The sequence below is a fragment of the Dysidea avara genome, chromosome 2, assembly GCF_963678975.1.
Source record: "Dysidea avara chromosome 2, odDysAvar1.4, whole genome shotgun sequence".
Taxonomy (NCBI): Eukaryota; Metazoa; Porifera; class Demospongiae; order Dictyoceratida; family Dysideidae; genus Dysidea; species Dysidea avara.
Window position 1 is genome coordinate 44977677 of NC_089273.1, and position 144179 is coordinate 45121855.

Below are 144179 nucleotides of genomic sequence, written 5' to 3' on the forward strand. Positions count from 1 at the left end.
GGTGGAAAGCTCTTGTCAGTTGGTTGTGACCTTTTTTTTTTTTTTTTTTTTTTTGGTCTCACCTTACCAAACTATAGAAATAAGTCTGGGTCAGCCCAGCCCCCCCTCATATCAACTACTTGCTCCGCCGCTGTACCACAGCATAACTAACTATTAAGTTATTAAGTGTGAAAATTCAAAACTTTTTGTGTGCCCACATGCCTTATTTTTGCATGCCCGGTCACATATTTATGGATATACTAGTAATGATTTTTTGCTATGTACATTAGCTATAATATATTGAATAAACTTATCATTTAATGATATTTTAATTTTGCTATCTAGTATAGCTACATATGTGCATACGCTAACTAATAAGTCACACTACTGGGGATTTTACAAGGAGGGGTACTACAACAGAAGGATCAAGTTTTTATGGTTGCACATGTGGCTAAAGAGCGATCATGAGATACGTTACTATGTAGTATATAGAGCAGTGCGTGTAAAGCATTCTGCAATATCTAGGAGGGTCTTGGGAATGATATTCTTGAAAATTAACCTTGAGATTGCTAGCTATATAACAATAATAATGACTGAATCTCATCACAATAATTATCATTCATTATACATTGTGAGTCATGAAAGTAATGTTATAATAAAAGCATAAGGAAATATAAATTCAATTAGGGATCATAGAAAAAGTAGGTAAACAAGGGAGGTCACCTATACCTGATGATACTGATACACTAGAGGACATTTAATTCCTAATTCAGTCATGGATACTCTAATCGATTTGGAACTTAAAATTCTTAATTTTCCTTATTATAATAGTGCAGTTGTTGAAGGTTAAAAAATGACCATACCCGGAAAAAATGGTATAAAGATAAAATTCGTATCTTTAAATGCAGATTGTTCTGGAGAACAACATATCCAAAATCCTCTAAAATCCCCTTTGGGGAAAAAAGTTATGGACGTTTGAAGTTTTATGCTAATATTATAGTGCAACAAGGCTGTTTTTTGTACATGGTTATGCTCATGTATCTGTACTTATTTGTACACAGGTTACCATGACAACAACCACAATTATCTTGCAATTTGTATATATATATATATATTAATTTATGGTTTTTAGTTGTTATCCATATCTAGCTTTATGTATTAAAGCTACTTTTGAGTTTGGTAATAATTTTGTGGTATAGATGAAAACTCTCATTAAGCCCAACAATTCAGTCAGTAGCCCATTTAAAAAAAACTTTTTAAAATTAAGTTTTGGCTAATTTTGTAATTTTCTTAAGATTTCATAAAAATATTTCTAGTTTTACATGTTCAAAAAAATTTACATAATGTGTTTGTGGAAGAAGATAAACATGTATTGGTCTGGCTGTTGAAGGGTGATAACCAGCAAACTGATATCATGATAAATTTGGTGTGATTAATGACATATCCAAAAACCTCTGAATCTCTTTTCAGAATTTTTTGTACAATCGTTTGATTTTTAATGAAAATTACTATATAGGAGCATGAATTAATTATTGAGTTTATAAAAAGTAGCTTTTAAAACACTCTAACCTTAACCTTATGTACATAAAATTCTATGTAAACTAAACAAATTCACTTTTAGGTAATTCAGAACTGTGCAGCTGAATGCTTGTTTTTTACAGTTTGTATACATATAGCTATAATTATCGTTTTCGATGTTAATAGCTATGTATAGGTAGTGCCATGCTTTCTCAATTACAATTTCTTTATCAATAATTTTTTAGCCTTTTACAATATTCTCCTCTCAAGCTGTAAATCCACTGTTATGACATAATTAAACTTTTTTGAAACTGCTGCATGTACACCATAAGTATGACAGTTTGCATTTAGATTGAACTGTGTACATGTCTATTATTACAAATGCATTAAAGCATGGCACAGCTTAGTAAGCATTTATGAGCTCATTCCAGTATGTAACCTTCAAGTGAACCTGCAATTTAAATACCTCAACCTCAACATCAATACTTTCATGCTTTCCACCATAATTTTTAGTGAGATCCCAGCAGCCAGCCTATATATGGCTACCTTAGGGCTTATACACTTTACTTGCTTCTTTGTAAGGCTGATCACAAGTTAACAGACGCAGGTGAAGTTTCATTTATCATAGTTGATTTTCAGCAAAGATCAATAGAAACATGCTTTATCGTATTGATTTCATTATGGAGAGAAAAATAATTTAAAATATTAGAGTAGCATTATTAGGTCATGCATTATTTGGTGAGTTTCTGTTTTTCATCATAAAATGGACAGGTGGGTCAATATTGCTATAATATAGCTATAGGCTTATTATCATACCCCAACTCTCTGTATCACTGTTAGTTAGCTATATTCATACAGTAACTGATCTGAAAGCAGCACAACACCACATTACTATGGTCTATTTCAGATGTAACTACGTAAAAAATATACGTATAGTTGTCCTTTGTGATTACAGAATTTTACTAACATAAAATTAATTTTAGAAGGTTCACTGCACAATCCTTAAGGATTTCAGTGCTACAGTGAACAAGGTAGCTGGTATATAAGTGCAGTAATCTTAAAACCTTAACTTCTCATGCTCAATCGTTTTGATATTCAGACAAATAATGGTTGGTTACATCTTTAATAATGGGAAAATATTTGTGGCAAAGAAAATACAAGTGGGATGCTGATGAGAAACAGAACTTCACTAAGACCTTACAGAATAGTTTGACTATTTGACTGCAAAATATCCACCAAAAATGCCACAGTAAACTAGAGCACAGTTCTAGTGGCAAAGGATATGGAAATCAGTAAAAGATATTTGGTTTCCTAGACCTGGCCTTTATACCTGGTGGATTTATAAATACTGCTCTTTATTCACACTAGACATTGTACTTGCATAGTCTTGATCATTATATCTAAGAGTGAATCATTCCTTGTCCATTGTACCCTAATGGCAAAATATTTGCCTCTGTGTTTACACATTATTATTAACACTCTGCAGTGACCAGCACTGAAGGTCTGCATGTCAGCAACATGTGCTACAGCCTTAGGATTACCTAACCTAATTTCAAGGACTTAGACTTATAACCGATAAGGTGTAACAGAAAAGGAGCCAAAGTAAGGAACAAAATCCCTCCAACTCCAGGATTCGAACTGCAGATCACCCAATGTCTAGTCAGTCTTCCTCCAGGAAGGATGGGTTTTCTTCCTTAAACCTAAAGTATTCATATGCACTACTTTGTTCATTATGCTTTAATGTGGTACACTGCCCAATAGTATTGTGTAATTTGCAGCATTACTGTGGATATATATTTACAGTGTCAGAACACACTTTTATACATAAATTGTGGTTTGAACCTGTAACATGAGTTCACAATGTCATTAAACAAACTACTAAAAAGAAATTTACAACAACCACTTCTACATGATTTTAACAATGTCTATTTTCTTCCAGAAAACATATGCAGAATATTTTTGAAGTAGAAATATTTTTATGAAATCTTATGCAAATCACAAAAATGACCGTAGCTTACTTTTAAAATATTCTTTTTAAAATGGGCTACTGACTATGACCTGTTGGGCTTAATGAGAGTTTCATCTACGTACCACAAAATTATTACCGAACTCAAAGCTATAACTATTATACGTAAAACTAGATATGAAAAAACTAAAAACTATAAATTAATATACAAATTGCAAGATAATTGTGGTTGTTGTCATGGTAACCTGTGTACAAATAAGTACAGATACATGAGCATAACCATGTACAAAAAACAGAATTAAGATAAGTGGTGTACATCTCAAGTTATAATCAGAAACATGAAATTGAAAAGTTTGGAGGTTAATGCCTTGTCGTATAATATTAGCATAAAACTTCAAACGTTCATACATGTGAAGGCATGTAGGTCTACAGAGAGTTCTTAGCCAACACAAATTTCCAAAGGAGATGTACTAGAATAACCACAGAAATTCCCTGATTCTATAGAATGGCATTGACCTTCCCTGGTGAAAGATTTGATAAATGTTTCAGAGCAACTTGGCTACAGTTACATATCAGTGTTTTTGTAGCATCAACCTATTTAAAACTACTACAAATTACAGCAGTCCCCTTGACATTCTGAATAATAGTATGGCTGTTGGAGGGTGATACTTGGAAAAAAATGGTATAAAGATAAATTTGGTATCATTAGATGCAGAATTTTCTGGTGAACAACATATCCAGAATTCTCTAAAATCCCCTTCGGGGAAAAAAGTTACAGCTTGAGAGGAAAATATTGTAAAAGGCTAAAAAATTATTGATAAAGAAATTGTAATTGAGAAAGCATGGCACTACCTATACATAGCTATTAACATCGAAAACAATAATTATAGCTATATGTATACAAACTGTAACAAAACAAGCATTCAGCTGCACAGTTCTGAATTACCTAAAAGTGAATTTGTTTAGTTTACATAGAATTTTATGTACATAAGGTTAAGGTTAGAGTGTTTTAAAAGCTACTTTTTATAAACTCAATAATTAATTCATGCTCCTATATAGTAATTTTCATTAAAAATCAAATGACTGTACAAAAAATTCTGAAAAGAGATTCAGAGGATTTTGGATGTGTCATTAATGACACCAAATTTATCATGATATCAGTTTGCTGGTTATCACCCTTCAACAGCCAGACCAATACATGTTTATCTTCTTCCACAAACACATTATGTAAATTTTGTTTGAGTATGTAAAGCTAGAAATATAGCTACATGTAAGTAGAAGAAAAGTTAGGCAAATGTATAAAGATTAAATTGATCAACTAGTGCAATATTTCCCATAGCAGGGGCCTGAAAACCCTGCATGAGACACAGCCTCCAGATTCTATACTCCCATTAAAAGTAAGGGCATTTAAAACGTTTCACAGAATATAAGTTTTATTTGCAAAAGGGATAAATGCATCAAGTTTATATACCTAAACTCTATTATGTTTTGAAGAATTTATTCTTTATGTACAACACTACTGTAACACTGGGTGTATTACATTGAGGAAATAAAAGATTTTAACTTTAGCTGTTGGTATGGCATAATGTTTGGGAAAATGTTAAATAGCAGTCCACAAGAAGAAATTTAATCCTAGTCTACATACTTTTCCCTTAGCCCCTTGTAGTTTGTGGGCAATTCAACATCCTTACTAATCTGACACAAATATTTGGCACCAATATATTATAATGGGTTCACTGTGTCAAAAGAAATCAGCTCCTGTACCTTAAACTTTGACCTAAAACCTTATGAGAGATACACAGAGCTGGGGTATAGTTACTTCAGAAAAGTAACCAGCTATTGGTTACTCATTACTTTTATCCCATGTAACTTCCTTTTAAAAGGTAGCAATGTACTGTAGTTACTAGTTACTTTCTAAATAATGTATTATGCTGGTTTGTTTGTTAGCTTTTGTAACATAATTTTATGATTTTGCTCAGATATGCTTCAGTAACGGAAGAAGAGAATATGCTGTACATAATATTATGTGCACTGAAAAAAACAATTTGTGATTGGATTTGTGAAAAGGTACCTTTTCCACACATTTTACATACCAGCAAACAAAACGACGTAACACTTGCTTTCTTGTATTGATTAAGTTGTTCTTAGTTTCAAAATACAGCCAGGTACGTCTGCTGCTCTCATGGAAAATTTCATGCCATTATATGTCAAAAAATTAGTCAAGCTTTGTGTGTGAAAAAGTACTTTTTTGCAAATCCAGTCACATTTTGTAGTCACATTTAGCTCAGTTTCAATTATTGCTACGTCTGTTGTTCAAGCTGAATCATGAAAAACAGTACACTGAATGTATCTGCTTATTCATGTATGACAGAAATGTTCTTGCTGTAATAGCATAATAATGTTATTGTGATCGGATCTGCGAAAAGGGGTCTTATAGCCTTTCCAATTGTGTGTATACTTGGAAACCCATAACTTTAATTGTGAATATGGTACCACCCTGAAATTTGGTCACATTACACTCTTACCATATCACTATTTCATAGTGTAATATGAAGATGACAGGATAAAAACGTAAGGAGTTGTGATTATTTGGAAAGACTATAAGACCCCTTTTTGCAGATCCGGTCACAATTACCTATAGTTACAAACTACCTGTAATTACTAGGTTACTTTTCAAACAGTTACTAGTTACAAAGCATGTAACTGGTTTTACTGTAAAGTAACTAATTATGTAACTTATTTACAAAAGTAACTATACAGTTACCCTCCAACTCTGTAGATACAATTCCACAGATTTTGTATTATAGCATGTATGCACTGCTTGGGTGCATTAAGTTTTATAATGATACTGTATGTGTTTGTGTCTAATTGCTGTTACTGGCGGTTGGTGTGGATGTATGACACATCATGGTACGTCAACTCTGTTTACTCTGCTTAGTAATACGGAATACAGCCACTGATGCATGCACAAGAGTTAGCTATCTAAATACGTATAATACCATTAACCTAATACATATCTGTGTATATATAGCTTTCAGTAAGCTTTGAAATGAAGTGTTCAATATACTCAACCAAAATTAGAGATTTTGTATTAATAGAGAAATTTTGAACTATCCCAATATACCAGTTTAACATCGATACTGATCCAATATGTGGGAAAACCGGTCTTATCACCTATTTAAAAGTATTGAGAAATGCTGGTTTTGAGCATTTAGTGTGTTGTAGCTCGCCAATGTTTGAAGCTATGTGTGCCAAATTTTACCACGTTTTATACCAATTCCTTACCTTCAAGAGCATCCACTGAAGAAGTAGCCAACACTAAAGTTTCCAGCCATTTTAGATGCCTATAAAATGAATAGAATGGCTAACCACATGTTGGCCTGGGTGATGGTTGCCCACTGCAGGCTATCAGCCTGAATATGCTTGGAGGGGGCATTAGTTTTTAACGGGATGTTGACTGCACCAGACAAACTCCAAGAGAGGTTGGAGGAGGGGGCTGGAGATGAACAAGGGGATGTTTTAAAAAATTAAAAAGGAAGGTATAGTAATGAATTAAGCCAAGTCAGCACCATGGATGAAATTGAACAGAAGCTTTAGCATTTTAATGTTTTTTTTTTAAATTTATTTCCAAATGCCCATGCACCTACAGTAGTTCAAAGTGCTAATTATCACTTGGTTGCCTGTAGTAGTGTGAACCATCCAGACAGTAAGTCACCCATAAACATTTTAATGCATGCTCCTGCCAAGATTGGTCTGCATTGATGCGTATTTTAAAAATCGCTGGTTGTTTCAAGGTGTTTTCTAGTATGCTCTCCATTATGACTGTTCATTGTATGGTTGGTAAATAGTATGTTAGCCACATGTCTCATAGCATAGCGCTTTGTATATAAAGCTGTCATTTCTCAAACTGGTTTGCTGCATATAACAGGTGTAATGCACTTCAATCATGGCAAAGTACAGTATCTTAAGACAATTCAATTTTATGTTACTATATTGTATCTGCTTTGGTAACAATATTGCGACCCACCAACATTGACAGAAATCTCCATATCAGTAGCTATCAATATGATAAGTATCGGTATATCAGTACAACACTAACCAAGACATGCAAGATGCATAGACCATATACTATTTGACATGCTGGAAATGTGTTTAGCATCTAGTGCTCCTAGCCTGTATTCACAATAAAGTGTAGGGCTGGAATTATCACCACATAAACCATTCAGCATGGGACAGTATTTTACGTATATCATACATACCTACAGAGTTCATTATACACTACCAAGTGTTGATGAAAATAATGAAGGTGAACCTGGACAGGGTCCTAACAAGAACTTTGGTGAGGATATGTATAAAGTATAAATACATGCTAAAGGTATTTGTTTGTACTGTATTTCTTTTGTTATTCATTTCCATTTGGTATTGTTTAGGTACAAGCAATTTTAAATTACAGCACATTTGTGACCAAGTCTGGAAAACTAGTCTTATCACCAATTGAGAAATGCCAGTTATAAGTATTTAGTGTGTTGTACACGTGTAGCTCGACAATGGTTGCAGCTATGTGTACCAAATTCCAAATTTTCACATGTAAATTGAAAAGAAATGCGTAGGGATGCAGGGACGGATGCAGGACCTGGCAAGGGGAGGGACACAAACAGGCCAAGTTGTAGGTGGTTGGGAAGAGTCAGCTGCAGATTCTTTTGTTAGCTAGTTGCTGCATTTTTGAAGCAACAAATAATACACCTCTTGGTAGTATCTCACTGTTGATTTTTACCATTTTGGCCTTTGCAGATGGTTGTGAAGTCTTAAAAGCTGTTTAAAAGCCTCTGAAGGTCTTAAACAACAGCAGAACGACAATTATTTTAGAGGCGCTTAGTACGGACGAAGGTGCAGGGTGACAATTTCATAGCTAGTTTGGCTTTGTTTTGCTTTAATTTCAGGTGAATTTGTAATAAATGCTAATAAAATGTGCATATTTTCGTGAGTTATATATAAGCTGATCTTGGCCTGTAGCATTTTAATCAGAAGTATGGCTCCTCCACGAGGGGAGGGGGGGCATTTGCCCCAAATGCCCCATCCTGGATCCGCCATTGGGATGAATAGACCAAGTTATGGGCCATTCAGGTCTCAAAACTGGCTTAAATGAAAGGAAATTCACAGCACAGGTCTTTATTCAACAACACGGAGCTGTACACTGAGCCCGAGTCCGGTAAAGCCACATACGTACAGCCATTCCCAGAGCTCCATTAAGGCCCCACACCACATGTACAGATCACCACTAGGCTTGGAAAAGCAACCAGCAATAGCAGACCACTCAAGTCTTTTTGATGGTGAAAGATAGTTTATTCATGCATGTGTATCTTTGTGTTCTTTGCAAAAAAATTGAATCTGCTGACATGGGCGATAAGACCAAATCCAGTCACATTTGTATTTCTCATGTACATATTTGTGAAGTAACTATAAGCAAAAGAAATTGTTTACTTTTGATAAAAGCACCAAACTTGGTACAACATTTTCCTTACTCATGTTACATATTTCATATTAGATAAGGAGACATTTTAATTTCTGTAACAACTTTAGACAAGCTGTAGGACAAGGAGTCCTACAGGTCTAGACCTTCAGCACTCAAGCTGTAAAGTCTTAATAAATAAATAAAAAGTACATAAATAAATAAATAAATAGCTAAATAAATAAATAAATAAAATAAAAACAAATAATTACCAATCATACTACATGTAAAGAACCTGACAATAAAGATGTTATTGAAAAAGCCATAAAACTATTTAATAGTAAACATATTATGTAAAACTTTTTATCTTCAGACAGGCAAAGTATATGGTAGATCCAGAAAGCTGGTAAAGGGAATGTCCATTCAGGTCAGTATGTAGTTGTAATCTTCAAAGGCACAGGGGCTATGCTGTAGAAAGTCATAGATGTGAAAAATATTTAGTGTTTCTATTAGACTGTGTCTGTACATACTTTTACACTTGAAAATTGGTACCTTCAAAAGAGTAACGAAAGCTTTTCCAACTGCACCTGTAAAATTTGAAATACACTCTAGTTATCCAAACCCATTGGGACCAGGGGTAGTCCATAAGTCTGAAAGGTCCGTATCTCTGAAACTGTGTAAATAAGCATAAAGAATTTTTTTAAATATCAGCAGTTTCGACTACCCTAATAGAACAGTCACTACTCTAATAGAGCAGTCATTTCCATAGTTTGGTTAACCAAGAATCTGGATAACTGAGGTTCCACTGTGAATTCATACTGCAAAATCAAAAACAATTTAGGTACTTGTATGGATTTTTATCAACTATTTATTATTTATTAGTTAATTATTAAGGCTTTACAACACAAGTGCTGAAGGTCTGTAGGACAACTGGTCCTACAACCTGTTTAAAGTTGTTACATAAGGCGTGTTTGAAAAGGTGGAGAAGGAGAAAAAATCCATGACTGGACCTGGGCAGCCTTGAACCTGCAGCCAACTACCTAAAATTGCTTTAATAGCCTGTTTTAAAAGTTACAAAATAATTAATGCTCTATAAGGCAATGATTTTAATGCAAATACGTCAAATAATTTAGTAATACCTGTATACACTGTTAAAATGAAGAGTAACCACAACTCTCATGGAGTTCCCAGAGTAGGGAGGATTTAACACCCCTGGAGAGTAATCATTACTCTAAAGGAGTAACTGGGGAGTAACACATGCTCTGAAGGTGGTGTCACTTACTCTTCAGAGTAATGGTCAGTGTTGGACAATTTACTTTGTAAAAGTAACTAGTTACATATTACATATTACTTGCAACTGAACTATTTAGTTACAGCTACATATTACTCATAAAATAAAGTAACTATAATAATATTACATATTATATTACTTTGTGTCCACAGCCTTAAGCTGTCACGTGTGAAACTACCACCTTATCACGTTACGTGATTGCGCTGTGGGACAATGCGCAAATCTTGGTTATAAGTAAGAAGCTGGTGAATAAGCTTCATTCAGTAGGCTTCGTTACTTCGTTGTAGCTAGGCGTTACTCAGAGGATAACTAACGAGATTAGTAACTTCGTTATTTGTAGTAATAATATTACATAATATTAGACTCGTTACAGTAATTATATTACTTAGGTAATGCGTTACATTTGTTAGTAAAGTAACTTGAGTTATATTACCTGTTTTTATAACGTATTTCGTTATATTACTTTGTCACTACAAAAGTAATAATATTTTGTAACGCGCGCGTTACTTATGTAACGCGTTACTCCCAACACTGGTAATGGTTATTCTCTTCAGGGTGTTGGTTACTCTCCATGCACTGTAAAAATTTAGTAGTGATTGGCTCTGCCACAATACTCGCTACTTTTAAGTAGTGACATTCACTACTTTTTGTAGTGAACATCACTACTTTTTGCAGCGAACATCACTACTTGGTGGTCAATGTAGTGACGTTCACTACAAAATTAGTAGTGAACGTCATTACACAAAAATAGTGAGTATTGTGGCAGACATTAGTAGTGACGTTCACTACATTTAGTAGTGACGTTCACTAGTTTGTTTTGTGTGGGGTGTTAAATCCTCCCTACACTGGGAACTCTTCAGAGTGGTGGTTACTCTGTATTTTTAACAGTGTACCTTTACTCAACTTTCACATTATGCTGTTTTTATCCCAACATTTTTTGACAAAATTTGCTGCTAAGTCACCCCACTACATAATTCTGATGATTGATTGCTTTTTGTTTCTTACTATATAGGTACCATCAGTTTACATAGTTTGAGTACAGACTTCACTACTGAACTAATTAAAACTTAGAAGAAGTAAGTAGAATTGAGTGTTTGCAAAAAGGAATCTTCCATGCACAAACATGTAGAAATTAAATGTGTCATGTATGTAGAGTTATGCACACACTATACTAGTATACTACTGTAGCTAGTTGTATCAACCAGTTGTCACTTTTCTTATCAAACCACCTATTATGAAAACCTCGCACTATAACATCTTTTCTAAGTTTGTATATCTTTTGGTATATATTTTGAATACCATGATATCTGTAGTATAACATATACAAATATATACCAGGGGCGGATCTAGGATTTCAGAAGTGGGGTGCTAGCATGCATGGGCATTACTAATAGCTGATTTGATAAGAAAAGCAACAACTGGCTGATACAACTAGCTACAGTAGTATAGTGTGGGAATAACACTTAGCATGCGGAACATGCTCTATCTAGGGGGTCACAGCCTGCATGACAGGTCCTGCTATTCTAAATTACATCATCACCTGTGTGGTAATATAATTTAGCTTAGGCATAGCTACACATAGCTCTGCTGTTAAGCTTACCTGCCTATACATCATTGTGCTTACATCATTTCAGTGTACAATGCATGTCACAACTAATGTGTTTAATGTACACACGTAAATGGTACTGAAGTTCATTGCTTGGTTCTCATTACATTGAATTTATACAGTTATAATATGGAGATATTATGCAAAGGGTGCTTATAATGTGTAACATATATATACATGCACAATACACCAAGTCCTGCGCTATAGGGCAGGTAGCAATGCTACACAGTAAAGACTAACTAGTGAAGGTCACTACTAAATGTAGTGAACATCACTACTAATGTCTGCCACAATACTCACTATTTTTGTGTAGTGACGTTCACTACAAATTTTGTAGTGAATGTCACTACCATGTAGTGATGTTCACTACAATGTGGTGAGGTCACTACAAAAAGGTAGTGAAGGTCACTACAAAAGTAGTGAACGTCACTATACAAAAATAGTGAGTATTGTGGCAGAAATTAGTAGTGAAATTCACTACTAATTTTTTTACAGTGTATGTTGATTTCGTTTTGATATCAGTGAGTTAAAGTCGATGAATGATGTTACAAGTATTGCCTGCATGTTAATTAGGACAGGTACACGTGCACACCTGTGTGGTAAACATAATTGTACACATTATGATATTTGTCTTAGCTTAGTTCACTGCTATGGCCGCAATATGAGCTTTCAGGCTTAAAAGTGATCACCATGAATGCATGCTGTGTGACTGATATTTAATGCTTAGTTACGACTTTTAGTTAGTGCAGACATGGTCCTACACATAGGGAAGTAGTAATATTATAAAATCAAGCATAATGAAGAGACTTATTAAGCTTGGAATAAAATAATTGTAAAACTTGCTATAAGCTGTAAAAATCTTGGGTGCAAAATCAAAGGTGGCAACCTCCAGTAATGGTAATTCATAATGTGTCTGTATTGGGACATTTTGGTGTGCCCAGGGGAAACTTTAGTTTTTACAGTGTATATATAAAGTATACTGGAGGGTGAAATAGCTTGTTAGTGGCACTGGGCCTGCCCTTTGGATCCTGAGTCAGATGTGGTAAATTGAACCCATTATCATGACAAAGGGTTGTGTGCTGGTATGCATGTGATCAAGCTAGACTGTATAAAGTTTAAAGTGTCCTACAGACCTTCGCTGTAAAGCCTTAATTAATTATAAATAAAATAAACTACATGCCATAATCATCAAGGTCAATTATCCTTATGCTGCCTCTGATACCCCCTCTGTACTGCTGTGAACTTGAAATGTTGATAAACAAAGTGCTCTCTCAGTTTATAATTACTCAGCCAACAAAGCTCATACCTCTGCCATCTTTAGATTTATGTTACATCAAGTTTCACATGCATTGCCTGGCCTCAGGAACTTCTTATAACACAGCCAATTGATGCACTCACACTTATGCAGACTGCGACTACCAGCTGACAGCATGAGAGCTAGCAATTCTCCAGTACCCAGTGGGTACTGGGACTTTTTTGATTATCTGTAGCTAGGCATCCTAACTGGCATCATACTATACATAATGAAACATGTAAAGTTGAGCTAGAATGCCCTTGACTCCTTTCACCACAGCACAAACATTCAAAGAAACTGGCCAAATCATTATCATAGTTTAGGAGTTCCTTCTCATCAAATCATTTATTATTATTATCAAGAGTTCATACAAATACAAGTAGCCGTGGCTATTATGAACTCTTATTATATTGTGTCACTGTGCAGGAAAATCATGTACGATTAATGCACAGGTGTAATTATAAAAGTGTCCAAATCATTACAAACTCAGTGTGTGTGAGAGCGTTAACAATGTTCTGGGGTAGGTTATTCCATAGTTTAATCACTGATGGGAAGAAGGAAAATTTAAAAATTGGGCCACTCTAGCCATAAGTGTAATAGGGCGAACCATTGCTTTATAAAGGAGACATGCATTAAAACATCAGCGTGCAAAGATGGTTCTCTCTTGAAGAAAGGCACAGCATGATCCCCTACTCCATCTGACAACATAGAGAGTAGAGGCGCGTAAGCGCCTATCATCTATACATTGTAACGCGCACTACTATAAGCGCCTGTAACACGTCATCTTGTATTGTACTTTCAACCAGGCGGGCGATTGTTGTTCAGAATGAGTTTCCTTCGCTTGTTCGCCGTTATTGTCATCGTCTTCGCTAGCGCAGTGTGTGGAATTCCTACTGGTGGAAAATTTGACAGGACTAAATTGGTGATCGAGTCAAAGAACAATTCACAAGTAAGGAATATGGTACTATGATGGTACATTCTATTGTACTGCTGACTTGTTTCGTTGCGTTGGCAGTAATGTGAGATGTACGGATACAGTATTCCCCCGAATGATTATCTTCGCATTCGTTAACGTGTTGTGCTTTAATTAGAATTTACTTTGTTTAGACCCATCACCTAGCTCTACAGAAAGGCGGGACAGTATGTATAAGAAATGCAAAAGCAAGTAAGAGATATGGTTTTTTTTGCTGTGGGAAATTATGTTATTGTGTGTTGTAGCTTAGAGTTGTGTTGTGTGTACAGCAAGGTGTACTGTTTGTGTGATTTTAAGCATAGGAGATTTTAACTGTGAACTGTGTAAAAAACCTTAGCACCCGGTCTTTTGATGAAGCTAGATGAATGAAACCATTTTGTAATGCGTAATAATGTTGTGGTAATGGCAATAATATTACAGTGTAACGTAAATTATCTCTCTATAAAAATGGCTTTGCTATGAGGCTTGAATAAAGAGTAATCATTTTCAGCATGTGATTATCGAATGATGTGGGGTCATGTGATAAGAATTCAGGATGGCGGCACCTCTTCTCAAGTGACTATAGGAACATGCGCGCAAGCATTTATGTGACCAGATTTCATATAACAAGGCTTCCACACACACAAAATCAAACTTACGTTTTTACCAGAAATGGATTGCTGGTCTAATACATTATCATATTCCACACTGTACTTCCTTCAGCACTGGCAAGTCTGGTTTCTGTAGCAGCTTTCTTCCAACCCTGTCAAGCCACGAGTGGGAGATCGGCATCATTAAATGGCCATGGCTTTGTGATAATGGTGTGTGGTGAACTGGGACTTCACAGAGAGCTCACCAATAGTGTTCCCAGTCAATTTGGAGTGATTTGAGGGCCATGGAGGGCCCAAACTTGGCCTCTGGATTTCACTGGGCTTCTTACTTCATTTTATACCCCTATATTGAGCCCACCCCCCACCCTCCCACCCTATTACTGCCACCTGTGATATTATTAGCCGCTCAAAAAAAGCTGCCCAAAACAGGGCAAATTTTGGGTATCAGAAATTAATACACCCACTCACTTATAGCTAGTAAATAGATGAATAATTGGTGCAAATTTTGTTTGCACAGCTGTAGGCACTGGGAAGTTATTACACAATGATTACTTAAAATCGTCATATCTCCTAACGAAGTTTTGTGCGTCGAAGCCTTGTTTTGTCAAATTCAGTCACATATGGTGATGTGGCTGGTGAGTTCCTTTGTTGAAACATTTGCCACCATGAGATGTTTCATGGGCTTTTTCAGCGATCCTATTCCTTATTCAAAAAAATTAGTATAGTTTCCTTTGTTTGTATTAAAGTCCATAGATCTATTTGTCAAAAATGTTGTGAATTGAATGTTGGGGTAAATATGATGATCCTTCACATATATAGGCTATTTTTTTAAACCAGGCGCACGCCCACAGCCGGCCGAAGGCCGGCTGTGGGCGTGAGCCTGGTTTACTGTAATTGTTTCCGTAAAAGTGTGTGTGTGTGTACCTATCTATCTACCTATCTACCTATCTACCTATGTTTGTCCGTACGCACCCACGTGAGCAAAATCGTTTAATAACGGTAAAAGCAGCTTTTACGTAAGAAGTAAAAGTGAAATGAAGTCTGTATTAAACTTCTGCACAGGTGAACTTTGCTCTGAGGTGGTTTCTTTTCGGCGGACTGAAATACGGGTGTGGTGACTTTCCTCAGACTACCTTCCTCTTGAGGTTTTCAGGCATTTAGCAACTGAAAAACAACGGTGCAGGCCTCGTACACTGCCAGGAATAGCCTATCGCTTCGAGTTGAAAGGGGGCGTATCCGTTACGTACGCGAACGAAAATGAAGAGCAGCTTTGAGGCTTTGTCGAGAGAATTTGTGGGAAAAAACACGTTAGTCACACTATAAAACAGTTTAGAAGATAGTTTTGTGCGTAATATGTTGGTTAAAGCGGTTTATTTAACAAACGCTTCCTTAGCAGTGCATAGCAACGTAATTGAACGAATTACGAATATTTCATGAATTACGAAATACGAGAAATAGCTAATTATATTATCAAACTACCCTATTGTAAAGTAGTAATACATAGTTGGTTAATTCATAGTAGTGTATACTGTCTATAGTTATTCCAGATGAGTTAGCTAGCTGCTTGGCGCCTGGTTTTTAGAAGTAGCACAACATCAACTTGTTTTGTTTGTTTTTGAGTTCAATTCTCTATATGCTTTATTATTGAATGCTGTTAATAGCTCAGCAAAGATTTCTTTGTTGATCTTGTGGCAAGCTTGAGACCCAGCCTCTGATAGGCAGCACCTTACTACAATCCTTTATTTCGTTAGTACTTTTTAATAAAACCTTTTTATAGTGTGGTTCCTTCATTTCTCATGATCAATAGAACTTTTTTTTTGTGGTTAAGTAGGCTGTAGGTTCAGGTTTTGGTATAAATATGTTATGTGAAATGTGTTTGTACCGTTCATTGGTCCATCTTTTAGTGTGGGGTTACCCATTATCCTTATCCCAAATAACATCAGAAATTGCAAACAGATGCTCCATTTGGGGGACTCCAACATATTTGAATGTGAGTCCTAATGGAGCTTAATAAGAAATTGAATCAATATATAATCCTGGAAGAAGATTTCGACCTATAACTAACAGGTATAGATATAAGGGTATAAAATCTATTGCTGGATTAGAATTTTCAGTTGGTTTTCCAAGTTGAGTAGAAGCACTATTTGTTTCTTTATTGTGAAAAGCAGATCTGGTAGTTTCGCCTTGATATCTCGTTTCTACCAATCTTCAAAATATTGATTGCCATTAGTAGCAATACTCAAAAATTACTCCAAAATGTGAGTCCCCCAAATAGAAAATTTGTGTAACGTCATTTTGGATAAGGCTTACTGCTGTTTATTTATGTGCTCATATGAACATATTTTGTATACAGCTCCTGATGTGACGTTTACCGTCAGAGTGACTATGTATGAATATGCATGTGCTAATATTGGGGTAAGTGTGTGTGTGTAGTGTAGTGTGTTTGTGTGTGTGTGTGTGTTGTGTGTGTGTTGTGTGTGTGTTGTGTGGCAGTATAGCCAAGTGGTTAGGGTATTGGCCTGGTAATCAAAAGGTTTCAGGTTTGATTCCCAGCTGGCCACTTTGGTGCTGTTGTTGTTTCCTTGAGCAAGAAACTTTACTCACATTGCTCCAGTCTACCCAGCTGTTTAAATGCGGACCTGGTGGCCTGGTGCCAACTGGGATAGCAGACCACTCAGCTGTAGCATCAATGGATACCTGAGGAAACAAATGCCCAACTGTCCATGTCTGATATGGCAGTTGACGGCCCAGGTGGGACTTCGGGTGCCCACATCTTCACCTGTGAGACATGTTACACTCTCCTGCAGGCTACTAGTCCTGCCCCAGGAGGGTATGCCTGTGCTAACTGATAACGCCTGAGTAGTGCACAGGTGCTCCAGTGCTGGCTACTGGGCAGCATGACCGCACGGCTGAAGGCTTTGCGTAGTGTGTGTAGTGATGTGCAATATGTGATATATATCATGATTAAAGTTTTTATATCGCGATATGATATAGAATCTTTATATCGTGATATAAGCCTAAGTTTAAATTTTAGGATTAAATGTACCCAAGATGTCATTGTACACTGTACTTTTTTTTTGATAAATGAGTTTGCCATGTTGTATGCCAATCATGTAACACTGTCACACCTTAGATCAAAGGAGCCGCCTAGGCTACATTTCTTATGTCGTATGTAGCCTGGGCTACAACTGGGCAGTGATTATATAGACGTTGAGGCCGAAATCAATTGTGGAGATCATTTAATATTCACGTGATTAGGATGCACGATGCGGATTTTGCAATGAAAACCACTCAGAGGGAGAGCGTTTTGTTATCCTCTCCATCCTACGAGTTGAAAAACGTTAAGCTAAGATGAGAACTAGTACTATAGCTTGTTCATCGATCATTTCCACACATTTTCGAATATGGACACGCCCCCATCACAAAGCTACCACTCTACTAGCAAGCTTACCTATCTAGGCTTTTAGTGAACTCCATACTTTTTCCATAAACGATTCAATAGCACTGATTAAAACATTAAACTCATGTAATTGAAATTCTCTGTGAAAAAAAAATTCTCCGTTATATCTCTGGGATATGTCCGTCCATCGTAACTGATCATAACCAGAACGTACCAGCTGCTGACCCATAATCAAATTTTTAGATATTCATATATAATATATCCAATGGCTGCACTCGTATTGGCTTGGGTGATTGATTGCCCTGTACATATTAGCTGTAACATGGGACATTCAGGCTTTGCCTGACATATATGCCATCTGCCCTCGGGCCTGTGGGCAGTTGGGCATACATATCAGGCAAAGCCCTCATGCCCGTGTTACAACTATTACATGTACCATGTTGTATTATACTTCTAGTACATCAGTGCTACAAGTGTTATCAGTGTAAATACACTAGCTGAGTGATGAGTTGTATATTGTGATATATATCATCATGATATCAAGAGTTCATAATATAAAGTAGTAAGAGTGTATATTATAAACTCTTGATGATATGTTGCGTACAATAATCGTGATAGGAAAATATCCTATATCGCACACCACTAGTGTGTGTTGCTGAAACGATTATTCGGTTATTTGACTATTTGGTCGATGTGACACTATTCGATTTGTTAACACACTATTCAAATAATCGTTAGCATTTTGTACACTGTATTCCGATGGAAAAGCCAGCCTTGAAACTTAAGATATTGAATGAAGTGATGTATCTTTGCTGTAAAAATTCTATTTTAGAAATAGCTCTTAGACTTTACCTTGCTCCCTAACAAAAGGTTTCAGGACTTATTCATAGAATAATAAGCTTAAAGAATAATCAAATATTCGGTTGTTTTGTTCACAACTATTCGAATAGTAAAAATTGCTATTCGTTTCATCGCTGTGTGTGTGTTTTACATAGGCTGTTCCTTTTGATGGTTTGAAATGTAAATAAGTAACAGCTACAGAGTTACAAACCAAAATCCAACTGTAAATCGTAGGGTCAAGAATCTCTAATACAATTTTAAGTCACCAAGAGGTGGCAGATGTCAAAAACTTTGTACCAGGGAATTTCATACTGAACACCCAAATCCTTAACTAGGGATTTTCAACCAAATTAAAATTTTTTTACATTCCTTAGATTCTTTTGTGTGGCAAATATTGTGCTTTTAGAATCATTTTAGTGCAAACCCCACCTCAATTGATGGTTCCTATCTAGAGATAACAAGTAAAAGAAGTTGGTAGAGTGGTGATTTTTGAATACAACATTTTCAGGGCTTTCCAGTACATTATATGGCACCAAGCTCAATATCCTAAGTGTCATATATTTGAATATGAATCTTAAAATTTTTACCACATAACCACTCAATGTAGTAAAATACATGAGCTATGTAGGTAAAAATGATCACTCCTTTATAGAATAACCAAACGTAATGTTTTTGATCAAGTCAATATTTGCTAACAATATATTGCATGTTCTGATAATACACAGTATATAAAGCTGAAAAGCCGTCCGTCCATCACGCCGCTTACTCACCAAACTTGCTGTGAATTGACACAATCTGTGCTGATAATGAAGCACTCATCATCCGGCTACTCTAAGATTGTTATCACAAGTTCACGCGTGCTTCCCTTCATTTTCTACAGTGCGTAGAAGACCAAGGTGTAGAGAAAACTCGAGCAACATTCCTTTGAAAACCACAGCACATACAGTTCAAGTGGTAGAACGCCTGACTAGCATGTAAGAGGTTGTGGGTTTGAATCCAGGTGTTGGCAGATTTTTTTCTTTCTACTCAATACCTTTTTGTGCACACGATTTTGAAACACGACTTTTAGCTCATCGTATCTTGGCATGCAAAGTACGTATCGATGCGGCACCTTAGCAAAATTAAACACACATCATCAGGCAACTCGAGTGTTGTTGTAACAAATCAATATGTGCTTTTATAGGGCGATGAAGGCACTGGTGTAGGGAAGGATCACCGAAAAGTTGAGCTACATTACTGTCAAAACCACAGATAAACAACTGTGGCGATTTGTGCACCTCCCTTAACCATAACCAAGCTGGGCTCAATCCCTGCCTAGGTCATAACTTTTTTTTCACTTTTGGGACCTTTTTGATGCACTTTTTGTTCTATCTGTTCCATGCAAGTCTTCATCTACAAACTCTTTTGCTCAGTTTTTCAGTACTAACGCTTAACTGCTTCACATCATTGGGACTCTTATAGCACTTTTGGGATAGGGCAGGCAAATTGCCAACATATTTGCCCATCTGTGTGTTGGTCCAGTGTGTTGTATTAGAGTAGGTAATAGCTTCTTTCACCAGTATCCAGAATATCTACATCTTTGTTTTAAGCACATAGCATAGGTGTGCACTGACATGCAAACTGTTTGTTAAGATTTACCTCATTACTGCTGTAGTAAATAGGCAGCTTGCATGATTGGACAGATACTACTGTGCATCTGAAAAATGATAATACTGGAACCATGCAGATACCGTAGTTTACACCGAGGAACTGCGTTTGACCTGGCACAACTGTTTCACTATAATCCTGCTTACATGCTTTCACTCTAAATGATCGTACATTACCTTAATTACACTGCAGGTGTTTTAAAACTGGGTTTTTGTATGACAAGAATTGTATGTGTCACTGCAACAAAGTGCATAGCATAGGACAAGTTCTGAACCTTTGTTTGCCATGCAGTAACTATATTTGCAAATTGTGTTGGCTTTAAGTTATACCCAAGTTCATTTCTCTTTGTGACAGTTGGTAAGGTAAACATCGTGTAGAAACTGAAACTGTACCATGTGTACACCACCTGTATATAATGTAATGTAGGTATACTGTATATACAATTGCCTTAGCTCACATCAGGTTAACTAATTAGCCTTACATGCTCATTATTAAGATTATTTCACTGTATTTACTGCATAAGGATCATGTACTTAAAAGCACTATCGACATGCATGCTACACAGCAAATAATTGACGCTAGTATTTATGCTTGATTCCCAGTAATACTATTGTCACATTAGTTGTCTTGCATGTAAAGCAGCGAAAGTTTTGTTTGTTCTTTACAGCACGTTTAAGTCACTGGTAGGGAAGACGCATTGAATAATTGAACTACATTCCTGTCAAAACCACAAATAAACTTTGGTGTTTTGCTTCATTGATTTCAGCAGGATGGCATAACGAAACCTCATGCTCTTTAAAAATGTGACATCATCATGTACTCTACATAGCTACATGAGCAGTGATGGTGTTTAATGCTTGGTCCCTCTTCCTGGCATTAAAATGTTTAATGTGGAGATGGTCCTGCACGTAGGGCAGGTACCAATGCTAGTACCACATATATTTAGAGAGTAGTGCTGTGAATCTGCAAAGTTTACTAAAACCGGTTATTGGAAGGTGGATATTGACCTGTTATTGTACTAAATGTGCCTGTTGGAAGCCTTAGGGTGGTACCAAAGTGACCATCAACATCCTGCCTTACAACAACAGTTATTACAATCACATGTTTACACATGCTTTGAGGTTATGTTATGATGTTAACACTTTTCAGCAGGGTTAATTTATGGTTTACCAAGTGGGTGGGCAAAACCAGTTTAAAGGTTTCTTAGCCAATAATTGGCTTGCCCTAGACAATACTGGTTAATAACCGGTTTTTCCATACTGTTTCGCAACACTATTAGAGAGTGATATTGCATAACAGAGTGAACTTTGGCATCACAGGTCACAGCTAACAACTACTTTATAAAACATGACAATCATATTGTAACATATACAGTATTATTCTAAGGTTGCCTTTTTGGATACCACTTTACTTTATTTGCCACGTAAAAGTATGGAGGATGGTAATTATTATATAATTATTATGACATCACTACATAATCAAGGGCAGTAATAAACTGTCCCTGACCAGAAATACAGTCATTGCAGCCTCAACGAGTAGACAATAACAGGAGTAGGTACATCAGTATATCTATACAGGCAGTTATGAAGCCTTGCAAGGTTCATACATGTACTTTACTGTTTCCTCAGAAGTTACACATGACCTTGCATGCTATAAAGCAATTCCACACAACACAACACACTGCTCACTTTCAAACTACACTTGGATTGATCCTGATGGATGCCTTGAACACCAGGGTGGTTGTTACACAGGATTCTGAACAGTCCTAGATGGTGGTATACCTTTTTACATGGTGTATTTTTTGTTGTGAACCACCGGAAAATGTCTTTGGGTAAAAGCAAACTCCGAAAATCAGCTTATGGCTGGCTTTGGGCCATATAGAGTGCAATAATATACAAAAAAAATCACACAAGAACAGCCAAATTGTGGAAAAAAAAGGGTGAGGCCTTTAGCCTGGGTGGAAAATTTGGGAAATCAAAGGTTGCGGCTGAGAAATGGCTGCAATGATATACATTTTGATGATGAGTACAATTTTTATCATTGTAGCCATTCACCTTTGACTTTACAACATTCAGGCCATTGAAGACCACACCCTTTTTTCACAGCTTGGCTGTTTTTTTGCGCAAAATTTATTACAGCAGTTTCTGTAGTGGTCTTATTCATGTGCCCTTTTATCCCTATAGGATGGTGAAATGGATGCAGGTTTCGTCATATGTTCAAACAGCTATACAAGAGAACTTTCAACTAAAGCAGAAAACGACATTGTCGATTTTAATAAAACTTGGGTATGTACATATTACCATTTTTGTACTGGCAGTTAAAGCTAGTGATAATAAAGCCGGGTACATGTGCTCACTCCTCAGGTGCTATGCTCTGCGTCCAGAGGATTATATAGACTTTTGTAGTTGTTGTCTTATAGTTGCTGTGTATTAGGTATACTTTCTGCCACAATGCAATCTGAAAAGTTCAACTTTTCGTTCCAAATAATGCCCACCACAAACATTTTGTTTTCTGTATCTATTACTTCTTGCTGCAATGTTAGTTTGCACAATTCATGTCAAACTGTTATGAAACGTGACCAACCTTCTCTGTTATTTACCCTAAGAGTCCATTCAGCTCATTAGGAAGAGTGATGTTAGTACTTTACTATACCTGCAGCTGTCTTGAACCATCATATCCCAGTGTGTGGGAGTGTCAAAGTGTGATAACCTTGCAATAGTTTAGTTAGCCATACCTAGCGATAATTTTATCACCCTGTGACAGAACCAATCCGACTAGTTCGTGACATAACGACCGTGAATGGTATTGTTACCAATGGAGCAAATAACCCCCCCCCCCCCCCCCCCAAAAAAAAAGAGCAAACACCGAGTGCAATGGTTAAACTTAGGTTAATCGCAGTATACTACAGTGGAACCTCACTATTATGGACATTTTGGGACCCAGAATATTTGGTCATATTTTGCTGTAATATAGAGGTTTTCCTCTTTCAGAGGTAAAAATGTATTAACCAGACCTGTTGGGACCAAAATTTTTGTCCTTATTATGGAGGTTTTTTTTCTATGGTGTCCTTAATTTGGGGAGTTTGTTAAGAGAGGTTCCACTGTATTGCGATGATTTAAAAGTAAATGCCAAGAAGCAGTCTGTCAATTTCCGGTCTGACCATCAGACTGATCAGCACGGTAGTGCTAAGTGGTTTCATAAACGGTACAGTATTGTTAACTTGATATTGTGGTATAACCAAATTATCAGTATGCCTTAGTTTGATGCAATTTTAGACCTGTAGTTCAACTCTAACATTGTCAATGACAACAGAATTGTGTTGAAAGCTGATTGCAATATAGCTGCGTACCCACTTATATGTACAGTAGACCCTCGATTATCTGAACCCCATTTGTTTTAGGCAATGGCTAAAGTGTTCAGATAAGTGAATAGTTCGGATAACTGAAGCACATAATTATATTTATATACAGAGCTCTGTTGAAATACTCTAATAGAACATACACTTGTATTCAGAATACTCTAATAGAACAGTCATTTCCAATTTTGGGTAAACGAGGGTTGGATAACCGAAGGTCTACTGTACTGTAAATGCACTTCTTCGCACAGGATGTTATTTTAGCTATGGAAAGAATTGTGTTTTATAGTCCGCAGTATTTACAGTAATTGAAAACTGGATGGTATTAAAATCTGATACTGCAATATATTGTTGTAGTGCTCAGTACTAGTGTATGATGAAGAACCAACTTTTGTCAATAACCACTGGCCTCATCAGAGTAATCCTCATCAAATGTCAAGTCTTTTTAACCCTTGCACACCACGTGATGCCATTCCACCAACCCCAGACAAAGGTGAATCATACGTACCTACTTCATAAAATTGATAGTTATAGCTTATATACAGTGTTTCTCTAGTAGCTACGAAGTTAAATCTCACAATTCAGACAAAATCTTGTGTGCACTAACAGGAACTTAATTTAAAGTGGCTCAGAACAGTTTTAATAAGGCTTCAACAGTGTTAATGTTAGCTATCACATTAGCAGTGAGGCTTAACTATAATCATTACTGTGGTTGACCACCAGTTCCTGTCATTTGCAAATGAATATGATTGTTGCATAAGCACAGATCATCACAGAATTTAATGAGATCGCTGCGTGCTCTTATTACAAGCCTCGATACAAAAACAAACTAGTCGCCAGTTTTTTCAAGATACGACTGTCAAATTTTGGATGGGTAAGCAGTAGTAAATAAGCTGCAATTTTGCGGAAGCCGATTTTTAATACTCGCTTCCGCCTGGTGGTGGCAAATAAAAAAAGTGTTACAAATCTTTGTGTGACATGGGTAGAATTAACATGTGAACTAAAGACGTTATAAGAGAAATAGTTCCGCACAATGGTAGATACTCTAGTAAATAGTGTCTAATAGCAAATCCAGCCCCATAGTGCCAAGAGCAATGGAAGAGTACACTCTGAAGGGCTAAATTTGTAACTTGCACTACACGCATCCTAGAGAGTTCCTATTTGTTGTATAGGGTAGAGAAAAGGTGCTTCATAGATTTCTGCTTGTACAAGGCACTTCATGACGATAGCTTGCTTGTTTTAGGCCCTATAAATTTCATGGTGTGGAGCCATACGGAAACTGTTCCCAGAGCAATCATGATGTACATAGCTTAGCTACTGTTTGACAAGTAGACGACCGCAGAAATTAATGTTTTCGTTTTACTGACCTAATGACTTTGCACTTAACTGAGTTTAGTGGAGAAACATAAGATTTAGTTGAAGCAGATTGCTGCCCACCCAACCATAGCAATAAAAATTTAGTAAAATTGTTGACTAAATGATAGCAGTTTTGTTTACATGACATTCAGTAAAACAATTGTGATTATCACGATAGCCAAACATTTGCCTATCTCTATGGCCTATTGGTATCAACTCTAGTATGTAATTGATATTCTCAGTTTTAAAGTGAGCTGAAAGAAATATTCTGTGTATACTACGTATCCCACTAGGGACCTGTGAGAAAGCTTAAAAGTCTGTGTGTGAATACAGGGAGTCAGAAACATGTAACTAAAATGTGAAAAATGTAGAAAAAAATCCAGACCCAGTGGTGACTTGATCCCCAGCAGCATGCATATTACATTACAATTTAAATAATGATGTGACGATGTGTCTATATTTGTACTGTAGGTCATCAAAGATCCGAGTTGCTTCGCTGACAACGAGCCTGATACAAAAGGAGACGATAATACAACAGAAGATCCTGGTACAACAGAAGATCCTGGTACATCAGAAGATTCTGGTCAAAGTAAAAGATCCACCACTTCTGATACCTCTAAAAATGTTGAATCGACTCCAAAGCCTGGTGAAAATTCTGAGCAACCAACCCCCCAGGGATCCACACATAAGGTTAATATCTGTATGTCAAGTATTGTGGTATTGAATAAGTGATTCCCTAGCATTGCAGTGAACCTTGTTTCATCAGGTCACTGCATATTAATGTCACCTACAGTGTAGTAGTATTACAGTGAATCCACAGAATTTATCATTTATGTAAAAGTGACCTGCCTAATGTATCTCCGTCTTTGAGACCTTTGTATGTATCCATATATGGCATAATTTGATGCATGCATACATAGTGGCAGACTGAATCATTATTTGGATTCATGTTCTAGAACATTTTAATGTCCAGTTCTTGTACTGATTATTGATACGGGTACATGTCCCCGTATTGATGGCCGATTTATAAGCTGATCTGATAATCAGTTCAGCTTGCTTGCTGTTTAGAGTTGAGATTTTGTTTAGTGACGGTTTGGGTGACTGGTATGCTCCTACATATACAATGTATATTATAATTGTTAACTGTGGTTAATGTTGGGATGTTATTTCTACCAATAGTGTACCGAAAGCCTATTCAATATCACACACACTGGAATGTATATTGTGACTGTTGAGGTTACGACTAACCCAAAGGGAGCTAGTGTAGAGCAGTTCAACTTCTCATGTAAGCACTTTGTATTGTGTTGTAGTTGTTTATGTAGGTAGGTGACATGTCTTAACCTCGTGATGTGTTGGGGTGGTATGCGTGATTGCACTACCTAGCATTAGGATTCATGCATTAGAATACAGTTTACTCTTGGGTATCTGTGTCTCTGTTTCCCGAACTCTCCATCCCAAATGAGACTGAGATTTTTGTTGGTTTTGTGCTTTCTATTAGAGTGAATGAGTGTTCTATTAGAGGAATTAGCGGAATTTGAAAATAAGCTTTATTTGTTTGAGGAATTTTATTTATCTCAGCACTTTTTTCATCCTCTAACTGGATGTGTATTGTACTAGTTGATACTGAGGTGCAGATGACTTGAGATTCCTTTGAGAGCATGAGATGGATAGTGTCATGTGATCACACCTACTTAGCTTCTGATGTGTGTCATATTTACACAATATTCTCTAAGAAAGATAAATATGTATGTGTGTCATCGTGTGTTATTGATAACACTGTATGTAAGAAGAAGAGCATTTTACTAGTTAAAGTACAGCCATATGTGTGCCTTTTTCGGTTCCTAATCGTATGATTATATGCTTAGAAATTTTCTTGTATTGCAGTATCATAAATAGTCTGTCTTCAATGATATTGTGTTGTCATACTCCTGCTACATTGAAAAGTTGTCTTCTAATTGTTTAACATATTGACACCATGTTTTTACATTTTAGTATCAGGTGCACTATACTGCTTAAATGTTGATGTAGCTTAATTTGTTCTTGCTCATATCAACGTGTTTTGTTTATTTATTTGTTTATTATCTTGCAGCATTTATTAACGGTTAATTGTGTGGGTGGGTGTTTCTGTGATTCATTAAAATTAATGTATCACTTTGACACCTCAGATCAAAGGAAACCACATCGGATAATGCCCCGAACATAGGGTGATATCGTGATATGGACATGACCTTAAATGTCTTTGAAGCTAATTCCTTTGATTCTATACGTATTTTGAACTTAAAAGTTTTACATTGTGAGTTTGAGTTTAGGATAGACTCTAATATATTAGTTTGGCTAGTGGATAGCGTTAATAGTTTAGCAGCTAGGTATCAGTGGGTTGTTTTTCTGCAAAGCACGTTTCAACACACGACAAGATTGCTCAGACATTCTCAAGGTCAGGATCCTATATTCAAAATTACTGACCAGCACCATAGCCTACTTTGAATATCCATAACAGGATTACGTATATGGCTAGCGTAACTCGTTAACAGCTAAGTAATGCCTTCAGACAAGCATAGCTTCAAGCATAGCTTGATATCGGTTAATGCTACAGGCTTAATTTTTTCACTGTTTGATGTGGCTTCAGTTTGATGGATGCCTTGTGGCATACTGCAATACCCACAATGTATGCTTCATGGAATTACCAGTGTCCTCCTTTGTGTTCCAATTATCTTTGCTGACAGCGCAAGGTGTCTATTCGCGGTAGCTGTGCATAGTGGCTTCCCTGTGTTAGACTATGGTATGGCTTATTTACAGGGTTACTAAATCACTTAGTTACCTGACATGCTCATTTAGTCACCTACACATGTTCATTTAGTAACCTGCCCTCAAGCAATTCTGTTCATGATAAATAATTATAACACAAAAGGCACACTGCAGTACTTGATAGTAATGTAATACTATTCTTCTCCGTGTTCTGCGAATAATTCTGGACAAATAGTAGACTAAGTGGCATATCTACTGTAGCTCTAGCTGTTACTCTGGTTACTGGTCAAATAAATATTTTTGTGGGTGCTGTAAGGACTTCAGGAAGAAATCGTTCCGGTGTTCTGCGTTGCTTTTTCACCCCACACTCATGCTCTGGCTATAAAGGTACGTACTTTAAACCATAGTCTAAATAAGTTAGATACCGCGACCAACGGGAACTAAGTGATTTAGTAATCCTTCAGGCCCTTAGTAGTGCCCTCGGTGTGCTCCGGACGTTACAGCCCTGGGTCAGGGTTATTTAATCGCTTAGTTCCCTTGGTCTTGGTGTCTATCTACTATTTAGTGACAGAAGTAAGTTTTCCGTTGTGACTGGATTGATTGTAGAGGTTCTTCTCGTAAGGTTTTTTTATTTGTATCACTATGTGAACATAGCTGAAATGGTCAGTTTACTATTTCAGTAACTGATAGTTGGGACGCATGTTCAGACGAAAATAATGAGCAGGTGACATTCTTATGCAGTATGCACTGGTTCACCAGTCATAATAGTGTTATAAAAAGTAAACAAAAGAAGAATTAGGAATTTTAAGTTTGAATAGGGATCATAGTAAAACAGTAGGGGACAAGACAAGCTAGACTGCCATATGCCTGCATCCTTGGGCCTGATGCCCTCAGGTTTGGGCTTATATATCAGGTAATCCCTTCTCATTCAGTTTACGCAAGTTTCAGTAGTGTGATTAGTATATGGATGTGTAATTGCATTTCTTAGTGTTCTACATTCACTGCACAACACTTTCCTAAATATAATTTAGTTGGTTTACAAATATCATCTGTTGCATTTTATAACTACATTTGTAAGTATCAATTGTGGATTTCAGTTTGTGTTGCCATATTACACTCCGTGGCCTTATCTATCTGGCAATGGAGTGGCGTATGCTGTAATGTGCCAGACTAACAGGGCTATATGAAATTTTATGGAGTAGTTTCAAAAAATTTTTGTTGTCATATCCACTATTGGTATTTGGTTATTATCGTCTTGATAAAGCCATCTAGTGTTTCTCTTTATAACCTTTCTGTAATTTAATTTATTAAGTCAGTTTCTACAATATGTCATGAAGCTCATGGTAAGAGTTTCGTTTTTCTTGCCAGAATATCCCAGTAAACCAACATGCCATAACAGTACTGTGAGGCTAGTTTCTGGTCAATATTTGTGGTGACGAAGTGTAAACCCCCTGATTATTATGATATAGTAGTACTAAATTGATTTATAATGTACGAACATGAAATGAACTGTATTGTCATTAGATCCGAAACAATTACGATACAAAGGGATTTATCCTACAACCAAGAGTTCATATATATACTGAGGAGAGTATCCTACTCTCATATACCCCCGTAGAAGGTGAAGTTATGACGTAACGACAAGATGTTGAGGTTTGTGACATACAAGCAGCCATAAAAGTGCAAGAATCGCTAGCACCGTTTCACACTCGCGACACTCAGTATAGCCGTATTTGCGAATGGCCTAGCAAGAAACGCCTACGAAGCGGTCTTAACCCATGAAGGAACGATTGTAGTTCGGTAAGAAACGCTTAGAGCTGGAGTTAATTTGGTTGCTAGCGACGTTGTTAGGCACGCGTTCAATCGATATCATGTTCAACTAATGACATCATTAATTATACAAAGAAAAATGGGTGAACTCAGAAGTGTTGCATCATAACTTCACGATATGCCCTTCTACAGGGGTATATGAGAGTAGGATACTCTCCTTAGTATATATATTATGAACTCTTGCTACAACGTACAGACGGGTTGCCTATTTAGGGCGTGTCCCTTGTGTAACGCGAGCAAACACGACTTTCCGTTTTACGCATGATTACAATGTTGGTCAAGAAGTCAACAAAAAACTCATTTTTAAAAATAGTTTGACAAATATTTTTGATTCTTCAAAGGTACAAGGTGAGTTAAAATCATCCAGTCTATCTTTCTAAGTAGTAGCAAAGTCATACAAAGGATGTTTTCAGTGAGTTTTATTGCTTTCCAAAAACCCGAGATTGAGAGAAAATCATCTTCTCGCTCAGCCTTCACCTTACACGCTGGATATGTTATAGCTCAAACCTTTCTCTATAACATACTTTCTGTTCTGAAGGCTGGCTAACTCCTACTTGCTAAAGTTAACCGAAACAATCATTTTCTCCATTAGCCGTAATACATTTTTGACTTAGCGAACTCGGAAAGTATGTGGAAATTTTACGGTAAAATGACCACGCCTTAAAAAGGCAACCCGTCTATAAAGGACCAAAACATTCCATATAGATAAATTCCAGGTTTAGAATACATAAACTTTACATATTTGTTAAGTTTTCAAGCATTCTGCATGCATATGCAAAACATTTTCTAAAAATGCATAAGTTGCGTTAATAAGTAGGTAAAGCAAATATTCAGTGTTGCATTTTTATAACCACACTCGAAAATATTGATTGTGGGTTTGGGCTTTCTTTCCAATGTTCGTTATCATAGCCCTATCTAAATTTAAACTTTTGAGCATCAAGCGGTGTCTGGTTTTGAATAGTCGCTGCATTGATTTGTGAAACTGAGGCAGTAGCAAGTAAATATGGTATTTAATTGTTACTATCAAAGTATTACTGATCATCTGCCAAATATTGAATGTGTGTAAGTACTACATGGGTAACTGTGGTGCTGTGTATAATCATTTCTGTCTAAACCATACTGCCATATTTCCATATAGATATGCCAACTTTTATTTCTTAAAATCAACGTGTAAACCAACCGTACAATCTTGTCATTGCTACTGTTTACATTCCTTTTTTGACATTAGTTAAAGTATGCTTTAGTAATATTCTACAAATCTTGTTTTATGGTAGCTGAGTTTGGAGCAAGCTAGGGAGTATCTGCCTTCAGAAGCACCCTCCAATCCTAGCTCTACTTGACAGACTGAACCATGTGTTGCCTACCAGCTATAGCAATTACATGTAAGACTTTTCTTGGATCAAGCCTTGTGATGCATATACGCACACAGGTGAATTTGCCACGTCTCTGAAAAACAGTTGACTGTCATCGAGGATGTCTTAGCCTATCTATAGCAATCCACTGAATCCATTGGACTTCAAAACGTGAATGTCAACTCAAGGATCCACAAAACTTATATTTTCTAATAATAATAATAACAAAAAAAAGAGAACTTTACAGTATTACACAACAAGTCCATAGTAGTGTGCAAAGGATCCAAAATGGGACTTCTGTGGGCATGCCCATTTCAGGGTATACGCATTGTAGGGTATACGCATTGTACTATAAAACGCGTGATAGGAGTGATAGCACATCAGAGTAGGTAGGACATGACATTACAATAATCGTGTGATGTTTGCATACTGTACATTTTTAGCATAGGGTATAGTTGTAGTAAACTGTGAAGTTTAGCACTGGATTTATTGTCAGAAATAGTAATTCACTAGTGTAGAAATCATTTCATGTGTTGTTGAACTTCATTGAACTCCAGCGATTTTATGATGAACATTGCAATAAAGCATTATTTAGAATAAATTCTGATCTTATTTTCAGGTAGCTTATTGTTCACTGTATTCTTAGTCACTAGCACATGTAATAACCAATCTGCAAAGTTTTCCTTGGAAAAATTATACATCATTGATTCAGTTATTTCAAGACATGTACTATTATCAATGCTAAAACCCACAATCAATTATTACATGGTGCTGTATATAAAAAATTGAATACACTGTTCACACTATGATCCATAACTCAACATTTTTTGGAAGGACTTTGTATGTATATGTACGAAGGCCTAAAAATTTTATAACTGACCTGCAGAGCAAAGAACTGATTGGTTTTGTACATTACCTCAAGTTTCATTGTATTGATTTTCTGTTGTCTATAGTAACAAATGATTAGAAAATGCTATGCATACTATGCTTTGATCTTTGGCAGATAATGAGATCTTTAAAATCCATGAAGAAACCTGCTAGTAGGTCTCTAAATTGGTTAAAAACCTGCTAGCAGATAGACCTCAAGGATTGCAAATCTCACTTTCCATCATTGATTTGCTATGCATGCTCTGAAGAGCGTATACAGGCTAATATCCCACAAACAAATAGAGCTTTACCTACTCCATTATTTTTATAAGCACACCTATGCCAATTTGATTATGGGAGCTAGACTGTAACGCTGTAGGTACATTTGCTATCATAAACAAAGAATTCCAGAAATATAATAGAGTTCTATTTAATGCCTGTCAGTGTTTCAAGCCTGTTCAATATGTGACCCACTGAGCAAAAACCCAACTAGTTTACATTTTTGTCAAACTTCTTTTTGTAACTTCTGTGTTATCCAGATGGAAGAACCAATGGGCTGTCAAAGTTTCAACCTTATCTGGTGAATAGTTGTGGAGTTATAGCGATAGACAGCAGGAAGTGCACAACAATCGATTTGTACAGTGACTATATGGGGAAAAAAATTACAGACATTCGTTAAATCAGTCATAACTCACGAAGGAAACAAACTATGGCAATGGGACTTGGCTGGGCATTTAGCAAGGTATGGTTTTTGCCCTACATACACCCATGCATTTAAGCACAAAGGCCATTTAAATTTAACTTAGAAATGGTAACGTTTACGTAATATTTTACCACAACGTAACCAAATGCCCATAACTCATGTTTGCTTCATGGCACTGAAACAAAACAAAGATATTTTTACTCACCATTATCAGGTGAATCCATTGGTCACTTAGTTATCTCGATTCGAGCCTTGTTTCATTGTTTACTGAAGCGATTAAAAAGGGCGTAAAATTATTTTTGTAGTATGTATTTTTACCCAGTGTATTTCAATGCAGTTTTTCTCAAAAACTCAATTATGCAAACTAGTCGGGTTTTCGCTCAGTGGGTCACATATGTTTTTACTGTACTTTAAACGGACTCCCTATTAAAAGAACTAAAATAGGTAAGCTTTCTTGTAGAATGTTTATTTGTTTCTTGTAAAAAATAAGTCAAGTAGGTGTGAAGTCACATGTATACTGGCTTAGTCACAGAAGGCTAGCGCCTGATCAAGTATTATTAACCATTGACAACAATGACTCACTGTTACCACTTACTTTAAACCCTTGGTAGTGCTGGCTTTTACTTTATTGTCACAGTAGCACTCTGTTTTTGATCCACCAGCTACCAGAAGCAGTCATAATGTAGCTAGCTACAAGCTTTAATTTGAAAACACGTTCGATCTTCTCTACTGATTGCATGACTTGTTTTAACAGTGTGACGTATTCAGAACGACATATTATAACTCAATCCCACAATGGTTCCACCTACATAGCGATATATATATAACCCCTCATTTTCTAAGTTGGTTAGGAACCACGCCCTTGGTTCTTCGTGTTTTAGAAACCACGAAGAGCCTCGGTCTGGGTTCCTATATGTAGACAGTCATAGTTTCAGTCAATGATCTTAAGAGTTATAGTGATGGACAGTTGGAACAAAAATAAATTTGTACTAACAAAATTAGTTTTGTTACTGGCTATACGTACATCGTTAAGCATTCAAAAATAAAATTAATTTCATCAGCTGTGCCTTTAACTTTTCTCCTTCACTTGTTTTCATATTTATTGTTGCTACAGAAGGATTGTCAGGTTAGTGAAAATTTTGAAATATCAATATGAAATATTAAAATACAGAGATATTTGAGAGGTGTGTGAGTTTCACTTTTACTGTAATGGAAAATGTTGTGTGGCAAAACATAGAATAAACGTTTCATAACATAGCTTGAAATCAATAGGTATTGCATGGTAATGGTGTAGCAACTTGCTTGGACATACTCGTACTGATATTACTACAGTGGAACCTGTCTATAATGGTCACCTTGGGACCAGATATATCTGGCCTTTATATACAGGTGGCTGTTATAGAGAAAACCTGTATAAAGTGGTCAGCAGCATTTTAGTGACTATGGCCGTTATATATTAGTGATTATTATTAAGAGGCTCACGTCAACTGCAATGCAGTAATATTTTAGTACAGAAAGGCCAAGGTGAGCTTGTTATGAATGTTGGTTATAGCTATTGAATACGTTTAAACAATAAAGCCTGATAGGTTATATAGTATTCATTGAAAGGCAGGAAGTGTGATAATTGTGCATTAATTGAAATGGTGCTGTGGTACCAGACAGTTGGTTTAACAAGCCACCATAAAAGGTAGCGACCACTATATGAAGGAGAAAGTTATGTAGGTAGCGACCACTATATGAAGGAGAAAGTTATGTATACAGTGATTCATAGGCGAATTCTTGGTTGGCTGTTATACACATTAGACAGGTGACCACTTAATGCAGACAACAATGCATACATTTGTATGGGAAAATATTTGGGACCTTGTATCCATGGCCGTTATGCAGAGGTGACCGCTTAATCCAGGTGACCGTAACACAGGTTCCACTGTATATGACTTGTGTAAATAATTGAAACCCACAAGCAAATATTCCAGGGTGGTGTATAAAAGTAATGATATGACCATAATCAGTCGAGAATGAAAAGTCTTTTGAGTATTTTGATAAATTTTTGGAAACCTTCACTCAGCAGAAGAAGTGTTGATTAAATTAACAAAAGGTATTCATTAAATAAAATATTGTATAATTGTGACAGTATGATATGATAACTTTAATAAAATCAAATTCTTAAGGTATGTTATATTTTCTCAAAGCACCTCAACTATAGGATTGTGTATTGATAGTTATTCCTTCAAGGACCAAGTATGGAGAAATGTGTAACTATCTATTTTACATATATTTGTAAAATTATATATTAACAAGAATAGGCTGACAAGGTTTGTATGCTACCGAGAGACCTGAGGACAATATGGACGAGGCTACCCTGAAACTTAATTACCAAGGCTTACAGGCTGAGGTGGGTAGCTAAGCCTAGTACATTATCTGAGGAGCTCTAAATAGTCGAGAAATTAATCCTAAGTGATTTAGAATTTTTTCTGAACGAAGCAAGTAGGTGTACCGATAGAGAAGTGTTGAACTGATCTGATATGTTTAATCTGAACACTGATACCGATCCGATATATCGATATAAGAAAGTGTGGCTATCCATTTAGATTGGAGGAAACTAGAGAACTTCAACATTTTGTTTTCCTGCCATAAGATACACTTAGTAAGCAGTTCAAAGTGCTAATCAACAATTTGGATAATTAAACACCGAGGCTAGGTTAAAAGCAGTCCTATACCAGTATTCACTATGTACCGGTATTTCGATATATCAGCTATCAAAGGGTGTCACGGTATAATAGTCGATTATGATAATTTATCACGATAAATTGTATTACCGATATATTGCAGAGCACTAATCGGTATATTGTATCAGTTTTAGTGGCTATATCTGGACCAACCGATATTAAAAAAATCTCTATATCAGGATTATCGGCCGCTGATACGATATGTATTGGTATATCGCTACACCCTTAACCCTTAAACGCGCACGCAGGTTTTGAGAAATGCGTGTTTACCAAAATTGGTTTTATATTGAAAGTGGTGAGAGTTTGCTAAACTGAATTAGCCTAACACCTTATATAAACAGAAAGTTTATTCAATAGGCTATCAGGGGAAGTTTAAATAACCACTGTAACAACAGACGTTCACTTGTTATGAAGCGATGAAGAACAGCGTCTTGACTTTTCGCGATTTCGTATTCCTTCCGGTGGCAGCCATATTTGTAATTGGCTGAGTCACGTGACCCATATATGGCCTGAGGCATAATTGAATGGCGAATCGATCGGCGTTTATTGCAGAACAATAGAATGAACTGGGAAGGAGATACGAGTCTTTTTCCAAAGGTATGTAAACAGTTTTACGTGTTCATTTCGTAAAAAGTTAGTTTCATGGCGAGTTTTGGCCCTGTGTTTCAGTGTAGGGTAAAACCCTACATATCATTTCATTCGCTATTACATCACGAATTAAATGATGGCAGTTGCGTAGCCATAGGGACAATGGTTCGGAAGTTACAGCGCTTTGTTTACTGCCATGCGTGAGGGCCACTATAATGGCCTTTGCGCGTTTAAGGGTTAAGAGGAAGAGTGAAAGTGGCAAATTGTGTGTGTCAACATTTAAATTTATCTTTAAATCGAGTTGCGCCGGTATGACGTTCATAACATCATCACGTGTCAATAATGCTGCTGGAAATGAATTGTAAGTGTAGGTTATCACACAGATCAAGGTATCTTCGTTATTTTACAGACCTGAGGTGATTATGTGCCATTCTGAAGGTCTCTAAAACAGCGAAGATACCGTAGATTTGGGCGATCACCAATTTAGACTATGGCTCATGCAGCTCTGGTCACTGCCAATAATGGCGGCTTCCTGATAGGATTAGTATTAAAACAACTCACTGGTAGGCTTCAGCTAGATGAATACAATCATCTCTATTATCCAGTGATGTTTTCTTCACACTCTAGCAATGATTTTTGATGGCTGTTGTGACTGGAATCCAGCAAAACAAGTGATGACAGACGTGTCAAAAAAATTTTTTTCACGGGTATCTAACCAGTTTAGATACCTACCCACCAGTATCTATTGGATTTTAAATACCTCATTAACGACCAAACTTCAAAGCATACTATGCGTACCATAGTCTAAGTACTTGATAGATGAAATGAGCACTCACACAAAAAAGGTAGCATAAAGTGACTACTTTGTCGGGCTAAAATGACACTTGTCTTTTCCAGAAAGTGAGCTGTTAAGAAGCCAACTGGGTACTAACATTGAGATTTATCCTTACAGTTTATTGTGTCAGCGTCACACTGTGACATTGGTATATATGCTATTGACTGGAACACCTGAATTCTAATGATGCTTGTCTTGTCCAGAAAGCTAACAGTAAGGACATTTTATTCTTGAATTTGCCGATTTTGTTTGATGAATGCAGTACTAACTATTTAATAATCCACCACAGCTTGGGTCCAGTAGCCTGAGACACCAAAGGAAATATTACGTGAAATTTTCCAGGTTGGTTATTTTGTGGCTATTTGTTGTGAATAGGTCAAAAATGAGGCCATGAAGGAATGTAGAAATTAGGATCGGAAATTAGAGATGTATGATATCAATTTTAATGGGGTAGTGCATCAGTAACAAAACTGTTTAATTTCAATGGTTTTACTGGTTTGTTGAAATAAATGGAAGTTGCAAATGCAAACAAAAATGAGTGCACTCACTGTACCTAATAGGCACTACCAGACGTGCGTTTGGTCACTAATGGACAAGATTAGTAATAGTGGGCACCACAACAATGCTAACTTGCATGTTCTTCAACTCTCACCTCTTGATCTCTTCATAATCAGTAAATTCAATAAGCCCGCGATTACAAGATTGAAAAGAAGGCAAGATGGTAGTCTTGGGCTTTATTGCTTCATTTCATCTACAGTATGTTGTCTGTTATACATTTTTAAAGCCAATCCATGTCAATAGCCTCTACCTTATATGGCCTAAACCAATTTGTAACTTTACTGTAATTGTAACGGTCCCAACAGTGATCAAGACCTTTCTTATTAAGAGGAGGTTGGACACGCACACGTGAGCGCATACATTTTGTATTGAAAGTTTAACCAAACGCTCACCAAAGTTTTTTTCCAAATACCATTCGAGAGTGTACTTCAAGTTTATTAGTCTATTTAGCCGATCTACCCCATTCAACCCCACTACTCCAGGCACGTAAATCGCTCTTGAAATCTATGGGGATCACGTGTGTAAGCATTTGATGGGGTGTAATTGTGTGTAATTCTATGGGGACGCCTTATGTACGTGTATTTTAGCACAATAATTGTCGAAGAAAGCAATGTGCATGCTAACAACGTCTCTCAGGGTATTGAAAAAGAAGAGCGGACGCTGCTAGCTTGGCCTCACAGAAATTCGAACAGAGAATTAGAAACTCGCACACTCGCCTTGCAGTAAGAATTTGCTGTTCATCTTAAGAAGCACAAGGTAACGTGGTATGAATATTGCTAAACATCTGTTCTATCACTTTCTCTTTGTCACATATTAGAAGTGTGCATTTAACAGTAATAAATTTCAGAAGCACTTATATCATGTCCAATCTCCTCTGAGGCCTTGGTATACATATGAAGGCCTTCCAAAAAATAGAGTATAAAACACCTTTGTAAATAGTTAGACCTATTGGTCCACCCAATGTATTATATATAGTATCATGTAGTAATTGATTGTGGGTTTTAGTATTGATGATAACAAACTGTAAATGAATAAATTGATGATGAAATAAATCATATATATTACAATGTATAAAACAACTTTAATTCAATTATATTCCATATGAAAAACCAGGATATTTTCTTGGTTGTGCAAGTATTTGAATACCTTAGTAAGTACTCAAATACAAACAACTAAACTTTTAGCAATAACTGTGGTATATTTTGGTATTTGCACCTGAATTTGAGTACTTTATTTTAAATTGTACTTGTAAATGATATATTTCTACTTATATTTCTAATGGTGAAGGGTAATTGTAGTGTATTTGAAATACTACATCACTGGACAATTACAACTTTATGTTATAGCCATATTTTTTGGAAGGATCATACACAAAAGTAGAGATCCTTAAAAATTAACCTTTAAACCAGCAGAGAACTTTTGGAGAACACATGTGTATACAATATGGGCACACGTGGCGATACTAGGTGGGATAGCTTAATTCCTACCAGTATATGTTAAAGCATAGCCGCGAGTGCTATATGAAAAATAAAGCATGAGGTGTGCGGCCGAGATGCTAATAAAGCACGAGGTGAAGCCAACTGCTGTATTAGTATCGTTAGCATCGAGGCCAAGCACCAAGTGCTTTACTTTTCATGTAGGTAATGCTTTAAATGATTTATGGAACTTTCTAATCGTGTAGCTTCACCATAGTAATTAACATGCATTTCACAAATTATTAGCAGCCTGAATGCACACTAACTAGTTTAACAAAGTAACTCATGTGTAGTTCACCATAGTTTGGCATAGTATACGTTCATTGTGTATTCTGGCAAGTTTTAGTCAAAACCCACAATCGATTCTATTGTGACACATGGTAAAGCTTCCTCTGTAATGTCAGCACTTAAATATATCTTATATGACAATAGCTTTTGAGCCCATTTTAATGTGTTTTTTTATTTTATATTTGTGATTGAAGGTACTGTATTAGTTAAACACTGCAGCGTCCATTACCTTAGTTTTAATAATCAATCCAGCGACTATTCAAATTTTTCCACCACTCAATGTTTGAAAATGATGTCGAAGATGTTATTATCGATAGTGGCACCAGCTACTGTTGAAGGTGCACAAGTAAATACAGTTTGTGTTTAATAAATACCGTCTCCTTTATATTCCCATTTGGTTGCTAAGTTTTCCATCTTTGTTATGGAGGAACACTTATAGACCAATGCCAAATGTAACTTAAGTCATGTTCTCACCATGTGACAGTCCACCTAGTGATTTGTAGGTCTGTCCGACCGATCTGGTTGTCGGTTTTGATTCTTTTATTATTGTCACCCTTAAACCTCCAATTTCTTTCGTGGCCACACCCACTTTCAGGATTATTTGCTGTCTGTAGGCATACTTACCCATTTATCAATGGATGTGCACAAATTCATATCTGCTGCTGTCTGCAAACTTACGTGGAGCCACGCCCACTAATCGAGTACAAGTTCTAGTCTAGTCAGTAAGCCACACCCATTTGCGTGCGTGGAACCACACTAATTTACCAATTTCAGCAGTATCCATGAAGGTTTGTGAAACCTACTTCAACAACTGCCTGACCCAAAGTTTGAAAATAATATGACAAAATTTAAATTTGGCAGTTTAATGACAAATCGCCAATTCGCCAAATTTAGTTCACCACCAAGTTTAATTGAGATACGGTAACAGGTTTTGTTTTTTAATAGTGGAGACTTAAGTTTTAGGTTGAAATGATCCAACCATTTGTAACAACGCAAGTGTTGTGTTGCAAGGAAATAATTATGATTTTTGTCATTTAATTAAATATATTCTGATGATAATCAATGTACCGAGCTTGTTGCAGTGCTGTAATTGCCAAGATTGACTACATTAATTTTACTAAGAAGAATACAGCAAACAATAGCAGAGCTACAGAACCAACACATATTCTAAATAATGCACTATTGTCGATTTCATCATTATATTGCTGGGATGCAATGGGGTGCGAGTAGTTAACTAGAGTACTGAGTTACCTATGCAGCACTACTTTAGCTTTATCCTAAAAAATGTTGAGTTTTAAAAAAATGTTATATGCGGCACCATTGTTGACATACCCAGTTCATATTGTTCTACGTTCACTCTTGCTTCAATTTATAAATACTGCCATAAATAAACACTAATTCACACAATATGCATGGATTTAAGCCTGATTGTCCATTTTGCAATACCGAACAAGCAAAGAACTTAATTTTAGACAACAAAACTCAAACCCACAATATGTTGCTATGAGTGGCATTATATTAAGGAGTAGCTGGTCAATAAATACTGATGGATCAGCCAATCACATCATGGTGACCTTTCTGGGAAGCTTATTGTAGTGGAAAAAAATTTTTGGGAAGTCAGTTTTGTGACTTGAATACAAAGAAAGTTTAGATATGTTTGGTGGGTCTGCAAGAACACATAGCTCATTTTCAATAGCACATTTCCGAATTACATTTTCTTTATTTAGGAAGCCTAAGGAATGGTTAACCCTCTAACCATCAGGTTTTCCGGCTGAGCATACCATGGACTGAAAATGGGGCTGTATTAGCCAACCTGTACGGATATTTACTTTAATGTTACTTCTAATAAGGTGTTACCTCACAGAGCAATTCACATTAGGTCTAGTTTCTTCGAGTTTTCCACTTTTCATGTCCAATGTGCATGCGTAAAGAAATGCTGTGTCTTGGAAAAGTAGCTTGTACCTGTCTCCATTGTTACAGATTGTCTTCTTCCATTCCTTCTTAATGATAGACACGATTAACAACTTAAACAACTAACAAACTATTCTTCTTCATAGCAAGACCTTTTCCGTGATTATGTAACTCTCTTGCAGTAATCCATGAGAGATCCGTTTACCTCAGTTCTGGCCAGTAATCAGGACCCTGTGGGCGTGAGGATTTCAGGGTAAGTACACTACATTATTAAATGTACAAACAAGCTACATATAGGGATGTTAAAATTGTACTCAGCTTGTTAGTTATTAGATCGATCCGCCATATGGTGGTTATGATGGTTAGAGAGTTAAGCAAAGTTTCAGCTCTAGAACCAAGAACTTTGAAAGGTTACAATGCTACAAAGTAGTAACAACAGCAAAATTGATCTGTGACAATGCAGAAAATAAACTACAGGTGCTTAATTTAACGGTCATAACTTACAAACTCAATTCTCTACCAAGGTGTAACTTACATCATTGGTATCTCCTTGAGCAAGCAAATCATGGCCGAGTAAAGTTCGTCTTCCAGGTCCTTCCTATGACTATGGTGAAGCTGATAATGTGAGAAAAAATCAATACTGAATTGCTCATCTATTGCGACACATATTAGTGCTCATATATTCTATCTGCTTGGGAGTACTGACACAAAACAGAAGATTTTCAAATTTTTCTTTGGAGATCATGATGCTACCATGTTCCCATTTGCATTTTACTTCATCATGAAACAAAACACCCAAAACTGTACGGAATTTTTGTAAATATTTCACCTATTGGGTTTATTGTATTGCACTGTAAAATTAAAATGACAGAAATCAAAACCCACAATTGAATGTTCAAGCACAAATTAACCAAGTTGGATAGATCTACAATGCTCTAGGTGTCGTCCTTTGTGTTTAACATGTGTATTTTGTTGTAAAGTACCATATATTAACTTGGACGTCCTTGATTGTATATCTGTTTTTTTTTTCTACTAACATTAATAATGAAGTGGTCAAGTTTTGAGGAGTGTTGCTAGATAGCATTCACCTTAAGGAGGTAGCACTGAAAGTAGATGATTTCGGTTCAGCTTGATGGTGTGATAGAGGTTGTGTAGTAGATCCTTTTATAGTTTTCAGCGTCAGTTCGCATGTGGGCCTAAAATGTTGAACGGTGAAGAAATCACAAACTGGTAGTATAAATGTATGTTATATGTGGCTGTGAAGGCATCATCAGTTAGTTAGGTAGTAAACAGTTTGGTTTTAAAAAGATGAAAATGGAAGGGTTTGAAGGCTCAGTACAACATGATGTGATACTAGCATAGTGGTCCATGTTTCTTTGCTGATATGATATCCCTTTATCACCATCTATTTCAACGATAACACTACATGTGGCCACCATTTTGACAATGCTCAGTTAACATGCACTAAATATACCATTTTTTGTTATTTGAAGTTACACATACACATGTCGTTGAGCGTTCAAGCAATGGTAGATTCTCTTCGTACACTTCTTTGAGGGGGGATTTTACAATGATTCTCAACGTGTGAAACATAAGGATTAATGACACCATCGTTGCCACGTTGGTTTATAAGCACACTAGCATGGCTAATCTACAGATGCACATTTGTAGGTTGGTATTATGTAATAGCTGGCTTTACAGGGTGTTAGAATGAAGGCACCAGTTATTCTTATTCACAAATGTTCTACAATAATTTGTAGAACACTTTCCAAAAAATACCTATTAAAGATCGAAATCAGTAGAATCATCTTCACACTACCACCTGTCAGTATTTTATAACCTCTATTGTATGTATTGATTGTGGGTTTGGGTTTGTAAAACGATTTACTGACGTTTGTACACATTTCTAATGATTGGTGTCACTAGGATTGTGCAAAAATCACGTGACGTGTGTGACGAAGAAAAAAAATGTAGTCTGGTTTTTTTATTTGTTTTGTTTTGTTTGTTTGTTGTTTTTTTTTACGTTGTAAATGCTTAAACTTCAATGCATATTTTTTTTGACATTGAAAGTGGACTATTTTATGTACTTACTTGCGTATACTTTGTAGTTAAAGAAGACGTGTACAAGTACAAGGATTAAGTGCTCTTAAATCTTAAGTCAGTTTATATACAAAGCACATTTCTTTTAGCAGACTGGTGGTTCTTAACTGTTAAAAAGGCCTGCTCAAAATGTGCAATAATACACTTCTCTTTGCCTGTGCATATCAATGTAGATCTCAAAGTTCTCAAGTACTCTGCTGCATACATATACAGAGTACTTTCCAAAAAATAAACTATGACGAATTAAGTGTAAGTAAATGTACAAGATTCAGTATTGTTGTTTTATAATCATGCTTGTAAATATTGATTGTGGGTTTGAGTTTGTATTGCATGGCATAGTTCTATCAGTTATGTTTCAGCTTACACCTTGTTGTTGGCGAACAATGCCTTTGTAAAATGTTTTTTTCTCGAATTGATTCTTTAACCCTTAAAACTTTGGGAATGTGTGTTTGCACAATATTGGCAATGTTAGGTGTTCATTCTTATAGCCTAAAACAACACATTGTTCAAAAGGGCTACTTGGAGAAGCTTATATGAACACTGTAACTACAGCAGCTTACTTGACATGAAGCAATGAACAACAGTGAGTTGTATCTCCGTGTTTTGAAATTCTTGCCACGTCTTTAATTTCAATTGTGGGTTTACTCATGTAAGTCTTATATGGCCTGATAAAAATATTTTGGACGGAACTTGTTGTAAGTTGATAGGAGTGATCACCATCAAGTTATGGATCATTTTATAAGGCATGTAAAGTGTTTGCATGTTTCCTTGTCTAAAAGTTATTTACATGGCTAATTTTGGCCTCACTATTTAGTGTTAGGTAAAAACCTGTGGTATCATTTTAATCCTTGTTGCATCACAAGTAAAATGACATAAATTGCGTAGTCGTGGGACTACGCAATTTTGAAAGTTACAGCACTTTGTGCAAGGCACGCATATTTGGGCTAGTTTTCTGGAGGGTTTAAGAGTTAATTGCTGTATCCTGGATTTTCATTGTTTCCCAGAAAATTAATACTTCCGTTTCCTACGAAATATACGTAATATTACAATTTTCTGTACACAGATAGAATCTACATTGATTTCTCTGTGTTTCATCCACTGTGAATAGGACAAAGATGGCCTGAATCATAGGACCATGGAAATGGAAGTGTTACTAGACAAGTGATCCCACTACAGTGATTCATGCATAGTTTTACTCCTTGTTTTCCAATGTGCTTTTAAACATGTATTAGTGTGAATTATGCAGACAGTAAAACACATCTATGATGCAATCAAGAAAAATCAAAACCCACAATCAAAATGTTTATGTACATCAATAAATACCCAAGCTGTGCAGGACTCGACACGTAAACAAATTCCCATAACTCAAAAATATTTTTTGGAAAGGATCATACATGCAAGTGGAGGTCCTTGTAAGTTTTTTGTTTTTATTTACTAAGGCTTTACAGCATAAGTGCTAAAGGTCTGTAGGACACCTGGTCCTTTATCCTGTTTAAAGTTGTTTCATAAAGTGTGTATGAAAAGGTGGAGAATGGAGAAAAAATCCATAACTGGACCTGGGAAGCCTCAAACCTGCAGCTATCTGATTAATACTCGGTCACCTCTTAATTACCACCTGTTAACAAGGACCACCTCTGTACAAAGACCACATTGTATTAATTAAGTTCTAATACAGGAGTCTGCAAGGCAGTCAGGATGTTTTCTCCAGATAAATCTGTTTAAACTAGACAGATGCTAACAGCATCATGGGGCGAGCCTGAGTGTATATTTTTGAAATATTGATGGCAGTGAATACTACTGAAACATTATGGAGGAGAGTGTCTAAGAATCAATATAACCTGTGCAAAATCACTTCTGCAAAGCTTTTATTGATGGTATGATAGGTGTTGATAAGGTCAAGTCTTTGATCTGCTACTTTAAACACTTCTTTTCACGTCATTGTAGTTCTACGACACCACATATAGCTATTCACGGTTTCTACGCCTGTCTCTTCAGGAGTTTCTACATCCCTTCTGAGCCTGTACTGCTCCCTCCTATGTCTAAGACGTTCCTCCGTATCCATTCAATAGTTACACGTGGCCAGACATCACTCACATGGCATAACAGTAATCTACATCGATAACTCTCGTGATATGAACCATTACACATACTAAATATGGCTAAGCAGTAGTCTACGCCATTAACTTTCATGAAATGAACCATTACACATACCAAATATGGCTAAGTGGTAATCTACGCCATTAACTCCTCCGTGAAATGAACCGTTACACATACCAAATATGACTAAGCAGTAATCTACGCATTAAATCCTCGGTGGAATGGACGATTACACGCACTTGTATGGACTACGCACACCGTATAAGAAGAATGGTCTAGAAGCACGTGTAAGGTATCCGCTTTATATCGTAATTTATTGTAAACGTGTCCATTACACTGCTGACTCCCTAGTGTGGGGCTTGTTCAGGCTCGCCCCAATTAGTACCATTGAATGACAAATTTCTCAGCATTTATTTATTTGAAAATAAATTAGATATTTGGAGCAGAGAAGGGCTGACACAAAGTAAGCGCTTTCAAAAAATAAAATTGTGTTAGTTGGATAACTAAAACCAATGTCTGATTCATGTTGTAAAATTATAAAGTTCCATGAAGTCTTTTCTTCCCTGGTAAAGAGTTGTCCCCTGTTTTGTATTGAGAGCTCTTGATCATGTGATCAAAGTCTTCAGTTGATTGTGAAGGGGTTGAATGTGGTTTATCGCACTGCTGGATTGAACATGATAAAAGCTTTCACACAATTTAACCACACCTTCCCAAAATACAAACCATACATAACACATTGGACCTCCTCTAGTTACAGATTGTTCAAAAGATTTGTGAGACTGGTGTCTCCTGACCACTCACTTGATTATAAGAGTCTAGGGAATACTGCATACATAAAAAAGACTGGCCAATCAGAATAGAGAAGTGGTGCTGATAACTTCAATTGTTTATGTGATGCAATGTACAATTCCTGAGACTAAGGCTTCTTGAAAAGTATATTGAAAGAAAATGATGCATTTTTGCGTTCATGCAATGTGTTGGGTCGAATTTAATTCGTGGGTTACACAGTGTTTAATCCACAAGATATTTTCCTTTTACTATTTTTAATTTTCGAAGCTATTTTATTTTAGCTAATTAGTTTTTTCGTGTATGTAATTTCTGGCCACAGTGGCAAGCATTATTCTAGTGTTACTTAGTGAAACAGTTTTCAAATCAAGGAAATCTATAAACCAAGTTGACGTTGATGATGTTTGGTTTGTTAGTAGTCTGAAGGGCATGCAATGTATGGTAAGAGTTTGTTAAAATTCACTCATAAAATATTTGCAAACTCTACAAGAACAGAATCGTTCATTTAATTTTTCAAGGACCTCCACTTCAGTGTATGATCCTTTACAAAAAATACAGTTAACACACATTTTTGATAAGTGATGCTTCCCATTCATCTGGTACATTTTATACATGTATCTAAACATTTTGATTGTGGGTTTTGATTGATTTTTCAAAATGATTTTCACTGTCAGTTATTTACTGCCCTAATAGTAGTGTTGCGCCAATAATCTGTTGAATAATCGGTAACCGCTGATATTAGCTATTTTTGCAAGTATTGGTATCAGTTACGAAGTGGAAATGATTAGCCGATTAACCAAAGCCCACAATCAGTTAGTAAAAATGGTAATAATCATGTGACAGTTAAGAAAGTGGTGAACACAGCATTTTGTAGTAAAACATTTACCGTTTTATAACTGTTTAGGTTTGTTTGTCTTTTTATATCATTCAGGAGTTATTAAAATCAGCCGAATTTATCCAAGAATTAATGATCCTGTTAAAGAGAATTGTCTTAATTAATGGGAACTCATATAAATATTTTGTTTAAAATGTAGTTTGTAAAATCATGTCATAAAACCAAAACTCACAATCAGAAACTATAAGCACATCTATATAAACGTAAACACAAGTCCTGATATTTGCTTAATCTTCTTCGAAAGTGCAGCTAATTGTTGACCATTTTTGGAAAGAGTTATCATGATTAGTGTTGCACCGATAATTGATTGAATATGTGTAGGTTATCGCACAAATCAAGGTATCTTTGCTATTTAAGAGACCTTTGGAATGGCACAATAATCACCGAGAGTGAAGCCCGAGGTGATTATGTGCCATTCCGAAGGTCTCTAAAATAGCAAAGATACCGTGGATTTGGGCGATAACCAATTTAGACTATGGCTCGTACGGCTCTGGTCACTACCAATAATGGCAGCTTCCTGATCAAATTAGTATTAAAACAACTCACTGGTAGGTTTCGTAGATGATTGCAATCATCTCTATTATCCAGCGATGTTTTCTTCACACTCTAGCAATGATTTCTGATGACTGTAGCGACTGGAATCCAGCTAAACACGTGGCGCACGTGACAAAAATCTAACCAGTTTAGATACCTACCCGCGTGTATCTATTGGATTTTAAATACCTCATTAACGACCAAACCTCAAAGCATACTATGCGTACCATAGTCTAATTGGTAGTAGCTGATATTCTTGTACTTCTTCCCTGTTCTGAAGAATGTCAGTTATAATATCAGCATATCGGTTACAGGAATAGGTAAATAATTGATATCGCTAAACGTGAAAATATACATATCGGTACAACGGGTATAGGTGGTCCTGGTTCGAAATAATTATTCCAGTAGTTTGTATGGTCTTAGGAATGCAATCAATGTTAATTGTTTATTTTGCGACGGGTGGAATATAGCTGAAAGTGAAGTGTAATGGACAGTGATTGATTATTGGGTTGTGTGTTCAGATGCAAACTAATTTTGTTAGTTTCATCACTTTTAAGGCGTGTGCCGACACCAGCCTGTAGGCATGCCTGGTTTACTGAAATTGTATTCATGAAAGTGGGGACTCTCCTCATACTTTGTGAATTACCTTACCTTTAGGTTTTACAGGAATTTAACAAATGAAAAACAATGGTACAGGCCCTTTTGACTACGAGGATTAGGCTATTCCTTCAAGTTGAAAGAGGGCATGTCCCTACTTACGCAAACGAAATTGAAGAGCAACTTTGAAGCTTCGTTGAAAGAGTTTGTGGGGAAAACACAATAGTCCAACTATAAAATGGTTTAGAAGATGCTTCTATGCATAATGTTGTTAAAAGTGGTTTGTTTGACAAGAACTGTCTTAGCAGTGCATAGCAATGCAATTGGAGAATTACGAAAATCTCATGAATTACAAAATCTGAAATTACAATAAATGTCTTATTGCAGTGTTGGTTAATTTCAGATCAGTTAGCTAGCTGTATGGCGCCTGTTGTTTAGAAGTAGCACAACTCGTTTAAGTTGTAATGGTCACTACTAGGATAATTTTCTTACTTTCCCAGTATCATTAAATTCTTTTATACAAGCTTCTTCTAGTGAAGAATGCTTTCCAAAAATTTTAGATGTTACAGAAGAGAAGTGGAGTTGACTCCTTATAATTTCTTAACCTGTTCTAGTTTATACTACTACCTAGTGGTTTTAATTGTGGGTTTGAATTATTGGAAGTTGAATGACAATTATTTTGTATGAAATCTCTCTCAATGTATAGCCAAGGACTTAGCTTCCCAACAAAGACAAGATTTTGTCCCAAAAAGTCTTGACACCATATAAAGTGAAAGAAAAGCTTCTAAGGTATATCACTTTGGTACAGTTGCTGGCCAATGGTTGCCAAGTGCAGTCGTCGGTCTTTTGCAGTATTATTGTATGTTTCCTTGGAAACAGTATTAATGGTTGTCAGATTAATTTGTGATGGACGACTAATTCACTAGGAAAACAAAATTAATACTATTTATAATAAAATCAACACCCACAATCAAAATGATCAGTTACATCTACAAGATGTATTGTAGTAGTTCACCTGGAAAATTTGTAAAACGAAGAGTATTTGTTTGTAAAGGGCCACGCATCAAAATAGAGGTCCTTGGTGACAATCAAACGGTATGGTAGTACTGTTCAAGTAGGGATCAAAATTCCACCTTGGAAACCAAATCCAATATGAGATTAATGTTTTTTTGTTTTTTTTTGAAACCGATATGATACCGATCCGAAGTGTAGCTATTTATATTTAAGGAACCACATATGCCATGTTCAACTTCATTCTAACTACAGAAGACAGTCTTAAGATTATTGGTTACCCATGGCCTCTATTGACAGCTCAGACTATAAGGTACCCACAAATATTTTAATACATACCCCTGCCAAAATTAGTCCAGATTACTCCACATTTTAATGGCTTGTAGAGATGGCTGGTTGTTTTATGCTGTGCTCTTAGTCCATTTTATTGCTGTTTCCCCAGGCCCACCACTATGAGTGTTTGTTGTATGATTGGTAAGTATTGTGACAACAAAACAGTAGTTATAGATGCACTTAGATGGCTTCGTGTGGTGTACCATTTTTAGACAAGGAAAATAACTACTGTTTCCGGCCTAATGTATTTCGCGGACTGGACTCACGCACTGAGCTGGAAACAGCTTTTAAACAATAATCCAGGCATTATCCATCTCTTGCAACACTGGAGACACCACTATCGAGCTGCAACTGCTGATACTGCTCTTCCTTACAGGTAAACAAACTAGCAGTACACTAATTAATTAGAATACACTTACGATACACGAGTACTATTAATAATAAAGCGTGGTAGAGGCTGTTGTTGTAGCGTAGATGTTTTTTCCTTTATTGCTTTAGCACTAGTTCTAGGGTTGTAGAAATGAGCCAGTAATAATTCTTAGCAGGGTAGCTATAGGTGGCACTGCCCAGCGATGTGATGGGGCTATGCAAATAAACTGACTCATCACTACAGTCCTAACACCAGTGCTAAGTACTGGAGCAACAAAGGAAAAACAGCTGAACTACAACAATAGCCTCTATCACACTTTATCACTGCTAGTACTCGTGTATCGTAAGTGTATTCTAATAAATTAGTGCAAGCGATAGTTTGTTAACTTGTAAGGAAGAGCAGTATCAGCAGTTGTAACTCGATAGTGGTATCTCCAGTGTTGCAAGAGATGGATAATTCCTGGATTATTGTTTAAAAGTTGTTTCCAGCTCAGTGCGTGAGTCCAGTCCGCGAGTCCAGTCCGTGAGTCCAATCCGCGAAATACATTAGGCCACTGTTTCCTGCCCTTGTTAGCTAAATAATAGGGTTTATATTGTCGCTTGATCATTGGACAGTGTCATCAAGACAGTTCAGATGTATATCGTTGTATCGTATCAGTTTGTAGCAGCAATATCGGCTCCCACCGATATAGTCAAAATTTCTATATCGGGTACCGATACAATATGTATCGGTTAGGGCTGGGACGTAGCTTCGAATGCTTCGTGGTTAAGTAAACTTCGAATTATAAAAGTATCCTTTGTTTGAAGCTTCGTAATGCACTTATAGTCATTACAAATAAATGTGGTTATATTTATTGCAGCTGCTTATTCCTATTGAGTGATCAATGTTCGTCTATTTGCGATCGATCTTCATGTGCCACGCCCACTTTTAAACCATTGAAGTTCAGCTTGCTACCATCATTACAGCCTTAAAACACCTTATAAAGTGATAGATAATACATGGAAAGTGTACTTTTAGCCATTACTTGGTATTTACCTGTGCATGATTGCAGTATAGTGGACACGCCCATTTGCAATCAATCAATCGCGTCATTCAGTACTGCTGCTATGCACTTTCCAAATGCTTACGAACTTATTAAATAGGTTTAGAAAGATAAAACCTAAGAAGAATGTGCATATATACAAGATATTACCTATAACTTGAAAACTAACACCGAAGCTTCGAATGTTCTAACATTTTATTAGCGAATATTCGAAGGTAAATTTCAATATTCGTCCCAGCCCTAGTATTGGTATTTCGGTACACCTCTAATGAAAATCACCTTAATGGAATAGTATTAGTCCATATGATATATAATTCAGCATCAATTATAATACAACACTTATAGGTGGCCGGATATAAATTTTTTTTAAAAATCGCCAAACTTGAATTTTAGACTGACTGACTGGCCACAGTCACAAGGCTAGAGGCCAAACGAAGCAGCGCATGGTAACCATTTTATGCCACAATAACAAACTCACCAGTGGGATATGCCTTTTTGGGAGTCCGATTAATGGAGGCCTTCTGCAACCTTGTCTTTTCTTTTATCTTAAATCAAGCTGCTTGTCTTCTTCTTCATCCAACGAAGCCATATTGAGGCGTTAATTTTCCGTATTGACGCTTCCTTACATCTGCATATTTAGACACTACAGAATTACTTCAGAGCTGGATTTCAGAAACGCTTCAGTCCTGGCGCTACCATAACAGGTATACTAGCTGTAACTTAGTGATTGGGATCCCGTTCACGATAGGTTCGCGACCACACCCATCAAATAAAGATCTAGGTGGACTAATAGCGATAGAGTATGGAGACTATGCACACCTCTTAACAGTCTAGCTATCTTATATTTACTAAACGGTAAACAAGATCACCTCACCCCTTATTGGTCTAGCTAACTGCACACCCCTTGGCTGACTCGTGATACTCTAATACAACAGTCATATATGATATCCTAATTGAACAGTCACAAGTTACACTGCTGTGCTACAGCAAAAATCTAAGCAAACTAGTATTTTTTTTAAATTGTTAGTTACAAATGAAGTAGGGATCTATGCAATAAAAAGTAGCGAAACAAGAGATTTATTTATTAATGCTTTACAGCACAAGTGCTGAAGGTCTGTAGGACACCTGGTCCTACAGCCTGCTCAGAGACTTTAGCTACTTAAGGTGTGTTTGAAAAGTTGGAGAAAGGAGAAAAAATCCATGACTGGACCTAGGTGGCCTCGAACCTTCAGCCATCCGATTTACGCTCTAGATGAATGATGGTATTACAGCATAGCTCTCAGCAGGAAAGTCCCTACTTTGGCATTGAACAAAATAGTAATAGCCAAAGTAGGGACTTTCCCACTGAGCTATGCTGTAATACCATCATTCATCTCTTGTTTCACTACTTTTTATTGCATAGATCCCTACTTCATTTTTAAATCAACAATTTTGTAAAATACTTAGATAGCATTACAGCGACAGCTATTGTGATGTACATTCTGAGGGATAATTATATATTCTTCTATTGTTTGTTAACTTATTATGACAAATGAGTCACCACATATTACATCAAAAGAAAGAATTCCGGCATGGGGAGACCATCATCTAATGTGACGTTAAGATTGAGTTATAGCAGAAGTTTGGAGATGACCAGACAAACATACAAGTAGGCTGATCTGGTGTTCCTCAACAAGTAACAATTTTATACAATAAAACTCAAACCCACAATACATTGCTACGAATTGCATTATATAAAGGGTGACTGATCTGTCTGTATTGATGGATCAGGAAACTTCCTATCACTCTCCACCTAACGGGCAGCATATTGGAGTAATGTAAAAATTTTTGGAAAGTCATGATTACATGGCTTGAATTGCTGTGAGCAGTTACACTTGAGACACTAGAAAGTATTGTAAAGGGGGTGTCTGACAAGTTATAGTTCATACCACGAGTGACCACGCCCACCATTAATTGCGAAGTGCAGTTGGGACAAGCTGTAGAGGAAGAACATTCACAAGTTATGTAGTACTGTAAGGTCTTTTAGCAGCAGCTACATCTTGTTTTGTACTTTTTCCAGCTGCTATATATTTTGTTAAGCTGACTAACTGAATTCGAATAATAGTGTCAACGTACAAATAAGTGTTACAGTGTATGAAACTTGTCTCCTTACTGAATCATCATCTTCACAGCTGGTTTCTTCCAAGTTTTATCACAAATGCAGTGTCACGTATTCGAATACGTACATGGTTGAATCACGCCACATGTCTGAAAAATTATCAACAGCCATTTTCCGGTTGTCTTAGCCTATCTATAATGATGTAGCATTGTTCAAAATGTGACTATCAACTCGAATATACACGAAATGGCCCTATTTTTGAGAAAAAGTTTTGCCAGGTTATGTAATAAGCTGCTTGAGTGCATAAATTATCCAGTTATCCAAGAAACAGGAGTACCCACCTCAGGATTAGCGCATTGTATGCACGCAATAGAAGCACCAGCTAGTATGTTAGCTGTCATACCAGAAAGGGACTAACATACATTTGCATGACAACCATTTCCAAAAAAATTCACCATTCAGCTGTACTGGGCCACTGGCGAGGAACAGGGTTAATAAGGTTAATCAATATCAGGACTTGTGTTTATGTAAATGTGCTTAAAGTTTCTAATTGTGGGTTTTGGTTTTATGACATTGTTTTATTTTTAAATTAAATATTAATGAGTTCCCTTTATTTAAAGCATTAATTTTTGGTTGATTTTAATGACTCCTGAGTAATATATAAATGTTTCTAGTTGTTTTAATTGCAAGAATTCAAACAGTATACTAGGAGCAGTGTCGGGCTGCTAGTTTTAAAAAGTAATTTATTACTTGTTACTGCCACTGTGATGAAATGTATTACAGTTACATGTTACTTCAGTTTAAAAGTAACTAGTAATATGTTATATTACATATTACACAATATATAAAGATACTTCGTTAGGTAATATTATTACAGCAACAAATAGTTTTGCGCTATTTAGTAACACATTACTTATGTGAAGTAACTATCCATTAGATATTACTAGCGTTGGTAATGTAGCACGTTATATTACTTCATTACTGCATTAAGTAATAATATTACATAATGCGTTACTTTATTAGGGTAGGAGGGAGGGGTATTTGCACTCTTGTGACAATTGTAATGATCCCTTAGTCATTGGGTGCTCCTCAACAAGTAGGGAACTTGTATTTAAACAATTAATCCCAAGCCCACAATACATTGCTACAACTGGCATTATATAAAGGGTGACTGGGCAGTCCTGTGTTGATGGAGCAGGAATCTACCTATCATTTGACCATGTCTGGCAGCCTCATGTATTGGTGTACAAAATTTTTGGAAGTCATGATTATAATATTGTGACTTGAATTCACCTACCAGACTTTACTTTAATTGTAAGATGCCAAGGAAAAGTATCCTCACATCTTCACAATTGGTATCAAGTTGAGCTAGAGGAGTATTTTACACTGCTAGACTTGGAATAGGAAATTTTTTGTGTTGTGCTGCCTTCGTGGATGCTATGATTGGAAGTTATGAGGCTAAATGCAACTACATAGCTGCAACAGCTGTGGTCAGTACAGCTGCTGGTGATGGTACACAAAGGGGAGGTGACATTGATAAACTCTTGGGTCGGGAAAATATAGTATCTCCTCATTTCACATAATTGTATTGCTTTATTTCATATGAGGCTAAATAACTGCAATATAAAACGAAGAAACAATTTGGTTCACGGTTGTTCTTTAGATATTTAAATGGTGACTATTGTAAGCTTTTGGGTGAAATTAGTGCAAGAAGTCTTGTTTGGGCCTGGAACTTCAGCAAACTAGTCACACATGCAGAACGACAATGCCATGCTGAGTCCACACATTGGTTTCCCTAGCAAAACATTTTTTTCATTATTCGTACTACATACAAGTATGAAGAAAATTTTAGAATTTTAAGTTCAATTAGGAATCATAGAAATAAAAAAGGAGGGAAACAAAGGAGGTCACCTATACCTGTAGATATACTAGTGAACATTTAATCCTACTGATTTTCTTGATCTAAATAGCCAAAGGAATGGTCATCTGAAGTTTTAGTTCTAGAAGCAAAGAACTTTTGAAGTTACAACACTACAAAGTGGCAACAACAGAAGAATTGATTTGTACAGTGACAATATGGAAAATACACTACAGGCACTTAATTAAATGATCATAACTGTCAAACACAGTCCTCTACAGAGATGCAACTTGCACCATTGGGTTTTCCATGAACAGGCTAATCCATTGCTGTGTATGTTTTGTCTACTAGACCCTTCCTACAACTAAGATGTAGACGAAAACATGAGAGAAAGAAAACCGATAAAGAACCGGTTGTGCAAGATACCCCCCTTACTTTAGGTCGGTAGTGAGATCGGGGTACTCTAATATAGCAGTCACCATATTATTTGTTCTAATCGAACAAGGCAAGCTAACCCTCATATCTTCCAACTTCTTTGTAGTTGTGCTAACGTGTGTGATTCTTGCAGATCTGCGGGAGATCTCTAGTAAATAGTACTAAGTTAGCTGTTTAATATGTATTAAAGGAATTCCCATCTATTACTTGTTATTAGTGTTGTACTGATGAACATATTTTACATTTACCGATACCAATCATTTTCCCATATCTGTAATGGATATGCCAATATTATAACCGATATTCTTCAGCTCTTCTTAACAGGGACGGAGGAGTAGAATATCACCTAAAGTGTTGCGAACATTTCATTTGTACTGAAAACAATCACATTGGTGGCTGAGTCTACAAGTCGTGTTACAGCTTTGCCACTAATTCCTTTCATGGCTAGCTAGCAGTTATAAAACAGCTAATTTCCCCAAAAGTGTTTTTAGAGGGATTACAACCCTTAGAAAAAGATGATCGACTAATTGTGTGGGAAACCAGTGAATGTACATAGCCTTACAGCTGTGCTTTTCGCAGACAAACAAGTCTAAACAGTTACTGTACTATAAATAAATGTTTTACCACTGACTGATGGATTCACCACTTTCTTTATTGTCAAATAATTATTACCATCTTTTCTGATTGATTGTGGGTTTTGGTTAATCAACTTATTATTTCCACTTTGTTACCAATAGAGTAAATAATTCCATCGTTTATAGAACTCTGCGTGGGCGAGATCAAAGGAAAAAGTGTACTTTAAATTTCATAAAGTACACTCTCAGCCGGCCAACTGCTTCATCGACCACAAAGAGTGCATTATTGCACCGCAAAGAGTGCTTTATTGAACCAATAAAGCACTCTTTGCGGTTCAATAAAGCACTCTTTGTGGGCAATAAAGCACAGTTGCCCACGTGCCTTAGTGTAGGCTAATAGCCTACAGGGCTCGCGCCAGTATGACTAATCACCCAAGCCGGTGAAGGCTGATAGCCTCGCCGCGCTGAGTGATCAATCACCTCAGCCAATACGAGTTCCACCACTGGATTGCTTTTATAGACATGCCTAAATGCTTTGATGATGGGTGGGAGAAGGTAACGTTGTTGTTACGTTTGTTAATGTAAATGGACAAGTCCTGGAGATATCATGGAAATACTTCGCCATGTGACTCACAATAGAATCGATTGTGGGTTGCGAGTAAAACCTGCCAAAAGACGCGATGAACGTCTACTTTGCCAAACTATTGTGAAATACGAGTGAGTTACTTTGTTAAACTAGTTTGTGTGCGTTCAGGCCGCTAATAGTTTGTGCAATGCTTGTTAATTACGAGTCCTAGTGTATGGTGAAGCTACACGACTAGAAAGTTCCATAAATCATTTAAAGCATAGCCTTGCTCGTGCTATATGAAAAATAAAGTACGAGGCACGCGGCCGAGTACTTTATTTTTCATATAGCACGAGCAACATCCCGATTATCAGTACCACACTACTTTTTATTATTCAAGGACTAGCACACGTTTGTATGACAATCCTTTACCAAAAAATGTTGCCAATTATCTGGCTTTCGAAGGAGAAGATTAGCGATGATCAGAACTTGTGTTTATGACTTATATAGATGTGCTTATAGTTTCTGATTGTGGGTTTCAGTTTTATGACATGATTTTTAAAAACACCATGTTTAAATTAAATATTTATAAGTTCCCATTATTTAAGACAATCATTTTTAACAGGATCATTGATTCTTGGTTGATTTTTAACAATTCCTTCTAAATTATCTACATGTGTTTCTAGTGAGAAGTTCATATAAGTTAAGACATTACTAAAAGGCTCATCCACAACTTTCACAATCACAGCCATATTAGTCTCTGACCTTAAACTTATCAGCAGTAAGCCTTGTCTGGTATCATATCTACCCATGAGGCCTACAACTCAGGAATCTTTTGCAGTAGATAACCATGAAAAGACAGAGAAATCAAATTCATCTGTGTACGTTTAAATATATAAGTATTCTTTCAGGACATGGGGAAATCTCATCTGGCTTGATGGGAAACCCCCTACTCCTTTTCTACAGAAGCAACTATAAAGGAGGCAATATATGGCTGGCTATGATAATTGAGATTAATAGATCTCACATTGTAAACAGGAAGGAAATAGTGACTTAGCTAGTCTAGTGAGAAGTCTAGTCTAGTCTAGTGAGAAGTCTAGTCTAGTCTAGTGAGTCCCAAGCTAGTCTTAACAATAGGTTTTGTTGTGAATGATTTCAAACTTCAGTGCTAAATAAATAATAGTAGCAGGCTGATGTTATCCACACTTTAAAGTACTTTGTGTTGGCGAGATCAAAGCAAAAAGAGTGCTTTATCTTCTGTAACGCATTCAAGTGTGCTATATTTTCCATTTGCGTCACAATAAATTACAGTTATGGAAAATAAATAAAAGATATGCATTGATTAGAAATGTACTACACAGACACATACCAATTGTCTGATGCCTGAAAACCAATGTGGTTCGAATTCACAAAATGAACACTCAAAGCAAGACGACAAGAAAGCACTTTTAAATTACGGTATAATTATTTATAGCACTCGTTAATACTTTTAATTGTGGGTTTGAATTATTACTGTTTGAGTTGTAATTCTTTGATGTCTCTGTGAATACATAGGAACTGATAAGGTCTGGCTACGTAAAAATTATTACAGTGAAAAGTAATTCGGTAGTTCTTGATACATTCTAATGCTGTATCTAGTTCTGCGTATACTTTACTATAAGCTATTTTACAACTAGCATTTACTATAATCCTTGATTTTGTCTTCGGTTTGTTATTGTCTTAAACAAGTATTACTTATAGTTTGGTGAAGCCTTTTTAAGCGTAATATATGAGAACTCACATTTTTATATAAATAGCAAATCTGTTTGTTTTACTGGACAGTGGGTAAATGTTTGCTTTCTATTGTGGCACAAAACCATCAAGACCTGGTCTTGGGGCTCTCAAGGCATTTCACTAGGTTCAGATACTTTTGATCTTTCAAGCTGTTCTTCTGATTAAAAAGAAAGCTTTCTAAAAAATGGCACAATTTAAGACTCTGTTGTAACTAGTGAAGACTTTAGTGTAGCATGTGTTTTTATAGTACCCTGTACAATTTTGACTTGTGGGTTTGAGTTATTTCAAGAATAAATTCTGATGTTTATAGAATGTACGCGTTGAGCTGAATCCTCAAAAACATTTTAATGCAATTACACACAATCTTAATTTGGCTCATCTGTAGTACTGCTTGACCCGCTAAAAATATTTCAAAATCTTTTTGCTCAAATGTCTGACTTAATATACATGACCAATCAAATTGTTCACAATACATTTCCTGTGTGGAAGCCATATAAGCACAGTGTCCATTACAGCCCTTTCCTGAATTAGCCAAACCGTACATGTTTGTTGTTGACACCTTTGTTGTGACCACTAATCACCTGGTTGGCTGAAATGTTAACTCTTTTGAGAGAAAAAATCCACTTTTAAATTTTAGCTGTTTTTCAGGATTCAGCTCAACTTGTACATCCTATAGTAAAAGTTGTTACCAACCCGTTTATCCTAAGTATGCAATTAATTTCATAAATTTTGCAGTTGCTTGGCTATCCACAAAATTTTATAATTAAAAATTAAGAATTTGCTGTAAGCTTTACAACAGGTAACTTATGTGAAATACAAGTAGTCCTTGAAAAGTCTGTCCACCCATTAAAACGACGTGCATCAAATATTAGTATGTGTGCAGTTTCTTGTACAGGAATTTATACTAACAGTTTTGCGGTGCCCACTGTAAGTGGGCACTATTTAGAAATGTGACAAATTTTTGCTTAGTTTTTTACTAGAGTAATTCATAATTCACCATGGCATATTGCCAGTATGTATGTGTGTCATTCAGCTTTACTGGGTATGTAAAGCTCTGCTTCAATGAGCCCATGATAAGGTTATGATTTCTGGTCAAAGTATTCTGTACTACAAAGAGAATTCTATCCTGTTTGCCAGTGGGCCCAAAATTTTCAGGAACTTTTTCAGACGGCTATATTAGGAAGGGTATTGGCATGCAATGACAAGTTTTAAGGATATTTTTATGATGTGTCCAGCTTAGTACATTTATGGCATGAAACACATTGTATGTTTTTTGTTTTTTTTTTGTCATTACTAGATAATCTTGAGATGAAGAACACGTTTGGTTACCTCAACCTCATCGATTATCCTGGACTTATTGTGAGTTTGTAATTGTTGTTGTTGTTGTTGTTTCCAGCGTGAAACTTTACGAGTATCTGGTGTTAACTTGGGAAGCAAACACCAACTAGCCCATGTCTCTCACAGCGAGTACAGGCCCACACCTTCACCTGTGAGATGTGATACAGCCTCCTGTGGGTTATCCAGTAATAGAATGATTTGTGTGACCCTCAAGACCTGGCTAGTTCACAGGTGTCTCGATGTATCACCTGATAAACATGACAATGTGTAATGCAGTCAAAGGATTCGCTTTTTGCTTGTCTTGCTTTTGTGTGTGTGTTTTGTTGGTATGAAAATGTATACTTAGCTGCTTTACTCCATACCTTACTCCATACCTTACTCCATACCTTACTCCATACCTTACTCCATACCTTACTTACAGTTCTATGGAGTAATGATGGGAGTGTACATAATATATGCTGTAGTGTGGACCATCCTGATGGGTATGTCTTATAAGGACCTCATTCAATTACAGGTATGTATGTGTGTAGTGTGTGTATGTGCGTACGTGTGTGCATACATATGTGTGCATGTGTGCGTGTATATTTGTAAGGCAAATATCTCTACATATTGTACTTTAACTATTGGCCTTACGTACATGATACATTATACTGTGGTCGGAATCTTTAGTGAACACAGTTGTAGTACACTGTAGGTGATGGTATGAACATAGTAATGTTTCTTGCATTGTTTTGTTTTGTGGTTTAAGAATGCAAGAAAAGTTTTCATGCATTCACTGAATATTTTATGAGTTGGTAAGAAGTGAAAGAAAGTATCTTATTGTCACTGTAGCATGTAGAGCGAAGGTATAATAGCCAATTGAGATTTAGAAATTGTTTGCTATTTCCACCCATTAGAAATTAGCTGGACTCTAGACTTATACTAGAGTGCACACAAGAAGTATGCAAGTTTCCTATTTAATGCACAGCACACCGATTCTATTTATTTATTTATTTATTGTCTTAATGTAAATGTGACTTTATGCCATGACTTAAACCTGTTACAGATATTTGGCTAAATGTGTTGCTTTTCTGATAGTTAAAAGCCTGTGATAGGAAGAATGGGAATGAGAGGAGGGTAGAAGTAACGTTATTAAAGTGAATTATTCCTACTCGTGTATTTCAGTTATGTGTGAAAATCCCTAAATTGGCATGGAACTACTTCATTTTTAATTTAACAACACTACTAGTATTATTTTTTAATAGCTGATGATAGAAAACTAAAACCCACAATCAGTTGTTTTATGGTGATGTATATAAGAAATGTGTTGAAGTTATATTTCAGCCTTGTCTTTACCTTTTATCTTCAATCATTTTTTGGAAGGTCTTGTTATTACCAAGATCTGATATGTAAGTTAGAGTTAAAGCACTGCCGTTCGTGTGTATGGAAAATACAGTACGAGGGGATGTGTCGAGAGGCCAATACAGCATGAGTTGAAGCCGAGTGCTGTATTTGCCTCGAGACATCCCCGAGTACTGTATTTTTCGTACACACAAGCAAAGGCGGTTATATTGTACTTCCTGGTCATGTCTGGCTCGGAGCGATTTTCTCTAGTACTCAAACCGCTGCGATTTTCGGTGATAAGGATATCAGTAAGTGTTCATATAATCTATTTCTAGTCGTAGAACGAACTAATAGGATTAGTTTGGCTAGTTTTAACGATTTACAATGTCACGCACGTGAGCAATCGTGCTGTCTTAGTGGAGTCATGTTTGAAAGATTCGTGATCAGGCGATCAGTGAGTGTTTATACAATCTATTCCTAGCCATAGAACGAACTCGTAGGATTAGTTTGGCTGGTTTTAGCGATTTATGGTGTGTTGTTTACGTAACATTCCTTAAATAAATTCTTCACATAACTGTACTGTATTTGTCCAATTAGCTGCATAACTGTACTGTATGACTCATACAGTACAGTTATGCAGTTGATTAGTATTGTATGGAGAATACGATACACGGCATAGCTTTGATCCTCCCACGCAAAGTACAATATGTAATGTTAATGTGAATGTAACGGGTATACCAGAGTCAGGTTAACGGAATGTGTATGTTAAGCATCATACAGTACGTAGTACTGTATATTAGGGATCATGGATATTTGGGTATTTCTAGCCAAAAATTCACCCAAAAACCAACTTCACAACTCCATCCTTGCACCTTGGCAGTATTGGTTAGGCATAACCAAGCCCGAAAGTGCCTTCAGTATGATACTAAAGGCTTCCAATAAATCGTTATGAAATTTTAAAAAAAATTTCAATGAAAGTTTCTACTGCCTGCCTGCCTGCCTGCCTGCCTGCCTGCCTGCCTGCCTGCCTGCCTGCCTGCCTGCCTGCCTGCCTGCCTGCCTGCCTGCCTGCCTGCCTGCCTGCCTGCCTGCCTGCCTGCCTGCCTGCCTGCCTGCCTGCCTGCCTGCCTGCCTGCCTGCCTGCCTGCCTGCCTGCCTGCCTGCCTGCCTGCCTGCCTGCCTGCCTGCCTGCCTGCCTGCCTGCCTGCCTGCCTGCCTGCCTGCCTGCCTGCCTGCCTGCCTGCCTGCCTGCCTGCCTGCCTGCCTTTAGGCAAGCATAACTCGATATTGGATAAAACTATGGGTTTGATTTTTTTCACTGTTCAATGCCGCTTCATCCCGAGACATGCCGTTTGGCATACCACAGTGTGTACAATGCACGCATCATGGACTTACCTTGTCCTTCTTTGTGTCCCATTTCTTTTTGCTGACAGCCCAAGGTGTTGATTCATGGTAGCACGATGGATGGCTTCTCTACAGTATGTTTGTAAACAAGAATTGTCCATATTTTTCATAGTGACTGGACTGAATACAGAGTTTGTAACACTGTGTAACGGGCTGAACATAGCTGAAAGTGGAAGTGCAATGGCCACTGCACTTTCTAGGCAGTAATTGATAGTTGAGGGTGTGCAGCTCGTCATAGTTTCATAGTGACTGGATTGTTGCAGAGGTTCTTCTTCTACTATTTTTCGTCTGTAACACTGTAACAGGCCGAACATAGCTGAAAGCGAAGCGTAATGGCCACTGCACTTTCAAAGCAGTTTTTGATAGCTGGGGCACGCGTTCAGATGAAAACATTAATTCTGGTGCCATCCTTTCTTTTGATGCAGTATACGTGGGTTCACCAGTCATAATGATGTTACAAAATAAGTAAACAAACAAGTTTAAGGAAAAATTAGAAATTTTAAATTCGATTAAGGATCATAGAAAAAAAAAGTAGGGAAACAAGGGAGGTCGCCTACACCTGCAGATATACTAGTGAACATTTAATCCCTGATTCAGTCTTGGGTATAGACTGAATTAGGGATTAAATGTTCACTAGTATATCTGCAGGTGTAGGCGACCTCCCTTGTTTTTCTACTTTTTTTTTCTATGATCCTTAATCGAACTTAAAATTTCTAATTTTTCCTTAAACCTGTTATTAATATGGTGTGTATGCACAAAGGAATATTAAGCACAGTTTGAAATATTGCAAAAAATTAAGAGTACATTTTCCATTTGAACTTTGATGGTATTTAATTATTTGCAACACTAATAGTTTTGCATTGTTCAGTTCTTTATGATGACAAAACATTCCAAAAAATACTGAGAAAGATAATTTCTAGTAAAGGGCAGATACAATCGTTTGTTCCAAGTGTTATACACCATCATATGACAATTGATTGTGGGTTTTAGTTTGTACTTTATCATTAATCATAGTGGACTATGTATAAACAACATCATAAGATTAAAGGTAGGATAAAAATTATTTACTGATCCACTTATTGTACAATATGGTAACACTGAGCAGCCAATGGTGATTGAAAAAGCTAATGCAGTGGCCATAACTTAGTTTACGTATGAATAAACGTACCTATAAATCGTACTTATAAATCTTACTGGTCTTGAGCCTAAATTAAACCGTAGTCCATTTTCGACAATGAGTCAATAAAACTATTATATTATTCTAAATAATCCTCACCATTACATTTGATTGTGGCAGCCAGTTTTTGTCTTGCCACTAGATTCGAGTTTAGCCAGTGTAGATAGTAAAAATTAGGCTAGTAGTGGTTCAGTAATTAGGTTTTATTTAATTATTAGCTGCTTTTCTTTGCTTGAGAGAACAGTCACAAGCGATCGGATTAGTCATGATGTATGTTGAGCACTACACGATGACCGAGAGCCGATCAGCAAATGCAGGTTTGTGCTATACAGCCCATAGTATACTAGCTTTGGTCAAACGCAATATCTCAGGTGGCTGCGGTACTGCAGAGAGAACATCACCGCAATGTTTGGCTCGGTGACCCACAATCGATGTTCAAAACCTGGCCTTTATAAGAGGTGCAGCTGTCCTGTGAGGCTCACCCCACCTATTAGGTGAGTGGTACATATCAGTTATACAATGTGTACTTGTGCTCTGCCTGTATAAACACACTTGTGCCCGTTGTATAACTATGTAACAAAAGCATGAATAAGTAACACAGACTTGCTTATCCCTTGTATATTAGAGCTCTTGTGATGCAAGTATAGCTTTACTTGCAGATTCAAGAAAACTGTAAACAAGTGTGATGTTGCATTTGAGCAGTACGTAAGTATTGTATTAACCTTTAAACCTGCAGAGAACTTTTGGGGGATGTGCATTATGCAATATGGGCATACATGGCGACACTTAGGGAGGTAGCTCAGTTCTTACAGCCTACAAATGTACATCTATTAAAAATAGTGTTGTACCGTTTCCCACTTTTTAGTGAAAACCGATATCTGATATATTTTCCTCTGTTTTACCGATAGTTAACCGATACCCAATTGTAGGTCTGCACAAGTTATATTTGTGTGTGCTCCACTAAAAGCACAGCCAGTAAAGCCAATGCTGTGAGATTGTACACTAACCTCAACTCAAAGTTGCCAGTCAGACAAGTGGGCTAGGGCTCCAACCATCACTGTTTATTATTGTGGTTACCACAAAACATAAACAAATTACCCAAGTACATACCAGAGCCTTGTGGTACTGCTGCTGCTGCTGAAGCTGAATAGACATAATCTGCTGGCCACAGCCCATTACAACTGATCTCCAATTATGGTAAAAACAGCCAATTATAACTGATCCGATTATTGGTACGACTCTAATAAAAATTCTGTTCACTGGGCTACTTGGAGAAGGTTAAATTAACACTGTAACTACAGTGGCTTATTTGTTATGAAGCGATGAACAGTCTCCGTGTTTCACAATTCTTGCCATGTGTTTAATTTTGATTGTGGGTATACTCACATGAGTCATATATAGCCTGATATAAAATTTAATGGGAAATCGAATGGAAGTTGTTGCAAGGTGATTGGAGCAGCCACCATTGAGTTATTGACCATTTTATAAAGGTATGTAAAGGGTTTGTGTGTTTCCTTACCAAACAGTTATTTTCACAGCTAGTTTTGTCTTTACCATTTAGCATTAAAGTAAAACCCTAGGTATCATTTTAATCCTTGTTACATCACAAGTAGAATGACGTAAATTGTGTAGCCATAGGTTGGACACTTCAGAAGTTACAGCGCTTTGTGCAAGACATGAGTATTTTGAAATCCAGTTTTCTGGATTATGCAGGCTTAAGGGTTTAAGAGGATCGGTAAAATTAAAATTTTTTCTCACTTTACCTTATGATATTGTCGACATTGTTTGTAGTCCATTATTGGTAACTGATAAGACAAAAACTAAAACCCACAATCAATTGTTGGAGAGTGTTGTATATAAGAAATGGGATGAAAATCTTTTGCCATTGCCTTTCCTTTTATCTTCAATTATTTTTTGGAAGGTCTTGAAACCAAGATCTGATACAACAAGTTTATAGTTAACAAGGATAAGGTTGATGCCTTGTCTGTTAGCTAGCATTGCATAACTTCTAGATCAGTGGTTGTATGTATTTATTATTTCGTTACTGAAAGGAAATCAAGTTCAGATGGAATAAAAATTATGTATTTTGCAATAATTCGCTCGTCCTTTTAATCAATTTTTTTGGAAAGCTTTGTCATTCCCAAGGCCAATACTCTTTTTATGCAACCATAAGAGATGGCCTAGATTGTTAAGGAACACCAAACTATTAAACAATTATCCAGTACTTGTATATTTTGAAGTTAATTCAGATCACATGGTAAATTGCATCGAAATTCTGATAAATATGTCAGTACTTTTTTAACATCGGCCAAAACCAAATAATATATCACCCAGCACTACTTAATAAGGTGACTGCTAAACGTTTCCTGGATGTGGGCATGTGCCTGATGTTCCACAAGATTATGCATGTGTGTGTGTGTGTGTGTCTGTGTGTGTGTGTGTGTGTGTGTGTGTGTGTGTATTATAGCTTGTGTTTTTTATACTTGAAGAAATTGACTGTATGAACCATAACTCTAATGTTTGTTTTTTTTTTTTTGATTTTTTTTTTGTTTTTTTTTTTGATTTTTTATGCATCACATAAGCCAACACTTATGCTTACCAAAATAGAACAACTATTAATCAACATAAATGTTGTAATAATTACATGGGTAATTACAGAAGGTAATTCTTGTCTCTTTCTTTGTTATAGTTCATTATTAGTATATGATATATGATAACTGATACCCACAATCAATTATTCCATAGTACTGTATATGATGAATTGTGTGGCCCCACTCACACATGTTTGAGTTACGTTTCGTTAGTTAAGATTTTTTAGAGGGTCTTCATAACAGAAGACCCAACACCTGTAATGCACTACCTGAAGTTACCATATCTATTGTATTGCTAAACATAACTACAATGTTGAAACAAAAATCATATATGTACGAGTGTTTTTCATAACTTGTTTACCTCATTATTGGTCACAGGTTTAGTATTGAAGGTGACCAAAGCTTCACTGTACTTTTGTGGCTTGTTATTACAAAGTTGTTATATATGTTTTATTTCTCCCAACAGTTCTGGATAGCTGTGGTGATATTCCTTGGAATGTTGGAGAAGGCGTTCTTTGTGGCCATGTACACTTCTGTGAATCAAAGTGGAAGCCATAGTAATGAAATGTTTTGTTGTGTGTATTAGTACTAGTTTAGAATATAAAGTACACAGTTAAAACATTGAAACCATTGTAAACTATTTGTGTTCACTGGGGCTGTTTTTTTCTTATGGCTTCTTGTGTACACACCACAGGCCACCTGTCAAAGCAGTAAAATTAAAGTAGGGATACCTTGTTTTGTAATTTTGATATTTGGGTATCAAAAAATGCTTATACCTCATAACAATGCTTTAAATATCGGAATATCAGTTGGTACTAGGGCTGGGATGAAGCTTCGAATGTTTCATGGGTTCGAAGGTTAAACTTCGAATTATAAAAGTATCCTTCGAAGCTTCGTAATGTACTCATAGTCTACTAAAGAATTACAAATAAACATCGTTATCTTTATTGTAGCTGCTTATCCTCTTGTGTGATCAATGTTCATCTCTTCGTGGTTGATCTTTGTGTGTCACACCCACTTTTAAACCATTATGGTACAGCTTGCTACCATAGTTACAGCCTTAAAACACCTTATAAGGTGATAGATAATACATGGAAAGTGAACTTTTAGCCATTACTTGGTGTTTACCTGTGCACGATTGAAGTATAGTGGACACGCCCATTTGCAATTGATCGAAAACATTTCAGTACTGCTGCTATGCACTTTCCAAACGCTTACAAACTTATTAAATAGGTTTAGAAAGATAAAACCTAAGAAGAATGTGCATATATACAAGATATTACCTATAACTTGAAAGCTAACACCGAAGCTTCGAATGTTCGAACATTTTATTAGCGAATATTCGAAGGTAAATTTCAATATTTGTCCCAGCCCTAGTTGGTACAGGTTTTGGCAAATGAATTTGTCCCTTTGGCAATTGAATTAATCACTTTGGTATTAAAATTCATCTGTAACTAGATAGGCAACTGGAGAAAACATGACAACAAGATGTAGTAGCTGCTATACAATATCTTGTTCATGTGCAACTGTAGTAAACAACTCTTTATAAGGTTATAATTCTTCCACTATAACTTCTTTAGTAATGTTGGCAACTGTACTATGCCATTAGCAATGGGTGTGGTCACTTGTGAACAAACTAATTAACTTGTCAGACAGCTATCAGCTTCACATACAACCAGCTCCAGTTACTTTCTAGTATCTCAAGTGTAACTCTACATGGTGAGAATGATTCACTTGATGATGAGCAGATGCTTTCTTGAAGACAATTTAATTGTGACAAATTCTTGTGCCATCGTGACAAATTTAGTTGCCAAAGGGATGAATTCAGTTGCCGAAACCTGTATTAAGATTATGTTTTGCCTTAGAAGCATAAGATCGGCATTCGTTTATGCATTAGTTTTTAGTGCTACATATTTACCACTAGGATAGCATAAATTTTGCATAAATGAGTTAATAAAAGCTTGTTAATATATTTGGTAATGGTTTGATTGTGGTATGGCTTGTGGTATGGCTTGATGACTTCTTAGTGTCTAAAAGGCGCATCAAGATTAGCGCTGAAATTAGTTCTGGAAGGTTTGTAGCAAACATCAGCTTAGTGAAACAAAGCTTGTTGGGTGCTTATATCTGTGATACACTGTGTCAGTTCTGTTAGCGCGTGGTGCTTGAATGACATCACATCAAAACATGTGTAGAATTAACCATACATTTAAGTTTTTCGTAAAGTAATTTTATGCGTAAAATAAACATAACATTATTTAAAGTTACATTATTTATTATAACTTTTGTTCTGACGGTGGTATCAATTTTTTCGGCTGCCATTGCACACTCATAAGCTTCCTCTATCTGATGATATAAAATTAAACCGTTGTCAATGTACAGGTTGCAAACTTACAACAAATGGTAGTAAGTAACTATGTATGCAATACAAAATCCATTGGAGAATCAATCACGAAGTACGCGTTCTAATTAAATAGCGGCATCACGTCGTAACCATGGCAATTACAAATTTTGTTCAAGTGGAATCAGATAGAGCAATTCGTAAGGAATTGAATGGCACTAAAGTTTATGATCATGTGTAGTGCTTACAAAAGTTGAATACAAAGTGATGCAAAATAGAGAAATCGAAGAATTGACCTAAGACTTTTCAGACAATCAGAGTTTACTCAACCCATTTCATGATCTAAGGACAAAAAAACAAACAAAGGAAACTGGCAATGCACAGTATTGCTAATACAATGATTACTGACAGAAACTTTGTAATTTTCTTACAAATCTCAATAGCATATTTTGCTATGTCACTAATTTTTGGTGGCATTTCACTATTACCTCACGTCTACAGCTAGATAGGATGTTGTGGCTTAGAACAGTGCAGTAGTAGTGGGTGCAGGAACAGATACCAAAAAAAAAACTTTTAATTGTGTTTTCTTAGTAATACTGTAAGGATTTGTGTAAAAGTTTGAAAATTAAATAGTTGTTTTTGTGCACTGCACTCTGATTGCTATTAATGGCTTTCTGTTCCTGCCCATGTGTCTGCTGGCTGTTTTTCGCTTTGGCAAAAATGGTGTTAGTCTCCCAACAATTTGACGTGCAGTAGTCCTTCACAAACTCCACTATAATTCTTGCTCAATTAACAATAGCAGTTTCAAATTTCCCTACCTACATATTAGACTATTCTATGGACTGTAACATGCCAGTGAGTAAAGATGTGTGCTTATTAGCAAGGCAAGTTATCACCTAAAGTATAGCATGCGATATTTTATGTGTTTCTGGTTGACTGTAGCCTTAATAACAACTATTAGCAAGTGAGCTATGACACTGAACTACATATCCCACTTGACTTGGAAATAAGATACCAGCTTGAAATTTGGTCACTTTGCAACTCTAACATAAGTGCTGTTCTAGTGATACCCTCCAAGTAATTTTATCCAGTTTCCAAGGATTATGTTATCATACTAGTAAATGTTTTATCTAAATAGACACATGTATTTGGCACAGATTAATCAACAGGATAGTATATGTTGTATTTTCTATCCTATAGTGGAGACACGCCCACTATACATTGTTGCCGAACTTGTGTCCAGTGCTAAGAAATCATTGGCTAGAATGTTGTTAATCATTGTCAGTCTTGGATATGGCACAGTAAAGTAAGTAACAGTCACATCATGTATAGTAGCTTTATGATTCCTCAATAAGATGATAATATTACAATTTGTACGTATACATACATATACATTTAATTAATACCACAGTAGAACCTGTCCTAAAAGCCACTAGGTCACACCTCTCTAAAACATCTAACTATTGTAGTGTAATATAAAAAAATTCCTTTGATGAAAGGTTATACGGTAATTCGTATTCCTATGGAGCCATCTGTGTATTAATGCCAAGTCATGTTGGCCTGAAGCTTACCAGTTCAAACATGTTGTACTGTATAATGTGACAGACAGTTTTTTGTGGTGTGCAAGTTATGGAGGTAGTGTTGTGCTTTTTAATTATACAGTATTAGCGTTTCAAGTATGGATGAACGTGTAACTTGGTGTTATAAGGAAAGTAGTGGTCTTCTGTGAAACAAAGACAAATTTATTGTTTGGCATTTGCTTAATAGTAATTTCATACGCTACAATAATACCATAACAGTTTTGCTCTACACAAAAGAGTACTTGTGATATGAAGCGATGAACGGGCTATGTCATCTCCACTGAACGTCCACTTTGTTTCTGTGTTATCACATATTCATGAAGTAGCCACTTGATCTTTTGTGTACCAATCTAATCACCATCACATGCTGAGTCTAATGGTATTTAGACGAAGCACCGTCAAGATATATATGGCCGATTACAGTACTGGGTATAAAGTAATGGCAGACGAAAATGGCTTTGGTGGCCTAGCAGCAGATTCGAACAAAACAATTGTTGGTATGATTTTATCAGAAATTCCATGTATCATGGTGTTAGAGAATTCTTTCTACCGTGTAAGATATAAGGGCTTATACAAGTCCATGTGCTTGTGTCAAACTGCCTCATAAAATTGATTAAATATCTAAATTTGATAGTCTGTGAAGTGATTGCTTACTACTTAATGAGAACAAGCTGTGTCCTGCAAGTGGCTTTTTGCACATATTTTTACGTATTATAATTATTGTGTTTTGTTGATGTAGACCTACGTTAGGAGCTAATTTGAGTAAAGTTCTTGCAGCTGGAGCTATCTACGGAGTGTTCTCATTTCTGGATGGGATTACCCGCTCCTATTCTGTAAGTAATATAATTAGTTTTGGTGTATAGTGGAGGGTCGAGTAATCAAACTAATAAGAGAAGTTGTTAAGTATGTAAACTTTGTTAAATTATTCTGTAGTCTATTAGCTCGTTCACCTGAGCCCTTGTTTCTGGTTAATAACTCTTGTTACATGGGCCAGCTTCCATATATGTAGTAGAATTGTGAAGCTCTTTAAATTCTGGAACTGTTTATCAAAAAATTGCTTGAGCAAGTGAGTTGTTAGGACTTCCCATACTTTTAGTATAAACCATTAGTACAAACATTGGGAGTGAACACATGTTCACCTCTTTGATATTACTATAATTGGCGGATGCTCAGGTGATCCACTCTCCAAGTTGTGGTGAAAGTTATATTATTATTCTTGTGTGTACTCTCCTTACAGGTTACTGATGATACTGATGATAGCACGTTCTATTTCACTCTAGTACCGCTAGTGATCATCGACTCCATCATCCTCTATTGGATATCCTTTTGAGTCTCTATAGCATGTGTAGTGTAATGTGTTAGTGTAGTGAAATGTGATGTAAACTGTGTTATATGTATAGTGTGGTTTGTGTTGTGTTGTATAGTATTGTGGAGTGGAGTGGAATGTGATATATTCGTGTGTTGTGTAGTGTACATGTGCATGTTGTAGTACAGCAAGTTGCATTTCCGGTTAAAATTGTGTCACGCATGGCTGCTTTAATATGCACAGTTTCAATGTAATCCTTCACGGAGCTACTTTTACAGACTGGAAATCATAGTCTCCGACAACAACAACTTGTTCCGTGAAACAAAACATTTTCAATCTTGTGTACACATGTGGCGCACAATTTTTAAATGGAGATGCAGTCTGCTGTACAATGGTTTACATCGTGTTTGTTAATTGACATACGTTCATTAGTGTGATTTATCCTTAACACAATTCGTGGTCACGTCTTCACTGCTATCGTAGAGACTAGACATATCCTGAGACTACGACGTAACGTCACTAAACTAGCCTTCTATAATCACCTCATCTACATGCTTATCTTTGCTGTGATTGGTCAGTTAACTTGTACACATTGTTGTATGCATGCATAGAAGGATCCGTAGATGTATTGATCCGAATGTAAAATGACTGTTCAGTAAAAGCATTTCAATCAAATGTGTGCTTTGTTAGAATCATTAAACAGAGTTCACTATGGCAATGGGCAAAATGCAAACTAATTCACTAGCGTACTTGGACACTTGTGACTGGTGTCCAAGTAAGTGATTTCTCACAAATGTCCAAGTAAATGAATTCATTTGTTTGCATTTAATACTGCATACATACTGGTACACTGTACAGTTCTGGCTTATCAGGCTTGCACATACATACACATGTATGCGTATTATAACAAATACTTACGTGATGTTCACGTATCATTTTCACTTCCTACAGTTGCTATAGTGTTCATGTTGTGGTCCATCATATACATCAAGTCATCACAGTGTGTGAGGGTATGTGCTCCTAATTGTTTGGTGCACTTTGTGTTATAGTTGTGATGTACAATGAAACCTGGTCAACTTTGGGCTATAATTTTAAGACCTTGGCTAGGTCACTTTGTACACATATTAAGATGATAATCAATTCAAATGGTATAATCAGGTGACCTCTTTACCAGATTAGACAGATTTCTCTATATAACAGCATTGTTGTATGTGAGTGTTAAGAAAAATGGTGTACTCTACAGCCAGCACCTCTAGTAGAGAGGCAGCTAGTTTTACCTGACTGTTTTATTAGAGACATAATACTTAAATTTCTTGTAGTTATAGAACATGCTCTTACTAGCTAAATAGCATCATCTAGGAAACTTTTAAATAACAGACCACCAAAGTTAACCCTTTCAGTACCCCATATTTTCTACTTCCGTACATTAAAAAACCGCATTATTTAAGGAAACGCGCATTGTTTATTTCTTTACCTTGAAAACTCACTTATTGCTTACTTTGCCCCTAGGACATGCCTGAGAAGAATTATTCATCATACGTATTTTAGCATGGACATTTAGGTCTTATTCCTCTCTTATTTTCTGTTACAAACTTAAAAGTGTTTCATTTGCGCAGTAACGCTAGTGCTTTATTGGAATATCTTTGACCACCATGTTTGATTGTGCAACCATATCACATGATATAATAGATCACCAGATGCAGAATTTAATTCTGAGTCAATTGGAATTTACCGTTTTTCAATCAGAACTACAGAAATCAACTTATGAAGCATTTTCGAAAAATGCACAACTTTTCCTGTGATATTTCAGTGCTGTACCATAGTTTCAGTTTCAAGGCAGGATAATCGCTAGGCTGTGTTTCTAGTGTCGTTTCATTCTCCAAGTTAAACAGTGGTAGTTGTGTTTTCATACTGTTGTTGGGTTGATTTGTAAGCCCAAAAGACTAAAAAAATTCTAAGCATTAATCCAACATTGCAGCCATCTATTCAATATTTTGAGTAGGGCTCAAACGAATAGTGGTTTTTACTATTCGAATATTCTTTATTCACAACTACCAAATATTCGGATTTTTTTTTTCAGCATTGGTGTATGGACGAGATATCAATAATCCTGTTGTACAAGATGTCTCTTTAATACAATTCAGAATCAACATGATTTGGTCACTTATGTCATAGATATGCTTATGTAGGATCAAGAATTTCCAAGTACTCTACGCACTAATGTTATATACTACATTTGAGCCCTAATTTTGAGACCTTGGTACCCTTTTAGGGAATCTGTCTGTATAATACTTTACTAATGAATACCAATACTGTGCAGTGTTCCACTATAGAACAGAATAATCTTTGTGTTAAAAGATGGAAAGGAAATCACATGATCTAGTATCGCAGGCAGTATCAAATAGAGGTGTACCGGTAATCGGATCGGCTAAAATATTGGGCACCATTATGGTAATTTTTACCAATATTGGTATCGGTACAAAACAGCAGGAGGACCGATATCGCTACCGATATTTATACAGTAGCAATAGTTGGTACATAAACGGATTATGCATTGGTTTTCTATGTTATCCATGTGGCTCATTAGTGCCGGTGGCTTATTGTTCACTCTGAAACAAGCGCTACTCTATGAGAAGCCATATAAATACACGCAGTTCTAGTGTTTGTTGCTGGATAGCTTATCATAGTCTTTATAGATGAAGCAGTTATAGAGTACCTTGTAATAAAAGGAAGGGTCACAGGATAACCAAGGAAACTTGCTGTACCAGCTTTCTCACAATGTGGAGTAATGCAGAAATATCTGTTGAAGGCTTCATGGGAGTATACATAAAAATGTTTGTGGGTGCCTAATTGTCTGGAATGAACAATAGAAACCCAAGCTGTATACCACCACAGACAGAGTATAGCACTGAATACATGCACATGTTGTTGTGGGATAGGTAAATGTACACTTTTAACTATAATGCAAATATCGGATCGACTATCGGTTATCGGCTTCTTTTGGTGGCATCAATATCGGATATCGATACATGCCAGAAACTCATATTGGTACACATCTAGTGTTGAATAAATATTTCTGTAGGTTTCCATCTACTTTCTACAGTGTAAAGGATATAAAAACTTCAAACAAGTCTAGCAAGAATTGCATAGCTTTCCTATTAATATACATTTGGTTTAGCACCACTTTAATGTATTATCTTTGTATGTTGTATTCTCTACAGGACTGGAAGGAATTGTGGTTGGATGATGCATTCTGGCACATCCTGTTTGTCTTCTTGTTAGGAGTGATCATGTTCTTGTGGAGACCAAACACTAACTCTGCAAGGTACGACCATTGTAACCTTTGTTGTTCTTCTTCACCTTCCATTATAATACATGCTACGTGTGCTCTCAGGCTGGGGGAACAATGGCTTAACAGTGGAAAGCCAACTTCAATAATGCATTGAAGCATTTGTTAGTATGTATAGAGACTTGGGAAATAGAATGACACAGCACAGTTATGTGTTAATTGTGGCTTTTGCGAGCTATAAAAATATAATGGTTTTTGTTCTGTTAGGTTTGATGCAAACATTACCTAACAAATTGTGCATCTTCCCCCATTTTTACCTCCTATGAAAGTTCCTGATGAATGATCTATCAGCAACTTATAGAATTGAAATACCTAATTTGGTCCTACAGTAGGTTCTCAGTCATCCATCCAAACAGTATTAATAACTGTTCTATTGGAGTATCTTGACAACTGCACATTCTGTTGGAGTAGTTGAACACAGCTCTGTATACAGTGGAACTTCAGTTATCTGGACCCCACTTATTCAGATTCTCAGTTAAACGAATAATGAAAATTATTGCTCTATTAGAGTAGTGACTGTTCTATTAGGGTAGTTGAAAATACAGATATTTTTTTAAATTTTGATTATGCTATTTTAATGTTATTTATACACAGTTTCAGAGATACAGACTTATGGACCACACTTGGTCCCAAGGGGTTCGGATAACTAAGGCTCCACTGTATAAGTGAACAAGTTTTACTGAACAGGTTTTACTTATCCAATCAACTTTACTTATCCTGAACACTTTAGTTATCAAACTGGAACACGGGTGCTGGAATGATTACGTACATCCCACTATAAATTTTACATTAGCTTTCATTTTTGTTTGACTTAAAATCTCAGTACTTTATTTTTGGCACTACAATGGTATCCAGCTCATTTCATAGCACATCCATTAATATTCTTGATGCACTCATTACAGGTTTTCATATGCTGTTGTGGACGATGAAGAGGATGATTATGAACCAGAACAAGGACCCAATGAAAACTTTGGTCAGTTTGTTGGTCATTACACTAGTTCAGTGTGTTATAACTAGAAAGTCATTTGTTATTTCAACATTGTTGTTGTATTATCACTGCTTTAATAAAGATATGGGTATATAAAATATATTTATGTTATATATATATAATTTGGATGGTACACCACCATAGGTTTCTTCTATTGTTCACCTATTGATAATTTATTCACTTACAGACACTATCAAAATGCGTAAGGTTGACCGAGAGCCGAAAGTTGTACCTAATTCTCAATTGGTAAGAATTGTGAACTGTGTTGACTATTTGCCATCTTCCTGTTTGCTAAGGTGTTTTTTCAGAAATATAAGTCATTTTTATTAAAAATTCACTCAGACCTTAATTATGTTGCAATGGCTAGGATTATGTAATCAATGCATTGAAATGCAATTTAAATGGCTGTTAAAGCTTTTCTGTAATTGTCACGAAAATGTATATGTAGCTTGCTACTACTACTAAATATGATTCTTCAAGCTTGCAAGCTATGTGTACCCCAACACCTTATGGGTCCCTAACAGTATAGTAATTTATGGATAGTTTATAACACAGTTTGCAATCTACAGGAAGATGATTTGAAATGGGTTGAAGAAAATCTGCCATCGTCGGCTGTTGATACGTAAGCTACATGCACACTAACACACAAGCTAATATCCATCAGTATAACAAGTGTACCATTGCTACTGTTCTCCTCTGTATTCTGTGGCCATCGCTTGCTGTAACACGTGAATTCTGCTGTGATAGTTGTTACATTGTAACCATGAAGTATTTGCTGACATTAACATTTTCTTGCTTACCGACTGTTAAGGTTTTATATGAAAAGAAGTTTAGGATCATAGAAATACAAAGTGAGATTGCCTACAACTGCCTAGCTATTATGAGGCTGGTTTCCAGTCAATACTTTTAGTGAGAAAGTACAAACTTACATGATATCTAATATACATACTGTGTGATGATCGTCTGTATGTGCTTTGTGTATAGCTAACTGTTGTGGTATAATTATAACATGAATTTAATTAACTCACCAAATACTAGAGGTGCACCGATATGACTTTTAGTTGATATTCTCTACTGAACACACCCATGCATAATATGTAGCTGTTTATAACAGTGGTGCTACAGCTCAGGGCCTTCGAGTTTTCTAAATTCCGTAGAACCCTGGTTCTTGACATCTAACTATTATCTAATTCACAGAATACGCCATAGATAGTTTTTTGTAATACAACCAGATGTCTTTTGTGGGCGCTTATAATCTGTAATCGATAAGCCCCTGTACTGTAATAGAGGTGAGACAAGGAAGCATTCTCATATAACTCCTGTACGCAAGGGTGGAGCATCCAGTGATCCTGGGAATTTTAGACCCATATCTGTGGTGTCTGTGCTGGTCAAGATTTTGAAAAAAAATTGTTACTGCTCAGTTAAGTGGGTACTTGGAGCAGCTAGCATATAGTCTTCTTTGTCCACACCAGGATGCCAATCACTTTTGAAAATCTACTAAGGATATTCTTTTAGTAGCTCAGTGGACTTTATTGTCTGGATGATTGCAAGGCGTTTGATTCACTTGATCACCATATATTGCTTGATAAGTTGTTTCAGTTGAACATCCATCGAGATACGTTAAAATGGTTTCAAAATTGATTTGTTCTGCTTTAGTACAGATGTTATAGATGCTAGATTTAAAGCCACTCGGTGGTGGAATGCAGCACCGAATGATATTTTGACATACAAAGCCGATAAATGATGATGAACAAACTCATTACTTTACAGGTCTCTCGTCATATGCATTGTTTGACTCCTTATCCAACCTGTTAACATCAGCGTCCAAGAAAATGGACCCTAATCATGGAAGTCTGTCAAACAAGGTTCGCTTGTTACTAGTTTTGACTAAAGTGAGGACAGCTGACAGGTTTAGTATTACTCCTGGCAGGGTCTCACAAATATTTCATGAATGGACTGATGTGATGGCACGGGAATTTTGCCAGCTAATAGTATAGTCTGACCAACAGATAAAGGAAAACTTTACTAAGCTGCTTCAAACTACTTTATTCACAAGCAACGTGCATAATTGACTGCTCGGAGATATTTATTAAAAGAGCAAGTTCCCTTTCAGCTAGAAGTGAAACTTATTCTACTACAAAAGTCACAACACAGCTAAAAAAATTTGTTACCATCAGTCCAACAAGAGCTATTATATATATTGGACATATTTTGTGAAAATTTACTTTGACCTTTGTACAGTACATACACAATATAGCTTACAGTTAACTAACTAGCTTTACAGTCAGGACAAAACCATGATCATTTAGGTGCACGTTTAATCACTACACACGCAAAGTGAAACTAAGTGTAAGGACAGTGACTGCCTTCACACATGATCATCTTGCCAAATTCCTCCTTTTGGCAAAAACTGTACAATGCTGATTCAGTACTGGGAGAAAACTCCACTGCAATAGTTTTCTCAAGAACAGCTGTTCATGGTCAGATATCAATTCAGGTATAATGTTATTAACATAGAAAACTGTTAGACTTGTAAGTAACTTCTCAGAAAAACTAATATTCGGTAGTACCCTTTCAGTCGTTATCCTTAAAGTAGTCCACACTACTGTTTATCTGAAATGACAAGCTGGCCTTGAATTTGCATAAGTATACATGGGAAGTAATGACACCTTGTTCCCCAGGGTTTTCCTCCAAGTTCATTAGGATGAAGATCTTTAGCTCAAGAATGGACATTTGATTTCTAGTAACCCCTTCCCTGGACAGTAGTCACACTGGACAAAGCCATCAGGTCTGGCACCTAGGGAGTTCACCATGAGCCCTGCATTTGCACATTTAAAGTTAATGTGTGTGGATGACATCTCCTTGACATAGTCTTGTCTGTCTATATCCTTATGATCAACTCCCCACTGCATAGCAGGGATATGACTAATGTTTGGCTTAGACAATAGCTGTTTTGCAATTGTTGTGGGGTTATTCTGTTTTTGCATTGCATAGATTTTATGAAAGTCTGATGCAGTTAACCTGCCTTGTCTCTGCCGATACCACTGAACAGGATTTCTTTGGTCTTGAGTAGACCACTCAATTCTTAAAAAGTCATCTTCATAGAGAAATATAAGGAGTAAAATAACTGTTTAGCTGTGCTAAGGGTATCAATCTCATTAGTAGTGGTAGAGAATTTCTTTTAATATTCTGGCAATAGCAATGGTAATAAATCATTGTTGGATTCTCCACATTCGAGAGGACAAGAATCCAGTGGCTGTTGTATAGTTCACTCTTTTATGTCTTTGCATTGTTACACCTCGCTAGCTTGTCCTCTATAATTCTGTTATCAGGCTGTTCATCCTGTCCACTGAGCTGTTCCCTACCTGGTCCACACTATTGCTCATCACTATGCTCTGAAGTACGTCCTTCAGTCTGTTCATCACTACATTGGTCATACAGTGGATCCTCAGTTATCCGAACGCCTCTGTTCCAAGCTTTTGGGAAAAGTGTTCGGATAACTGAATTTGTTCGGATAACTGAATTTGTTCGGATAACTGAATAAGCAAATAATCTTAGTGTATGTACAGTAAATATGTACTTAATGTGTTTTTACAGATACAATACAAGATAATCATCTGATCTACTGTACAAAGAACTTTGTATAATGCTATGTTATACAGTACTTACTGTACATGCATACCTGTATATATGCACATGATATAACAATGCAATACTGTACAGTCCTTACATATATGATGTTATAGATGTCTGTTTAAGAGATGATAAGCGTTTCTTGGCAGCCATGTCCTTCAGTGATATCAAAACACTTGTGTTATAGGCAGACGCCTCAGGTTGATATTGAAGCCAAGTGATACACTTTTCAAACATGTCCATAGCCTGAGCATGAGTAACTGGACATGCTACAACATCTGGCTCCTCTTCATTGTCACCATCATCTTCACAAATATCCGCTGTGTCATCACCTCCCAAAACACGAGAAACAATTTCGTCATCATGCAAATGTTCATAACCCGGATCATTCTGATCATTGTTCAACCACTCTGTAACCTCATCTTCACTTAATGCATGTCCCATTTACTGAAACACATCAATAAATTCTGCTGCAGTGGGCTCACTATCAATGTTTGACGGTGTTGTGTCGGCCAAAGGTATCAACTTTCTCCAAGAACGACGAATAGTGACTGGTGTAATTTGATCCCAAGCAAGAGATATCTTTTCTACGACTACTTTCATTGTAATGGACTTGGTAAATGCTATAGGATCAACCAAATCTTCAGAAAGCAAAACCACTTGAAGAAGAGATCTCTTATATCGCCTTTTCATAGACTCGAGCACACCTTGATTCATTGGTTGAATTAATGAAGTCACATTTGGAGGAAGAAACTTTGCAATGACTAAACCATCATCAGACATAAGAACGTCTTCTTCAGGATGTGCAGAGCAATTGTCAAGGATAAGCAATGCTTTTGGTGATAAACTTTTGCTCTTCAATTCTCTTTGTACATAGGGCACAAACTGGTCATGGAACCACGAAGAAAATATTTCTGTATTAACCCATGCATTCTTCACTGTTACACGATCCTTGGCTTTCTTTCTTCCATCGGCCCTTTTCTCAAAAGCACTTGCAAGGGTTTTATCAGGGAGACAACGATAATACAGCCCTGTCTCATCACAATTAAAGATTTGATCTACATTATAACCAGAAATAAGTGATGGAAACTCATGCTGAAAGTCTTCTGCTGCTCCACTATCAGCTGAAGCTTTTCCCCCCTGAATAGCCAGATTCCTTATTCCATGCCGCTTGCAAAATCGCCACTGAAAGCCAGTACTCCCTGTAAAACTTTTGTCTGAATCACCATATAGCATTAAAAACAAAATTCTGGCCTTCTCCATAAGAAGCGGGCCACTCACTGGTACATTCTTTTCACACTGTTGGCGAAACCAAATGTATAGCGCTTCATCCAGCTTCTCATATTCACCCACTTTCATTGTTTTAACTTTCTTCGCACCCATATCAACCATCTTTTGTGAAAATCGTAGTAATTCATCCCTCTTTCAGCTTATATCACACACTGTGCTTCGTCCAATATCGAAGCGCTCCGAGATGACAGTGTAAGAAACATTGGAATCAATGAGTTTAAGTATTTTTAGCTTATTTTCGATTGAAAGAACGACTCTCTTTCTCTTTTGTCCAGTCTTCTTCATGTTCCCACCTTGAGTTCCGCTCATAACACCGCCATTAATTAAATTTTATTACTCAAATATAAAATAGTTTCGATTGTAGGATTCAAGTTTTCGAATTCGGATAATCGAGGTGTCAGATAACCGAGATTCGGATAACCGAGGATCCACTGTACTGTGTTCTCAGTTTGATGGTGCTACTTTGAGATGCAGTTTCTATAATAGTAAATAAACAAGCATCTGGTACTAATCAAATAACTCAGAGTAAAGCTTTTCAGATTGTAGCACAGGTGCTTCGTGTGGACCAATCTGTACTTTTCTCCTCAATGTTACATCTTCTACATCCGCTGTAGCTTCCATTTTTCATTGGTTTTGTGAAATCGATGCTCTGAATTTCTTTAGGAGTTGATATGGAAATATTACTCAGAAATTCAAAAGATATGGTGCTAAATTACACTTACCACAGTTTTGAAATTCCGGTTCCATTTGCATGGGAAAGATGTTCTGTACAGTCTGTGTATCCCAACCAGTTAGCAGCCTAAATTTTGAATAAAATACATAGCAGCTACATGACTACTTCTAGCCTTACCCAGCCTTACATGTGCAGTGACCATTTCTGACATACCCAATTCGAGCTTTATCCATGCTTCATGTGGGTTGTCAGCTGAAATTTGGCTGGGGTTTACCTTGCTTTTAGTATACTCCATTCCTGTCCTGCATCACAGTGACAAGCAGTTCATACTTGTAGGTTATAATAATAGTCAAATTCTCCTGCGTGTACACTCCTTTGCTTTAATCAAATAAGTGTATAAGTTACCAAACTCCAGTTATGGCCACTTAGTCAAATTCTTTGACCAACGCTCTGACCAATGTTCCACATCTATTGCAAACGGGTCATCAAGCTCATGACCATCTATCTTCAGTTATTCCAAGTACTGCTTTCTATCCGAAAATTTGAGAGACAAGAAATATGAAGATATCTTCTACCTGCTGTTACTGGCCATCTGCAACTCGACTGCTCCAGATTGAGTAACAGACTGTCAAAAGTTTTTTCCCTACAAAAATGGTAGACAAATTATTCACATGATTTTTCACGTTATGTAAGGTGACCACGCTTACTTGCTAAACCCATCTATGTATTTAGATAATATAATATAAAGTGATATGTAAGGGTTTTAATACAATACAGTGCATGAGTACAACAATCAGTAATATAGAATACAAGCAAGTTTTAATTCCATAATGGATGCAAATGAAACCCCAAACTTTCTACAACATTCTGAAACAATATCCTGTGTACCACACTGTGCCTGTGAAAATTTGACAATAGCATGAATTACTTAAAAATTTGTTGCAGAATTCCTTCCACTTGTGCCACAGTCTCATCGAATTATTTGCAGCATACCACTAAGGTATGTAAATATGCGATTGGTTGATGACAGATTTTAATTCTTCGACTGACGCACGATGTAATCGCAGAACAATGTGTGTCAATTTGGATATCCAGGATAAAAAATATTCAGACAAGATAGTTTGTGGCATATTGATTGCTATTTGTTGTATTCTGGTACACTGATTCAAATCCAATGCTATGTCACAAGTTCCAGTCTGGCTGCTGAGCAGTGCACAGAATAGGTGATCACAAATATTAAAATCTGTAAGTATCACCGCTTTTGTCTTCACAGTGTTCTGGAATTTTAAGTATTTAAGCCATCCAAAATTTCTTATAAGTAAAGCATCTTCATCTCTGAAATTGTCCACAAGATAATTCCATACCTAAAAAAATAACAAAAATGCTAAATTCAGTAGAAATGAGTCCACTCTTGTTGTTGGGATCTGCTATATCTGAAATGCATATTTCAAGTATGTTCTACACTTGCTAGCAATATCATTAAATTCATTTAATTTTGTCAAAGACCTTACAATTACAAGTTCAAATTTTGTAGATTTGGGCTAGCACTAATTATTATTTTCAAGTATTCAGAAGTCAGCAGGTTGCAGAAGGAAAACTCTAAAGTAGTGATCATGACGAATGCATTCTTGATAAAGGTCTTTTTTTTTAAGTTCGAGTAAGATGTTATAGTTATATCCCGGTACGAGGGTGATATCATTGTTATTACACGAGGAGTGTAATAACAATGATATGATCCGAGTATACGGGATATAACTATTTTATATCCCAGTGCGCGGGAGTGCGCAGAAGTTTACGGATAGTAAATTAAGTGCGCGGGAGTGCGCAGAAGTTTACGGATAGTAAATTAAGTGCGCGGGAGTGTGCAGAAGTTTACGGATAGTAAATTAAGTTCCGGTTTGAGTTCCTGTCACTGTGCTCGAGATTTCGTCCAAATTGCGTGGAGATTCTACTTCGTAGCTACAAGAGAGACCTTACATACTGCCTACAAACTGTAGCGAAGGGCGGTGTTATGAAGCAGCGGTTCCAGGTACGATTTGCCTTCGTCAGAAGTTGGTATGGTGGTGTCGCGTGATGTGCAAGAGAAAAATAAAGACCAACAAGTGACTACCATAGTCCGAGATAGAACGATGAACCTAGAGGAAGTTAGTTCTTCACCATAGTGACCGTTGGGAGTGATTGCTGGAGCGAAAATCGTCACGGACTATTCTTGACATTTGTTAAACTATCGTATTGGTAACTTGTAGTATTATTGTGTAAAGGATTAACAGTTTTCTTGTAAGATTTAGCTAGTTTTAAGTGCTATATTGGTGTGTTTTGTATCAATATTTCCGTATTTGGCTCTTTGTTCCATTGGTAAACAATGCCATTCGCGGTTATTATGATGTCACGAAAGAGACTGAGTGGCTCCGCAACAGGGTGATAAGTTAGTTATCACTGGGTGATAACTAATATATCGTACAGTAGCAGTGTCGCTCTGTCTAGCTGTATGGTAGTTATAACCCAGCGCGGCGCTTTGATACTCCCACGCACTGGGGTTTAAATATAGTTATCAATACGACAACATAATTGCATTGTCCTTTCTCCAGTCACCAGTGCAATATTACAATACATGTCAGATTTCTAGAGTTCAACAGCAGTTGTTGTTACTTGACCAGATCCTGTGAACTGTAAGATCAGTTTAACAGGAGTTGCAAATATATACAGAAAATGTGATCATCTTCATACACCTGTTGTCTTACGTTAAAGTTACATACAAGTTGTATGTTCATTGTGCTAGTGTACATGCAATTTCTTAGTAAAATCACATATACATTTTGCAGTACCTTTCTGCCTCCAGATAGTGTAGAGAAGTGGTAAAATCCGCTGTCGATCATTTTACTTCTAAACTATTAAGATTAGTCATGTTTCTTGTTAGACATAGAACTTACTGTCCGGCAAATTTGTAATACTAAGGATTCTTAAATCCCAGTGCGTGAGAGTGTCAAAGTGTCATGCTGGTTTATAACTACCATACAGCTAGACAGAGCGTCACTGCTACTGTGCAATATATTAGTTATCATCCAATGTTAATAACTTATCACCCTGTTGTGGAGCCACTCAGTCTTGTTCGTGACATCATAATAACCACAAATGGTATTGTTTACCAATGAAACAAATAGCCAAATAAGGAAATATTGATACAAAACATACCAGTACAGCACTTAAACCTGCTAAATCTTACAAAAATACAGTTAATCCTTTACACAGTAACACTAGCTACAAGTTACCAATACAATAGTTCAACAAATGTCGAGAACAGTCTGTGCCAATTTTCGCTCCAGCAATCACTCCCAATGGTCACTATGGTGAAGAACTAACTTAACCTCTAGCTTCTCCGTTCTATCTGTAGCCACCTGTTGGTCTTTTGTCCTCTTGTATGCCACGCGACGCCACCATACCAACTTCTGACGAAGGCGAATCGTACCTGGAACTGCTGCTTCGTAACACCGCCCTTTGCTACAGTTTGTAGGCAGTATGCAAGGTCTCTCTTGTAGCTACGAAGTTGAATCTCCACACAATCCGAATGAAATCTTGAGCACAGTGACAGGAACTCAAACCGGAACTTAATTTACTATCCGTAAACTTCCGCACACTGGGATATAAAATAGTTATATCCCGTATACTTGGATGATATCATTGTTATTACACTCGTAACGGGATATAACTATAACTTATCCTTTGCCTGTAATGATATAATCTTGACTAATATGTCAAAACTGATTCAACGATTTGTAATTCTTAAGAATTAGTATCTGAAGTCCAAATATCTCTAATGCTACATGAATTTGGCTTAGTTCCAGGCCAAGCATGTCTGGCCAATAAATGTGCTTTCACACAGCTGATGATTATTCTATTACACTTCAGGTCCATTTGCTGACGTATCTGAAGATCCCTTGTTGACAGCAGCTAAAAAATGATGTAGAGAAAAACTTCTTCCGGTAGGTATCTAAGTCTAAGATTGTTATCTCATAATTGCAGCATGGTCAGCTCTGTCATGTGAATCACTTCTGCATTGACGATGCCAAATGCCAGTGAACAGAGTGGAACAGAGGCTTTTATATTGGGCTGTGTGAATTTCAGTAGTGGGCCGTAGAAACAATGTAAGAATAACGACAAGGTGTTCGCTACTATGCAGGTAATTCACTCGCAAAAAAGGGGTATACCGGATGGGACGGGATGGAACAATTTCGGTAATTACTGTTACACTTCTATTTTCAAAACGGGACGTAATTTTTTATGCATGCTAAAGAGTTAGAACAATGGATAATTATGGGTCTAGGCCTAGTCTATGTCACAATAGTTAGGCAGCTGCTACTGGACTAACAAGCACTCCATGCATGGATTGTTTCTGTGGAAAAACTATAGCAGCAGTGCTAAGTGCATGCATACTGATGCTGCTACATCTGCTGCACCATACATAGCTGCTACTACAACTGGTTCTCCTTCTCCTGATCTTAGTAGCTATACCTTTGTTGCGTGTGTAGCTAAACTGCTTGCTGCTACTATATGCTATGTACAAGCTACAACTTACAACATGTAATTACGTACTACGTATCAGCAACTGTTTATTATTATTATTATTATTATTATTATTGTTTCCTCACCTGCTTCTTGTGCTGGGGTGGCTGCTACAGCTGGAGATTTGGCCAAGGATGAAAACATCTGACAGCTGTAGTGAAGGTGGGAGCAGATTCCCTTAGTAGTAGAAACTTTTAGAGCATTTGCTTTGCAATCTTTAAACATCATTGCTGACCGAATCACCCCCTGTAATGGTGTTCCTCCCAAGTTGGCCTTCTCCAGCAACTGTCTGTTGCATTATATGGACTAACGATTCTAGAATGATCCTCAGATATTGGACTCTGCAGGGGTCTGATGATGACAATCCCCTTTACCCTTAGTAGCAGTAGCAGTAGCAGTAGTAGTAGTAGCAAGAGTTATATTTAATTTTTTTTTAAAGTAAAAAATGCGGTACCATACCATACCATTGGTACTGTACTGTACTGCAGTATGGTACTGTACCAAATGCGGTACCGCATCAAAAGAAAGAACACACCAAACTTCAATGTTTTCATCTGAACATGCTCTCACAACTATCAATTACTGAATTAAAGTTCAGTCCAGTCACTACAAAAAATATGATTATAAACATTATAGTTCAGTGCAAGTAGGCATGCGTTGTAATGAGACAACCTTAAGTTTTTGTTTAGAGTGTGTCTGCTATACACATTTTGTGTTATCTTTATTGTAATAAATTAATCCTGTGTCACTTGAAGTTTATTAAAACACATTTATCCTTTCTTACAGGATTTTACCACTGATAGCTGATTCAGATGAGGTGCGTGGACACTGTACTATTGTAGTCTGGTTGCTAAGAGTGGTATATTGAATTTGTGACGTACAATTACTGCATGAGTCTTTTAATGCGATTATTGCAATATTGCATTTGAAAATTGAAACGCAAAGTCAATTTTTGAGGCATGAAATTCCATGTAGCCTAGTATACATGAATAATAATAACTTTTTTCACTATGCTTGCAGTGGAGTGCTTAAACTAGAGCTGGGCGGTATGTGATTTGTCTAGTATTATAAAAAATATCATGGCACAACTACATGCCACGGTATGGGTTATATTGTTATAAAGCAAGTGAACTTTCTATTGGAAAGGGTGATAAAAGGTTGATGAAACATGCTAGAATGACTAATGCAATCAGAAGATTATCTTCACATTGTTAAAGTATCTTCACACATTTGTGAGGACAGGAAATAACAAGATGATGTCAGGAATCAGCTGTCATCTAACACTAGACGGTATGGCGGTGTTTTTGAAATTCATCTGATACGGTAACGGTATCATTAAAATACCTTCTCCTATGATACGTACTGGTATATCACCCAGCTCTAGCTTAAACTACTTTCTCTATGCCAAGGGATTTACCCATACAGATGTGTCATGTAAGACAACCATGAATCACACCATTACAAGAGAGTGAATGTGTAATGCACGCATGTAATCATTTCTTTATTCAACACATTTGCCTATCGAATAATATAATTCAATCTGCAACTTGATACATAAGCACACACACTTAACAACCAGACTGTACATGAATTATCTGTAGACAAGTTATTACAAGATGTGTTTCTTTCTTTGCTGTAGGAACTGATGACCACAAAATTTGAACAATCCAAAATGGATTAGATTTCATACATACAATAGTTGTATACATCACATGTTGTCCATTGTGTCTAAGATAATGTCACCTCAAATGAGTAGTTCATTCCAACACTGCATGTATGGGTCTGATGTGACTGTGTCATATCCCAGCAATAGATTTTAGTGACAAAGATATTCAACTAGGGCAGACAGGTGTACTCCCTTGTATCACTTCTATTTTGGAGGTAATACACTTCAAACTTGAAGTGATTGGCTGAGTCATTTACTACTGGTGGAGTAGTACATGTCTGTGTTGGGCCAGTCTGGCTCAGAATATAAATACTTAATATCAAAACCCACGCTGAAGAGAGTGTCAACAATGGCTAATGTGTAGTGATAGTGATGTAAGCGATCTGGAAAGCTTGCAGTAAGTTTCTACACTAATCCAACAACTGAATGTGTCACAATATTTGCAACACTCAATAGCACCTTGACATATATACTTCAAGTGATTAGTTCGTTTTACTCTTAAATATACAGCCAGTCATATTATTATTATGTTAATTCACAATTTTCTACTTGCTGACTGTTTGCCCTCAGATAAAAAACTCAATAAAGGAATTTAGTATATGTATTAATACAGTCTTCACACTTAGTGAGCCATATAAGGGTCCACTGGTGTACTTCTTCCATAATTATATCTTTGTGATACCATGTAATATTGTACTGTAGTTTTGTATAGAGGTGGACCGATACCACTTTTTTCCGATACGAGTATTTGTACCGAAATTATTTGCCGATACCGATACTATACATTGAAGCCTAGACAAGTTTATTATAGAAATTTCATTGTTGTGATACATAGCTAACTATTAAAATATCACAGTAATTGATTGATCTCAGTTCAATCAAGTTTAAAATATTCATTGTATAACAGCTAAACATGATAAAAACATCACTGTGGATTACTAATTTCTTGATTTGAGGTAGTTTTCTTGTAAGCTTATTGATAAGGCAATTAATTGCGTGGGCGGCCGATAATTGTACAATGTTTGTTACAGCTTTTCAACCAAACCTTTTCATGAAAAAGCAAGCCAAGTAGCCATAAACTTATTTGTTGAGGAACAACTGCATTACCATTTAATTACAAAGGATTCACGTGCTCTAATATATTAGAATACACACGGAGCAGTTGCAACAATACTTGGAATAGGGTAACAAAGGCTTTGTTTCGCTACTTTGTTAGCTCAACTAAGTTACTGATTAGCTTTAAAAAGTTATTAGCTACTGGAAACTTAGCTAGAGATGGTTTAATAAAAGTGGTGAGTGTCTACTGTGGTATCTGTACCTTGTATTACCGATACTGGTATCGGTATCGGTCCCTCTAGTCTTGTACTCATAAAAATCCATTTTTAGTTCTGAAGTTATGAGCAAACGTTGTTTGTTATAGCTTGGGTGATGCAATTATCCCACTATTAAGCCACTTAGACTCTACCCATTTCTTGTTGTGCAAGTAATTCTATTTTCTTTTTACAATAACAACATAGAGAAGGAGCTAAAATACATACCAGTTAGTTTCATCATTGATTCACAATCCATGAAAGACGAAAGCATGCAGGCATACAGGAATGCTTCTGTATCTACTGTACATCGTTCTATGGTGGTGGTTTGACACACTGATGTCAATAATAGGACAACCCTACCATACCAAATCCTTACCATAATTATTCCCCAGTTGCTACACAGGGATTTTACATTGTATTATGGAAGATAACTTGCTAATGGGCTTTTAATGAACGGTTGTCTAATGGCCCATGGCCAACAGTTCCGTTTCAAATCCCTGTCCCTGTAAAGCCCCATCTTAGGCCATCCATACCAGAGGGGTGGGCAATATATTGATATGTAAGTGCAGCAACTTTTACTATACATAGATGTAACTTTGAAGGTATTAAGCAGGGTGTGAGAGTGTACAACAGGCTAGGGCTTGCTATGTTTCAATTGTGTAATGTACTAATAATTAGTAACTGTTGATAGCTGGACACATAATGCTAGACCATTTTATTAGAAATCTACATTCTGCTGTGTAACCATTAAAGCACTTGATAAAATATTGTACAGTATTTGTTGTAATTCAAGGTACTGACTTTTTGGAAAATTAGATATGTGTGTGTTTCAGTGTGTTGTATTTGTGTGATTGTCTATTGGGTTTAGTGTATGTGGTGCATGTATGTGACTGCATGTGTAAGATGAAAATAGCTCTGGCAACAGCAACAGTACTAGTGAGCTTCAAATAGTATGCACACAAAACTGTTATTCACTCTAAAACAACCTAACATTAAGCTATGTAATGTACTTTCTAATACAGTTTACTGTACTATCACTACAAAACTACGAGTTCTATGTGCTGCATGAACAACCGTCTGAATATATTAGAGTTGAGTTGAAAAAATTGACAGAAGTTAAGATTCTTGTCGGTTAGCATTTCACTGCTATTAGTCATGACATCATAGAATTGACATTATAATCTAATAACATAATGCAACAATTGACAAGCAAGATATGATACAACATAGAGCTGGCAGATTTGTTCTGAATAAACCATGGCATAGGTCTGGTCAACAACACAATATATAGTATTATGGACATGTTAACCTATCTTAAATGGCCTGGTCTCTAGACCAAGTTACTTTTCAAGAACTTACTAGTTAGTAATACCTGATTGCTGCTTACCATTACCAACTTCAGTGTCATACACTCATGCTCAATATTCTCTTAAGCTTACTCAATTACAATCAAGAATTAACTTGCATTAGTATTCCTTTTTACCCAGAACAATCATTCAATGGAACTCCTTAGAGATTATACTCTTCAAGCACTTAAGATTGGAATACACAATAGTATGTTGCCCCTGTGAGCTTTACTAGTCAACAACAATAACACAACCTTTTAATATTTTTATGAGGCTTCACACATGCAGCATTACCCCCACTGCACCACAACAACTCACTGCATGGTGCACATGCCAAATGCATTGTAGCTAATAACTTTATAAACTACCCCAGACTAAGCTATTATGCTCCAAAAATTGAGCATTATGCTTTTGAGCAGTGCTCAAAAAATCACCTATTATGCTTTTGAGAATTGTCCATTATTCCCAAAATTATGCCACCATAATTGACTAATAATGCCTTATCAGGCCATTTTCATTGATGTTTAAGCTTCAAATAGTCTTGAATTCTTTAGCTGGTTGCTATTTCATTGCGACTGCTTTATTAGAGTAAATAATATTCAGTGACTTCTATTAGAATCTGACTGCTCTATTAGAGTATCTCAATCTTTTTTAACGGAATTATGCAATCTGCAGATTTCCCTACTGTTAAAGCTTTATAATCACCTCAAAATGCTAGCATAATTCCTGATTCCCACACATACCTATTATGCCCGAAATTATGCCGGCATAATCGCCGCATCCTTACCCCCAGACCCCCTAGCTGGAACATGCATGGTGACTGTGTCAACCTTATGCCTACACTTGAAAACTCCTTTATATTTTTAGATCCACCACTGCTGTCTGAGCCATCATGATTGTGTTCTCAGTAGAGTTGCTACAAGGTAAGGATTGTACATTGTAGTTTATTGTGTGGATTGGCTTACTTGAAGAATTAACTACGAAAGTATCTTGAATACAAAACTTTTAATGATCCCCCGTGGCTACATACAGTATACTGTCAAACTAAAACAATAAGCCTGGTGCCATTCTTCTGATGCAGTATAGCATGTGTTCACCAGATGAATTACAAAAAAAGTGTAGAAAACAAGTACAAAGAAATGTTAAGAAAATAGAAAGTAGTAGGAGGTCGTCTATGCCTGAAAGTATATACAGTATACTAGTTGACGTTTAATCCCAAATTCAGTCATGGGTGTATAGACTAAATTAGCAATTACATAGCTAGGTTAGGTTCCAAACATCGATTCAAATGACTTTATCAAAACAGTTAGGTCAGCTTAAATGGCTAGGCTCTTAAGGTTATCATCTCCTTATGAGACCTCTGCACCAGCTATATTTCACTTGTATGGAGGACACATTCTATAAGTGATGATGAAACTATGTGATGATGGTAAATGAAGTGTGGACCAAAATATGGGAGATGACAATTTACCCCTTTCTATGAGTCATGAAATACATGTTTGAATATTACTATGTAAAGAAATGATCTTTGTAAGGAGGTGGCCTTTATAAAATGTGACCATGAAGTGGCCTAATCAATTAGATCATCAAGTACGCCTTAACTGCTACTTAAAAACGTATTAATAGTTACAATGTGGTCTTTGCAGAGGTAAGGTGACCACTAAGTGAGGTTTTTACTCTAGGATACACGTATAAAACGAATTGACCATTTCCATTTTCACTGTTTCCAATTAATTTCCCCACAAGAGGGCCTGGAGGGCTGGTGTCAAAGGCTCTGGCATGTATTTATGTAATTTATTTATGTTTTGTACGTTTGGTAACCACAATTATAAACAGTGATGGTTGGAGTCCTAGCCCACTTGTGTGACCAACAACTTAGAGTTGAGGGAAATGTACAACCTCACAACTTAACATTGGCTTTACTGGCAGTACTTTACACCTACAATCAGGTATCGGTTAATGATCAGTAAAATAGGATAAAAATATATTGGATATCAGTTTTGCCTAAAAAGTGGGAATCGGTACAACACTAGTTACCATGGGTAATGATGGATTGTCTGCCCTAAAGAATTGCATCTGGCGCTCCATTCTAATAACCTATAACCATTCCACAAACTTTCTGATGGTGTATTTCATTAGAGGAGAACAGTAGTACAGGATAACACCCAACATAGTCACTTGGTGGTCTATGTACAGAAATTGATAGTTCTTGCTCCAACCAGTTGGACATTAATCTCCGCTCCCTATAGCTATTCTACTCCATACATCAATATTACCACATTCTGATCACTGTTCCATATCACAATATTAATGATGTACTGGATTAATAAGCCAATAATATCTTGGGTTGTTGTCAGTTTGTGGATTCCTGTGATAGATCTCTTAAGATAAGACAATTTTCTGAGCTGATTAGTTTCATATTGTTCAGTAGCTGCAGCCAAATCTCCAATGACCTTGCTAGTATTATGCACCTATCAGTATTATGCCCCACCACCCCCCTCCCGGGCAAGGGTGGGAGAAAGGTGGGGATTTAACTTTTTCAAAAATCAAATCCCCCACCCGTGGGGCATGACAAGTAGTCAAATCCCCACGTAGTGTACTTTGGGAAAGTAGGTTATTCTTGCAGAAGGTACATTGCTAATCAAGTCAAGCAAGTGCTAAAATTTTTGAACAGTCAAATGCCCCACTAGTGGGGCGATTTTTAAGGTCAAATCGGATCAAATCTCCCACTATCCCCCCATATACGCCCGGGAGGGGGGTAGTGGGGCTTAATATTGATAAGTGCATTAGTATCACTGATTTTAGCATTCTAACACTACAGTGCATGTACACTCTCAACGTAGCATAGGTTGCTGTATTCTGTATTCTTGAGGATGGCCATAGGTGACAACCTACTTACTGACACTATAATATTTATTCTTAACTGTGAAACTGGCTATTTACAGTAGCTGAAGGGGGCAATACGAAACACTGAAGTGTAAAAAAATAATCCATTATTACTATCACTAAACTATGAGCAATAATATACAAAGTTAGTATAATAATTATTCAAATGTGCTTGGCACTAATACACAAACTTTACACTAGTGAAAACCACATACATGAAATAACTGTCACAGCTCACTGTGTATACACATTACTGTATGTACAACTCTAACTGATCCACCAGGACAGCTTCATCACTAAAACCTTCATCGGTACACATCCTCACCTCCACATCATCCATAGTAGCCATATCCAATTCCCTATAGAACCATGGTAGGTTGGGGTTATCACAACAAGTGTTGCCAGTAGGACAGTCAAAACCATCCCACAAAGGATCGGACAGGTAATAAGAGTCATATGAAAATACTCCATAATCAGTACCAGCCTCACAGTAGTAGTTGTGTTCAATGAAAGAATCCGGTCCAGAACCTGATACAGCAGCACATGGGCAATTAGAAGCTGGTACCCTATGACTATTACCAGTAAACCCAACAACGTATGACCATATATGCTGACGTGGGTTACCATTAGTTACTGATAATCCATCGATGTTACCACCACTATAAAATCCATCAGGTACTCCTTTCCCATAACCTCTAGCCATTCCACAAACTTTCTGGTAATCTATTCCTTTAGAGGAGAATAATACAGGATAACATCCAGCATTGTGACTTGGTGATCTACAGAAACTGATGCCATCACGTGAGGCCTTCCTCCAGCCACTTGGGCAATCATCTCCTCTGGTAATGTTAACACTAGCAATTCTAGTCCATCCACCAATATTACCACATTCTGATCGCTGGTCCATATCGCAGTATACACGACGTAAAGGATTAATAAGCCAATAGTATCCTGACCTGTTATGAGTTTTTATATTTGTATCATAGATATCCTTACAAGACTCGCCAGCTTCTACTCCATGCTCCATATCACAGTGTACACGACGTAATGGATTGGTAAGCCAATAATATCCTGACCTGTTGTGAGTTTGTGGGTTCCAGTCATAAACCTTCTTACAAGATTCTCCTGGATAAAAAGGATGGCTGAACTGATAAATTTCACATTGTCCAGTAGCTGTTGCTGATTCTACACCACAATACAGTATTACTAGTATCAGTGATTTTAGCATTCCGACACTACACTCTCAACTTAGCATAGGTTGATATGGTCTGTACTCTTGAGGCTGATACTTAATACATATCATCCTACGTACACTCACAAAAATTCATGTTTGGTGAACCTCAATATTGCAGTTTTGGCTATGACTTAATTGTTTTTATGATGTGTGAAGTCTTCATGAATCTTCTATAGATGCTATGTCGCAGAAGCATGGCATGGAACCAGATCACCTCTTGCTCATTTTCCACTTCATTAATGCAATGAATGTAATATCACTATTAAATTTAAACATCGAGTGCGTTCTGAGCAAGTATGTAGTCCTGAGCAATTATACTTATTCCTGGCAGAATGTTAAACCACATACATTGATGCTCGTACAAGATGAATTATGACCCTATTTTGGAAAACCATACATTTGTGCACATTGGCCAATTTTCTTTTTTAGAGCTACAATAGTTATGTACCTTGTGTGATAATTTTGTGATGATAAGTTGAAGCATTCCAAAGATATGGCCAATTTACTGTCTAATACATTACAAACTAACTTTTCATTATCAGTTTATAGAACTGTATAGTGACCGGTGTGATGACAAATCACTTCATTGGCAAAGATCTCCATTCTTACAATCTAAAATGGATGAAAAGAGATCCTTGAGAGTTTAATCATGTGTTCTTTGTGCTTTTCCTCAATTAAATCACTTTTATTATTGTTTAAAGAAAAGAAAATGTTTGGTTTTGGGAATGAACAAATCACCCAATTTTTAAGTTAATTGTTGTCCCACGCATTGTGTAACTACTACATGCTCTGATATAATTCAGTATATCTCCTAGATAAAAGAAGCTATGGGTGTGAAATTTCACAGCAAGAAGGCTTATAGTTGCTTTATAAGAATATGTAAAAAAAATTAATTTTAAAATCAATTGAGAATTCCCACAAATTTTGCATGTGCCTAGATGTATGGTTTTCCAAAATAGGGTCAAAATTAACTATAGAGTACATTGATTTTATTTGATTTGCATTTAATGCCATCTAAATGTTTCACAGAAATGTAAGTACTTAGTGTTACGTTTTTATAGTAAAATGTACTCAGACCTTATAATTAATTAAGTCTGTGGCAATGACTACTTTTGTAGCTGAAATGCAATCAATGTGTTGCAATGTAATTTAAATGTTTTCTGTAATTGTCACAAAAATGTAGTTACAATTTAGCTTCTTGTTACTGAATTTGATTCTTCAAGCTTGCAAGCTACAATTATGTACAGCCTTCTTACGGTCATCAGCTGTTGACATGTAAGCTACATACACACCAGCACACAAGCCAATAACCGTCAGTATACAAGCATACCACATCTGTTCACTGTTCTCTGTTATTCTGTGGCCACCACTTGCTGTAACACGTGAATTCTGGTGTGATAGTTGTTATACATTAAGCATGAACCACTGGATGATGATAAAGCATTTGCTAAGTAAATGATCAACTTTAAGGCTTTACATAAGAGGAAGTTTGGAATTATAGAAATTAATAGTAAAACAAAGACCTACAACTGTCATGGTGCCTAGCTCTGGTTTCTGGTCAATATTTTTTCTAGAAAGTGCAAACTTCCATAATATCTAATATACGTACATACTGTGTGATTACCGTCTTTATGTACTTTGTGTATAGCTAACTGTTGTGGTAGCTAACTGTTGTGGTAGCTAACTGTTGTGGTATAATTATAACATGAATTTGATTAATTCACCGAATATTAGAGATTACTATTAACATATTCTCTACTGAATACACACCCATGATATGTAGCTGTTTGTGATACAACCAGTTTGACTATTGTGAGACTGTGGTATTATAACAACTACCACATGGTGTTGTATTAAACCATTCTAAACATAGTATCAAGAGAGAGGCCATGTCGATGCTTGTAACAGACGATAGATATTACAACACAACAGTAATAAACTCTAATAAAACAGTCAGCACTACAGTGTCACCACAGTTTTTATGTATAGGTACGTAGCTGCATAATTTACCTGCAACAACCTAATGCAAATAATTAAAATACTATGTCAGGACTTCTCAAATCCAAAATATTTTCCACTTTCATACTTGTTGTATACTTCATGTATTATTGTGTAACTTGCAAGGTTGCCCCTCACTCTTTGGACTGCCCCACCAGAGCAATACTCTTATAAAAGCTTTCCTAGTAGATTGCAGTTAATATACTGTGCAACTGTTATCCTTTGGTCGCATAATTATTATAATGACAATAGGTCTCCACGCTGTAAATACAGTAGTGGTTACAAGACACTAACACAGGTGTGATATTGTTGTCCAAACTGGCACATCCTTACAAGAGTAGTATGCACACCATATTAGTCACACTAATAAGAGTGTTACCATGTACAGCTGAAAGAAAAAGCACTTGTGCATTCAGGAGCGGAAGGGTAGAATGAGAGCTTTATTATCAAAATCAACCACTCATCATAGTATTATTGTGAAATATTGCATCATTAATTTTGTAGTTTCACAATTGGTGTAACATTCCTGGAATGTCAACAATCTACAAACAGTACACAACACTATTAGTCAGTCAGCAACTTACTGCTTACAAATCTCTACTTAAACATGTTCCAAAATGTATATAAAACCTATATCACCAAGCCTGGAGTTTGATTGTGGGTTTAATTTCACTCAACTGAGGTTACCTTAAGATATGTACGGGCCCCCACTGATCATCACCATACACAAATTTTTCATCTCTCTACTGTTGACTGGATTAATCTAATGGAAATTCTATGAACTAATGTTAATCAAGAGTAAATTTACTCTTGGTTAATGCAAATTGGTTACGTTATTAATGCAAACATACCAGCTTTGTTCACCAACTTGAACTGTCACTACAATAAAATGTGCATTTGTGCATATCACACACACATCACATACTTTGGTGGAGTGTGTGATATGTAGGAGATGATGGTTCACATTTGCTAACTAATGGACAAATGCGAACTATCATCTCCTACACATCACATACACCACAGGAGTGCATGCTATGTACAACACATTTAGAGCATATCACATATGCACAAATACACATTTTATTGTAATGTGTCTGTGTAATGGCTTAGCACAAAATGAGTTTATTTATAGTACATAAATTCAATAAAATTGATGCTTTTCTATACATCCTACTACCTCTAAATGATGAAGGATGCCAAAGAACACCTAATGTTTAGCACTAGAATCATCTATAATAGCAGAAAATAGTTTTTCATTTGCAAATCTTTGTGTCATGTACACCAATATACGGTCACACTGCTTGTCTTGTGCACTTCACACACCATATCCTGAAAGTGTGCCTGCACCCCAAGGGTGTGCTGCTGGTTAAGTGTGGTATGATCACCTCAGTTTTAACAGTGCACGTAGTTGTCTATATTTCAGAGATGGTAAATCCAGTGTACGAAGCCTTTCTTTGTTCATATGATAGATATCTGATAGATGCTATTACGTAGTGACTGCTCTATCTACAGTGTATATAAAATTACCCCAAAATTGCATTTGCATGTTCTAATTGTGGGTGTAACAATATTTTGTAAAGGTTTACAATGGCGGATCCAGGGGCAAATGCCCCCCACCACCTTGTGGAAGAGCCAGCCATATTTCTGATTAAAATACTAAACTTTGTCAGGCCAAGATCAGTTTATAGAACACATGAAAATATGTACACTTTACTAGCACAATTACAAATTCACCTGAAAGCCAAACTAGCTGTGAAATTGTCACCCAACACTTTCGTGCGTACTAAGCGCCTCTAAAAATAATTATTGTGTTGTTGGTGTTTTACTGTACACAAGGAAATTTTGACATCAAAAAAATTGACGAATTCAGACTTAAGCGAATAAAATGTTGACAAAAATGAAGAAATTGTAGGCAAAACTTGTACTTTTAAGGGCGCTTATAAACATTTGACGAATTAAACCGATTCGTCAAATTCGTCAAATTTTTTGACGTCAAAATTTTCTTGCGTACGGTAAGACATTCAGAGCCTTATACACAGCTTTTAAGACTTCACAACCATCTGCAAAAAAAAAAGAGGCAAAAATCAACAGTGAGGCACAACTAAGAGGTTATTATTTTGCTGCTTCAAAAATGCAGCAACTAACAAGAGAACCTGGCTCTCCCCAACCATAGATTATATATTCCCAACCACCTAAAACATAGCCTGTTTGTGCCCCTCCCCTTGCCAGCTCCTGGATCCGCCCCTGGTTTAGAAATGTTTTGGTAGACAAGTTTGTGCAAAAGTCTTTCTAATGATTCTTATAGTATGGTTAGCTTTACTGGTTGCATCAAAACACACGATAGTGTGTCGTGCGGCCCAAGAAGCCGGGGTGTAACACCCGTGAGCATAGGCGGCGGAAAGGGGGGGGCTTAGCCCCCCTCAGAATGATATCACACCGAAATTATCTTTCTTGGAGTGGGGCTGAAAACCGTGATAAAGATCGAGATACTCTAATAGAGCAGTCACTCTAATAAAGTAGCTAGTCAGTCTATGAAAGGATTTTTATGTAGTTTATCAGCTAGAAATGGTAGCTGGTGAGGTGGAAAGCTCTTGTCAGTTGGTTGCGACCTTTTTTTTTTTTTTTTTTTTGGTCTCACCTTACCAAACCATAGAAATAAGTCTGGGTCAGCCCAGCCCCCCCTCATATCAACTACTTCCTCCGCCGCTGCCCGTGAGTATATTGACAGGAAGAAAGAAAACGCAATTTTCGCACCTCCGTAGCTCTGTGCTGCCTTGATCAAACAAGACGATTTTTGCTGTGGACACTCCCTCCACCTTAAGCATTCCACATTCCAAATTTGAGCGACATCACTTCAAGCGTTCCCGAGATATGCGACTTCAAAAATTGGCTTCGTTTCTTCGTTTTTTTTCTTCTTATTTTTCTTCCTCTTTTCGCACACTTACAAAAACTGCTATAAAACGCGAACGCCATATCCGATCGCCTTGAAATTTGGCACACAGAAAAGGCGTATAAAGGCGCATCTCTGTACCAACTTTGGCTGGAATACGATAAACAGGCAAAGAGTTGTGAGCGATTATTCACGAAAAATAACATCAATATGTTGTCACGCCTACAGGGTAAACCGCGTATGGGAAAAAGCTGAAAATCGGTGGGTGAATAGAGCGTTTTCATCACGTGCGCATGTTTACGTAATTTTATAGCTTGCCCACACGTCGGCCATTTTGTTGCACATGCCGAGGTAGTTGCGATGGGACTTTGTGTGATTTTTGGTTGTAATAATCGTTCTGATTCAAAACAAAAGTACGACGTGTTTCTTTCAGCAGAATCCCTGCCATAAGGTATCATTATGGAGAACAAGAGTATCAGCTGTCACTGAAAAGAAGAACTGCTTGGCTTGCTGCTATTTCGCAGGATGATCTCGACGAGAGCAACATGCAAAACTATATGATCTGTTCGAAACACTTTCATTCCAGTAAACCAGCCAAAGCCATGGATGAAACTAACATAGACTGGGTCCCTACACTCCACCTCGGACATGATAAACGCCAGCAAAGTTCACAGCCTACACAGCTGCAAGTGAAGAGATCTGACAGAGCTAGAAAAAGAGCTGAGAGACAACGGCAGGCAGAAGAGGAGCAGTTAGTGTTATCTGAAGTGATAAGTACTGCTAACAATGAAATCGTTGATGAAACTGTTGGTGAGCTGATCAATGAAATTGGTTTTAATGTCTTTCATTTGTTTGAAATCGAGGCTGCTGCCATGGAGCTGGTGACAGAAAGGATAATGATTGAAGAGTTTTCAATTTCCATTAAGGATCTGGTAAAGGAAGAAGTCAGATCAGCTATGCTTGCCTTTACATGCACTGAAGGCAGTTGTAAGTGTGCAGATGAAGTGATCAGGCTGAAAGAAGAATTACTAAAATGTCATGAGATAATTCAAGAGCTGTCATCCAAACTTGAACTGCACTTGCCTCCCTTTTGTGAGGAGTCTCTCAAGGATGACAGCATTGTGAGCTTTTACACTGGATTACCAAATCTAAAAGTTTTAAAAGCCATTTTCAATCATGTGTGTATTACACTACCAGGTGAGAGATCTGCGCAATGTAAACTTACAAAGTTTCAAGAATTCATGGTGGTAATGCTGAAATTAAGAATCAACCCGCCTTTGGTAGATTTAAGTTGTCGGTTCAATGTTTCACCATCGACGGTATCCAGAATTTTACTCAAGTGGATAACGCAAATGAACATCAGACTAAAGGGTCTCATCATTTGGCCTGAGAGGGAAAATTTACAGAAGACCATGCCCAATTGCTTTTGCCTATCATTTGGCAAGAAGGTAGCAATTGTGATAGATTGCTTTGGGATCTTTTTGGAATGACCATCCAATTTGAAGGCGCGATCATCAACTTGGTCCAATTATAAACATAGGAACACTGCTAAAGTACTACTTGGAATTGTTCCCCAAGGAGCAGTTGCTTTTGTTTCAGAAGCCTGGGGTGATCGTGTAAGTGACAAGCATTTGACAGAAAACAGTGGGATTTTAAGGAAGTTATTGCCAGGCGACATTGTGTTGGCAGACAGAGGGTTTGATATTAGCGAATCTGTTGGTATGATGCAGGCCAGATTACACATTCCTGCATTCACCAAAGGAAAAGATCAGTTGTCTGCAGTTGAGATAGAGGAAACCAGGACAATCGCTAATGTCAGGATTCATGTAGAACGTGTAATCGGAATGGTTCGGCAAAAATATTCCATTTTACATGACACCATACCGATTGATTTTGTTATAATCAGAAAGGGAGAAGATACTCCATTATTGTACCGCATCATTCGCATTTGCTGTGCTCTTACTAATGTTTGTAATCCAATCGTACCAAATGATTGAATTATTGTAAATAACTTTAACACAACAAATCACAACAATGACAAAATTATGATTATATTCAAGAAACCATAGTAGTACAACAGCTCTAACTATTTGCGTGGTAAGAGAACAGCACAGGGAATTTATTTCTTTTTGCTTCTCGTAAATTGTGTCAATTTTCGACAATCAGGGCAATACCATTTACCCTTAGGAATAGCAGTTAACTGGAGACATTCAAAATGGAACCACTCAAATCGACAATTAGGGTTGTCACAAGCTATCATTGTGCCATCTTCAGGCCCACGACAATAACAGTATTTAGGCTCACTGTTTGCATCTGATGTTTCGAGGTTAGCATTGGGAAATTCAGTGGTCCTAGTGTACCAGTTTCCCAAAAGCTCTGGGAGAAGACATGTTCTAAAGAATTCTGCTTTTGGTACACATTCTTCAAGCCAAAATGAGAAGTTTTTCTCAATCCGTTCAATGTACACATTGTCTTGATCACTTTCAGAGGCAAATGTGCATACACAAAAATCAGAGTACTGTGCATCACAAACAAACAGCTGTGTTTGAACCTGATAATAATAAGAATGTGTCTCAACTAAAGTTAGTTTGCCATTTACCTCCTTCAGACAAAATTTAGGATCCTCCCTAGCTGCAGCAACCACTGAAGTGTCTCTATGGCAATATGGACATTTAATATCCAGCACACCTTTTCCACAACAACTACATTCAATAACCCCATCAGGGGAAGCCCCAATAAATGGCAATAAATGGCCATTGTGGGTTTATGACCAGTCCGCTATCCAAAACTTTAAAATCATTATGCAAGTTGGAATTAATTCTGCAATAAATATCTCGAGCTTGTTTCTCGTGTTTGCATCCCCATTCCGTCTGCTTGCTGACAAAGCTAAAAGCCTCAGGATAGCAGATACCCTTAACTAGTGACTGTGGTGGATGAGCCAAATTCGTATGACACACAGCTTTCATCCGTGAGGCCGTCACCCTTCCAGCACGGTATGCAAACCACAACTTGGAGTTACTTTGTGATCGGGTTGCCTTTTCCACTGATTGTGCCATCTCTAAGGTGAGTTCAATTTCGATAGACTTGCAAGCTTGCAATAAGCTTGGATAGCTTAAAGTGATGTGGCTTGATTGTTGTAGGGACTTTAAAGGTACTGGAAAAGTATCCAGGGTAGACTTTGGGACATATTCATCAGAGTGTTCTGGAATCAATGACAAAACCAATGGCTTGGTACCTCCAACACTCAGATTTGCAAACAATGTTTCCAATTCTGACGCCGTAGACTCTTTACCCATAGCTGTTGCTCCATGCTCAGTAGCATCGTCATTACCTTCTTCGTCTATTGCTTCATCCAACTTCCTTTTTTTACCCTTTACAGATGTAAAATCAAGATCTTTGATGGGTAAATATTCAGCGTTTTTCAGAAAGGATGGAATAATCCATTGGCACTTCTCCTGAGTGCAAGTAGGTGAAGTACCTTGTATTTTTACCACAGCTTCAAGGTAAAACAAAATACTTGCAATGTGAGAACACACTTCTCCAAGCCCTGCCATGCAATTGCAGTGGGCGCAGCATATTTCTCCTGATTCCTCTATGATTATCCAGGAACATAATGGAGGTTCACTTAGTCTTTGGGAATGACGGACCTACAACAATAGCAATTTTATTAGACAGTACTGTGTTAGCATATGCATAAGTGTATATAGTCACATTTAATTCTTATGTACAATATTACAGTAACAGCTTACACGGCCAGTGGTCAAATATTTTCCAGCAATCTTTCTTGTAACAACATCTTTTACCCACCCGCAAACAAATTGGTTATAAGCTTCCAAGCTTTTACGGCCTTTAAATTGTGATATAGTAACGAAACTAGTCTTTAAAACCAGATACTAAAGCAAGTCAGTAAGGTCCACAGGGGGTAAATCGCTCCGGCGTTGCTCCGGCTCCTGGAAACACTCCCAGAAAAGGATTCACGTTGTTTATCAGCGATATCTTCTTGACATATCGATCTTTCGCATCACGTGGAAGGCCAGCAGCGTACGACGACAGATTCAAGGTCATAATTGCGACCATTCACAGGAGTACTGAATTTCAACATGTGCAACAAAATGGCCGACTCGTGGGCAATCTACAAAATAACGTGAGCATGCGCACGTGATGAAAACGCTCTATAGGATAACTATTGAACCTCAAACCTTTTGTGGTTTGAAAGAAATCGAGCTAAAAACCAGGAAGATACAACGAAAAAACCAACAGTGTGTAACAATTACGCAATCGAGATTAGCTAATAAAAAACGACTGCTTGCCACGCCTACCAGGTAAACCGCTTGGGGTAATGCTTTGAAAATCGCTGTACAGATGGAGTTATCATCTTAGACAGGCTCTTCAATGGTGTAGAAGAAACAGACTTAAAGCCACGGAGTTATAACACGAAATCCAACTTGGTGTAGCAAGTGCGAGATCGAGATACTCTAATAGAGCAGTCATCCTAATAGAGCAGTCATCCGAAGAGAATTCAAGAGATCAGTTAGAAACAAGTAACCTGTATAGAGATCAGCTACAAACAAGTCACCCTGTAGAGAGATCAGCCACAAACAATTCACCCTGTAGAGAGATCAGCTAGAAGAAATTACCTTGTATAGGGAATTCATGCAACTATAGAAAGAGATAAGTCAGCTAGAAGAAATCACCTTGTAGAATTCAGCTACAAAGAAAACCACAATGTAGAGAGTTCAGCTACAAACAAATCGCCCTGTAGAGAGATCAGCTAGAAGAAGTTACCTTGTAGAGAGTTCAGCTACAAAGAAACCATCATGTAGAGAGTTCAGCTGCAAACAAATCACCTGTAGAGAGTTCAGTTACAAACAAATCTCTCTGTAGAGAAATCAGCTAGGAGAAGTTTCCTTGTAGAGAGTTCAGCTACAAAGAGACCATCATGAAGAGAGTTCAGCTGCTCCCTGTAGAGAGTTCAATTAGAAGAAGTTACCTTGTAGAGAGTTCAGCTACAAAGAAACCATTCTGTAAAGAGCTCAGCTGCAAACAAATCATCTGTATAGAATTCAGCTACGAACAAATCACCCTGTAGAGAGATCAGCTAGAAGAAATTACCTTGTAGAGAGTTCAGCTACAGTAAAAAGAAACCACCATGTAGAGAGTTCAGCTGCAAAGAAATCACTCTGTAGAAAATTCTGCCACAAACAAATTGCCCTGTAGAAAGATCAGTTAGAAGAAGTTATCTTGTAGAGAGTTCAGCTACAAAGAAACCACCATGTAGAGAGTTCAGCTAGAAGAAATTACCTTGTAGAGAGTTCAGCTACAAAGAAACCATCATCTAGATAGTTCAGCTGCAAACAAATCACATGTAGAGAGTTCAGCTACAAACAAATCTCCCTGTAGAGAGATCAGTTAGAAGAAGTTACCTTGTAGAGAGTTCAGCTACAAAGAAACCATTCTGTAAAGAGCTCAGCAGCAAAAAAATCACCTGTACAGAATCCAGCTACAAATAAATCACCCTGTAGAGAGAACAGCTAGAAGAAGTTACCTTGTTGATAGTTCAGTTACTAACAAATCACCCTGTAGAGAGATCAGCTAGAAGAAGTTGCCTTGAAGAGTGTTCAGTTACACAGAAACCACCATGGACAGTTCTGTAATAAATATATGTATTAATTTGTACATTTACTGATAAAATCAGAAATATTTAAGGTACATCTGCTTCATCTTTTCTTCTTCCTGTGGTAAAGAAAAAAAAGACAGGTTAAAAAAGTCCCAAAGCAGGCCATAGGTAGGGTCCGCAATGCGAAAAATCGATATCCTCCAATCAACTACCTAACTATTGTCATGTGCTAGGCTAAGTGTAACTTCGATAACACCAGCGTGGCAGCCAAGTTTGTTACTTTCTTCTGGTAGAAAACGATACAAATGTCTTAAAATCACGTGATTTTTAGCTGCAGCGGTTCGTAGGGTTCTTCGTATGCCACGATATTCACTCTCAACATTGTTCAAGTAGTCTATCATCAACTCAAAGTATTGGTGATTTTATTTTATTGGTCAGTTTCTGGTGGCAGCACGATCTGTGCAGCTTTTTGACGACAGACAAAATGTTTCTTCCTCTGGAGCACAGGACAAGCAGAGCAGCAACTGCGCCGTGGGTCAGCAATGACCAGTACTAGGTAAAGTACCTGCATGCGGAGTATGGTTATAATTGAAGCTTGTTAGCCATCTGGCTGAGCCATCTATATGCTGAAATTCGGCCAAAATGACGCGATTTTTGCGAACAAATACCAGAATGGTTGATACATCAGTGAGACAGTCTCCAACAGCAAGGATACGAAGCTTATAAACACCTAACAATACGGCTATCTCGCCCAGTAAACGCATAGAGCAATCCAATGCATGAAATAGGCACTCACGTGATTGATATTCAAATCTCCGAAAATACAACTATAATCTATTCCAATGACCTTAAAATCACTTGGAATCAAGTGACAATCAGTTTGTGTGCGTTAGGTTCAGCATCTCGACTAGCCCAGCAGTCTAAGACTTTTCCTACGATACCATCATAGTACAAAACACACCTGCACTGGCCCAGACCACGTCTGAGTGAACAATTAACACAAACATTTACAAAAGGAGCACATTGCATGGTTCCTATTCAGAAATGAAAGCGATTTCATGGGTATTTCCGTAATTTGAATTTCAATCACGTGAGTGCCTATTTCATGCACTGGATTGCTCTATGCGTTTACTGGGCGAGATAGCCGTATTGTTAGGTGTTTATAAGCTTCGTATCCTTGCTGTTGGAGACTGTCTCACTGATGTATCAACCATTCTGGTATTTGCTTGCAAAAATCGCGTCATTTTGGCCGAATTTCAGCATATACATGGCTCAGCCAGATGGCTAACAAGCTTCAATTATAACCATACTCCACATGCAGGTACTTTACCTAGTACTGGTCATTGCTGACCCACGGCGCAGTTGCTGCTCTGCTTGTCCTGTGCTCCAGAGGAAGAAACATTTTGTCTGTCGTCAAAAAGCTGCACAGATCGTGCTGCCACCAGAAACTGACCTATAAAATCAAACCACCAATACTTTGAGTTGATGATAGACTACTTGAACATTGTTGAGAGTGAATATCGTGGCATACGAAGAACCCTACGAACCGCTGCAGCTAAAAATCACGTGATTTTAAGACATTTGTATCGTTTTCTACCAGAAGAAAGTGACAAACGTGGCTGCCACGCTGGTGTTATTCAAGTTACACTTAGCCTAACACATGACAATAGTTAGGTAGTTGATTGGAGGATATCGATTTTTCGCGTTGCGGACCCTACCATAGGCCAGCTTTGGGGTATACAAATACAAAAAGAAGTGAAATCTAATCCAAAACAGCCAAGCTGTAAAAAAAAGTGTGCGGCCCTCTAAAAGGCTATGGTGAAAAGATGTGAAATCCAAGGTGGCGGCCAAGAAATGGCTGTGATGGTAGTAAAAATTTTAATAACGACAATTCAGGTGAATTGTGTGCAAATTGACCAAGCAGCACCAAAATTTACCTGAATTGTTGTTATTAAAATTTTTACCATTAACCTACCATCACAGCCATTTCTTGGCCGCCACCTTGGATTTCACATCTTTTTTCACCATACCCTTCTTGAGGGCCGCACACTTTTTTTACAGCTTGGCTGTTTTGGATTAGATAGGATGTATGTTCGGGAAACTTTAGTTGCTCGTCAATTGTCACCCTAAATCTTTTCCTTTGGAATATACTGTGATGATTCATATTGTATACATGTCCAAGATTGAACCTGCCAAGGTGGAGGGATTTACAGGAGAGCTGCCACTTTAATGACCAGGCAATTAGTTTGTTTTTGTCCTCTTGAAGGTTACTAAGGTTTTGTGAACCATTGTGTTTCTAGGTATATGATGAAAGATCTTGGTTTCATCAAATCCATAGCAATGTTGGATTGGATAGGGTGGATGGAAGATCATTTATATAAATAGTAAACAAGACTGGACACAAAACAGATCACTGTGGAATTCCAGTAATGACATCTGAGCAACAGGAATCCAAGTTGTTCATGACCACATGTTGTTTCCTGCCAGTAAGAAAAGCTGCAATCCACTTTAGCACTAGACCATCTAAACCATATGCCTTAAGTTTTGTCAATAGTCATCTATGAGGCACTGAATCAAATGCTTCTTAAATTGAGATAATATTGCATCAACAAGATTGATCTCTACTTTTAAGTGTATGCTTTATTAGAAAATTATGTTTTGAAATTTTTTGCAAGTGTGGGTGTGTGCCAACTACTTTACTAAAACTCAAACTAGCTATAGCTGAAACAAAAATTTCTGCTGTAAAATATTTGCAATTTTATCCTTAGCATTTTTGAAAGTATTTGTTGTACAAAATTCTGGTGAACCTTTATAAGCATAGCTCTGATATTATGTTATAAAGTAACAATGTACAGAATGTTAATTATTGTAATACTTCCACTGCAGCAGAATTTTAAAATTCTAAAGTTAACTGGACTAAACAAAAAACTAGTACTGCCCATGTAAATACATGTATAAATTCATAGAGCTATTCCATATTTGGAACAACCAAAAGTGTTTTTTATACATTACCTTATGAGTACACCGTAGTGTTAAAAAGATACTTTGAAAAATATCTTGCAAATTTTCTCTAAACGTTTTGAAGTTTTGGAAATTTATGATATCTTGCACTATAGTATGCTCTGGCTTCTTGGGCTACACAATTAATTATACTGATTTATACACTATGGCTTAATTTGTTTGCAAGGCATTCAATTTACTGGTACAATCTTGTACATTGTTAAACCATGATGTCACATCAGAGACTAGTGGTAGGTACCTCTACAATTCTTTACATTGAAACTTCCCAAAGTTAATGTGATCAACAAGGATTTGTATTAGTGTTGTTCCAGTTCTCAGTACTGGAACTAAAATAATTCCAGTTCCAGCCCTTTTTATTCCAGTTTCAGTTTACAAACTGGGACAATAAATTTGCTTCCCTTAAGACTGGAACTAGAACTATAATTTTGCTTTCCTCAAAACCACAGGCGGCGGAAAGGCGGGGGGGCTAAAGCCCCCTCTCGGTCTGCTGAGGGGGGGGGGGGGGGGGGGGCTTAGCCCCCCCTCAGAATGATATCGCACCGAAATTATATTTCTTGGAGTGGGGCCGAAAACCGTGATAAAGATCGAGATACTCTAATAGAGCAGTCACTCTAATAAAGTAGTCAGTGTGTAGCGAGCTATGTAAGGATTTTTATGTAGTTTATCAGCTAGAAATGGTAGCTGGTGAGGTGGAAAGCTCTTGTCAGTTGGTTGTGACCTTTTTTTTTTTTTTTTGGTCTCACCTTACCAAACTATAGAAATAAGTCTGGGTCAGCCCAGCCCCCCCCTCATATCAACTACTTCCTCCGCCGGTGCTCAAAACTAGAGCTATACAGAAATTTTATCAAGCACAGGAACTGGAATTGATCATAACCATGCAGTTTTTGCCAGAGATTTTATGCTCTTTATCAGGCCAGAATTTAATCTGGTAACAAAAACACACAATGTAGTATCAGGAGCTTATGAGCCGCCGAAGGAGCATGAAACTTACGTAGCCTGCTGGGTGCCATCAAAATCCAAATTCATTAGCGATTAGTTTCCATATAAGGAAAGTAAAATCTCATTAATCGACGCCGTATCAAGACACACGGTAGTGTGTCGTGCGCCCAAGAAGTCGGCGCGCCACACCGTGAGTATACAGGAAGAAAGAAAACGCGATTTTCACACCTATGTAGCTCTGTGATCCCTTATCCGATTGAAACCAAATTTGCTAGAGACGTGCCGCCCAGTTAGGGGAGTCTAAATACCACATTTGAAGAAAATCGCTCCAGCCATTTCCGAGATACGAGCGAACAAAATTTCGTTTTAATTTCTTGGTTTTTTTCTTCATTTCGCACACTTCACAAAATTCGCCATAAAACACGAACGCATGCTCGGATTGGGCTGAAATTTGGCACACTTAAAGGGCTCATTAAGGCGGATCTCCGTACCACCTTTGGTAGGGTCCGCAACGTGAAATTTCGACCTCCGAGAATCAACTACCAAACCACCCACAAATGCTAGGCTAGGTACCACTTAGAAAACGCCAGATTGGTGTTATTTTTCATTAACGTCTTGTCGTGCAAATCGGCGAATATGCTTACAAATTACGAGATTTTTTCCTATATCTTCAAGTAAATGTCTTTTAAAGCTATAATATGCACTCTCAACCTTTCTTACTAACTGTACTCTAAACTAAAACCATCAGTGGCTGCATTGTCTGGAGCGATTTCCAGCCGCAGCATCGCGAAAATGAAATTTCGGACTCGAAAAAAGTTTCGATGTCACTGAAGCACACAGTATCGATGCCAAAGTAACCCTCCCAGGTCAAACTGGTCTGGCATGGGTCCAACTACTACCACACCAAATATCATGGAATTCCAAAATTGTTTGCCATCTGGCTGAGCTCGACGGATGTCAAAAATTCGTCTAAAATGCCGATTTTATTCACTGACGAGAACCTTTGCTAGTCAGATGTGCTAGTTTACTTCTCAAAAGCTTACTAGACCCATAGCCAGTAGCTTTCATTCATAGGGTTGGTCTGGCAGCTCTTCTAGCGACCTCAAAAACCGACAAATGCCGATATCCACGAATTTTGTCGATATCGACCAATTTACAATGCATTAAAGAAATCTTGCACATCAAACGTGATGCTTTGCCTCTCTAAAGTCATGCTGCATCCTTGTTTAGTTATATTCGTCCATAGGGTGGCACTGGCGGCTCTCTTATCGAGGCCAAAATCCATCAAAATGCCCATCTCACCATTTGTCATCAGTTTTAGGACGTTTTACAAGTCAAACATGCTGGTTTACCTCTCTGCATCCTTGCTGGACATTTCAATCACCTTCGTCTGTGTAGGCACCTTTCTTCAGTTTCTTGAAAACGTCAGAGCACGCCAATTGGGCGCAACCATCAACACCACTTACTGCTTATTTTGTTTCATTGATTCCACGAAAATCCAGCAGAAATATTACATAACCCAACTGGAATTAGTCTAGTTTAAAATATCCACCCTTCGGAACTCTACACGAATGGAAATTTCGATTGTGGTTTTTGATAATCGGAATTTTCATTTCGGTAATCATTTGTATAAACCTGTAGAGTACAATATTTAGAGCTAGACTAACTCCATTTTCGCTCTATTACATTTCTGCTGGTTTCCTGTCACTTTTGCGAAGGCAAAGGTTCCCGTCAGTGAATAAAATCGGCATTTTAGACGAATTTTTGACATCCGTCGAGCTCAGCCAGATGGCAAACAATTTTGGGATTCCATGATATTTGGTGTGGTAGTAGTTGGACCCATGCCAGACCAGTTTGACCTGGGAGGGTTACTTTGGCATCGCTACTGTGTGCTTCAGTGGCATCGAAACTTTTTTCTAGTCCGAAATTTCATTTTCGCGATGCTAAGGCTGGAAATCGCTCCAGACAATGCAGCCACTGATGGTTTTAGTTTAGAGTACAGTTAGTAAGAAAGGTTGAGAGTGCATATTATAGCTTTATAAGACATTTACTTGAAGATATAGGAAAAAATCTCGTAATTTGTAAGCATATTCGCCGATTTGCACGACAAGACGTTAATGAAAAATAACACCAATCTGGCGTTTTCTAAGTGGTACCTAGCCTAGCATTTGTGGGTGGTTTGGTAGTTGATTCTTGGAGGTCGAAATTTCACGTTGCGGACCCTACCTTTGGTAGGAATCCGATGAACATTCACGGAGTTATGACCGATTATTTGCGTAAAATAAGGTCGAAGGTCTGTCACGCCTACAGGGTAAACCCCTTGGAGGAATCAGTTGAAAATTGATATGTAGATGGAGCAACTATCGTAGGAGTGCCTTTTTGTGGTTTGAAAGGAATCGGGATAAAGACCATGGAGATATGATACAAAACCCAACCTGTGTCAAAATTACGCGATCGATTTTTATGAATAAAAAACTATTAGTTTTCGTATCTACCAGGCAAACCGCTTAGAGCAACAAGCTGAAAATCAGTATGTAGCTGGAATAATTATCATAGAAAGTCCTTGCAGTAGTACAGAAGAATCGGATTACAAATCACTGAGTTATGATTCAAAAGGCAACTAATTTTGATCCTGATGCACCTTTACAAAATAGCACTAGAGGAATAATCATTTATATTACTGATTCACTCAATTCTAAGGAGGTATCATTTACTACTGAATTTCAAGAGCAGTTGTGGGTTAAAATAGAGTTATTAAACTACAGCTATTTACTAATTGGTACTATTTATCGTTCACCATCTATCCAAATTGTGTTGTGTATTTAAGAAGGTTTTAGAGTCAAGACCACCATATTTATTGATAGCTGGTGACTTTAATTTGTCTGGCATTAATTGGAGTGATGATAATTTTTCTGGCAATTCGTATGAGCAGGAATTCTATGATACAGTACAAGAATGTGTTTTATTTCAACATGTTAATGAGTCAACATGTTTCAGACCAGGTTCATCCCCCCATGTACTAGACCTAGTACTTACCAATGAAGAGAACATAGTAAAATCCATCAAATATTCTTCTGGACTGGGGTTGAGTGATCATTTGTGTTTGAATATTTCTCTTTCATGTTCTCCAATAACTATCAACCAGTCCAGCGATGTACCATCTTACAATTTTAACAAAGGGGATTATATGAAGCTTAAAAGCCTCCTTAACGAAACTGCCTGGTTGACGGAATTACAAGATCTAAATGTATGTCAGTCTTGGAATTTTTTATGCAACGTTTTAAGTCTGCTATGGAATGCTCTATCCCAAGGTACCATAAATCCCAATGTAGAAAATTACTATATACTAATCATAAAGTAATTGATCTTAAGCATAAGAAGGAAACATTATGGAAAAGGTTCCGTAGAACTGGCAATCATTTGGATCATCTTAGGTTTACTCAAGTAAGAAATTCACTTAGACGCCTTACACATGACTTGAGATCTAAGTTCGAGATGAGAATTGCTAAGGAAGTGAAGACCAACCCTAAAGCTTTTTGGCGATATGTAAATTCTAAGGTCAAAGTTAAACCCTCTATTCCTACCCTGGTTGATGAGTCACTTAATGATACTGAAGCAGCAACCGATGAAAGTAAAGCGGAAATGTTGAACAAGTTTTTTACCAGCACATTCACCAGAGAATCCATGGATAACATCCCTGAGTTTCAAGACCGTGACTTTGTAACTAATCTCGATGGCATATCAATTGATGCAGGCATTGCAAAAGAAAAGTTGTGTGATTTAAATTCTAGCAAAGCTACTGGACCTGATGAGCTCCCCCCCAGGGTGTTGAAGGAAGCTGCTGCTGAAATAAGCATACCTCCGTCTATAATTTTTAAGAAGTCATTAAGCGAGGGTAGACTACCCCCAGAATGGAAAGTAGCAACTATTATCCCAACCTTCAAGAAAGGAAACAAATCTTCACCCTGTAATTACCGTTATGGTAAGTTTAACATCTGTTGTTTCCAAAGTTTTCGAATCTAGGAATGTTAGAGCATTTGTTTAGCAACAATTTGATGTCACCATGTCAACATGGATTCCTCCCTCGCAAGTCTTGTATGACACAGTTACTGTGCACTTGATGATTGGACAGAGACTTTGGACAGTGGTAATTCAGTAGATGTTTTGTACCTTGACTTTAAGAAGGCTTTTGACTCTGTTCCTCATGATAGGTTGCTCAAAAAGATTTATGCATATGGTTTTAGAGGTGATCTGTTTAATTGGATACAAGACTTTTTGAAAGGACGCAGACAAAGAGTTTCTGTGAATGGTTCAATGTCTGGTTGGAGTGATGTAATAAGTGGAATACCTCAAGGATCAGTCTTGGGTCCTCTCTTCTTTGCAATTTTCATCAATGATCTGCTATCATTATTAAGGAATAAAGTTCTTTTATTTGCAGATGACACAAAAATATATTCCAGCATTAGTCGTGCTAACCAATTATCCACCCTGCAAGATGATATTAATGCTTGCATTGAATTAATGGTCAGTAATGTGGCAGTTGCCTTTCAACATTTCTAAATGTAAAATACTACATATAGGTCAGTTTAATCCAAGATATTGTTATAAGATGGATGGGATGGACATTGTTAAGGTAAATGAGGAAAAGGATTTGGGGGTGTTGATTGATTGCAATCTCAAGTTTCATAGTCAGTATTCGGTAGTGGTTAACAAAGCTAATAGACTTCTTGGCCTTATTAAACAGACCTTTTCGGATATTTCTGTAGATTCATTTACATGTTTATACAAATCAATAGTACGTCCTATTTTAGAATATGGTAACTTGGTTTGGGGACCTTACTATTAAACAGACATCCAAAAATTAGAAAAAATCCAGCGGAAAGCAACTAGAATGATCAAATCTATAAGAAATCTTGACTACGAGGAATGATTGAAAGTACTTAACTTGCCATCATTACATTATAGACGTTATAGAGGTGACATGATTGCTGTCTACAATATGCTACATGATAAGTATGATATAGACTATTCTGATTTTTTTACTTTTTCACCCATTACCCATACCAGAGGTCATACATTTAAGCTATTTAAATATTTTTCAAGAACAGATGCCAGGAAATATTTTTACAAGAAGAGTTGTTGAACCATGGAATAATTTACCTCAAGAAGTAGTACGTGCAGCATCAGTTGATGATTTTAAGAAATTGATTGACCACTATTCATCTAACACTATGTATAAATGTATGTAATTACTCTACTTGTACTTTTTTACCTGTTGATCAGGTGTAACAGGCTGTTTAGCCTTATAAATTACCTGTAATAAATAACAATAACTACGTGCAATCGAGATACTCTAATAGAACAGTCACCCTAATAAAGCATTCAGTTGCATTTATAATTTACTCAGTTATATTACATTGCAAGTTATTCTGTAGGGAATTCAGCTACAAACAAGTCACCCTGTAGTAAGATCAGCTAGAAGAAGGTACCTAATAGAGAGTTCAGCTACGAAGAAGCCATCATGTAGAGAGTTCAGCTCAAATAAATCACCCTGTAGAGAATTCAGCTACAAACAAATTGCTCTGTGGAGAGATCAGCTAGAAGAAGTTACCTTGTAGAGAGTTCAGTTACAAAGAAACAATCATGCAAAGAGTTTAATTGCAAACAAATCACCCAGTAGAAAGTTCCGCTATGAACAGATCACACTGTAAAGAGTTCAGTTAGAAACAAGTCATCCTGTAGATAGATCAACTAGAAGAAGTCACCTTGTAGAGAGTTCAGCTACAAAGAAACCACCATGTAAGAGAATTCAGCTGCAAACAAATCGCCTGTAGATAGTTCAGCTAGAAGAAGTTACATTGTAGAGAGTTCAGCTAGAAGAAGTTACATTGTAGAGAGTTCAGCTACAAAGAAACTACCATGTAGAGAGTTCAGCTGCAAACAAATCGCCCTGTAGAGAATTCAATTCAGCTACAAACAAATTACCCTGTAGAAAGTTCAGCTAGAAGAAGTTACCTTGTAGAGAGTTCAGCTACAAACAAATCACCCTGTAGAGAGTTCAGCTAGAAACAAGTCACCCTATAGAGAGATCAGCTAGAAACAAGCCACCCGGAGAGAGTTCAGCTAGAAGAAGTTACATTGTAGAGAGTTCGGCAGTTTAGCTGCAAACAAATCGCCCTGTAGAGAATTCAGCTACAAACAAATCACCCTGTAGAAAGATCAGCTAGAAGAAGTTACCTTGTAGAGAGTTCAGCTACAAACAAGTCATCCGGTAGAGAGGTCAGCTAGAAGGATCACCTTGCAGAGAGGTCAGCTACAAAGAAATCACCCTGCTTCATCTTTTCTTCTTCCTGTAGTAAAGAAAAAGTGATAGGTTAAAAAGCCCTAAAGCCGGCTTTGGGGTATTCAAATACAAAAAGAAGTGAAATCTAATCCAAAACAGCCAAGCTGTAAAAAAAGAGTGCGGCCCTGAGAAAGGCTATGGTGAAAGTCTTGGCACCAAATTCACCTGAATTGTTGTTATTGACATTTTTACCATTAACCTACCATCACAGCCATTTCTTGGCCGCCACCTTGGATTTCACATCTTTTTTCACCATAGCCTTTCTCAGGGCCGCACTCTTTTTTTACAGCTTGGCTGTTTTGGATTAGATACTAATTGTGCGCGACACTCGTAGCAATTTATTCAAAAAACGTGACGTAATTTGGATTGTGATGGAACCGAGTTTCATGCTCCTTCGCCGCCTTCGGCGGCTCATAAGCTCCTGGTAGTATATAGCTTCATAAAAGCTGTACATAATAACCATGTACTTTCATGTATGCATGTATTAAAACACTGCTTGAAACAATTAAGTGATTGGCTATAATATTAGAAAAGAATGTCAAATACAATGCTGCACATCGTTATGTGTTTGATAAGTAGCTACAGGTCTTTTAATATACCACGTGCATCCTAAGTGTTATAGTTGCTTGTTTAACAATGCTAATATCTGTAATATTAGCTAACAATTAAACCTGGCAAGACTGGCATATATAACTTAATAGTGAGTGTTTATAATTCATTATGGACTTTTTGTAATACTTTAGTTAAAATAAGTGCTGTTCTAGAAATTGAAGAATAATTCTAAATGTCATGGTTCCTGAACTGGACTAGAACTGTAATTCTAAATTTCATGGTTCCAGAACTGGAACTAGAACTGTAATTCTAAAGGTTATGGTTCCAAAACTGGAACTAGAACTGTAATAACTAGATGATACTGGAACAACACTAATTTGTATGTTGAATTACACAGACCAGCACTTAAACAAATTATACTACACTATGAGAAAAAAGACCATAATGTACACCAGCAGATTTGATGCATTAACTGAACAAGACTAATAAAATAGAAATTATGTATGATCAGGTGGTAAGATTCTGCAGAGAATTAAGGATCAAATAGCCATATTTCAAGAGTGTCAAAATGACATAGCAGCAACTATAAATGTTTAGTAGTTGGTAATTACTTGTTGCAAGGATTGATCATTTTACGTACCTGGTACTAAATCTTTTATGCACTACTTGTACGTATGAATCTTAGGAGTGTAATAAATGAGTTAATTAAATGTACACATTGGTATTCCATAAGTACCCATGTGTTTCATTAATTGAGCGTGTTTCAATTTGTTTGGAAACTGTATTTTAATGTATGCTTAGCAAATAACATAGATCTTTTGTGACTTGATCATCATACATTGATTCAGTATCATTATAGATGAGACACACTGATGGGACTGTAAAAGATACAATCATGCTAGCTGATTTGTATAATTGCTTGTAGTATGGTGCATGGGCAGATCAAATCTGCTACAAATCAGTTGTAAACTGGTTTACAAATAATTGTAACATAGCTAAGTAAACACCAGACCAACACAGGAAGTCACAACACTACATAATTAATGAATTTGGCTAATACTACAAGGAGTTAAATCGCTCTGGAACAAATAAGCACACGGCACTGCACTCATGGGTAGCAGTACAGCTGCTGATTTGAGTTGCTATCTGTGTACCACCCACTTGTTTGCCAATAAATTATATAGTGCTGCTCCATTTGACAATGAACATCAAACACTTCAGCTACACCTGTTTAAATGATGTGAAGCAGTACAATCACTGGACCCACTGTAGTGATTGGCAGCACATTGACCAAGTGTCTGATATGTGTACATGAAGCCACCACCTATAAGGCTAGCAGGTGGATGTAAATGTCTACCATTGTAGAGGGTTGTCATTGTATAGTGGTACAACAGTGTGAAGTCTTCTTGCATGTAACAGATAGTACCAAGAGTTCATAATATATATATTATGAACTCTTGATTTGCCTAAATATATATTATTAGTATTATTATTAGTGTTATTATTGAACTCTTGCAGGTACCAGGGGCGGATCCTGGGGGTTCAAAAGGATTCCATGGAACCCCTCTTTTGAAAGAGCCTTTCTTACTTGAGATACTCGAATAGAGCAGTCACAGTAGTCTTTTGAGGAGCAGTGTAGCAAGCTATGTATCTAGTTATAAATAAGGAAATATAGTTGGTATGGGGCAGCTACAGTCAGCAGGTGATGACCTTTTTTTTTTTTTGTCTTCAAATTACAGCTAGGCTGATGATGAAGTTGAAATTCCAGAGTGGAACCCCCCTTTTTAAAAGTCTGGATCCGCCCCTGGGTACATATCAAGCCAGACAATGATCTATATCTGATTATGTGGTAGCACCACATGTACAGAAGCAAAATTAATCATCAAACAAGTGACAGATTGCTACTACATGGTACTATGTTTACATGTAGTTCACTGGCTAAGTGTAATTATTACTACTGAAAATGTTTATACAATTGTTCATGCACTGTAGACATGTGGCCATATTGTGTTTTGTGGTTAACAATCATTTTAGAGTACATCATTCTTAGAAAAGTAAAGCATAATAAATCTGGTTTAGCTAGAATTAATGTACATGAATTTTATCTAAAACAACATTTAAATGGGTGCTATCATGATGCTGGCCACTGAGACATAAGTTCATATGCATAGTGCATGCTCAGTGAGCAGAATTGTACATGTCTGTGTATGTAGTACAGTACTTTATATTGCACAAGTGCACAATTAAGTGTACTGGGATTGTGTGTGTTTGGAGGAGTGGGGGAAACAAGTTTGTATGCATGCATACAGGTCATTACAGGACAATTGTCTATGCTTGTATGATTGTGTGTTTGCAACCAAACGCTGATCTACTCATAAAGATTTGTTGGCTACATATACTCTTGCTGGCAGCGCAAACGTGTAATACTTACTTAACTTGGACTCTCTATATAAAATACACACTTGACTTTCACACTGGTTGTACATACATACCTGGCCACAGCTAGCGTGTCTTGATATCAATGACATGTAGCTACTGAAATATAATTATTGAAATATCTACTGATAATATACAACTACTTTATACTATATACTATGAAACTAAATTGCAGTCAGTCAGCTTTGTACATAGCTATGAGTCAAACCGTCTATTGGGCACTGTTTGACCTAATTTTGTCACGGATTGCAACGGCTGTGTCTATCTCACTTAGAATTTCTTCCTTATCCAGCCCAAGGTTGCTGATACAGTAGGTTACTACTTGAGGATCAACCTTATCCCAATCAACTACTCGTTTAGCACAATAATAAGCCATCACACTTTCTACATCTTTGATCACTCCATTGCTAGAGAAGTTGTAGCGCCACAAGTAAAAGTCGATCCTCACCAGTGCATTGTTGTACCATACTATCTCATAGTCCTGTTCTTCAACTTCTCCCACTGCTCCATTACCCAAGATAGATTCTACACCAGCAATGACCACTTTCTTTAGACCCTCAAGAATTTCTCCACTGAAGATATCCCCTATTGCTTCAACGATTTCTGACTAATCTGTTGAAACATTCAATCTTATTTTCATGTGTTCTTCCACATCTGTGCCACCATGGATCTTCAGATCATTATCAGATCCTGACATAATTTCATTTTTCTTAACCTCCAAATGGTTTAAAGCAGATTTATGAAGAAAAGACAACCTTTCCTCAAGTTCAGCTTTCACTGTCTCATTCTCTGTTTTAGCTGCATCTCTTATCGCAGCAGCTGACTGACCCATGATGATCAACTGTACTGCACTACCTCTTGATGTAGTTAATATGTGTCTGTAGTACTACATATGTCTACTACATAGCTACTCTTTTATAGGTACAAATACATGGTAATGTCTTAGGATGGTATCACAATTGATGTCATGTTAATGTATTTTTGTACTGCATACCAAGTTTTACCTTGTAAGGACATTAGTGGTGTTAAATGCACATGTGATTCCTGCTGAACAAAGGCTATCATGATCCATAATATGAAACATACAGCGACATACTTGACTGATGGTTTATAATAATACTATTAACATGATTTTTGGCTTAATATTTCTATAAACATGAGATCAGTATCATGTATGCTGTACTAGAGTATGACTTCTACAAAAGCAGTTGCTGTAGAAATTATGTTCAGTTGTGAAAGTATATGGACTTGTCCCAGATACCTTGAACTACTGCATGCTTGTTTGATTTACTAGAAAAAACAACAACAACAGCAACAACAACAGCAACAACAACATATCATTAGCATAACTGCAAAAGATTCAGACAGTGCACATGGTCTAGTGATCTGCAACATTCATGGAGGAACACCAGACCTCTTCAAGACCAGCATCTCTTGGCACCAAGTCATAAGCCTTTCATAATAAATCAACAAAGAAGGTGTTCCTGAGAAGCAGCATTACTATTTATTATCATTATTACTAATGTTGACAAAGTGATTACTGAGATATGGTATTCAATTGACAATGTAGTATGATGTATGGGCAGATCAAAGGCTGCCACCAGTGTTACAAATCAGTCAGTGGTAGCCAATGTTAGCTTGCTTTCTTGTTCCTTCCTTGCTACAAATGGGCGCCTTTGATCTGCACATGTCCCATACCACAAATCAGTTAGATGCATCCCTCAGGTGTTGTGTTGCAAATCAGATACAAACCTTATGTATGGATGTGTTACAACTATAACTTGTGTTGCTTCATCTGTTTCTTGGTAATAATTGGCTTCATATTCATCACATTTCTACAAAAACATTATGAAGTAACAGAATACATGAATAGTATACCATTAATGTATGTAGTATTATAATGTATTATACAAGTGGCACCAAATTTACCTGAATTGTTGATATTAAAATGTTTACCATTAACCTACCATCACAGCCATTTCTTGGCTGCCATCTTGGATTTCACATCTTTTTTCACCATAGTCTTTTTGAAGGCCGCACTCTTTTTTACAGCTTGGCTGTTTTGGATTAGATTTCACTTCTTATTGCATTTATATACCCAAAAGCCGCCCTATGGCCGACTTTGAGACTTTTTAAACCCATCTTTTTTTCTTTACCGCAGGAAGAAGAAAAAGATGAAGCAGATTTTAAATACTTCAACTATTTCTGATTTTATCAGTAAACGTACAAATTATATGTGACCGGATTTGCGAAAAGGTACCTTTTTCACACGCAAATTTTGACCCATTTTTTGAACTTTAAAGCTTCATAACTTTTTGATCATGTAATATAATTGCTTGCAATTTTCAATGAATGTAGCTACAGTATCTGGCTACATTGTGATACTAAGAGAAAGTTAATCAGTATAAGGAGTCAAGTGTTACATCATTTTGTTTGCTGGTATGTCAAATGTGTGGAAAAGGTACCTTTTCGCAAATCTGGTCACATATAATAATTATATTTATTTCATATCTCTCTCTACAGAGTGGTCTCTTTGTAGCTGAATTCTCCACAGGGTGATTTGTTTCTGCCTGATCCCTCATACTGGGTTACTTTGTCTGGCTTATCTCTCTACAAGGTGACTTGTTTTTGGAGATGAACTCTCTACATGGTGGTTCCTTTGTTGCTGAACTCTCTACTATGTGACTTCTTCTAGCTAAACTCTCTTTAGGGTGATCTTTTTGTAGCTGAACTCTTTACGGGTGATTTGTTTGCAGCTGAACTCTCTACGTGATAGTTTCTTTGTAGCTGAACTCTCTACAAGGTAATTTCTTCTAGCTGATCTCTCTATAGGGTGACTTGTTTGTAGCTGAACTGTGTGCAGGGTAGCTAAACTCTCTACAAGGTGATTTGAATTGTTTGCAGCTGAACTCTCTTCATGGTGGTTTCTTTGTAGCTGAACTCTCTACAAGGTGATTTGTTTGTAGCTGATCTCTTTACAGGGGATTTGTTTGCAGCTAAACTCTCTAAAAGGTAACTTCTTCTAGCTGATCTCTCTACAGGGCAATTTGTTTGTAGCTGAATTCTCTAAAGGGTGATTTGTTTGCAGCTAAACTCTCTACAAGGTGGTTTCTTTGTAGCTGAACTCTCTACAAGGTAAAATCTTCTAGCTGATCTCTCTACAGGTGAACTGTTTGTAGCTGAACTCTTTACATGGTGATCTGTCCATAGCTGAACTCTCTACAGGGTGATTTGTTTGCAGCTGAACTCTCTACAAGGTAACTTCTTCCGGCTGATCTCTCTACAGGATGACTTGTTTCTAGCTAATCTCTGTACAGGGTGAATAGTTTCTAGCTGAACTCTCTACAGGGTGATTTATTTGTAGCTGAACTCTCTACAAGGTAACTTCTTCCGGCTGATCTCTCTACAGGATGACTTGTTTCTAGCTAATCTCTGTACAAGGTGAATAGTTTCTAGCTGAACTCTCTACAGAGTGATTTGTTTGCAGCTGAACTCTCTACAAGGTAACTTCTTCCGGCTGATCTCTCTACAGGGTGACTTGTTTCTAGCTAATCTCTGTACAGGGTGAATAGTTTCTAGTTGAACTCTCTACAGGGTGATTTGTTTGCAGCTGAACTCTCTACAAGGTAACTTCTTCCAGCTGATCTCTCTACAGGATGACTTGTTTCTAGCTAATCTCTGTACAGGGTGAATTATTTCTAGCTGAACTCTCTACAGGGTGATCTGTTCATAGCTGAACTTTCTACATGTCAGATGGTTTCTTTGTAGCTGAACTCTCTACAAGGTGACTTCTTCTAGCTGATCTCTCTACAGGGTGATTTGTTTATAGCTGAACTAACTACAGGGTGATTTGTTTGTACCTGAACTCTCTACAAGGTGCTGATCTCTGTACTGCATGGCTTGTTTCTAGTTGATCTCTCTACAGGTTGACTTGTTTCTTGTTGAACTCTCTACAGTGTGATCTGTTAAGTTTGTAGCTGAGCTCTCTCTTGTTTCTAGCTGATCTCTCTCTATAGAGATAATTTTAACTTTTGTTTGAATAGTTAAACTCTTTACAGGGTGGATTTTTGATTGGATGCTGAGGTGACTTGTTTGTACTACAGAGTGACTTGTTTGTAACTGAACTCTCTACATGTGTTTCTCTTCATTGTGACTTGTAATGTTCTGAATCTTTACAGCGATATATTTGTAGCCTAACTCTCTACAGGGTTACTTAATTGCTTTTAGCTGAATTGTCAATAAGATTAACTGGTTGTAGCTGAACTCCCTACAGAATAACTTGCAATGTAATATAATTCTATAATGGAGTAAGATATAAACGTAGGTGAATGCTCTATTAGGGTGACTCTTCTATTAGAGTATCTTGATCTCGCATTTGCTACACGTAGTTGGCTTCCGAATCATAACTCAGGGGTTTGTTTTCTATGACGATTGTTCCAGTTACATCCCGATTTTCAGCTCATTACTCTAAGCGGTTTACCTGGTAGACACGAAAACCAAGGGAGAGAGATAAATGTCATAATAATTGACAATTACATGAACAAATAATTACAAGGGGTCAGGAGTCCAGTCTCAGGGTTACCAAGTTATTACTAAAAGGTATGGAGCCCTGGCAAGACCAAAAAAAAAAAAAACTACATACAAAACTAAACAATTATGCATGGCTTCTCAAAAGGTAAACAGATCAACTACATCCCAAGTAGTGGAAGCACGGGAATTAAAGATCCTATATGAACAGGAGATTGCAACATGAGCTGCTTGCTGAAGAATACAACGAATAGCATTCTTCGGTAGATGGCATACATGGCTTAGTTTAGAGACAGTCTGTGGCATGAAATGGCCCAAACAGCCAACCTCAATTGTCACAAGATTAACTGAAAATCCAGCCTGTTGAAGGTCAGTCAGTAATGAACCATAGCGATCTTCTTTACGGTTCCTTGCAGCTAAAAGGTGATGTTCAGTATTAGTAACTACAGAGAGTTCTAATAATGTGATGGAATCTGTGGAAACTACCACAAGATCAGGTCTGCTTAAGGTAGATGTAATATGAGGTGGAATGGTACTTGGGGGACTAACACTTGCCTGCTGGCCAGGAAGATCTGCATAAATCTTATAACATGGTGGTAAATCTTTCTTAAAGTTGCGAACAAGAACCTGCAGAACAGAGTCATGACGCAAAGTGTATCTGCCTTGATCAAGTGCAATGGAACAACCATGCAGTTAAAATATGGTTAATTGTTGGTTGAGTACAGTGACAAAGGGTACAAATGGACTAGTGATTATATTCCAGCGAGCCAGATTCATAGGTATTGGTAAGGTGTCACAACCGGCACACAATAAGAAAGAAAGTTGCTTTTCAGGTAAACCATACATTAATCTCTTCTACAAGGGACAATTTTGTTCTAGGGCAACTATATCCAGGAATTTATTCTGTACAGTCAATGGTTCAAGAGTGGAATTCCAATAGTGAACATGAGAGGACTGTAAACTGGTACTAGCCTAGTTCTTTATTCATAAAAATAGATCGCCTAATTGTGACACAGCATAGGGGGTGGAGACGGGGCGAGGGGGCCATGCCCTCCCCCCCGCAAGAAAAGATCGAGATACTCTAATAGAACAGTCAGGATATGCACTGGGGGAGGGGCGTCTTGGGGCCGTTTAAGCCCCATTTCCTTTTTTTCTATTCTGTGTTCTGTAGGTTCTGTTTCTGTAGGTGTAGGAATAGGCTAAACCATTTTATAGAACATCTTAGCGTAGAGTAGAGTGTGGTGGATGGGAGTGCCAACTAGGGCCGGTTCTTCTTTCTTTAAAATAAAAAAAAAAAGTCATGATATGGATACTCTAATAGAGCCGGCAGTCACAGTATTCAGAGAAGCAGTGTAGCAAGTTACTTAGCTACGTAGCTATGTGTAGTTATAAATAAGGAGATATAGCTAATTGGTGGAGAGCAGCTGTTGTCAGCAGGCTGTGACCTTTTTTTGGTGACCTTTTTTTTAAAGCGAATAATTGGTCATAACCGGCTCCGTGAATGTTCATCGGATTCCTACCAAACTTGGTACTGAGATCCGCCGCAGCCCTTTAAGTGTGCCAAATTTCAGCCCGATTAGTCATGCATGTGCAGTACTTCAGACCCGTTCAGTTAACCAAGTGTCCCGATCAGGTCCGCGGTTGAAACAAAAATTTCTACTGTAAAACATTTGCAATTTATATCCTTACAAAGGTTGTACAAAATCTGGTGAACCTTTATAAGCATGGCTCTGAAATTTATGCTATAAACAATGTACAAAATTTATTATTGTGAAATACACTGTAATGGAATTCTAAAAAGTTAACGGAACTAAACAAAAACAACTAGAGTAAAAATACCGCCTACACAATTGTAAAATTATAGAGCAGCTCAATATTAGGAGCAACCAAAAGTGTTTTCATGTGTTATCTTATGAATGCATGCATCTTAGTCCTACAAAGATCATAATAATAATTATTTTTGAAAAAAAAAGTCTTTCAAATTTTCTCTAAAATTTTGTAAGTTCTTGCACTATAGCACACTCTGGCTTGTTTGGTCATACAATGCACTAGGTACTTTTTGGCTTGATTTCACACTTCAAAGTGTCTAATTGGCTGGTACATACTTGTGCCATGATGTTATCATGAGCTCTACAATCCTTTTCCCAAAGTTAATGTGATTAACAAAAATATGTATGTTAAATTACACAGACCAGCACCTAAAAAAATTATGCTAGCTACACACTATGAGAAAAAAAAGACCACAATGTACATCAGCACATTTTCTATACATTGCCTCAACAAGATTAATAAAATTGAAATTATTTATGATTAGCCTGTACTTGTGGTAGTGTTGTAACAGATTCTGAAGAGAATTAAGGGTCAACGAGAGGCCACATTTCAAGAGTGTCAAAATGACGTTGTGGTAGCTATAAATGTGTAGAATTTTGTCACCTGGGAACGTGATTTAATTGTTAGTAATTATTTGTTGCAAGGCCGGATTGATCATTTTACCTGGTGCTAAATCTTTTATGCACTATATACTTCAGTCTAATTGTATGTATGAATCTTAGGAGTGTAATAAAATACTTTAATTGAATGTAAACATTGGTATTCCATAAGTACCCACTTATTTTATTAATTGAGCCTGTTTCAGTTTGTTTGAAAACTGTATTTTAATATCTGCTTAGCAAATAGATCTTTTGTGGGATGGGCTCTACTTGATCATCATACATTCATTGTCATTGTAGATGTACACACTGATGGGACTGAGATCATGCTAGATGAATTTTGTAAAGTTTCCTGTAGTAGGGTGCATGGGTAGATCAAAGGCTGCTACAAATCAATTGTAAACTGGTTTACAAATAATTGTAACATGGCTAAGTAAACACCAGACCAACCAACACAGGAAGTCACAACACTACGCAATTAATGAATTTGGCTAATACAACAAGGAGTTAAATTGCTCTGGAACAAATAAGCACACGGCACTGCAGTTGTCTGAATGAATGGGAAGCAGTACAACCACTGGGTTGAGTTGCTATCTGTCTATCACCCACTTCATTGCCAATGAATTAGATTGCTATAGCACTACTCCACTTGACAATGAACATCAACACTTCAGCTACACCTGTCTAAATGATGTGAAGCAGTACAGCGGCTGGTCCCACTGTAGTGATTGGCAGAACATTGACCAAATATCTGATATGCATCCATGAAGCCATCACCTATAGGGCTAGCAGGTAGATGTTAATGTCTACCATCGTAGAGGTTGTCATTGTGTAGTGGTACAACAGTGTGATGTAGTCTTCTTGCATGTAGCAGATGGTACATATCAAGCCAGACAAGGGTCTAAATCTGATTATACATATATATAATATATATGTACATATAGTGGCACCACATGTAAACAAGTTACAGATTGCTACTAGATGACAAAATATTTAAGATGAATGATTATTACTTTTAAAATTCCTCGATTATCACAATTATTACACGAAAATTGCCAATTTTGATTATCAAAAAATGAGATGATGTCAATTATTGCCAACAAAATAATCACGATTGTCATGATAACTAAATAATCGCCCATCCCTACTCCAAATGATATAAGCAGATGCACTCAACAACCAGACTATACAGGAGTTATTTATAGAGAAAGTTATTACAAGATGTGTTTCTTTCTTTGCTGTAGGAACTGATGACCACAAAATTTGAACAGTACAAAATGGATTAGAATATTTCATACACACAATAGTTGTACATGTCACATGTTGTTCAGTGTGTCGAAGATGATGTCACCTCAAATGAGTAGTTCATTTCAACATTGTATGTATGGGTCTGGTATGATTTTAATTTTGTCATCACAGCAGTTAATTTTATGACAACAATATCTGACTAGCAGACAGAGCCTCCATGTGGTTGTCTATATTTCAGAGATGGTAAATCCAGTGTACAAAGCCTTTGTTTATATGATAGATGTCTGACAGATGTAGCGGCTGCTCTATTTACAGTGTGTATAAAAAGAGCCCCGAAATGGATTTCTATGTTCTAATTGTCAATGGTTTAGAAATGTTTCAGAGGACAAGTTTGTGAAAGTCTTTCTAATGATTCCTATAGTACAGTTAGCTTTACTGGTTGCATAGGATGTATGTTTATGAAACTTTTAATTAGTTGCTCGTCAATTAAATCTTTTCCTTTGGAAACTTTCTCATACTCTGACCATTCATATTGTAAACATGTCCAGGATTGAACCTGTCAAGGTGGAGGGATTTATATAAGGGAGCTGCCACTTTAATGACCAGGCAATTAGTATGTTTTTGTCCACTTGAAGACTGTCAAGGTTTTGTGAACCATTGTTTCTAGCAATGTTGGATTGGTTAGGGTGGATGGAAGATCATTTATATAAATAATGAACAAGATTGGACCCAAAATGGACCTCTGGAAATTCCAGTAATGACGTCTGAGCAATAGGAATATGAGTTGTCCATAACCACATGTTGTCTCCTGCCAGTAATAAAAGCTGCAATCCACTTTAGTACTAAACCATCTATACCATATGCCTTAAGTTTTGAAGCATTGAGTCAAATGCTTTCTTAAAATCGAGATAATATTGCATCAATTTTTGCACAAAATTTTTAATTATCTACTTTAAAGTGTATGCTTTATTGGAAAATTATGTTTTAAATTTTTGCAAGTGTGAGTGTGTGCCAACTATTTGCTAAAACTCAAACTAGCTATAGTTGAAAACAACATTTGCAATTTCATCCTTAGCATTTTTGGAAGTAAAGGTTGTACTAAATCTGGCAAACCTTTATAAGCATAACTCTGATATTATGCTATAAACAATATACAAAATTAATTATTGTAAGACTTCCAGAATTATAAATTCTAAAGTTAACTGGACTAAACAAAAACTAGAGTAAAATTACCACTCACACAATTATTAAATCATAGAGCTGTTCCATATTTGGAAGTGCTTTTTATGCATTACCTTATGAGTACATCATAGTGCTAAAAAGATACTTTGAAAAATATCTTGCAAATTTTCCTTATTTTATTAAGTTTTAGAAATTTATGATGTCTTGCACTATAGCATGCTCCGGCTTCTTGGGCCACACAATTCATGATATTCTATGGCTTAATTAGTTTGCAAGGCAGTCAATTGACTGGTACATACTTTATTATTATTATTATTATTAGCACTTTACAGTGACCAGCACTGAAGGTCTGACAGCAACATGTGCTACAGCCTTAGGATTACCTAACCTACAAGGACTTAGACCTAATGACTTGACTTACTGACTGAATAAGGTGTAACAGAAAAGGGGCCAAAGTAAGGAAAAAAATCCCTCCAACCCCAGGATTTGAACTGCAGGTCACCCAATGTCTAGTCGGGGCCACACTCAGTCTCCTCCAGAAGGGATGGATTTTCTTCCTTAAACCTAAAGTATTTATTATTAGCGCTTAGTATTGTACAGTGTTACTACCTCTACAATTCTTTACAATGAAACTGCGCCCAAAGTTATTGTGATTAACAAGGATTTGTACGTTAAATTACACAGACCAGCACTTAAACAAATTATACTACACTAATGAGAAAAAAGACCATAATGTACACCAGCAGATTTGATGCAATAACTGAACAAGACTAATAAAATAGAAATTATTTATGATCAGCCTGTACTTTGGTATATAGTGTTATAACAGATTCTGAAGAGAATTAAGAGTCAAATAGCCAACTACACGAAGCAACGCTGTAGAATACACGCAAGGCAAGGCACGAGTACTGGATACAGAACTTCTGTGATTGTGCATGGGATAAAAATTCTGGCTTCACATTAGTGAGCCTTAGTAAATTGTCTGCTAGCCATATACATAGATAGAAACTAGCTATCTCTCCTTCAAAATTTATATGCACTCCATGCTCTATAAGTTTTACCAAACTCCTAGCTGGTATGAAACAAAGTTCACCCATGCAAATATACTGTGTAAACAGGTTTGAGTGTACTTGCTTCATTTCAATACTGTGATATTTGCAATAATTGTGATAATAAGCTCCACAATAACCGTGGGAGGAAATTTTCAATTTCACCCAACCCTAGCAATCTGTCACTTGTTTACATGTGGTGCCACCACATAATCAGATATAGACCCTTTTCTGGCTTGACATGTACCATCTATACATGCAAGAAGACTTCACACTGCTGTACTCCTTATACAATGACAACCCTCTACAGTGGTTGACATTTAAATCCACCTGCTAGTCCTATAGGTGATGGCTTCATGTACACATATCAGATATTTGGTCAATATGCTATCGATCACTCCAGTGGGTCCAGCTATTGTACTGCTTCACATCATTTAGACAGGTGTAGTTAAAGTGTCTGATGTTCATTGTGGAATGGAGCAGCACTATAATAATCTAATTTATTGCAAACAAGTGGGTGGTATACAGAAAGCAACCCAACCCAGCGGTTGTACTGCTTCCCATTCATTCAGACGACTGCAGTGCTGTGTGCTTATTTGTTTCAGAGCAATTAGTAAAATTCGTTAATTTCCTTGCATTGTGACTTCCTGTGTTGGTCTGGTATTTACTTAACCATGTCACAATTATTTGTAACCAGTTTACAATTGATTTGTAGCAGCCTTTGATCTTCCCATGCACCATACTACAAGAAACTTTACAAATCATCTAGCATGATTGTATCTCTTACAGTCCCATCAGTGTGTCTCATCTATAATGACACTGATTGTATGACGATCAAGTAAAGCCCATGGCCATCTCACAAAAGATCCATTTGCTAAGCAGACATTAAAATACAGTTTTCAAACAAATTGAAACAAGCTCAATTAATAACACACGTGGGTATGTATGGAATATCTTCAATTAGAGCAATTAACTCATTTAGTACACTTCTAAGATTCATATATACAAGTAGTACATAAAAAAATTCAGTACCAGGTAAAATGATCAATCCTTGCAACAAGTAATTACTAACTATTAAACATTTGTAGTTGCTGCAATTCATTTTGACGCTCTTCAAATAAGTGCATGGGTTAGGCTTGTTTGCTAGTACAAGGAGACTGTAATACTGATTGACAAGTACAATAATATAATGGCGTTGTTAACACGTGTAGGTGTGTAGTTGCAGCTGTATTCCCGATATGATATCGCAATAACCGTTCATACCGGTATGGCGGTTTTTCAAAAACAAGGCGGTATTGGTTATTGCCAGCTGTAATATCGCCTTAAGCTTGTTACCGTCATACCGGTATATCGCCCAACCCTACAGATTGCTACTATATAGACTATGTTTACGTGCAGTTCACTGGCAAAGTGTATTAATCACTACTTTAAAATGTAATGTTTATACACCGCACTGTAGAAATGTAGCCAAATCATGTTTTGTGGTTAACAATCATTTTAGTAAGTACATCATTCCTAGAAAAGTAGAGCATAATTACTTTAGGCCACTCCAAATAAATCTGTTTCCCGTCCACCGCTCGCATCCAGTTACTGTCAGCTCTAAAATTAATATTCGTATTCTTCCATTATTTTCCGGTTATTGTTGCATACTGACAGGTTCATTTGAAACCATGTCAGCTCACGTGTTGGCAATGCTATCAAGTCGGCACAAACTTCACATTTGTGCTATTTTTGCAACTTCAAAAGGAAGGAAATCTGCTAATCTTATAATAAATGGACCGCCCGCCCGCCCGCATGCAAATATGCTTGAGTCTAGGACGGGAAACAAAGAATTATATTATAGTACATTACTTTATATTGCATAAGTGCACGCAAGAGTACTAGGAGTGTGTGTGTGTTTGGGGGAGTGGGGGAAACAAGTTTGTATGCATGCAGGACACTTGTTTATGTTTGTATGATTGTGCATTGCAACCAAACATTGATCTACTTATAAAGACTTGTTGGCTACATAATATATAGCTATATACTCTTGCTGGTAGCGCAAACTTGCAATACTTACTTAACTTGGATTCTGTAAAATACACAGCCACTTGTCTGTCACACCGGTTGTACATATGTATTTGGCCACAGCTAGCGTGTCTTGATATCAATTAATGACATGTAGCTATTGAAATATAATTATTGAAATGTCTACTGATGATATACAACTACTTCATACTATATACTATCAAACTAAATTGCAGTCAGTCAGCTTTGTACATAGCTATGAGTCAAACTGTCTATTGGGCACTGTTTGACCTAATTTTGTCACGGATTGCAACGGCTGTGTCTATCTCACTTAGAATTTCTTCCTTATCCAGCCCAAGGTTGCTGATACAGTAGGTAACTACTTGAGGGTCAACCTTATCCCAATCAACTACTCGTTTAGCACAATAATAAGCCATCACACTTTCTATATCTTTGATCACTCCATTGCTAGAGAAGTTGTAGCGCCACAAGTAAAAGTCGATCCTTACCAGTGCATTGTTGTACCATACAATCTCATAGTCCTGTTCTTCAACCTCTCCCACTGCTCCATTACCCAAGATAGATTCTGTAGCAGCAATGACCACTTTCTTTAGACCCTCCAGAACTTGTCCGCTGAAGATATCCCCTATTGCTTCAACAATTTGTGACTCATCTGTTGAAACATTCAATCTTATTTTCATGTGTTCTTCCACATCTGTGCCACCATGAATCTTCAGATCATTATCAGATCCTGACATAATTTCATTTTTCTTAACCTCCAAATGATTTAAAGCAGATTTATGAAGAAAAGACAACCTTTCCTCAAGTTCAGCTTTCACTGTCTCATTTTCTTCTTTAGCTGTATTTCTTATCGCAGCAGCTGACTGACCCATGATGATCGAATGTACTGCACTAACTCTGATGTAGTTAATATGTGTCTGTAGTACTGTATATGTCTACTATATAGCTACTCTTTTATAGGTGCAAATACATGATAAAGTCTTAGGATGGCATCTTAATTGATACCATGTTAATGTATTTTTGTCCTGCATACTAAATCTTACCTTTTAAGGAAATTAGTGGTGTTAAATGCACATGTGATTCCTGCTGAACAAAGGCTACCATGACCCATAATGAATATCAAGACACACGGTAGTGTGTCGTGCGGCCCAAGAAGCCGGTGCGCAACACCCGTGAGTATATTGACAGGAAGGAAGAAAACGCAATTTTCGCACCTCCGTAGCTCTGTGCTGCCTTGATGAAACAAGACGATTTTTGCTGTGGATACTCCCTCCACCTTCAGCACTCCACATTCTAAATTTGAGCCAAATCGCTTCCAGCGTTCCCGAGATATGCAACTTCAAAAATTGGCTTAGTTTCTTCGTTTCTTTTTCTTCTTCTTATTTTTCTTCCTCTTTTCGCACACTTACAAAAACTGCTATAAAACGCGAACGCCATATCCGATTGCCTTGCAATTTGGCACACTGAAGCGGGGTATAAAGGCGCATCTCTGTACCACCGTTGGCTAGGATACGATAAACAGGACAAGAGTTATGATCGATTATTCACGAAAAATAACACCAATATGTTGTCACGCCTACAGGGTAAACCGCGTATGGGAAGAAGCTGAAAATCGGTGGGTGAATAGTTTAACTATTGAACCTCAAACCTTTTGTGGTTTGAAAGAAATCGAGCTAAAACCCAGGAAGATACAAGGAAAAAACCAACAGTGTGTAACAATTACGCAATCGAGATTAGCTAATAAAAAACGATTACTTGCCACGCCTAGCAGATAAACCGCTTGGGGCAATGCTATGAAAATCGCTGTATAGATGGAGTAATCATCTTAGAAAAGCTCTTCAATGGTGTAGAAGAATCAGCTGAACTCTATACAAGGAAACCGCTATACAGGAGTTATTTATAGAGAAAGTTATTACAAGATGTGTTTCTTTCTTTGCTGTAGGAACTGATGACCACAAAATTTGAACAGTACAAAATGGATTAGAATATTTCATACACACAATAGTTGTACATGTCACATGTTGTTCAGTGTGTCGAAGATGATGTCACCTCAAATGAGTAGTTCATTTCAACATTGTATGTATGGGTCTGGTATGATTTTAATTTTGTCATCACAGCAGTTAATTTTATGACAACAATATCTGACTAGCAGACAGAGCCTCCATGTGGTTGTCTATATTTCAGAGATGGTAAATCCAGTGTACAAAGCCTTTGTTTATATGATAGATGTCTGACAGATGTAGCGGCTGCTCTATTTACAGTGTGTATAAAAAGAGCCCCGAAATGGATTTCTATGTTCTAATTGTCAATGGTTTAGAAATGTTTCAGAGGACAAGTTTGTGAAAGTCTTTCTAATGATTCCTATAGTACAGTTAGCTTTACTGGTTGCATAGGATGTATGTTTATGAAACTTTTAATTAGTTGCTCGTCAATTAAATCTTTTCCTTTGGAAACTTTCTCATACTCTGACCATTCATATTGTAAACATGTCCAGGATTGAACCTGTCAAGGTGGAGGGATTTATATAAGGGAGCTGCCACTTTAATGACCAGGCAATTAGTATGTTTTTGTCCACTTGAAGACTGTCAAGGTTTTGTGAACCATTGTTTCTAGCAATGTTGGATTGGTTAGGGTGGATGGAAGATCATTTATATAAATAATGAACAAGATTGGACCCAAAATGGACCTCTGGAAATTCCAGTAATGATGTCTGAGCAATAGGAATATGAGTTGTCCATAACCACATGTTGTCTCCTGCCAGTAATAAAAGCTGCAATCCACTTTAGTACTAAACCATCTATACCATATGCCTTAAGTTTTGAAGCATTGAGTCAAATGCTTTCTTAAAATCGAGATAATATTGCATCAATTTTTGCACAAAATTTTTAATTATCTACTTTAAAGTGTATGCTTTATTGGAAAATTATGTTTTAAATTTTTGCAAGTGTGAGTGTGTGCCAACTATTTGCTAAAACTCAAACTAGCTATAGTTGAAAACAACATTTGCAATTTCATCCTTAGCATTTTTGGAAGTAAAGGTTGTACTAAATCTGGCAAACCTTTATAAGCATAACTCTGATATTATGCTATAAACAATATACAAAATTAATTATTGTAAGACTTCCAGAATTATAAATTCTAAAGTTAACTGGACTAAACAAAAACTAGAGTAAAATTACCACTCACACAATTATTAAATCATAGAGCTGTTCCATATTTGGAAGTGCTTTTTATGCATTACCTTATGAGTACATCATAGTGCTAAAAAGATACTTTGAAAAATATCTTGCAAATTTTCCTTATTTTATTAAGTTTTAGAAATTTATGATGTCTTGCACTATAGCATGCTCCGGCTTCTTGGGCCACACAATTCATGATATTCTATGGCTTAATTAGTTTGCAAGGCAGTCAATTGACTGGTACATACTTTATTATTATTATTATTATTAGCACTTTACAGTGACCAGCACTGAAGGTCTGACAGCAACATGTGCTACAGCCTTAGGATTACCTAACCTACAAGGACTTAGACCTAATGACTTGACTTACTGACTGAATAAGGTGTAACAGAAAAGGGGCCAAAGTAAGGAAAAAAATCCCTCCAACCCCAGGATTTGAACTGCAGGTCACCCAATGTCTAGTCGGGGCCACACTCAGTCTCCTCCAGAAGGGATGGATTTTCTTCCTTAAACCTAAAGTATTTATTATTAGCGCTTAGTATTGTACAGTGTTACTACCTCTACAATTCTTTACAATGAAACTGCGCCCAAAGTTATTGTGATTAACAAGGATTTGTACGTTAAATTACACAGACCAGCACTTAAACAAATTATACTACACTAATGAGAAAAAAGACCATAATGTACACCAGCAGATTTGATGCAATAACTGAACAAGACTAATAAAATAGAAATTATTTATGATCAGCCTGTACTTTGGTATATAGTGTTATAACAGATTCTGAAGAGAATTAAGAGTCAAATAGCCAACTACACGAAGCAACGCTGTAGAATACACGCAAGGCAAGGCACGAGTACTGGATACAGAACTTCTGTGATTGTGCATGGGATAAAAATTCTGGCTTCACATTAGTGAGCCTTAGTAAATTGTCTGCTAGCCATATACATAGATAGAAACTAGCTATCTCTCCTTCAAAATTTATATGCACTCCATGCTCTATAAGTTTTACCAAACTCCTAGCTGGTATGAAACAAAGTTCACCCATGCAAATATACTGTGTAAACAGGTTTGAGTGTACTTGCTTCATTTCAATACTGTGATATTTGCAATAATTGTGATAATAAGCTCCACAATAACCGTGGGAGGAAATTTTCAATTTCACCCAACCCTAGCAATCTGTCACTTGTTTACATGTGGTGCCACCACATAATCAGATATAGACCCTTTTCTGGCTTGACATGTACCATCTATACATGCAAGAAGACTTCACACTGCTGTACTCCTTATACAATGACAACCCTCTACAGTGGTTGACATTTAAATCCACCTGCTAGTCCTATAGGTGATGGCTTCATGTACACATATCAGATATTTGGTCAATATGCTATCGATCACTCCAGTGGGTCCAGCTATTGTACTGCTTCACATCATTTAGACAGGTGTAGTTAAAGTGTCTGATGTTCATTGTTGAATGGAGCAGCACTATAATAATCTAATTTATTGCAAACAAGTGGGTGGTATACAGAAAGCAACCCAACCCAGCGGTTGTACTGCTTCCCATTCATTCAGACGACTGCAGTGCTGTGTGCTTATTTGTTTCAGAGCAATTAGTAAAATTCGTTAATTTCCTTGCATTGTGACTTCCTGTGTTGGTCTGGTATTTACTTAACCATGTCACAATTATTTGTAACCAGTTTACAATTGATTTGTAGCAGCCTTTGATCTTCCCATGCACCATACTACAAGAAACTTTACAAATCATCTAGCATGATTGTATCTCTTACAGTCCCATCAGTGTGTCTCATCTATAATGACACTGATTGTATGACGATCAAGTAAAGCCCATGGCCATCTCACAAAAGATCCATTTGCTAAGCAGACATTAAAATACAGTTTTCAAACAAATTGAAACAAGCTCAATTAATAACACACGTGGGTATGTATGGAATATCTTCAATTAGAGCAATTAACTCATTTAGTACACTCCTAAGATTCATATATACAAGTAGTACATAAAAAATTTCAGTACCAGGTAAAATGATCAATCCTTGCAACAAGTAATTACTAACTATTAAACATTTGTAGTTGCTGCAATTCATTTTGACGCTCTTCAAATAAGTGCATGGGTTAGGCTTGTTTGCTAGTACAAGGAGACTGTAATACTGATTGACAAGTACAATAATATAATGGCGTTGTTAACACGTGTAGGTGTGTAGTTGCAGCTGTATTCCCGATATGATATCGCAATAACCGTTCATACCGGTATGGCGGTTTTTCAAAAACAAGGCGGTATTGGTTATTGCCAGCTGTAATATCGCCTTAAGCTTGTTACCGTCATACCGGTATATCGCCCAACCCTACAGATTGCTACTATATAGACTATGTTTACGTGCAGTTCACTGGCAAAGTGTATTAATCACTACTTTAAAATGTAATGTTTATACACCGCACTGTAGAAATGTAGCCAAATCATGTTTTGTGGTTAACAATCATTTTAGTAAGTACATCATTCCTAGAAAAGTAGAGCATAATTACTTTAGGCCACTCCAAATAAATCTGTTTCCCGTCCACCGCTCGCATCCAGTTACTGTCAGCTCTAAAATTAATATTCGTATTCTTCCATTATTTTCCGGTTATTGTTGCATACTGACAGGTTCATTTGAAACCACGTCAGCTCACGTGTTGGCAATGCTATCAAGTCGGCACAAACTTCACATTTGTGCTATTTTTGCAACTTCAAAAGGAAGGAAATCTGCTAATCTTATAATAAATGGACCGCCCGCCCGCCCGCATGCAAATATGCTTGAGTCTAGGACGGGAAACAAAGAATTATATTATAGTACATTACTTTATATTGCATAAGTGCACGCAAGAGTACTAGGAGTGTGTGTGTGTTTGGGGGAGTGGGGGAAACAAGTTTGTATGCATGCAGGACACTTGTTTATGTTTGTATGATTGTGCATTGCAACCAAACATTGATCTACTTATAAAGACTTGTTGGCTACATAATATATAGCTATATACTCTTGCTGGTAGCGCAAACTTGCAATACTTACTTAACTTGGATTCTGTAAAATACACAGCCACTTGTCTGTCACACCGGTTGTACATATGTATTTGGCCACAGCTAGCGTGTCTTGATATCAATTAATGACATGTAGCTATTGAAATATAATTATTGAAATGTCTACTGATGATATACAACTACTTCATACTATATACTATCAAACTAAATTGCAGTCAGTCAGCTTTGTACATAGCTATGAGTCAAACTGTCTATTGGGCACTGTTTGACCTAATTTTGTCACGGATTGCAACGGCTGTGTCTATCTCACTTAGAATTTCTTCCTTATCCAGCCCAAGGTTGCTGATACAGTAGGTAACTACTTGAGGGTCAACCTTATCCCAATCAACTACTCGTTTAGCACAATAATAAGCCATCACACTTTCTATATCTTTGATCACTCCATTGCTAGAGAAGTTGTAGCGCCACAAGTAAAAGTCGATCCTTACCAGTGCATTGTTGTACCATACAATCTCATAGTCCTGTTCTTCAACCTCTCCCACTGCTCCATTACCCAAGATAGATTCTGTAGCAGCAATGACCACTTTCTTTAGACCCTCCAGAACTTGTCCGCTGAAGATATCCCCTATTGCTTCAACAATTTGTGACTCATCTGTTGAAACATTCAATCTTATTTTCATGTGTTCTTCCACATCTGTGCCACCATGAATCTTCAGATCATTATCAGATCCTGACATAATTTCATTTTTCTTAACCTCCAAATGATTTAAAGCAGATTTATGAAGAAAAGACAACCTTTCCTCAAGTTCAGCTTTCACTGTCTCATTTTCTTCTTTAGCTGTATTTCTTATCGCAGCAGCTGACTGACCCATGATGATCGAATGTACTGCACTAACTCTGATGTAGTTAATATGTGTCTGTAGTACTGTATATGTCTACTATATAGCTACTCTTTTATAGGTGCAAATACATGATAAAGTCTTAGGATGGCATCTTAATTGATACCATGTTAATGTATTTTTGTCCTGCATACTAAATCTTACCTTTTAAGGAAATTAGTGGTGTTAAATGCACATGTGATTCCTGCTGAACAAAGGCTACCATGACCCATAATGAATATCAAGACACACGGTAGTGTGTCGTGCGGCCCAAGAAGCCGGTGCGCAACACCCGTGAGTATAATGACAGGAAGGAAGAAAACGCAATTTTCGCACCTCCGTAGCTCTGTGCTGCCTTGATGAAACAAGACGATTTTTGCTGTGGATACTCCCTCCACCTTCAGCACTCCACATTCTAAATTTGAGCCAAATCGCTTCCAGCGTTCCCGAGATATGCAACTTCAAAAATTGGCTTAGTTTCTTCGTTTCTTTTTCTTATTCTTATTTTTCTTCCTCTTTTCGCACACTTACAAAAACTGCTATAAAACGCGAACGCCATATCCGATTGCCTTGCAATTTGGCACACTGAAGCGGGGTATAAAGGCGCATCTCTGTACCACCGTTGGCTAGGATACGATAAACAGGACAAGAGTTATGATCGATTATTCACGAAAAATAACACCAATATGTTGTCACGCCTACAGGGTAAACCGCGTATGGGAAGAAGCTGAAAATCGGTGGGTGAATAGGTTAACTATTGAACCTCAAACCTTTTGTGGTTTGAAAGAAATCGAGCTAAAACCCAGGAAGATACAAGGAAAAAACCAACAGTGTGTAACAATTACGCAATCGAGATTAGCTAATAAAAAACGATTACTTGCCACGCCTAGCAGATAAACCGCTTGGGGCAATGCTATGAAAATCGCTGTATAGATGGAGTAATCATCTTAGAAAAGCTCTTCAATGGTGTAGAAGAATCAGCTGAACTCTATACAAGGAAACCTCTTCTAGCTGATCTCTCTACAGGGAGATTTGTTTGTAGCTGAACTCTCTACAGGTGATTTCTTTGCAGCTGAACTCTCTACATGATGGTTCTTTGTAGCTTAACTCTCTACAAGATAACTGATGTCTCTACAAGGTCACTAGTTTGTAGCTGAACTCTCTACGTGGTGGTTTCTTTGTAACTGAACTCTCTACAAGGTGACTTCTTCTAGCTGATCTTTCTAGAGGGTGATTTGTTTGTAATTGAACTCTCTACAGGTGATTTTTTTGCAGCTGATTTCTCTACATGATGGTTTCTTTGTAGCTGAACTATCTACAAGGTAACTTCTTCTATTGATCTCTCTACAGGGCGATTTGTTTATAGTTGAACTCTCTACATGGTAGTTTCTTTGTAGCTGAACTCTACAAGGTGATTTCTTCTAGCTGAACTATCTCTTTCCATAGTTGCATGAACTCCCTACAAGGTAACTTCTTCTAGTCGATCTCTCTACAGAGTGAATTGTTTGTAGCTGATCACTCTACAGGGTGAATTGTTTGTAGCTGATCTCTTGAATTCTCTTCAGGGTGACTGCTCTATTAGAATGACTGCTCTATTAGAGTATCTCGATCTCGCACTTGCTGCACCAAGTTGGATTTATTTATTTATTTTATTTATTTATTGATTAGCAAACACCCAACAGGGTTTTTACGCTAATGTACAAGGTACGTACACATAAGTGCCTAGTTTAAGTTACAATAACATAAGTGCCTATAATTTAGGTTACAATAATGATTAGTACTAAGTTACAATAAGTGCTAAGTTACAATAGGTGCTAGGTTACAACTAGTGCTAAATTACAGTAAGTGGTAAGTTACAATAAGTGCTAGAATTACAATGAATACTAAATTACAGTGAGGGCTAAGTTACAATAAATACAATAAGTGCTAAGTTACAGTTACAAAGTAGGAGTAGTTGATTGTTTAAATGTTTCAAGATCAATGGTAGATAGATTAGGGATACATAGATCGTTCCAATGGGGAATAGTTCTGGGTAGGAATGAATAGAGATACGTGTTTACTGAAGACTGTATATGATTAAATTTCTGATCATGATGGGCTCTGGTAGCAGTTTGATTTAATGATGGTAGACAGCGATTTGGGACCAATAATAAATGATTAACTATCTTGTACAATAGGATGAGGCGTGCTTGGTTTCTGCGTTCTTGTAAAGATGGCCAATTTAGTTCATTTAACATGTCTGTGATACTGTCACGGTGGTGTCTGTTCCAAGGCTTATTTAAGACGAAACGAGCAGCTTGATGTTGAATCATTTCAAGTTTAGAAATGTCATTTTGGTGGTGTGGGTCCCAGATGGCACAACAATATTCGATAGATGGTAGCAGAAATTGTTTGTAGGCATATTCTTTGAAGTGTTTATGACAGGAATGTAAATTTCGCTTTAGGAAACCAAGTAATCGATTTGCTTTGTTGCATATGTAGTCAATGTGATCGTGCCATGAAAGTTTATTGTTCAAGTAAACTCCAAGATATTTAATCTTTTCTACTGATTTCAAGGGCACTCCATTCATTTGATATGTAAATGTTTTGGTGGTATGGTGTGTGGTAACTTGTAAGATGTTGCATTTAGATACATTAAAGTCCATCTGCCATTCATTTGCCCATTTTATAAGAGTAGTTAAGTCATCCTGCAGAATCTTCTGATCACTTGGTGAGTGTATAGGCCTATAAATTAAAATGTCATCTGCAAACAGTCACAACTCACTATGTATGTTTGTAGTTATGTCGTTGATATATATTAGGAAAAGGGCAGGTCCAAGAACTGAGCCTTGGGGGACACCAGATGTTATGTCACAAGATATGGAATAACGGCCTTCTATTACTACTTGCTGTGTTCTGTTGTGTAGAAATGATTCAAACCATTCCAGCAAACTTCCTCTCACTCCATAATACTCCAGTTTGTTTAGAAGTCGAGCATGTGCAACCTTGTCAAAGGCCTTGGAGAAGTCTAGTACTACCAAATCTACCTGTAGTTTATTGTTTATTGCTTTGGCTATATCATTGACAGTCACAAGCAGTTGTGATTCACAGGAGTGATGTTCTCTGAAGCCGAATTGATTTTCTGTTAAGATGTTGGTTGACTCTAGATGTTTCATTAATTGGCTGACAATGATGTGCTCCATGGTTTTGCAGATTACTGAAGTTAGTGATATTGGACGGTAGTTTTTGGGATCTGATTTGTCTCCTTTTTTATAAACTGGTGTGACATATGCATGCTTCCATTGAGTTGGTAATCTACTGTAGCTGAGAGACTGTTGGAAGATGTGGGTAAGCATAGGTGATATCTCTGCTGCTGTGGCTCTTAGGGCATAAGGGTGTAACTTGTCAGGACCTGGAGATTTGTTTGAATTACCTTCATTTAGTATATTGTAAACTCCTTGTGTGGTAATCTCAAAATGAGGCATAGATGGATACGGAGAATTGGACTTAGAAGGAAAGTTATCAAATTGTTCTGTGGTAAATGTAGATTTAAAATGTTCATTTAAGATATTTGCTTTATCTATTGACTCTGTTATAGCTTCACCATCAGGACCTTTTAAGGTAGTAATTCCTGTAATATCTTGTTGTTTAGCTTTAATATATCTCCAGAACAATTTGTTATCGTTTGAGGATGAAATAATGTTAGTAGTATAAGCCCTGTGCTTATGTCTTAACATTTGACGTACTTTACGTTGTAAATCTTTGTATTCTGACCAATCTGAGTCTCGCTTGTGACGTTTAGCCCTCTTATATACTCGTTTCTTTTTTCTTATTAGGCGTGTGAGTTTGGCTGTCATCCAGGGCAGACGAGTATTTTTACGTAGTGTTTTAAAAGGGACATGATCATCTATAATGCTTTGGAAGTTTTCTTGAAAAAAGGACCAGTTTTCATCAACAGTTCTGACTGAGGTGCTGTTTAAATTAAAATATTCAAGTGACAGATCAGATAGTCTACTTCGTATTATGTCCCAGTTTGCTTTTTTGTAAAGAGGTACTCTGTGTGGCTCTTGCTTTTGTTGATAAAATGAGACAGATAGACTGACCAATATGGCATCGTGGTCGCTAAAGCCAGGTATGGAGTTACAAGTGGAGATGATATTAGGGTGAGATGTAAAACACAGGTCTAGGATGTTTATGCCACGGGTTGGAAAGTTGACAATCTGGTTGAGATGAAAGTCTTGTAAAAATGTTAGAAGTTTTTCTCGGAGTAATTTAGATGTGTATGACTCTGCTGATAAGAAACCATGTTCCCAGTCTATTCCAGGACAATTGAAATCACCTCCAATAATAATCTTGGTGTGAGGATGTTTCTCCTTGATTTCACTAAAATTTTGCACTAAATCATCAAATACTGTTGGTGGAGAGTTTGGTGGACAGTAAAACGATCCAATTATAAGGTCATCGTAGTTTTTAATATGCACTTTGATCCAAACAATTTCCAAAGGCGACTCTAAAGTTATTTCTGAAGTTGAAAAAGTGTCTCTGATCAAGATAAATACACCACCACCATGCCTATTTCTATCCTTTCTGTATATATTGTAAGAATTTGGAAATATTTCACTATTTAATATGGTGTTTTCAAGATGAGATTCTGATCCAAGCAGTATGTCAATATTATGTGTTGATAGGAAGGCTTCCAGTTCTGCCTGCTTATTGTAAACACTACAAAAGTTTGCAATCACTAGAGATATTTCATTACGATTTGAATGTTCTTGATTTGTTGCATTACAGTTGTGGTTAAGGTTAGTAGGTGCAGGATAATGATTTGGATTTGCTAGTCATGAGGTTGTTCCATTTTGATCCATTTCAGTTTCAACAGAAATGGATGATGCTGAGCTATTTTCAGTAGTGTTGACCTGTGGTCCATATCTTACAAAGTTTTGGTCGATGACTTTTCCATGAAGTACCCTGTAGTTTGCCCACAAAGATTTCATTTTTTCGGATAGTAATATATTTGCGATTTGTGCCTTGTTGTATAAGTCTCCAGCGTTCCTGTAAAAGCATGGATTCGATCTTTCTCTCATCCTTAGACATATCAGCTTTGATGATGACAGGTTTTTTAACTAGGTTTCTGTTTGATAAAATAGTACTGACATCAATCCTGCGAAGAAACTTAACTAAAATGGGTCTTGGTCGAGTTTGGCTTGGGTCAAATTTCCCCAGTCGAAATAGATCTTTAATTGATGCATTCTGGATAGAAGAATCCACAGCATTTAGTACAGGAAGTAAGTTGAGTAGGTCATTTTTGGTTCTATCAGGCTTAGCGGTTTTAGGGGGAGATTCATTGATACCATACACAACAATATTCATGCTTCTGTCATCTACAGTTCTCTTTACTGGTATGTTAGTAGTGGCATCTGCTTCCTGAACAGATGTAGGAGTATATTTTGTGACAGAAGACTTTAATGATGTTATGGTTTCTGTCAGTGAGATGATGGCAGAGTTGAGATCCTTTATTATATTTGCGAGTTTGGATATTTCATTGTTCTGACTTACCATCATACAGTACGAACATAAGTATTGTGTGTTTGGCTCACCCAATTTCTCGAAGGCGGGACGAGTCAATCCAGCACATTTTCTGTGTAACCAGCCCTGACAATTTCCTTCACAGAACACAGCATCGTCACCCACACAGTGCTCGCCAGCTTCCAAAATCGGCTCTTCGCAGATTAGACAATCAGCTTCGCTGTTTTTTCCGCCTTTAGTCTTCCTTTTGTGTGGAGATGTCCCTTGAAGCTTCCTTTTAGCCCTTCGGCCCATATTCGCCATGACGGTCTACGATAAAGAGTGTCTTAGCGTCTAAAAGGACCCTCAAAGATAAAAAGTCTCAGAGGAGTTAACAACAACCATTCCCACAATCGAAACGTATTTCGTGTTATAACTCCGTGGCTTTAAGTCTACAAACAAATAACCCTGTAGAAAGATCAGCTAGAAGAAGTTACCTTGTGGAGAGTTCAGCTACAAAGAAACCATCATGTAGAGAGTTCAGCTGCAAACAAATCACCTGTAGAGAGTTCAGCTACAAACAAATCTCCCTGTAGAGAGATCATCTAGGAGAAATTACCTTGTAGAGAGTTCAGTTACAAAGAAACCACCATGTAGAGAGTTCAGCTGCAAAGAAATCACCCTGTAGAAAATTCAGCCACAAACACATTGCCCTGTAGAAAGATCAGTTAGAAGAAGTTACCTTGTAGAGAGTTCAGATACAAAGAAACCATTCTGTAAAGAGCTCAGCTGCAAACAAATCATCTGCACAGAATTCAGCTACAAACAAATCACCCTGTAGAGAGATCAGTTAAAAGAAGTTACCTTGTAGATAGTTCAACTACAAACAAATCACCCTGTAGAAAGATCAGTTAGAAGAAGTTACCTTGTAGATTATTCAGCTACAAACATTCACCCTGTAGAGAGAGCAGCAAGAAGAAGTCACCTTGTAGAGTGTTCAGTTACAAAGAAACCACCATGGAGAGTTCTATGATAAATATATGTATTATATATATAATTTGTACATTTACTGATAAAATCAGAAACATTTAAAGTACATCTGCTTCACCTTTTCTACTTCCTGTAGTAAAGAAAAAAAGACAGG

At 37.0% G+C, this 144179-nt stretch overlaps 4 protein-coding genes across 4 annotated transcripts; 3 read left to right on the plus strand and 1 right to left on the minus strand.

Moving 5' to 3' along the window:
* Window positions 1–13860: 13860 nt before the first annotated feature.
* LOC136247445 (transmembrane protein 87A-like) lies at window positions 13861–87513 on the plus strand. Its single transcript, XM_066039163.1, has 20 exons — window positions 13861–14052; window positions 14211–14268; window positions 17020–17081; window positions 22737–22838; window positions 25736–25954; window positions 26444–26549; window positions 59512–59573; window positions 59974–60066; window positions 66514–66604; window positions 69586–69691; window positions 70705–70798; window positions 71203–71283; window positions 71736–71844; window positions 72223–72281; window positions 74493–74596; window positions 75523–75593; window positions 75796–75854; window positions 76178–76230; window positions 86551–86581; window positions 87404–87513. Exons 1-20 carry the CDS (start codon window positions 13930–13932, stop codon window positions 87443–87445), a joined length of 1725 nt encoding a protein of 574 aa, XP_065895235.1. The 5' UTR covers window positions 13861–13929; the 3' UTR covers window positions 87446–87513.
* Window positions 87514–99699: 12186 nt separating this feature from the next.
* LOC136248135 (uncharacterized) lies at window positions 99700–101094 on the plus strand. The gene is made up of 2 exons (XM_066039950.1): window positions 99700–100545; window positions 100603–101094. The coding sequence occupies exons 1-2, from the start codon at window positions 99700–99702 to the stop codon at window positions 101092–101094; spliced, it is 1338 nt and encodes a 445-aa protein (XP_065896022.1).
* A 723-nt stretch (window positions 101095–101817) lies between these two features.
* On the minus strand, window positions 101818–102978 carry LOC136248136 (uncharacterized). Its single transcript, XM_066039951.1, has 2 exons — window positions 102847–102978; window positions 101818–102744 (listed from the first exon to the last, which is right to left on the minus strand). The coding sequence occupies exon 2, from the start codon at window positions 102649–102651 to the stop codon at window positions 101818–101820; it is 834 nt and encodes a 277-aa protein (XP_065896023.1). The 5' UTR covers window positions 102652–102744; window positions 102847–102978.
* Window positions 102979–111278: 8300 nt separating this feature from the next.
* Window positions 111279–113234, plus strand: LOC136248137 (uncharacterized). Its single transcript, XM_066039952.1, has 5 exons — window positions 111279–111377; window positions 111502–111921; window positions 112047–112656; window positions 112807–112995; window positions 113113–113234. Exons 1-5 carry the CDS (start codon window positions 111279–111281, stop codon window positions 113232–113234), a joined length of 1440 nt encoding a protein of 479 aa, XP_065896024.1.
* Window positions 113235–144179: the final 30945 nt, after the last annotated feature.

Coding starts and splice junctions, on each gene's coding strand:
- LOC136247445 (XM_066039163.1), top strand. CDS start 13,930: ATGAGTTTCCTTCGCTTGTTCGCCGTTATTGTCATCGTCTTCGCTAGC. Junction 25,955..26,443: donor CCCAGGGATCCACACATAAG/GTTAATATCTGT, acceptor TTCTACCAATAG/TGTACCGAAAGCCTATTCAA. Junction 76,231..86,550: donor CCATCGTCGGCTGTTGATAC/GTAAGCTACATG, acceptor CCTTTCTTACAG/GATTTTACCACTGATAGCTG.
- LOC136248135 (XM_066039950.1), top strand. CDS start 99,700: ATGGATGAAACTAACATAGACTGGGTCCCTACACTCCACCTCGGACAT. Junction 100,546..100,602: donor GCCTATCATTTGGCAAGAAG/GTAGCAATTGTG, acceptor TCCAATTTGAAG/GCGCGATCATCAACTTGGTC.
- LOC136248136 (XM_066039951.1), bottom strand. CDS start 102,651: ATGGCAGGGCTTGGAGAAGTGTGTTCTCACATTGCAAGTATTTTGTTT.
- LOC136248137 (XM_066039952.1), top strand. CDS start 111,279: ATGATTCAAAAGGCAACTAATTTTGATCCTGATGCACCTTTACAAAAT. Junction 111,378..111,501: donor ATTCACTCAATTCTAAGGAG/GTATCATTTACT, acceptor TGTGTATTTAAG/AAGGTTTTAGAGTCAAGACC. Junction 112,657..112,806: donor ACCCTGTAATTACCGTTATG/GTAAGTTTAACA, acceptor ATGATTGGACAG/AGACTTTGGACAGTGGTAAT.